We start from the raw sequence: 144,179 nt of genomic DNA on the forward strand, positions 1-144,179 counted from the left end.
TTTTAAAATGATTAATTTGTATTACATGAATTTTCCTTAATGAGAAAATAATGAAAAACATAAAAAGCATTACTTCATTTTGCCATTGTAAATGCAAGTTGGTTTTCTAAATATTATCTAAAATGGGAACCACATGTTATGTCTGGTTAATATAACTAATAGGGAAATTCTTGATAAAAACAACTGAAGTTTTAAGCCATTAATTAGCTCTGTTATCTGTAGAGAGGGGAAATGGAGATGAGAAGGCTTTGTTTGTGGGTTAATAAGATGCTTTGAAACCTAATACATTTAGGTGGCTTCTGAGAATATGTTTATCTTCTTTCTATCACCAAAATATCATGCCCAAGGCAATTAATTTATAAAGAGAAAAAGTTAATTTACCTTATAGGTTACATGTTTGAACACAAACCTAGTTGGTATCATGTTAGTGGGAGGAATGAGTGCTCCTAACTCAAGCCAGGAAGAGAAAGACAGACTGAGAGGAGAGGGCAGTGGGGGAGGGCACACATGCTGGAGTCCTGTTTTCCTTTAGGGAGTACATTCTTAATTGCAAAAAGATTTTTCACTAGGTCTTTTATATCCCAGTATAGCCCAGTACTGCTACACTTGGACTAGGTTTGAGCTTGAATGTTTTGGGGGCATGATCATTGTTTTCACTGAGGATGTAGAAGCAGCTCTTAGGCTTCTTCCTCTTCTTGTCTTGCTTATCACATTACTCTTCAAGTAGCAGGTGACTGATTGCTTGTTGACTTGATTAGCTGCTTTGAGTGACAACTTTCCTTGAAACCTCACTTTGAGAGAGAACTCAGCAATTGCATTAGCTCCGTATGTAGAGGCTCTGCTTCTCTGAGTCTGATTAGGTTACAAGTTGTAAGGGCAGAACTCATTTTGGGGTAATTACAGCTTTAAATGCACCCAGAAGGCTACTACACATCGGCTATATCCAATGCGTAAAATAAATAATTAATTGGAAAAATAAATAAATAAAAATTATAGCTCATAAAAGCTACTCATTAACTTACCCAGAACTAGGCTAGCTCTTGCAATTAATTTCAGACTCTCTTGTTTCTCCTTTATTAAGTAAGCTGAAATGAAACGGAAATGATATAATTGTTTTTTGCTTCCTCGTTTGGAGAAACACTTATGAAGGCTCAGTTCTCTGAACAGAGAGAAACGGAGACTCGAAGATTCCTCCCAGTACATAGAATTCTGGACAATAATAGAGTCACATTATTACAGTGAATGCATCTACCCCTTCCAGTGCAGACGATTCTCTCATTCCCGTAGATTTCTAAAACAAAACAAAACCTCTGATTTTGCCATTATAGAATCATTCGAGGGGAACAATTAGGACCTATTTGTTTCTGATAACCACTGTTAGGTGTAGCTTAGTCCAGCATTAAACTCTCTCCCTGATTTTCCATGAGAAGAAATTCCATGAACATGAATGCTATAAATTAACTTATTAAAAAAAATTCTATCTCCCAACCTCAATTTTCTGGTAAGTTATATAATCAAGGGATGGGACTCAGGCATGAAGTTTTGCATGCCAGCCAGGAAAAGCTCTGAGAGCACAGCTCTACCTGCTCTGTGAAGGTGAACATAGTGGTCAGTTGTTTTCTCCAGAGGGATTTCACAGCATATGGCAGCCGCCATGGGCTGTTTGTCAGGGTCAGCTCGTTCCATGGACTCTCCTAGAGGAAGCAGTGAGAGCGGAGGCGCGGGGTCTATTCTACCCCAGTTCTGATTCAGCAGACAGATCATTAATCATCTGTGTCAGAATACCTCTACCAAACCCTCCACGTGCTTTGTTTTGAGTTCTTAATGCTTTCAAATACAACTCAGTGATTACTAGTTTTCTAATCCAAAAATCAGTGGGCTGAGTAATGACCCATGTAATTCATCTGGAGGGATCTTGACTTGATTAACATAAATCGCCAAGGCGCGCATAAATGCCTTATGTGTCATTTTATTTTAAATTGCCAGTATAGTAATGCACTACGAAGAGACCTGGGTTAGAAGTCAGAGGGCTGATCGGGGCTGGAATCTACTATGACCATTGTAACCTTGGCATGGTTAGTGCTTTTGGATCCCCATTTCCTTCATTTGTATAATAAAATAATTCAATACCAGGCTCATTATGGCTCGAACTTTCAATCTTTCCAAGTAGCTTTTAAATTGATAATTTATATGACATCTATCAGCTCTCTTGAAAGTGTTATTTTGTTTCATTATCCTTGAAAGGAAAACAGTGTATGCTTTTTTTTTTTCATTTCATTTCTCCATTCCTCAGAGTCCTTAAAAATCCTGCCTGACTTTTCCTGGTGTCTGTCCTACGCCAGGCTACACCATGGACAAAGGGCAGCATTGTTAACTAGAGCTGCACACAACCCTTGTCTAAGTTGACTTGTGATAGGAGGGGCTTTGTGTCCAAATGAATGGCAGAAATATGTTAGGTTTGTGGGAGGGGGAAAAAGGCAAGTTCAAAGAAATACTGTGTCCTCAGTGAAGGAAGGCCTGTGGGTAGCAAGGCCGTGAGTAGATGAATTTTCTGCTGTTGGCATGACTGCCGGCGTAGCTCTCCCTGGTGGAAACTGCCGGAGCCAGCCAGCCTGACATTGTTTCTTCTCACTGTTGACAGGTGTAGAGGGCAGCAGAGCAATCAGTTCGTTGGTTATCCTCCAAGGCGAGCAAGGTCAGTTTTAAACAGCTTGCTGTCAGGAAACCTCATATTTTACTCTGATCTCCTGACCTCACAAATCTTGAGGCTGGCACTGAAATCAAAAAGTCCTCTGCAGTTTGATTCCCCACAGCATCTCCTCTCCACCTTCACACCGTGCCTCACCAGAGCTCTGCCAAACCACACAGATATTTTAGGAGGCAGGACTGCAATTAGTCAATTGTAATCATAACTCAACTGCAATAATGTGTCTGTTTCTACCAAGTATCCAAAATTAAGTTCCCATGAAAAGAAAGTTGCCCTTCAAGGTTTGGTCTATTGTATTAAAACACAGAATTAACCGAGTTTTGTCAAATGTTTCTTATAGGAGACAGTGAGATGATGTCTCACATTTCCATATTAGGACTTTATTTACAACATTACCCTATAGAATTGACATCATTTTCCTCAGGGTATAAATATTTAAATTTTCTAGACTCCCATTAAATTGTTTGCTCACATTTTGTTCTTCACATAAGAAAAATTGAACACAGTCTGTTAGTCATACCCCAAGCAAGGGGAGCATAAAGATGATTGGTTCATGAAGTGACAGATGCCAAAAGAAAGAAAGAAAAATCTCTAAGGTAACATGGTTTTAGTGTCTGTTTTTTCATGTGATAGAGCTGGGCCTAAACTAATTATTTTCAGCATCTTTGTTTCATGTAAATGTGCTAAAAGATGAGTATCTGTCATTGGGACAGAACTGACAGAGGTATTTGTTTATCCTCATCTGCTCTTTGCATATTACTGACATCTGTAAGTCATGACCAGGAAAATAGTCCCTCGTACAAACAATGCTGGAAAATGGAAAGACATGATTTCCATTTTCTTTATGGCCACATAGGCCAGTGGTTCTGTGGGCACATGATTTGTTTTTTATGGATGAGATATTGTATGTACTAGCTTCAAAAGATTAACTTATGATTCAAGTTTCCTGAAGTTAATTAGCAGCTAGCAAGAGCATCTACTTGAAGGAAGAGTAATTGCTTTGCACACCGAGTCCTTTTTGGTCGGCCTGGCATCAATTATGACAAAGTCCTGTTGAGAAATAACTAAAACTTGGGGTTTATAAATATAGCACAATAAATCACTTTGGAACTTTTGGGCAGATGAAGCACTGTGGTGCTTCCCATCTAGGGCTACATGATGTAGGAGGGTCTTCTATCTATCTTTTGCTTTCATTGGTTAATTAATAAAGAAACTTCTTGGCCTGATAGGTCAGAACATAGGTAGGCAGGGAAGACGGAACAGAATTGTGGAAGAAAGAGAGCACAGTGAGGCCGATGCCATGAAGCTCTTGTCTGAGATGGACGTAGGTTAGAATCTTCCCAGTAAACCACCACCTTGTGGTGCTACAGAGATTATTAGAAATGGGTTAATCAAGATGTGAGAATTATCCAATAAGAGGCCGGAACTAATGAACCAGGCAGTGTTTAAATGAATACAGTTTCCGTGTAATTATTTCGGGTAAAGCTAGCCAGGGAGCCAGACTGAGGCCCCCCGCCCCTATTACAAGAGCTACACACCAAAAAGAAATTGGGAAGCAATGTAGAGCTCTTAATGAGGAGCATAACAACACTTCATTTGTCCCCTAGCACTTCATAGGACAATGATAAATACAACATTTCTTATATTTATCTTCCCTCCCACAAAAGAAAATGTGAAGAAGTGTGAAAATGATGACATATTGATACTTAATTCTATATTGATGAATTAGAAGAGAATTTTCAAGACCTCTGGGTAAGACATTTGCTGGAAGTTCTGATCATTTGTGAATCTATTGGAGAATCTTTATCTGATGAGACCAAGATGAGTCCCAGAGGATCCACCCTACGTGACATCAGAATTCTTAGCTATTTTTCTTGGCCTTAAAAATATGATAGTTCATCTTGTTGTCAAATCAATCAAATTTAAAATATCCATGGAAATAAGTTTGTCATTTTAAGGAGAGATCTATGTAATTTATTGGGAAAATTTACCCTAAATACAGGTAGTAGCATTTCATGGACTGAGTGTTATTCTGAAAAAGAACACAAGCTAGATGTCTTAGCTATGTTTATACTGTTGTGAGAAGACACTGTGACCAAGGCCACTTATTTAATTTGGATGTGTGGAGGGTGGGCTTCCAGTTCCAGAAGATTAGAGTCCGTGACCACCATGGTAGGAAACATGATACACAGCCGGCATAGTGTTGGAGCAGTAACTGAACCCAGTGGTTCAGCTCCTCCATCAAGTTCACAACTCCTAGTTCTTCACCATCACATTGACTGGGGACAGGCATTAAAAGATATGAGCCTATGAGGGTCATTCTGATTCAAACCACCATACTAAGCATACCGTTCATTGTTCTCTACTTTCTGGCTATGGATGCGATATGATTAGCTTACTTCTGCTCCTGCTGCCAAAACTTCCCTGATGCAGGGTACCATAACTACTGGAATTATACGCTAAAGTAAACCTTTCCTTAAGTTACTTTTGTCAGATATTTGTGTCAGTAGGAAGACAGGTAACCATTAAATCATAAATATGAATGATCAGACAGAAAAACTTGTACGAGTCATGAATACTTTGTATGATTTCCACCTTTCTCTATATCTTTTCCTACAACATTTCTGAGGTGTTCATTTAAACCCGTTTCTTATGTCAAATATCTATGATGGCTTCTTCAGTGCAGTCAATGGACTAAAATCCAAAGTATTAATCATAGCACCTGAAACCTTCCTTCCTAGGCCTCCTCGTTTCTGTCTTTTATGTAGATTGGTGTTATTACACTTTTTAATCCTGTTCTAGCTATTTTTTTCTGTTTTTGTGATATACACTATGAACAAAAGCAACTTGGAAAATAATAAGTTTATTTCATTCTACACTTCCGGGTAATAGTCCCTCAATGTGGGAAGTCAGGACAGGAACTTGGAGGTAGAAACTGAAGCAGAGATCATGGAGAAGCATGGCTTCATGGTTTTTCTCCTTGGTTTCCCAGCTACTTTTCTCACATGTCCCAGCCTTACCTGTCTATGACTGGCACCATCCACAGTGTATTGACCCACACACATTAATCAGTAATCAAGAAAAAGCCACACAAACATGCCTTCAGACCACTTAGATAGATGCCATTCCTCTACTGAGATTCCTTCTTCCCATAAATGTCTAGGTTTGTGTCAAGTTAATAAAATCTCACTATGACAAAACTTTCCTCCACATAATAGCTTATTAACTCTTATCCATTTTCTAGAATCTAATTATCCCATCAGAGAAATTTCCCTAATGTTCTTCTACCACCTGCCACAATCTAAGATTTTTGAACTTCTTGTATATCCTTTATTCAGCAAACCATCATTATTTTAGGCAGTTTCTCATCTCTATGAAAAAGGCAAAGTTGCTCCAATGTCAGTGAGATCTATTGCTTTGTGCTGAGAAAAGGCAGAGTAGCATGGGTAGCAGGGTGATGGGAGCACATTGGAGCACATCACTACTTGGTAGTCTGGAAGCAGAGAGAAAGGCACTGTCTGAGCTAGTATGTGTCCCCCTTCTTTGTTTTCCTTCCATGTGGATCTCCATCCTATTGATGATGCCACCCGTGTTCAAAATGGGTTCATATTTCTAGTTAAATATCTCTGATGAATACCCCACAAAGACAGCCATGGCTGATCTTTACTAATCTCCTGTGTGTTTCTTAATTTAATCAATTAGTATTCAACATTAAGTGTTACAATCATACATGCCCCTCTAAGTTCCATTTACACAGGAATTTTAACTTCTTCCATCCTTAGCGTTCAGGTGTATCTGATCCACTGTAAAATTCAGTCATTCTTCCTTGACGCACTACATGGGGTAATTCCAGTGCTAGGGAAGAGTGAGAGACCCAAGAACAGCACCTTCAATGTTAGTTGGAATATTCAACCAGATTAGCTATCTCAGTCTTTAAATAATGGATCAGTTTTATATTTGTCTGTTCTGTCTGCTTCTCCACCTTGCTGTTTTGTAAGAGCTCTTTTTAAATTCAAGCCTCCTTATCAATATTATTCTAAGAGAAGAACAGTAGAGGTTTCTAGATTAAATGAAGAAAGGACCTATCATCCTTCCTGGGGTAGAGACGGTGACCACAATAGCAGAAAAGAGAGAATCCCCATTGGAAAGCTAGGACTTCCAAGGAGAAAAGAACTGATAGGTTGGTTATTTTGCCTTGCATAAAATCTTGGAGACTTGAGGTTTTATTTTAGTTAGGGAAATCTACTTCCATAATTTCTTCTCATCTCCTATTTTAAGCAATGTTTTTGTTTGTTTGTTTGTTTGTTTGTCTTGTTTTCCCAAATATCTCTGTTGAGTTACCACATGCTGGTTTCCTGGCTTCCTACAAATGCTTTGGTTAGAAATTTCTCTTGGGTGAGACTCATCTAAATCATGTGTTTACTCTTCATGTCTTGAAGGCTTAGGCTTGTAAGCATAATGTGCCATGCTTCACAGGGACAGGTTATACTACAAGACTTAGTGGCTCAGTGCTGCAATCATTTTAGTATCTGTCATGTTTTCATTTTTCCATGGCTTTACTGTGTTCTGCTGGCCATGACTCGGCTGGTCTTGCTTTAGTTTTTCTGTGATTGCAGCCAAATGAAGACTTTCTGTGAGATAACATATGTAGTCTCAAAAAAAAAAAAAAAAACCTGCATGTGTATCTTCCTTGATGACTATTCTACAATGACCATGTATGGTTAAACATGCTGTGCTACAGTTAAGTTCCCAGAGGATATTCCTAGTGAATTAGTGAAAAGACTTTATTATATCATTTGCATTTTTATTTTGAGTCCAATATTTTGATTTGGGGACTCAATAGCATCATGGTAGGAATATCCTGAGAGATTCATTCCCACCATGGGTTATATTATAGTCAGGGGCCTCATCCCAGCCCCTGGCACCCATCTTTGGAATACTGGGCAGGAAACTATTTCAAGCCCCCTTGTAGCGGCGTAAACGAATGCAGACAGATTGTAAAAATATATATAGTTTTAATGTAGAAATAAACTTACAGAACCACCATTCCCGCGGAGACCAGGAAAGCAGAAGAGAGCTCGGAGCACGCTCGCCAAATTTATAGGCAGACATTAGCCCTAGGCGAACACGCCCCCTAAGGGGAGGGACTTATCCCTACATCTCCCCTTTTTGTCTAAATAAGACAGAACTAAACCAAATACAACTACATACAATAACAACAAATAATAAATATAACAAACAATATTGAGAACAAAAGCTTTGCTAAACATTCTATCTCAAGGAGTCCAAATAATGTAAAGAGTAACTACAATTATATAATCTTCAACTCAGTCAAAGATCTGAGAAGGGAATAAACACTACTCAACAAATGAGATATATCCAAAATGTGCAACAATTGACAGAGACAACTGACTACCTGGGCAATCACCCAAAGTCTCGTTTGCAATGTTGAGTCAACCAATTTTGGCTAAGGCCTAACATAACTGACATACCATTATTATAGGCAAGGAACTTTTCAAAACTATCTTACCCTGTCTTGGCAGGATATGACAGTCCTGTTTTATCCATTGATGCACGCTCTGTATCTCTGTCAGTGGTTGAGGTATGGACATTTCTTTGCCCAAAGGCCAGTTCTGCCAAATAGAAAGGCTCCAGGTGGAGTGTCTTTGGTGCTCAACATTCTCTCGGGAATAGAGCGGTGTTGCCAGGAGCAATTGTGTCTCACTATCACGAAACTCTGAGTTAGATTAAAGGCCATTTTCTACAGCTCTTTGAAGAGGTGGAAGATTATCTATCTATATTGAGTATAATCTCTATATATCTAAAGAATCTGATTAGTCTGATTATAAATGACAAACTTAGATGACTATTTATCTATATAATTCTCAATATCTATCTAACTTAAAGACTAAGACAATAAACAACTGTGTGACAAATGAGGATAATGACCTCCAAATATAAACACTGTACAAATATACATTGCAATATGGCAAATATATATCAATACACAAACATTATATAAGTATCTTAATCAGAGGTAGAAATGTACATTGCAATATGGTAAATATATACAATATATATCAATACAATATATGTCAATACATAAAATGTTTTAAACAGAGGTAGAAACATGCATGCATACAATAGTCAATATAATTTAACTTTGTTTCAATATACAAGAATTGATACCAATATATTTGTCTAAAAGCAGTAACTCACAATTATAAATCTATTATCCCATCATTCCTTCTTTTTTTTTTCAAAATGATCCCTGAGCTTATAAAATTCCTCCCCCAACCTCCCAACCCCTAAATGATGTCCCTAAACCCAGGGGTAAACTTTACTGGGAGAGGGGACATCGTCCTCTAGAATTACTTCCAGCTGTCATGGGGGCGACGTTCTTTCTGGGGGATCCTGTGAAAGTAAAATGATGGTTAAATTTCAAGATCAATGTCTTTTAAAATTGCAAATAGTCTCTGAGTATTTTGTGGAGGTCTGGCCAGAATGTTGTACAAGATGTGCACCATTTCAGCTAAACAAGTTGGGATCGTCTTGTGCAGCTGGTATCCAAAACAGGTCTTGTAGTAGCGCTATCAGTATCATGACGTCATATCAACCAGGTAGAGTTGTTGTTGTGGGGCCCCATCTTCTTCCTGGAAACTTCAAATGTCACTTCAGGAAAAACTCATGGTTCATTGTGAAAAACTTAAACATTAATCATATAGACATACATATATATATTCACTGAAAGGCATGATAGATATATTCAATGAAAAGTATGATAGATATGAAGAAAAGCAAAGATGTTTTCTAAACTCATATTTCTTTCTGTCCCATATCATGGCTCTTGACATGAGACAGAAACTCCAGAAACTCTGGGTTTTTCTCTTACTAACAGGCTTGGAATTGGAGAGGGACTGAGCCAGAGTCCAACTTCAAAACCAGCTCTATATATTTATAAAGAAATGTTTAATAAGACATATAAATAAAAATTAATACTTACAAAATGTGTCCATCCATCAGTAATTAAATATTCAGGGTCCCTCAATTTCTTTGAAGATGAGTATTTTCCTGTGGAGATAAGAAAAGAACCCTGCCTCCAACCTATCTGTATTTCTTACCATCAGTATGTTCGCCATCCTTATGAAAAAATTGTTATTTATCTTTTCCAAGTGGCTTCTCTTCTTCAAACTGAACCTTTATTAATTTTGATGGTATCCACATTTTTTCCTCACCTGTGGAGATAAAAGCAAAACCCCTTCCCCAATGTAGCACATCTCCTGGCTTCCATTGTAAGGTCAGCACATCCTTGAAATAAACTGGTTGATTTAGTTCAGTTGTTGCCATGTAATTGAAAACTCTTTCTTCAAACCTTTGCTATTGACATGATGTTTTTTATGAAATTCAGAGGCTTGTAGCACACTACCAATCAATAATTGATCAATTTCTGCATTACCTTGTGCTAGAGGACCTGGCAGACCTGTATGGGATCGGATGTGTGTTATGTACATAGGGCAAAGCCTGTTCCTGATCAAATCTTGAACCTGGAGGAACAATGAGTTTAGTTCAGTATCATCAGGTATAAATTCAGCAGTTTCAATATGTAAAATAACTCTTTCTGCGTATTGTGAATCTGTAACTATATTAATAGGTTCTTTAAAATCCCTTAGCACCATAAGAATGGCATATAATTCCGCCTTCTGGACAGAATTATACGGACTTTGTTCCACCTTATCCAAGTCTTCTGATTTGTAACCTGCCTTCCCTGATTAATTGGCATCAGTATAGAATGTACGGGCTCCAGTTATTGGAGCATCACGGACGATTCGAGGAAGAATCCAAGAAGTTCTCTTTATGAAGTTAAGCCGCTTCCTTTTTGGATAGTTGTTATTAATGTCTCCCAAAAAATTAGCACAAGCTCTTTGCCATGGTTCATTATCTTCCCATAATTTCTTTAGTTCATCAGCAGTGAAAGGCACTATAATTTCTGCTGGGTCTATGCCTGCTAGTTGACGAAGTCTCAGCTTGCCTTTTATAATTAACTCAGAGACTTTTTCCACATAAGTTTTCAGTTTCTTACTTGGTTTATGTGGTAAAAAGATCCATTCCAAAATAATATCATCTCTCTGCATTAAAATTCCTGTAGGAGAAATTTTTGATGGTAGTATGACGAGAATACAATCGAGCTCTGGATTCACCCTGTCCACATGTGCCTATTGTAATTTTTCCTTAATCATTGACAGTTCCTTTTCTGCTTCAGCTGCTAATTCTCTGGGACTGTTTAAATCTTTATCACCATCCAAGGTTTTGTTCAAATTAATTATTAGATCAGGTGTTATTCCAATAGCTGGTCGTAGACTGGAAATGTCTCCTAACAGTCTTTGAAAGTCATTAAGAGTCCGTAGGCAATCTCTCCTAATTTGTGCTTTTTGTGTCTTAAATTTTTGCAAACCTATTTTATAACCTAAATAATTAACAGAACCTCCCTTCTGAATCTTTTCAGGAGCGATTTGCAATCCCCATTTAGGTAAAAGTATCTTTATTTCTTCAAACAGTCTGTTCAAGGTATCCATGTTTGAATCGGATAACAAAATGTTGTCCATGTAATGGTATACTATAGATTTGGGAAATTTCTTGCGTATTATTTGTAATGGTTGGTTCACAAAATATTGGCACAGGGAGGGGCTATTTAACATACCCTGGGGGAGGACGGTCCAGTGGTACCTCCTCGAAGGTTGAGAATTGTTATAAGTAGGCACTGTGAAGGCAAATTTTTCTCTATCTTCTTTTTGCAAAGGTATAGTGAAAAAACAATCCTTTAAATCAATAACTATGAGAGGCCATCCTTTTGGTAATAAAGAGGGCAAAGGAATTCCAGATTGCAGAGGGCCCATAGGTTGAATAACCTTGTTGATGGCCCTGAGATCTGTCACCATTCTCCATTTACCTGATTTTTTCTTAACCACAAATATAGGAGAATTCCAAGGGCTGGTAGATTCTTCTATATGTCCAGCATCTAATTGTTCTTGTACCAGCTGTTCTAAAGCCTGTAACTTTTCCTCAGCTAAAGGTCATTGCTTTGTCCATATTGGTTTCTCAGTCAACCATTTTAGAGGCAAGGCTGTTGGTATCTCTGAAGGGATATCAATTGCTTGTTCTTGTACAGCCCGAATGACCGGTTTTCTCCGTTTGTAATATCTTTTAATATTATTCTCAGAAATATAGGCTCTAGATTTAACAGGAATGTTAATTTCGGTATTCCATTGTTGTAATAGGTCACGACCCCATAAATTCATTGCGATATTGGCTACATATGGCTTTAATTTTCCTATTTGTCCCTCTGGCCCTATACATTCAACCCATCTCGTGCTCTGCCTTACTCGAGATAGGGTTCCAATTCCCAGGAGCTGAACATTTACATTCTGAAGAGGCCAATACGGATGCCAAGATTCTGGGGTAATGATACTTACATCAGCACCTGTGTCCAGCAGGCCAGTAATAAAAATGCCATTTACACACACTCTCAGTTTAGGTCTTTGATCATTTATAGAAGTTTGCCAAAACACACGTAACTTATCTTTCTGATCATTATTGCTTGTAACAGTAGGCATGGGGCTTCCTAATTGTCCTGATGAGGCACGTTCTCTGCAGAAACTGGAAATGACTGAACCATGTTTGCCATGGGGGCCTGTGAGGCCCCCCCTCTCACGTTTCCCAGCTGTATCAGGTTGCCTTGTCTATCTCTTGTAGACCTGCATTCATTCGTCCAATGTCTGCCCTTTCCACATCTTCTACATAAACCTGAAGGCTGAGTCCTCCTATTTCTGTTATTTCTAGAAGATGCATTATTATTATTATTATTTCTGAAAGATGCATTATTATTATTATCATTATTTCTGAAAATCTGTTGTCTACAATTCCTTTTCATTTGACCCATTTTGCCACAATTAAAACATTTGGTATTCTGGTGTCTCCTTTTACCATTGGAAATTGCTTCTTCTACCCATGCTTCAGTGCCATAATCAAATGTATCAACATTGAGTGTATGCAAGATCAATTCTTCCAAGGGCGATGATCTGAGCTTTAAAGGACCCAAAATCCTTTTGCATTCCAAATTTGCATTTTCATAAGCCAAAGACTCAATCATTATACATCTTGCTTCTGGGTCAGATATCCCTATTTGTACAGCCTTAGTTAATCTTTGTAAAAAGTCACTAAAGGGTTCTCTCTGACCCTGTTTAACTCTGACAAATGATTCCATTCTCTGTCCTGGGTCTTGTACCTGTCCCAAGCCCTTAAGGCTGCTGTAGTACACGTGGAGAGTGTGTTTTCATCCAAATTAGCTTGTTCCTGAGGATCGGAAAAGAGCCCTTCACCTAGAATTTGATCTAGGGAAAAGTCAATTCCCTCCGCTTTTTCCTGCTGTTCTAAGAGTCTAGCCTCTTGCCTGAATAAGCATTTCCATTTCAATTGCGGTCCACTCTCGAGTACTGCAGAGCTCAGCTGGAGCCAGTCCGAGGGGGTTGCTCTGCTTGTCGTGGCCCAAGATCTTAGCATCTCTTTAACAAAAGAGGCTTGCATCCCAAAAGTCATGACAGCCTGTTTTATTTCCTTGAGATCATTCATACGGACAGGCTCCCATGTATCCTCCTTGATGACCCTAGGGTTTTTGGAACCAATCTCCTTCTCTGTTGTTATTACTGGAAAGATAGGTAGAGCTGTAGGTAGAGCTTTGTGGAAATTGTCCCGGAGAGATTTACCCACAGATGTAGTTAAAATTTGCCTTTCTACCCTTTGCTCTTCTTCATCAGAATTTAGAAATTCCTCAATCTTTTCAATTCTATTCACCATTGCCTTCTGCAATGTCTGAATCTCCTGTCCAGAATTATGTTCCAAAACCTTCATTGAGGATTCTAAAGTATGAAGTTTGTCCGTTAGAGATAACATCTCATCTTTGGACATAATTTTATGGCATAAACCGTGCCTTCTTGTATTGACAATCTTTCCATCAATCTGTCATAAGCTTTAGACAAAATCCGATTGTCACATTCAGCAGTTTTGATTCTCTCAGTTAATGTTTCATTTCCTACAGAAAGGGACTGAATCTTATGGTCCAGATCAGCTGTTCCCTCTTCCATAGTAATGAATTTCTCCTTAATATCAGCCACTAATGTTTCAGTTCCTACAGAGAGGGACTGAACCTTACTATCCAGATCAGTTGTTCCCTCTTCCATAGTAAAGAATTTCTCCTTAACATCAGCCTGGAGAACTTCAAACTGATTCTTGAGAAGATTGTTATCAGCCTGGAGAACTTCAAACTGATTCTTGAGAAGACTGTTATCATTCTCAATTGTTTTTAAGCGTTCAATCTCTGCCTTAAGAATCCTGGATTCGTCTTGTAAAGACTTTATCATATTTCTATTATCAAACCATTTGGTGCCAATGAAAACTACGAATCCCAGAAGGATCCATAGATGTGGGGTGATATACACCTCTTGTAAAATATCCCACATGGTACAATTAAAAAAACTGTTAAATTCTTGAACAGTAATGTGTTCAGACGTTTTATTTATAAAAGAAATTTTTTTTTACCTGCAATGATTGGTTCCTGTCAGTGGTGGTTTCTGTGTTTTTGGAGCCTGTCCTAGAACTAGCTCTTGTAGACCAGGCTGGCCTCGAACTCACAGAGATCCGCCTGTCTCTGCCTCCCAAATGCTGGGATTAAAGGCGTGCACCACCACGGCCTGGCAGGCCTCAAACTCACAGAGATCCGCCTGCCCTTGTCTCCCAAGTGCTGGTATCAAAAGCATGCGCCACCACTGCCTGCCCAAGTCACTTTGTATCAGACCAAATCTGACGCTGTGGCAGCTTTTGTTGCAAAACCGCTGGTACTTGAGCTTCTGCTAATTCAGGCAGTGGGATTCCGCTGCAAAACTTAGCCAAGGCAGGCAGAATGGGCCTGTGTGGCCGAGTATGTCTTGGACTCGGCACTGGGGCCCGAGTTACGAACTGAAAAACAGCGCCAGGGAGGGTGCTGTGTTAGCTAGCGGGCTACCCGCTTGAGTCGGGGGCAAAATAGCCCGATGTTGGACGCCAAAATGTAGCAGCGTAAACGAATGCAGACAGATTGTATAAATATACATAGTTTTAATGTAGAAATAGACTTACAGAACCCACCGTTCCTGCAGAGACCAGGAAAGCAAAAGAGAGCTCGGAGCATGCTTGCCAAATTTATAGGCAGACATTAGCCCGAGGCGAACACGCCCCCTAAGGGGCGGGACTTATCCCTACACCCCCTCCCCCAGGAGTTGCCTCAGTCCAAACTCCACCACCAAGAGGGACCATCAAGTGGTGACTCCTCCTCAGGGAGTGTCAAGAAAGCCCACTGAATGGTAACCCCTCCCCAGAGAAGGTCAAGACCACTCTCACAGGCTACTTAAACTGCCTTCCCCAGAGAAAGTACACATGGTCTTTGGGTTTCATGTGGTCTCCCCTTCTCTCTCTCTTCCCCTTGGCATGCTTTCCTGTTGCCACTCAGGAACATTGCATTAAACATGGGTATCTTTTATTTGGTCTGATTGGAATTATTTGCATCAGTAGAGATGCCTGTCTTAAGAAATATTCCTAACAATTTGGGAGAAGGGAAAAGCTTACCTTACCCCTTAAATATGCCACCCATGTCTTATATACTCATAAAAACTCTTTTAAAATAGGCAAGTCCAAGATCTCTCTCTGCTGTTCGTCCTTGGCTTAGTCTGTCTAAGTGCTCTTATTATTATTATTATTATTACAAATTTTCACCTTCTCCCCTCTTCCCATTTCTCTCCCTTTCTCTCCCCTCCCCCTCCCTCTCCAGACCAAAGAGCAGTCAGGGTTCTCTTCCCTGTGGGAAGTCCAAGGTCCTCCCCCCTCCATCCAGCAGTGGGGCTTATCTAATGGGAACTCACCAAGGCCAGCTGGATTGGGACTGGTGGAGCAAGTGATCAAACTGGACTCTCTGAATGTAACAGGGAGGCTGACTGAGAAGCCAAGGACAATGGCACTGCATTTTGATTCTAAGTGCTCTTGAATATACTTTATTTTGCTTTGTCAAATGCATTCTTGTTTAAATGGTGTCTCACTCTTGAATTATTTTCTGCAGGAAGGTTTTGAGAACCCTAGCTCTGTATCATATTATCTGTTGGATGGAGACGTGGTCTAATTGTCTGGCCTCAACAAAATCACTCTTACAAGGGTAAGAGGCATGGGAATTTACAAGGGGCTTGGGAATATAAAGATGCATAAATGATAACAAAACAGAAAACATAGAAAGTATCAGGAGGGCTTTCCAGCCAGTGACTGGAATCCACCCAAGTTTATTTTTTCACAGCTTTTATATTCAATGTAAACAGAGGTGGGGGTGTAGGTAAGGTAACAAAAGACTTTATTAACATGATACAAAGGATAACTCACACAGTCAATCGCTTTATCACTCCAAGATATCAAATCATTAGCATCCTGCTGTCTAGGTCACAGATCTTGAAGACTGCCTTTCTAATCCAGGTGACCTCATAGTTACAAAAAGGGAGCAGAAGCACATTTGCATATCCTGATCACATGTCAGTGTCAGGATGGCTTAACTTTACTAGGATAAGCTATTTTAATTTCAAAAGAACTAAGCACTCTGAATATGGCAGACTATGAGGGCTGCTGAGAAGCCAACTACAGTGGCACTGGGTTTTGATCCTACTGCACTTACTGGCTTTGTGGGAGCCTAGACTGTTTGGATGCTCACCTTCCTAGACCTGGATGGAGGGGGGAGGACTTTGGGCTGCCCACTGGGCAGGGAACCCTGACTGCTCTTTGGACTGGAGAGGGAGGGGGAGGGGAGTGGGACGTGGGGAGTGGGGGGACAGGGAGGGAAAAGGAAGGCAGGGAGGAGGCAGAAATTTTTAATTAAAAAAAAAAAAAGAAAAAAAAAGAACTAAGCAATCACTTCCTGAGTTGGGACTAGCAACTGTGGGGGCCAGCCACGATAAGCTAAGTCTGGGCAGGTCACCCAAAGGAAGTTCTTTACTTCCAACCATTATCACCGGCCAGAGTAGAACTTGGCCTTCGATAAATTTAATAAGAGGGCTGAGTCTCAGTTTACCCTGAAGCAATATCTGGTAGCAAGAAAGAACCACAAGCTAAGATAACCTGTCCCCCACCCAAGAGCAGACCACTCAAAGGAAATGCATGGCATTCCAAGTGCTGTAGATAAAAACACCTGCCAGCGCACATTCCCTAGGACACCCTAGACAAATGTCAGCCAATCAGGGGTTCTGAACCTCAGAGACCGCTCACCCCTACTTTTACTACTATAAAAACTCAATTCTAATTGAACTCAAGGCTCTCCAGTTATTCCAATATGTTGGACACTGAGAGATCAAGTTTGCAAACTTGATTAAAATAAAGGCTCTTTGCTTTTACAAACAGGACTCTTGGTTTCCTTGTTGGCTTTTACGGGGCTTCTCAGATTTGGGCATAATAACATAATTATGCTTATCAATCTCTAAACTCTGGCTTGCAGACAAGGTGAAAATGGACCTGCATTTTTCAACCTCCACATCTTATAACTTGTTTCAGACACCTGGGCGGTTGACTTTTCTTTTTCTATGTGGCCTCTGCACTTTTCTTCCATGTATGACCTCTCTGTAGTGTAGCTGTTAAATGGGAGATGACTTCTTACTTGGTAGGTTAGAGGTACTTAAGACATTTGAGGCAACACTTACTGTTCATCCTAAGATCTAGACCCCAGATGGTCATATTAAGAGCAGTGTATACTTTTGTCAATGGATGTCACAGAGCAGAATAGGTCAGAGTGGGAGGGGATGGAACAATGTCGTGATTACCAGGAAGCATGCATCACCGTGCATCTCTTCTAAGAGTAGCTTAGTCGAGACCCTGACTTTTTAATAAAAGACCTTGAAAACAATGATTAGCACCATGATCATACATTCGTTCTTTCTTGTGAAACTCTGTTCCTTTCACCCATCCCTCCAGTTCTCTTTCTCTTTTACCCATCTCTTTTTCTGTGACATCTACTTCACCCATTCAATAGTCACCCCCTCTCTCCTTTCAGTCTTCCAGCTCCTTTTCTTCTCTCTACAAAAGGAGGCAAGACACCCAGGACTCCACGCTCTCTCTTCACAATCTGTTATGTCTTTATTTATGGAGCTGTTTTTCTATCATTTCAGTACTTCATGCTTCCTCGACTTTCTTTACTGAGTCTGTCTCTCACCACTCCGTACATTTCAAACATTAACACTTCCTTGAGTAGAACGTACCCTTACATCTGTTTGCAATTACATATGCTAGTCCTTCTGACAGCAAGTGTTCTGTTTCTAAAGTCCTTAGTGTTCTTCATTCTAATTTTGAAACAGACTAGAGGAGTATCTTCCTGCTCTACAATGCTGTCAGCTTTATTTTTTCTTTCTCTGCATTATTGATTCATCTTCTCTCTAATCCTTCACTGGTTAGTGGGATGGAAAGTTTATTTGTGATATTATAAATGCTTTAGAGTGCCTGTCTTTCCTGTGTTATGCCTTATTCCTTTCTTTGTCTTTCTGTATCAGTGTTTTCTAGTTACTAGACACAAGAAATACATTAATAATTCCAAATTGGCTGACTAAATTATTTCAATTTATTTTCTTCTCTCAATGATTATCTCTATGTAGGTGAGCACATATTCCTATAATCCCTTAGCTATGTGATCTTATTTCACATTAGAATTATAAATTCTATAAAATCTGGTATCTTCTTAAATTCACTCATCATTTTCAGTGGAGCTACTACTATTCTAGACAAAGAATGATCTTTATCTCTCGTATTTACCCATGTTGGCCATTCTCAGAATTTGCTTACATGTTTTGGACATTTTTTTCAGATTTATTTTTGTGGATATATCCACACTGCAACTGCCTGGATGCTCACTTGGCTTTTCTGCTTTATCTCCATGACTTTTTTCTGCTTCCATTTCTCAGTGACAGGCTAATCTTCCTAAGACCATTCTTATTGTGTTGCTCTGGTGCTCTTGGAAGTACTAGTTGTTTCCTGTCAAATCAAATCTTTTCTACCTGAATCTTACTGCTGTCCACACTCCAAACTCGAACAATCATCCTTGATTTATATTACTTAGCTGGATCCACAAAGCTTCTCAGGCCATCTCTACCCTGATTGGTTCAGGCTCACGTAAACAGTTCTTTGATACCAACTACATGGTTCATTTCTCTGGATGTCTCTCCATCTTGCCTCCTCCTTCTTAGATAGCAGTATTCTTCTCATTCTTGTAGGATGTGTTCAAGGACTTATTTGCTCTTTTTTTATGATTTTATTTTTTATTTTTTTTATTGTGTGTTAGATTTATTACTTTTGTAGATTACAATCGATGGGATTTTTGCAATTAATGACAAAATTGCATATAATGGTTTTATGGTAATTTATTTTCTCTTTTTTAATTTAACTATCCCACTCTCCTGGCTCTGAGGCCCAACTACAGATGTATTATGGAGTGTTATGTTCAGATTCACAAAGTTCCCCCAAAACCAACAAGGAGACTGAGTCCCATATGTAAAAGCAAAGAGTTTTTAATTTATACAAGTTTTTAAACTTAGTCTCTTAGCATGTCCAATGTATTGGAATAAATGGAAAGCCCCAAGCTCAGTTAGGGTTGGGTTTTTATAGTAGTAAAGGTGGGAGTGAAGGATTTCTAAGGTTCACGACCCCTGATTGGCTGACATTTTTCTAGGGGTATCCTGGTGAGTTTGTTGTCAGGTGATCCTATCTACAATGGTTGGAATGTTAGGCATTTCCTTTGGATGGTCTGTTCTTGGGTGGTGCTCCAGTAATCTCAGTTTGGGGTTCTTCCTGCAACCAAGTATCGCCTCAGGGTAAACTACAGGGACTCAGGCCTCCTTTAAGCTTATAGAAGGCTGAGTCTTACACTGGTAGGTGATACTGGATGGAAGTAAAGAACTTCCTTTGGTGGTCTGTTTCTATTTAGGTTATCATGACTGCTCCTACATCTTCCCTTTCACAGGCACTGATGGCAGGACCCAATCTTGGGTCTTGTTTGCCCATGGTTTTAAGGAGGTATTATTGGAACCTAAGAACTACTTAAACTAATAAATCCATTAATTGACAACTCTGGGCCTATTTTTTTGGTATATCAACAGTCACTATAGGTAGTTATTTTGTCCCACATGCCAGAGAATCCCCCCTTGTCTCAGCCTTTCAACCTATTCTGGGCAGGAAGCATGGGACGACGTGTTCGTTTCTGCAACTTCTTCAAGCTGACATAAGGGCATCATTATCAGGACCCAGGCAGGTTGAAAGGCTAGCCAAAGGTAGGGAGGAAATTCAGGAAATGGGGCACTTATCAAACTCTGTTGAAGAGACAGGGAACATTCATATCAGCTGGACTGGTCCACATCAGCTTTCAGGAAGTCCAGGGCTCACAGTCATTCAGAGCAGATTGTAGTCAGCAACTGATGCTTAGATAGCGTCTGCAAGCCAAGTGGAAGTCTATTGTTTAAACTAGATAAGTTTAAACTAGGAACAGAAATTAGAATTTAGAAAAAGATCAGATAATGTGTAACTGTAAGCAGAAGTAATGGACTCATACCTTTGAGACCTAGCAAAAACTACAGATTTCGGTTAGAAGCATGTATATTTTTCTGCTGTCCAGAGAACTATGTATGATTTGGACAAAGATGCCTTTGGCCTGATAAGGAACACCATTTCATTCATATTTAAATGGCAACTAGAATAAATCTAAAATCTTGAGCTTGTGACCAAAACAGTAAGTAGTCCTTGCTCTATCAGCTTATCAGAACTATACTACAGAGGGGAGAAGAAATCAGAAACATTTTCCATATCTTAACCTGTATTTACATCTTAAGTCAATTTTTTTAGACCCTCAAAGCTTATGAACTTTTATATCCTCAGACATTAAAATATTTCTTTAACAGACCTAGTAGCTTTAGAATGATCTAACAAACTGGCTATAGCTTTGTGGAAGGATCTGAATATCTTTTGCTGCTAAACTGACATTATACCTGCCCTAGCCATCAACACTATTAGAGATCACAAAAGGATAAATAAAGTATATCTGAGTACAGACCAAGTAGTTTCCGAATCTATTAAAAATGACAGGGACAAGAGTCCATACACAGTAAGTCATACTTAGGTCTCCATAGCAATGGAAGCAGAAGTATCCAGAACAGCAGTCTTAGAGTCTTAGCCAGGACCATAAGGCAATTTTTTTCCTGTAGAAGAGGGACATGAAAAAGACTGACCTTATTTTGTCTAGGCAAAAGTGGTGCAATCAATTCTCCAATGTCCTGCTGTTTGTCCAGTCTGGACCATGCTGTGGGACTATGCCCACATTCTCCCTCAAAATGGACTATGGATATTTCCTTTGTTTAAAATGTTGGTTATAAATTGTTATGGCTAATGGTGAAAAAAAAAGCTAAACAAAGGATATTAGATTCACAATTCTTGTTTTTTTTTTTTTTTTTAAAAAGAGGGGGAACTGCTGTGGGACAGTGGTCTATATCCTGTCAGATATTTTAAATAAATGTTGATTGGCCAGTAGCCAGGCAGAAAGTATCGGTGGAACAACCAGGCAGAAAGTAGAGGTGGTGTGTCAACAACAGGAGAATCCTGGGAAGAAGAAAGCTTGGTCTGCAGGCGTGACACAGCCATAGAAGAAGTAAGATGTGACTGCCTCACTGAATAAGGTACCGAGCCACGTGGCTAACATAGACAAGAATGATGGGCTAATATAAGCTATAAGTGTTAATAAGAAGCTCAAGCTAATGGGCCAATCAGTTTATAACTAATGTAAACGTCTGTGCAATTTCTTTGGGATTTAATGACTGCCGAAACCAGGCAAGACAAAAACTCTGACAACAGGACTGGGTCCTGGCAGCAGGTGTTGTACTGGGATATCTCATCCAGTGGTCAGCATCATCGTAATTCAGGTGGAGATATCATGGTGATCCATAATCTTCTTTGGAGACCTTGGGTTACTGCTAGAATCTCAGAGTCTCTGTCTAAAATAATAAGCTTGTTAATCATTACTTTAAATGCCATGTTCTACAGATCTCTCCTACATGGAAAACCATTTTTCCTAGCTTTTATTTGTGCTTTACTACCATATGTGTCTCTTAATTTTACAAAGTGTGACATGTGCCCTGTTATTGTATCTTTGCAATTTCACAATGCCTCATGCAAGTATACCATGTAATATTAGCAGGTAAGTTATATGATATATATCTAGGCACAATTTAAAAGAGCCAAGAAACAAACAAACAGGAGTCTACTCAATTTTCTTTTTTTCCATGTGTGATACTTCCCATTTGGGCTTTGACAGTAATAGTGTTGGAAAATAATAACAATTAGTACTTGTATATCCTTTAACTGCTTATCAAGTACTTGTGTTTATATTTACTTATTCATAGTTTTATAGTATCTACTACAATTGCACTTTCCTTTGAGGTTTAGCATCTGAGGACAGAAAGATGAAGGTTATAGAAGTTGATGACTTGGATTTACAAAAATACTTAATGAGTTACTTTTAATTGGTCTCAAGGAGTCTTAATCTTTGAAATGAAGTATGGCTTATTTTTTACCTGATGACGGGTTTACTTTAATGTTTCAACAGGAGGGAATTGAAGATAAGAAAGTGATAAATTATAGTGTTAAAGTTCAGGAGCCAAAGACTGAAGGTCTTCCCTACCACAAATCATGTGAGAGAGGGGCTTCAGAAGCCTCTTTTAAAGAGAAGCTTGGGTTTTGATAGTTTTTCTGTTATTGGAATGGAGGAGATGACAGAATTTCAGAGGAAAGCCTCAGAAGTCAAAGTAAGAGGGGAAAACATTGGAAAGGAAAAATGTATTTGTGAAAAACATGGTGCTGAGACAGTGTTGGAAATGAGCAAGCTCATTTTTAAGATTCTATCGCCACCTAGTAAATCAGCCCAGAAACACAGCCTCAGAAAACAGCCTCCATGTGGTGCTATGCTGTCATCCTTCTGGCTCCATCTTCCTGCACCTGCAGGAGAACCCAGTAAGCATGCTGCCTGCAGGAGCTTTCTGAGTCTTCAGCCTTCTGCCTCAGCCCACATTCTCTTACATGCAATGGAGTAGTCATCTGCACACATTTGACAAATAAAAATCTGTTGAGAATTTCTATTAATCAATTTCTTTTCTTGTCTTCAGGAAATGATTAGTGGAAACCCTGCCGGTTATCATTTGCCACTCCTAAATAATTCAACTCTGAACTATTTGTTGTTACCAATATTTTGAATTTTCTGCTTCCATTTCTACATAGCCAAAAACCAGATTTAAATGTGGTCCTTCTTTCAGAGAAAATTGCCATCTTTAAATACTCCATACCCTTAGCTTTCTCATATATCTAGTGTGCACTTCTTCCTTCTGCAGCCATTGTTTGAATTGAGTGCTGGCTTATCTACCCTTTCGATTTTTTATGAGACACCTGCCAGTTTAAATACTGCACGGGATTTAAGAGTTTGTGAAACTTCATATTTGTACTTGTTTCCAGCCCAAGGATTTCATGTAGGAAAATACTACTCCCCCGGGTTTCTGAAGACATGTGGCAAACCACATGTGCTCAGTAGTGTTACTGTTATTGTCAATAACAAAACATGGGCACGAGAAATGAAAGCAAAAAAGAATAGAAACTGATTTCCTTTGTTATTTACAAGTGATAAATATTTCATTTAAACATTCAGAGAGAGAAGATATGCATTCTGAGACCAGGAATCCACTCGTTTCAAAACTTTGAGTTATTGAAAGTTTTAAATTGTTAAACTTAAAGCTGATGAAGCTGGAGTGCGCAGAAAATCTTAACTCAGTGTTTCCATTCTTTGTTTATATGATCTGCCCTTTAGAAATAACCCAAGTTATTTTCGGCGTTTCAGATGTCTCTTTTCTATTCTGAGGGTTATTTAGAATACTTTGACTGAAGTTGTTTGGTTGAAAGTTGAGAGTAAAATGCCAGGGGGCAGGTAGATTCCTGTTGTAAGAGCTTTCTATATGTGACTGTCAATCATAAAAGTATCAGTTATTTATCATCCATACATGGTACTTTATTCTTTGTTCTCTAGTAGCTATTTTCTTCTATGAATGCATTAAAATTTTGTGCATGGGGATGCAGGTGATCCAGCCCCAAAAACATTCGAGCGAGATGGGCCCACATCCTTGCCATATGGTGGAGTGACCGAGGAAGAAATTCCCTCCCCTATCCCCTATTCCTTGCCCTTGCTGCATCATCCACCTCAACTATGAACTGCTGTAGCACATGAAGGGGCCAGACCTGCAGATCCAAAGCTGCAGGATTTCCACAACACAGGACAACAATAGGATATTTTGGATTTTGTTTGTTTGTCTATTTTTGTTTTTCTCCCAAATTTTATTTTGTTTTATTTTCTTTGGGTGGGGGGTTGCAAGGACAGAGGACAGATAAGAAGGGACAGGGACATGAATGGGATGGGGTTTATGATGTGAAATTCACAAAGAATCGACAAAAGGTTAAAAAAATATTCATGGTGCATAATCATCAATCGGATAAATGTGTCCTAGTTTCCTCCTCTGGTGTGTCCTTGGAGATGTAACATGATTTTGTACCCAGGTTATGCACTCATGCCCTTTGCTTCTTTGTTTCTTCATTTCTATTGATGAAGGTGTGGTTATGATGGTGACACTGGAGCAGCCATTGTGTATCAAAAGACATAAACTACATTTAGAGAAATGCATAGCAACATGATAAAAGGAAACTGGCTTCTTGTCTCTGCTTAAATAGTCCTAAAATCCCTAGACAGACCTGAACACCAGGGGATGCTAATTCCCATCATAGTTGAACTTATACTGTTTTGAGTCTTTCCATAGAGTTGTCTAAACTGCATACAACTACTACCAAAAATCTCAGAAAGCACCAAATGTCTGAATGTAAACTATGGATGTAAATTATGGAGAATGCCCATTGTGAGACACTAGTTCCTGGAATTTGGTCCTTCTAGGATGTTGAAGTAAGAAACACTTTCTATGAGACAGAAAGGCTGTATAAGCCAGGGAATGAAGAGAAGTGCTATGAAGCATGGTCTTGGGACACGATACAGCAGCCTGTGATTGCCTGCCCAAGACTTCTATGTAAGATTGCTGAGGAATATCACTTTAACTAGGTAAAGATGTACTACATTTGTTTATGTAGTGGGAATATCGGTTTCACAATGTAAAGCTATGTTACATTTGTTTGTGCTGCATCTGTTTAATGATGCCGAGATGTGTTATATTTGTTTATGTTGCATTTGTTTAATTATATAAAGATGTACTGCTGTTTTACCTTGCTTGCCTACAGTACTCAATTGGTCTAATGAAAAGCTGAATAGCCAATAGCTAGGCAGTAGAGGGATAGGTAGGCTTGATGGGCAGCGAGAATCAGCAGGAGGAGATTTCTAGGCTCCAGAGGAGAGAGAGAAGAGAGAATGAGGGAGAAAAAAAAAAAAAAAAAAACAGAAGACACCCTTTCAAGCCAGCCAGGCAACTGCCAGTCAAACAGGAAAAAAAAGCCCTAAGGCAAAATATAGATGAAATGACATTTTGAAGCCCATTCTCTCTGGTAGGATACCTAGCTCAACCTTGGTTCAGGAAAAGAGGTTTGGTCCTGCTTCAACTTGGTATGCTAGACTTTGTTGATTCTTCAAAGGAGACCTGACTACTTCTGAGAAGTAGATGGAAGGTAGGGGACAGGACAAGGGGAGGGAGGGGGAACTAGGGTAGGTATGTAAAATGGAAAAAATTTAAATAAGAAAAATAAATGAGAGAAACAGGTTAAATTAAGCTGTAGGAGCTAGCAAGAAAGAAGCCTAAGCTAAGACTGAGCATTCAAAACTAATAATAAGTCTCTGTGTTGTGATTTGAGCTCTGGTTCATGACCCTTAAAAAGATTGTACTCTGGCAACTTTCAATTATAGATATGAGTGTAACTTATGTGATTCCAGCACTAGCTGAGGAACTAATGACTGAGGGGGCAGAGGGAATCATCATCTTCAGTGGTGTAGCCACCTGCAAATTTCTCGTCAATAACCCCACAGCCATGCTCATTAGAGCAAACCTGATCAACTCAGTAGGTTATTTTAAAAAGTCATAAAATTAGGAGAGGGACTTGCTGGGAAGGAAAAGAGGTCCAGAAGGAATAAAAGGATGGTAAGTGAATATAATAGGGATGAATATGATTAAAATTCATTATATATATATATGTATTTATTTGTCAAAAACTAAAAATTTAAAGAAAAATTTTCTTGAGTATTGTAAATGGTGGCTGTTCATTCGTTCCTGTTCTCCCAGACCCAAATAATCATACTATATTAATTACAATACTGGTTGGCCTATTATCCCAGGCTTCTTATTAACTAACTCTTATATCCTAAACTAACCTATTTCTATTAATCAAAAATTCATCACAGGCTGTGGCCTACTGGTAAGATTCTGGCATCTGTTTTCTTTGGCAACTACATGGTGGCCACTTGATTCCACCTACTCTCTCTCTCTCTCTATCTCTTCCAGCTTGGCTATATTCTGCCATGCCATAGGCCAAAGCAGCTTCTTTATTAACCAATGGTAATAAAACCTATTCACAGCATACAGAGGGGAATACCACATCAGAGTATCAAGAAAAAATGTCTTTTAAAGTATTGGACAATTCTATCGTGTTGAGAGAGTGAAAAAAGCAGAGCATCCCTTTTTCTTTAAAAGTTGCTGTGAGGAAATTAACTCAAGGTAGATGAATGACTTGACTGCCTCCCAGGACTTTAGTAGAATAAAGAAGTAGGCTAAGGAAGAAGGAGGGTGGGCAGACCGAGAGCTTCGAGTCCTAGAAAAGGATGGAAAAAGACATGGGCTGCTAGGCAGAGCTGAGGAGGTGTCTGGGGAAAAGATAGGACATTAATTGGAACTTGCTAAGGTATTTGCTACTTGGATTACAATATAAATCCTGTTTTCTTCTTCCTGTAATAGCAGATAACCATAAAAGAACATTTCCTGGGCGGTAGGCCATGCTTCATGGTCCTCCTATTTACAACATACACAATCTCCTAGAAAGTCCACCAGACAGGTGCTATTAACTAATTCTGTTTTTTTTTTTTTATCAGAAGGATATGCTGAGGCACAGGGGTGAGATAGGTGGGGCTGAAGGGCAGAGAGAATAAGTAGAAGGGAGAATGGGGAGAACGAGGGAGAAAGAGAGAGATGCCTAGGGCCAGCCAGGCATGCAAGGAGTAGGACATACAGAATGAAGCAAACCTAAAAAGTCCTCAGGCAAATGTAGATGCAGAGAAACGGGTTAAATTAAGTTATAAGAACTAGTATGGCAAGCATAAGATAAGGCACAGTATTCATAACTAATAAGAAGCCTCTATGTCATGATTTGGGAACTGGTTGCTGGCCCTAAAGAAAGCCTGCTACATGGTGGTCAGGTTTTTCCTGCTGTCTTCCCTGCATAAACTCAGACTTTAGGTTTTGTTTTTTTTTTTTTTTTTTTTTTTTTTTTTTTTTTTTTTTTGGTTTTTCGAGACAGGGTTTCTCTGTGGTTTTGGAGCCTGTCCTGGAACTAGCTCTTGTAGACCAGGCTGGTCTCAAACTCACAGAGATCCGTCTGCCTCTGCCTCCCAAGTGCTGGGATTAAAGGCGTGCGCCACCACCGCCCGGCTAAACTCAGACTTTAAACTGTCATAATAGAGGGTGATATGGGATTCCCCTCTGTATGCTATGAATATGTTTTATTACATTGGTTAGTAAAAAACTCCTTTGGCCTATGACAGGGCAGAATATAGGTAGGTGAGAAAACTAAACTGAATGCAGAGGAGAAAAAGGTACAGTCGGGCAGATGGAATGTAGCTGCAGAAGGAGAAAAACGCCAGAACCTTACCAGTAAGCCATAGCATCATGGTGATACTCATATTAATAGAAATGAGTTAATTTAAAAAAGCTAGGGGCTGGATGGCCAGGAAATGAAAGTAAAGACTCCATTTAAAGGAGTTTTTATTAATTAAACACAAATGAAAACTCTAATCTGGTCAGATTAAATACCTTTTTACTTCTCACAGGAAGAGTGGGATGGAAGATAAGATATAATCAATTTCTCAGTTTTGAATAGAATAATACTAATTATTCTGTTTTAATAACCAAATTATCTTGATGCTGTCATTGACTGTATTGCTAATTATCAAATATATGCTCATTTCAGTGGAAATAAATTTCCTTCTCTAAAGTATGGTAATGTATACCTTGAGATTATCATGGTGTGTGCTTTATTACAGAATGTCTAAAGAATTCTGCATGGTGAGGTCCTTTTGAAACTTGACAAACAAACTTAATCTCTGTATGAGACATAATAGAAAGAATACCATGAATCACATGGAATTGATATTACTTCTTGGGACCAATAGGCAATGCAGAATGCAGGGCTACTTAATGCCTGAAAATCTCCACTTAGAAAACTCAAAAGAAACTCCTCTACATGGTTCTAACCTATCCATTCTGCCTCATTCCTCTCTACCTACTTTTCCCTTCCTCACCTTCAACCTTCTCAGATGTCATCCTACTCAGAATCTGTGATGACTTGAATGAAAATAGTCACCACAGGCTCATATATTTGAATCTCTGGTCCCCAGATGACAAACTATTTGGGAAGGATGATGAGGGGTGTCTTGTTGGAGGAGGTGTGTCACTGCGGGTGTGTTTGAAGACTCAAAACCCTACACCAGGCCCAGTCTCTCTCTCTCTCTCCCTATAATTTTCAGATCATATGTGACCTCTCAGCTACTGCTCCAGCATCATGACTGTCTCCCCGTTGCTACACTCCCCACTATGATGATCATAGACTAATCCTCTAAAACTGTAAGCAAACCCCCAATTATGTGCTTTCTCTTGTAAGTTGCCTTGCTCATGGTGTCTTATCACAACAATAGAACAGTAACTAAAATAGAGTCCCTTCCTAACCCCTAAACATTGCTAGTCATTTCTACTAAGATTTTAAATATGCTCTGTTGTGTGGCTTTTGGGGGAGCCCGCCATTCAGCTCCCAAATAAATAACACATGGAAGATTATTCTTTCTTATAAACCCCTGGTCTTAGCTTGGCTTTTCTTCTAGCCAGCTTTTCTTAAATTATGCAGAGTACTTTTTGCTTCTGGGTTTTTCCATTTCTTATTTCTATAATCTCACTTTCACTCTTACTCTTTGTCTGGCTGTGTGGCTGGGTGGTTGGCCCTTGACATCCTCCTCTCCTTGTTTTCTCTTTGCTCCTTCTCTTCCTCATTTCTTCTCCTATTTATCTTCTCTGTCTGATAGGCCTGCCCATATTTGCTCCTGCCTTGCTATTTGTTGTTCATCTCTTTCTTAGGACTACCAGGTGTGTTTAGACAAGCAAAGATTACAGCTTCATAGAGTTAAACAAATGCAGCATAAAATAGAAGTCACATATCCTAAAAAATACTTCCCAGCATTGGTCTTTTCTAAATCCAGTCCAAGCAGATACTTATCTTTGTCTGCTATAATAATAATCTAACTCCATTTAATTGATTAATTCTTTTTTATGAAATAGAGTCTCATATAGTTCAGACTCCCCTCAAATTTACTAGGTAGTAGAGGATAGCCTTGAACACCTAGTCTTGCCTCTATCTCCTAAATGCTGGAATTAAAAATGTGCATCAACCACTCTTAGTTTATACCATGCTGGGAATCTGATCTGGTACTTTCTGTACTCTGGACAAGCACACCACCAACTGAGTTACACACACAGCCCCAGTTTACAGAGTTCTTGACGTCAACTTCTCAGTGTTGAGAAGGTTGGTTCTTTTTAGTTTTCTAGTTGTGTATGTGAAAAGAAACTGCGTTGAGATGAAGAAAGCTTTGCCTTCCACCTTCTTCTTTCAGAAATAACCTCTTTAGTCTCTACTTGTTTGTACCTAGTAACACGGAGGAGCCATGTCCCCAGCTGTGATCCATCTGGATGTTAGTCACTGGAGGACTAAAAAGAAGTGAACAAAAGGATCAAATATGAAGAAAAAATTTCAAATGACCATTTCCGAAGTCAGCAAACATGATCTTGTTTATTCCTTGCTGCCATCTTATGAAGCTTGAATGACTACTTCTGCTTCAAGTTGAAGAGCAGAAAACTCAAAATGTAAATAACTTTTCCAAGGTTGTGTAGTTAACAAGATAATGGGGCAAGATCTAAATGTGAGCTTTTAAGACTCAAAAATCTATCACTCTTAACAACATGTCTGATTAATGTCATATTACAGTATGGCAGGAAGTAAATGGGATCAAGATATTATTAGGATGGTAATTGTGGTTTCCTGATTTATGGTCTCATGTTCTTGCTCGATTATATCTTTTGGATGAGAAGGTACTTGTCTTATGAACTTTGGTAGTGGCCAGCAGTATTAACCATCTCCTGAAAGGACATACGCTTAATTAATTTGGCATATAGCCACACTCATCTTTTTCTTCGAAATGATTGAAAATACTGTCTAATTTTTTTACTACTTTATATAGAGCACACACCATGTATATATGATTATAGAACTTAAAATTATTGTCAGTTAAAAGTCTTTCTCTTCAAATTAAATGAAACTGAATGTCTTATGCTAGATGTTGGGGCACAAAGTATTGTTAGTTTGTTTAGTTTTTACGTTTTGTTGAGAAAGGTTTTCACATAGTTCCGTGGTGTACATACCTGCTCACAAAGACAAGCTGCCATAATCACCATGATGTTATCTGTGTCTGTTTGCAAAAGATCATCACCTATGGGCTTGATGTTACCTTTCTCTGATGGAAGGAGGGGTGGGCAAGGTCATGGCACCCCTAACAAGTTATGTATAATCCTCCCCTAAATCGTATGTGACCTTGGTGAGGGGTTAGAGTGCATAGGCAGGGAAGGAATAGAGGAAGAGCTCCATTTATGCAACAGCCATAGAAAGCCTTCATCCATACTGGTCCTCCAGGGTGAATGGTCAATAATATAGAGGACTTTCAAGGTCATCTACATTATTGCCTGTAACCCTTCACCCATTGCTTTATGAGTAAGCTTAATAAACTTACTTGTTTTCCAGAAGGAACTTTAGTGGAGGTGACCTTATGATTCTCATTGAGACCTTGGGAGGAAGGAGTGTGTAGACATTGCCTAATTCAGGAAGAAAATTCTTACATTACTCAGACCAGCCTTAAACTTATTCCATAACCAAGAATGGCCTTGAACTTGTGATTGTCCTGTACCCATTCTACAAAGTGATTACTCACTACACCTGACCACTCTGGTTAGCCATATTCTAAAAGCCTTTAGGGTTCCAAGTTATTTGACTATACTATTTAAAATTGCAGTGGTAATGTGTTGCACAGTAAGAGTAAATATGGATAATAGAAAATGTCAAAAGACAAAGATGCTTCTATAATATCAAAAGTGTTTGCAAATAGATAAAAGAATGAGTTTAAGCTTAAATGTCCCACAACATCAGGCAAGAAGAAAAGCTATAGTAACAGTGTTTTACATGGCAATTTTTTGTCTTATCCAATTCTGATTTCTATAAGAGGTTTGATTCTTCCAGTTCACTGGAAAATGAGCTTTTTCACAACATACATTTTTATTATTTATTTGTGAATTTCATACAGTGCACCCTGATTACACATCTCATTCCTACCACCCTTGTACTACTTTTCCAACCAACCAACCATCCATCCAACCAACCAACCAACCAACCAACCAACCAACCAATTAACCAACCAACCCACTAAGTCCAATTAGCATTGTCCATACAAACACATAGTCAAAACCCCAGTGGTCAACTCTTAAACAATACTGAGTACTTCCTCAGCCCCCACCTGCAGCAGAGTGCTGACAGGCTCTTCACAGTTGAAAAGTGAGTTATTAATCAGATCCTCAATAATGGCAAAGGAAATTACTGTGTTGAGACATTCTAAAACCTCTGAAATTGCTAATGGACAACTGGAATTTAAGGGTTAACTTCTTGCTTTTATATTTTCTAATAAACTTGGTAACAGGGTATTAAAAGTTTACAAGCTTGAAGCTGGTTCATCATTCTAACTCTTTCTGTTCTGGACCACGGACCACAGCAAATACAAGTGTACTGACAAATAAAGCCAGCACAAGCACATACCCTTTGTAAGAAAGTGCTTAAAACATTTTACTTTATCTGTAACTGCAGGTTTTAATTCTCTGAATCATAGAATTCTCCACATGAACAAGTACCCCTACTTGTTTGCAAAACAGAAAGATGAAAAGAAAAATGAGCTCTCTCACAATCCCCTCTGGGACTAATTACCCGTTCTGATGATCTGACTAGACTGGCTGATAGGTCTGAATTACAGTCTTGAATAAGTTAGATCTTAATTAAAGTCATGTATGGGGTCCAAGAGGCAATGTCAAACAGGCAAAAAATGCTGTTTTCTAATAAGTAGAAATTAGTATTTTAATGCTGTGTGAGAAACTGGGTTTCTGATATATAAGAAATTTTAGGGTTGAAGAATTAACTCATCTGCTGGGGACAGTGTCACATACTTGAAACCCCAACATTTAGCAGCCTGAGGCAGGATTATCTGTGCAACTGCTAGGCTAGCCTGGGCTTGAATGAGATACTATCTTAGACAACAGCAAACAAGCAATGAAAAGTATTACTTATCTTCTTTATATATAATCCTTTTCAATCTTTTAGTTAGGAATCATGTTGTTAGCTATCAATAACACAAAATCATGTTTTCAAATGTTCCTTATCTTTATTTTATCTTAACACATATGATAACTTTTACTTCATGTTTGAACATTTTTCCATAGCTTCCAACATCTGTGTGGATAGGACACAATGAAGCCTGAAAATTTTGGACAGATCAGACAATATGTGAAAATTAGCCTCTGTAGAAGATATTAAGCCTTAGGAAACCTGCTTTGAGATAGATAATAGAATATTCTTTTTAGAGGCACTTATGTTTAGAAAGTTCATTCTAAAGGCAAAAGAAGAGACTACATCTATTATTCTTAACCATGTCTTTTTCCATGGAACAATGAAAATGTTCTACACTTGATACAATTCACTTGAAAGAAGTGAGGCGTTGAGAGGAAGCCATATCCTCAGGGGCCACCATATTGCTGGGACTAAGCTAACGATACAGAGCATCCCATCAGAGGGAGGCCAAATGCAGGATTCTGTGTGAGTTAATGACCGTCCTTTATTGAAGAGGAACCCTAGTTTAGCACGTAAGAGTGGTTGGATGTCTAACCAAACATGGGACAAGGTTCCAACAGGAAATATCTTTTGAAGACTTTCTATTAGAATCAGGGATCTTAGTAATTTCTCTAGGAAAGGTAAGGGGTACACATTGTCACATCTGAATAGGACATATACACTTAAAAAAATCTTACCTTTGCAGTGGATGGTGGGAAGAACTGCGATTATTTCCACTTGGAGGATCTGAGGTAGAGAAATCCACAGAGCTTGAAAATGACACTGGTTCTCTAATGCAAGTTTTCTGATTATAATGTTAGGGCTTTTTCTTTACCTCTCAACATTTCTTTAAATGGCACCACGACCCAGTTTGTGGGGGTGGGATGGAAAAGAAACACTACCATTGTCTTTTCTAAGGATAAGTATGAAAACCTGAAAGAGTGGAGTTCATAATTTGAGTTTAGAGAGTAAATACTCAGCTGCTATCAGTTCTACAAATCCCAGCATGTGATCTCCTACAGAAAAGAAGCAGAAGCTTCTTGTGTAAAATGGGCCCCAGGCTCTTAAATCCTCTTTAATGTATTAGACCATGTATTCATATACTTATGGAGTCAGGTATGACTTTCAATAGAATTTAATCAAGTGACTTCATTTACACACAGTAAAGTGTGTCCTAGAGGTATTTATCCTATGCTTACATAATACAGATAAGAAAATATCAGAAAAATGTTTTGAATGTGAGGAAAATTCAAAAATAGAGTCAAAGTCATAAAATTCCTTTACCAAGAAAAGAGAATAAAATCACAAGTTCTTTCATATATCAACACTAGTATTAAATTGTACAAAAGTGTGTTGAAATGTCACATAATGTTTGCAGAGACGGCAGATGGTCTAGAGTCTGAGAATATTTCATCTACAGTCATATGCACTCATCTCCTCAGCAGCTCTCAAGATTCCTATAGTATCTTCTTTAAGACTCAGGGTTCTTAAAGAGTATAGCACCTGAAAAATGATTCTGCCTTTCTACAAAATTGTTTGGACATTTGTGTGAGGAAGAATAACAAACTAAAAATGAATGCAATGCCTTCCACCGTTCCTTTTGAAATCATTCTCTTTGAGTTTAGTCTGTTAGCATTTCTGATTCTTTTCCTGACCCCCTCCTGAAGCAAAATAACCTCCTGTTTATGATGCCTATTAGTGTTCTAAAGCAACTTACACATGCAGCCTAAGCATGTCCTCCCAACAATTAGAACATGAAATAAGAGTATAAGGTAGCCATTGTATAAAGATACTCCTAAAACAACCTACAAAGTGAGCATCCAAGAATTCTGAATCTATAGCTTATTCTCTCTCTCTCCATCTCTGTCTCCCCTCCGTGCATGTGTGCATGTGTGTCTTGGTGGTACACATGTAAGGGCATGTGCATGCACATGGAGGCCAAAGGGTGAAATTGGTTCACTTATGCCACTCTGTACTTTAGAATGTGGAACTTTTCTATTTTCAACATGCCTTGAGAGATCCTCCCATAGTGGGATTACAGTGTTCACTGCTGCTGCTGTGCTCTTGCCTTTCACCCATGGCTGTTAGGGATCAAAGCTAGATTGCATGCTTGCGTGAGAATCATTTTACAGCTGTGCTATCTTGCTAGCTCTCTATTTTCCTTCTCTTTTCTGAGGGCTTACGAAAAGGAGCATTTGGCTTCTTGTTAGAAGGCAGACAATAAAACAAACAAATATATTAATCTAGCACCATTAAACACGGCATTAGAATAAGCCCAGGGTGCATGCTCAGAATATTAACTGCTGAGGGAACAGTGAGCGCCTTCTCTCTTCAGGATCACGTTGGTCTCCTTCAGGGTTAGCGTGGTGGCAGCACTCACCGCTGCATTTCAGTAGATTTTCTTTTCCCCTTTTTTGTTTCAAAGTCTGTAGAATTGAGTTAGTCATATTTAACGTGTAAATATCACTAGTCTACTTGACGTGAATGTTTTCCGGCTCTCTGATCACCAGTGAGTGAGTAAGTACTATGCATCAAACAAATGAGAATACTGCCTTTGTGCGGTATTTTTTTCTATGGTGTACTCTTCGGCAATTTGTCTATAAATTCACTTTTGTCATCCTGAATATTTACATGATGTAGCTTCCTAGTTGGTGGCGCTGTGAAAGGAATTAACAATGGCAGGGAGGTTTGCACAAATTATAACAGACATTGTTTGTGGCTTTCAACCTTTAAAAATGCCTGTTATCAGACCCCTCCGTGCTTAACTAAGGTTCCCAGCTTGACAATGAGATGTAGTTATAGCTGGGACACGGGCAGGTATGAGTGGAAACCTTGCAAAGTGGGTAGAAATGGTTCCCTGGAATGAAGTTGCTAAGATAAACATTATTCCACTCACCATCATTTTTATTTTTATCCTAAACTGAAAGCTATCAGGAAGCAAATATTCTGCTTCTGGAAGCATTTTTTGATGGGAAAAGCTTAGTAAAAAGATGCCTCTCTCACAGTCCTTGACACTCTAGAATATCTGAATATTTATTGATTCCCCTGTACATGGCTTAAGTATTTGGGCTCAGGAATCAGCCCATAATCTTCTGGGGACAGGGATCACACAGACAAGGCATGAACAATGTGTTGCCTGTTCTGAAAAATTCTGAATTCTGAAATTTGCCCTTTTAGTGAAGGTTTATATATTCATGTACTATTTCCCCCACTTTTAGCAAATTTTGTTAAACTCGAGGTTTGCAGTTTTGCACCTGCATACTGTTTTGTCACTGAGGTTGGCTTCCCACTTGGGCTAAAATTTATCTTCCCAGTTTTTCCTTTGAACGTAAAATCCCTAAAAGAAAGGTTTTATGTTCAAAGAAAATTTTGGTAGGTTTTTTTTTGTTTGTTTGTTTTTTGTTTTTTTTTTTGCCTTCTTTGGTACTTTGAGTTTGAAAAGCAGTAAAAACAACTCAACTGGGCAGAAAAAGCAAAACAAGAGTAATGGGGTATGTCTGGAGAACTCAGGGGCACTTTAGGTTCGGATTGGCTGTGGACTGGCATGAGGCTAATGGCCTCTCCATCACTGAGATAGCCGTCGTGGCTGGAACTCATTGAAAACCAATGAGAAACACCCTCTGCTGTCCAGTATTTCAAAGCTTTTTATTGCTTTATTTGTGCAGAGGTGCATCAGGTAAATGGAGTTCTTATAATTATAGGTGTAGTACTAGCCATTAAGGCAAATATATTTATAGCCCCTGTAATTATATTTTGGTAAAAGTTGTTCTGGATGGCTCAACAGGACTCCTCCCTTGGTAATATTTTTGCTTCAATATTTCTCTACTGGTGTAGAACAGCTTATAGTTCAAATACTTTCTCCTCATGATACTTTCGTTTTTGGCATAATCTTCTTCTCTTTCAAGTCTCATAAGAAAAAAGCAAAACATACAAAGAGTAACATATATATGTAAGGAACTCCAGGAACTTACTGATTTATCGACATATAGTCATTTAAAAAATATAGTTCAATGGCTAATGAAGGAATGTAGGCACAGTGAATATGATGTTTAAGTAAATTATTTGGCCATGATACTTGAGTTCTTATGCTAATATACTTTGATCTTAGATATTCTTGCACAGATTTCTCCCTTCTTGAGAATTTATGTAGAACAACACAGCAATAGATGCTGTTTACATTTCTGGTTAGTGGTGATGTGAGCCTCCTTCTGGAGGGTTTCAAAGCTTACTTAATTAGGCCACCTTTGGGCAAATTGTGTTTCCAACAAATTGAAAGGCATTTAAATTCTTTCAGATCACCTGAGTACTGTTCAGTGTCCTAGTAATGTAATTTGTCAACTTGGACCCCTGGGAATGGAGCTAATTAAGTCTATAAATAAAGCAAATAAGTAAATAGCTATAAGGGAGAGTATTCTATCTTCGTGTAACATCGTTGATATGGATTGTGAAATGTGATAGAAATTATTTTCCAAGGTATTTTTCTTATAATTTAAAACAATTTTGACAAAAATGTATTTCCCATTCTTCTCAGTGGGGGCTCCATAGGTTATACAATTATTATACAATTATACAATTATTAAAGAAAATATTGTTTCCCATTTTAACTTTTTGAAATGTCCAAATAAATTCTGAATTAAATGGTAGCTTATGAAATGGTAGATGTCCAATCCTATAAAGCACATTGTTTCTGGACTCAAGGGCAAGACAACTAGTATGGCTTGTGGAAGTTTTTGGTCAGTATTTGATCAGAGGAAATCAATGATCTCACACTTTCCCAGAGTCCTCTTCTTATTGGAAAACAGGCTTCTTTTTTTAACCACCAATGCGTTCATTAGTGTTTGGTCCCGGGCTATTGACATGATGTCTCAGTCTACTCTAATTACATCCCTGTTTCCAACTCCATGTATAATTATTAGCCTGTACCAGGATCATGAAAAAGATCTTTTCATGGTGTTTGAATATATGAAAGTTAAGAGAAAGCAACTTTCAGTTTAAGGTGGAAACAACAAAATTATTCACTGGGACAAGCCAATATCCAGCTTTCTCTCAGCTGAGACAATGACAAGAACTGTGTATTGAATCTCCTGCAGTTAGAGCTGCAGAAGGTTGTTTGTCACTCTGTGTGGGAGCTGGCAACCAAACTCTTGAGCCCTGAAGAGAAGCAAATACTCTTAAGGACTGAACCACGTCAATGACCCTAACCCTAATTTCCCAGCTTTCTTTTTTTCCCAAACTTATTTTTTTTAATTGAGCTATACTTTTTTTCTCACGCTGCTTCCTTCCTCCCATCTTCTCTTCCATCCTCCCTCCCTGGCCCCCACACTCCCAGTTTACTTAGGAGATCTTCTCTTTTTCTCCTTCCTAGGTATATCCATGTATTTCTCTCTTAGGGTCTTCTTTGTTGTTTAGGTTCTCTGGGGTTGTGGACTGTAGGCTGGTTATTCTTTGCTTTTTGTCTAAAAGCCACTTGTGAGTGAGTACATATTATATTTGTCTTTCTGGGTCTGGGTTACCCCACTCCGTATGTTTTATTTTTTAGTCCATCAATCTTTCTTCATATCCATGCTCTTTAGTACGCATAATAGTGAATAGTATTTTCCTGTAACTCAACATTGGTGATCCCACCTTTTGCTTTAGAAAGTGAGTATTTGTGGTAATCATGAAATAAAAGCATAAAATATGAAATAATCAATAAAAGAAATATAGACAAAATGCAGAAAAAGAAGGAGCATTGAAATCCTTACCCTATTTATGTTGGAATACTGTTTAACTTCCTACTTACAGGATGTCTCAATAAATTGCACTTTATTTTGTTAAGTTGGTTTCAACCATGCCTAATTTTAATGTGACTTAAACTATTCTATGGTTTGATAGAAATCAATCTCCCCCCCCCCCCCAGAAAGCCTCTTTTCAAAATAAATTACTGAGGGAAAGATGACAGATGTATGTGGATGTATAGAGTACTCATTACAAATTAATGAAAAATTAAAATTAGGGGTGGGAGAGATAACTCAGAGGATAGGAGCACTAATTGCTCTTCCAGAGTTCAATTCCCAGCAACCAAGTAGTGGTTCACAACCATCCATAATGAGATCTGGTGCCATCTTCTGGTGTGTATATACAAAATAAATTTAAAAATCTTTTAAAAAAAGATTTAAAAAGTCAGGGCAGAAAATCTGGACTGCTCTTCATTCTCGAGAGGGAGGGGGAATGGAGTGGGGAGAGGGGGGGAGGGAAATGGGAAATGGGGAGGAGGCAGAAATTTTTTTTTCAACAACTAAAAAAATAAACAAAAAATAAAGAAAAAAAAAGTGATACATTTACACAATGGAGTACTACACAGCAGTAAAAATAATGACATGTTAAAAAGAACAGACAAATGGATGGATCTAGAAAAAACTATAGTGAGTGAGGTAATCCAGACTCAGAGAGACAAATATAATATGTATTCACTCATAAGTGGTTTTTAGATATAAAGCAAAAAAAAAAAACCAATCTATAGGCCACAACCCCAGAGAACCTCGACAACATAGAATACCCTAAGAGAGACATACAGGGATCTACATAGGAAGGTGAAAAAGACAAGATCTTCTGAGTAAATTGGGAGCATGGGGGTCATGAGAGATAGTAGAGGGGGGGGGAGGGAAGGAAGGTAGGAAAGTGGGAAAATGTATGGCTAAATAAAAACACAACATAACAAAAAATGGCTATTGTTCTTGCAGAGGACACAAACTCAGTACCTAGTACCCCTGTCCTACGGATCACAACCATCTTTAGCTTCGGGTCCAGTGGGGTCTAATGCCCACTTATGTCCTCTGTGGGCATCTGCACACATGTACATATAGCTCCCCGTATATATGTAATTGAAAACAAATTTTATGGAACGTTCCATTAAAATTTTCCACAGATGGAAAAAAATGCTATAGCTATATTCATCAATACGCAAGCTAATAAATTAACAGTAGGAAATTTACATGTTTTCTTATAGTGACGGATGAAAGGATTCAGTGTTCAGTGTGAAGTAAACTTTAGAAAATATCTTCTAAGTACCAATATGGCACACTTACTTACTGAAACAAATGTTGCCAGTGATTGCTTAACTAAATATTGGCTTTTATTTTCACCCATGAAGTGCATTTTCCTGTTTTCACCCATTTAATTTTATGTCCACACACAATTCCATTTGATTCTTCCTTTTGATTTTTCTTCCATTCAATGAAATGTCTCTTTTAGATGCTGCAATCACTTTAGATTTCGTGATAAAACAAAACATTTAGAGCTAACTAATTTCAGAGAGATTATATTTTACTTGCCTTTTGTTCTTGAGCAGAGCTCACAAGAGTAAAGTGAAAATCTCGGCATGTAGTTGTTTGTTTTCTGTTTTTCATCCGTGTCTTAGACATGAACATCTTTCCCTTCTCTGCCTCTCTCTGTTGATCTATTTCTCTTTATATGTGTGTGTCTTCCTGTCTCTGTCTCTGTCTCTGTCTCTGTCTGTTGTCTGTCTCTGTCTTTCTTTGTTTCTCTTCCAACTGGTGAAAACAGAGACAAAGACTAACCAGCAAAGACCAACAGAACAATTAAACCAAACCAAACCTCTATTGTAGATGGATGTCGATGGACTCCATTGCATAAAACCTCATGAACTCTTTTTCTATTGCAGGAGAGATTATTTATCCAGTCATTACACAGCCATTCATTTATATTTTTAAAGAGAAAAAGTACTCATCAATTTTATAGTTTATATGATTTGGATGTATATTTTAAATATGTATTTACAATTTTGAGAGTATATATCCAATGACCTCTCATATATAATGTAACTATTTTTGTTGTCTCCAAAATATAATATTTTTAAATCAAAAGTAGATATTTTTCATAAAGTATATTCTAGTGATTCCACCCTTAGATCCTTCCCACCTCTCTACACACTCAGATTCACATCCTTTCTTTATCTCACTAGAAAGCACATGAAAATAATAGTAAGCAATAAAATAAGATAAAGTAAAAGCAAACAAACCTGCCACGGACTGGCCAGGGGAGCCACTGAGACCGTGGGAGAAGCTGGGTCTTGGTAACAGGAAGGCACAAGTTGGGCGAATGACAGACAGACACAACACACAAGAGAGTGGTTGGAATCTGCTGCGATTTTACTGAATTCATGTTTTCATTATATAGTATTCAAACAAAGAACAAAGCAGAAGGTCATGTATCAATGGTTAGCACAGTATGAAAGCTTCTTTTAGTCACATCAGCGATATTTAAGAAAAACATATTATCAGGGACTGGTGTTAGACATAAAACATACATAGAAAAGGAAATCTTGTCCTTGGGAACATAAACCTCAGACAAGTGGTTTCATCTTATGAATAGAAAGTTTCTCTCGTTATCACTATCATGGCACTTCCTCTTTCTGACCCTTTCGTTATCTCATCTAGTGACCAAATATGTCTAATCAGTTCTCTGCACCTGCTGAAATATACTTTTTAGTACCTTCTTATGCAGCAGACACTATGGGGGTTGGGATCTAGCAAACCTATCCATAAAGTTCAAAGTATAACACTCTTTGTCCATCAACATTAACCCATCTATTCCCTTGCTCATCATACACCCTGTGTATGACAAAGGTTCTGCTATAGTCTTATACATTCCCATACTATGCTTTCCTATCCCAGAGCTGTTCCTGAAGAGATAATCCTTGTCATGCATATATATATATATATATATATGTATATACATGTATATATATTATCATTATTATAAAAGAGATTGTACAAAGCCTATATCCCGTATAGCCAGCTAATCGAGAAACCTGTCTATGCCCCAAAGGCAGCCAATATTGGGCTGTCTGCCATTGACCTCCAGGAAGCCTAGTACCATAGGGCACGTAGCTCCCTTCTAGCATAATGACATATGTCATGTCACACAGATGACACTGGAGTTGCTTTGCCACAAACCAGCATAAGACAAAACAAACACAAACAAACCAAAGAAAACGTACAAGAAACACATACAAACACAGAGGTACACACATCAGCACACACAAAAAATTTCCATAAAAAAACAAAACTGGAAAACATGATATACAAGACAAAGACATGAAAGGAAAAAATGACAAAGCATTTTGATACAAATAATAGTTTTTTGTCAATGCCTTTTGATTCAGAGTTCTCTCAATGCACAATCACTTGACAATATTTTTTTTTAAAAAAGATGGAAAGCTAAAGCAAATTTGAGACTATATTAAAAGATGTTTATCATATCCAATATCTAATAGAAGCAATCATACAAAGGTTTCCAAGCCATTTCAGAAGATTCATTTTATTGGAACAAGATTATGATAATTTATCATCAGTGTTATCTTCTGGATACTATAGTGTTGGTGGAGGTAAAGATTTGCAGCTCTCCTTCTCTCTACCCATGGTCAGCATTCACCTAATAGCCAGATTCCTACCTAACATTAGATTTATGCATTTGTTTTTGGTTCAAGGTTTCTTGCTCCCACTGGCAAACACAGATGCTTCTTAACTCCTCTCCACCTGAATGTGCACAGAATATAATTATAAGAGGAACTAACATTATCTGAAATGCATTTCTGTTTATGCCTGTAGACCAAGGTCAGAACAATTCATCTGAAAGATGGTAGCACTGTGGATTATGCTAGACAATATTTTTCCCAGGAATGTGATACCATATATTACAAATAAGCAAAGTATTCACGCAAATTCTCTGCTGGCCTCTTTGTCAACTCTGGCTTAGTGTCATTAAATATGAAGTATAGTAAATAGATTGCTGGGAATGCAGATGTTTCTAGTGGTAGGATTTTGCACATATGTTAAAATAACAGTGTGAGGATTATTTTTATGTTACAACTTGATGAGGCTCTGGAGTGTCTAGATGTGGAAAAATCTGTTGTAAATTCCCAAAGTAGCAGGCCCAGTGATGTTGAATAATACCGTATTTAAGGACCCTTCACTACATTGCCCAGAGCAATTTGTGACATTGTGACAACACTGTTGAATCAGTAAGCTTCTTTAGACAAAATCTGTTCTCTGAGGTTAGTGTCATAGAGGCTCAGGCCACTGGGGTCCTGGCAGTACATTGCTCCCAGAAGACATCTTTTATTAGTAAAGTAATCTATTTTCACCTTACAAAATAAAATTGCATGTCACTTGATTTATTTTGAAATATTTTATATTAACTTTTTTTTACAACTAATCAACTAAAACCAACTAAATTAATTTTCTAATGAACTCTGACTTTTGGGGAACCACATTATTTTTTTAAAAAAGATTCTTGTACAAAAGAGAGCAATTGGTGACTAGCATGCGCATGTTGTCTTAGAGACTGGAAGAGTTGGGAATCTCAGACATTTTAAGACATTCCATTATTTGCTTGACTGTGTGTGAGTGTGTGTGTGTGTGTGTGTGTGTGTGTGTGTGTATGAGAGAGAGAGAGAGAGAGAGAGAGAGAGGGGGGGGGGGGGTTGCAGTGTGCGTTCGCTCATCTTCCATAGCTCCTCTATTAGTTCTCATTTTAGGTTAAAAGAAACTGGTAAATGAAGTCTGTGTGGTAATAATCATTGACAGAAGTAGAAGCTAATGCTTTGAACTGCCACTGTTTTTTCAAAAAAAAATCATAAAAGTACTCAGTAGAGAATTCCAGCCTTGTCGTGCCATGAAACTTTCAGCATTGCTGTTCTCATCACTGGTACTGTCATCAATAACTCTTCATCCTGGGATACGGAGGTCAGAACTGTAGGATGGCAGAAGACAGAAAACTCTGGTTACCCGGTGACTGTCTTTTGACAGCAGGCTATAACTATATTTTCAAGAAATCATCTCTATATAAATGTTATGATATTCTGTAGTTTAAAGACACTTTTTAACAGTCTAAAGCATGTTTTTAAAAGCTGGCCTAGGTCTGAAAAAACATGGGATAAATCCGGACTAGCTGAACATAGCGGACAATGAGGAATACTGAGAATTCAAGAACAATTGCAGTGGGTTTTTGATCCTACTGCACGTACTGGCTTTGTGGGAGCCTAGGCAGTTTGGATGCTCACCTTACGAGACCTGGATAGAGGTGGGCAGTCCTTGGGCTTCCCACAGGTCAGGGAACCCTGATTGCTCTTCGAACAGATGAGGGAGGGGGAATTGATCGGGGGAGGGGGAGGGAAATGGGAAGCGGTTGTGGGGACGAGGCAGAAATCCTTAATAAATAAATAAATTTAGAGAAAAAAAAAATAAAAGTGGATTTTCAAAATCTATGGTCTATGTCCGCTGGTTTCTAGAATTTGAGCTTTAATTTTGGTTTTAAATCTTTATTTAAGAAGCAGGGCAGGTGTATGGTCAGAAAAATAATGCCTCTATCAAAGAACAGAGGAATTTGATACTGGGTAATTGTTTCTATGGGACTATTTCATGCAAATTAATCCGTCAACATTTAGCAGCTAGGTGGAGAGCAAAAATATTGCTTACATCTTACTAGAAAGATAATCATATGTTCTTGTGTAAACAGGCAGTATCGTTGTGTTTAAGTTCTTTGCCTTGGATTGCAGGGAGGGAATTTCAAAGTGAGATACTTGGTAGATTACACAAGAAGAAAGCACTGGAGCACGTTTCATGTGAAGACATAACTCTTCAGCTTTCTGATTAGAGAGTAGATAAAGAGCTTGGAATAAACTTGCAATAATTTTTCCTTAAACACGTTGGAGTGTTTGGAATTACCAAGAAATCTTCAATGAGTTAGAAAAATGTAATTTAAAAAAGTGTGGAGCTGGGGGACTTTGGTCAGTTACCTACTTCCCTTTATCATTCCTGATATTTTCATACTATTTATATCAAACACCAATGATAAATTATAAAAAAACAGAATGAAAACTAAAAACGAAAAAAATATTTTTTACAATGTTAATACCTCATTTATTCTTTATAATGCTTTTAGTAACTCTAGGAATTTCATACAATCGATGTGTTTAGATCATGTTCATCAGCCTACTTCAACTCCTCCCAGATCATCTCCCACCTCCCTATACCCCCAAATTCATATAATTCATGTTTGAATTTTCTGTCTCTGTTTTTCTTTCTCAACTTAGTAACTCAATGAATGAGCCCTGTTTATGTTGCTGTGCTGGCCAACTGCTCCTGGGTGTGGGACTTGTCCTGGAGTTGATACACTAGATGGCACGTGTTAAAAAATAACCTGCCTTTCTCTTTCCCATAACTAGAGGTCAGAATGTATGTCCACCTCTCGCCTCTGTGTGGAGAACCTAGCTTGAGCTCCTGAAGGTCTGGTGCATACTATTCCAGTCACTGTGACTTCACATGTGTACCCCTATGACCTGATGTTTCTGGAAAACATTTTCCATCAATTCATCCACTACTTCTGGTTATAAAAATTTTTCTGCTCCCTCTTTCTCATAGATCACTGAATCTTCAGGGGAAAGTCCAGATATATGCCCCTCATTTAAGACCGAGGATTATGATACCTCCTATTTTCTGCACATTGTCCAGTTGTTAATTTCTGGGCTAATTGCCATCAACTTCAAGAAGAAGTTTCTCTGATGAAGAATGGTCAATGCACTGTTTTATTGGCAACAGCATACACGTTTTGGGAAATCTACGGGATCACACTGACCAATAAACCCCCACAAAATAGGAAAAGAAAGAAAAGAAAAGAAAAAAGGTTAATAATTCCTTTTTCTGGGGCTTTTATTTGGTCAATATGATTTCTCCTTCGTGTTCCCCTAGTATAGGACAATTCCATTTAAAATCTTTATGTATTTATATATGTTAGGAAACTTCTACAGTAGTAGGTTTCCCTTATGGGTTTTCCAAAAGACCCTTCTATCCCATCTAATCCTTCTTGTTATGAAAAGGGAAAGGGAAAAAATTGAAACAGAATAGATTGGTTTTTATTGTATTTTTAAAATTAACTTACAAAGTAACAAGGTTCCACGTGGCATTTTCATACATATTTTATTCTGGTTGCCTACTCCCCTTCCTCTGTCTCACCTCCCTGATCCCACCTCACCACTGTATCCTTTCTGTTGTAGTATTTGCCCTCCCACTTTGTTCTATTGTCTTCCCCAGCTCCTCCTCCACCCCTGTGAAACATAGCCCATCTCATGGGTCCATTCCTAGCTTCCTGGCTTCATTCGCAGTTATTTCCATCTTGAGAAGGATTTAATTTTTGTGATTTTAAAACGTGTTGTAGGGGAAAACATAGATTCCAGTGTAAAGTTGGGGTTACTCTATAGAAGAACATACAGCAGGAACTAATATGGTTGCGAGAGGTCACTTGCAGAGGTTACCCCCACCAAAGGCAAGAATGTATCTTATTACAAGGTTGAATTACATTTCAAGGAAATCTAGATTTTTCAGGATGAACAAGACTTTAATTTGGAATATGTTTAACAAAACATATTTGTGACCCCAAAATTAAACTTTGAATATTGGTGAATATGTATATAGGCATGCATTGCTTGATGACAAGGGACATAGTCTGAGAAATGTGCCTTGAGGTGATTTCATCAAAGAGCGTGCTTAATAAATATAGCTGATGTACTCAGTCCCTCAGTGTAACCTCATGCTGTAGCCAACAGCCTTAGAAAACACAAGACTCACAAAGCTGCAATGATCATACCATGTCATATGCTTCATTTCTTTTTATGAATAGAAACACAAAGACTACACTCTGAACTTCTTATCAACACACACTACAGTAAATACAGACCAGCAAAGCCTGTTTGTTGCTATTGTTGTGTACAGTGCACCATTTTGTGTGTTATAAAACTGACTGACAACACAGTAGGCTTGTGTCTGTCAGCATTGCTACAAACACACTCCCAGTTCATTTCACAAAGTATGCAATAGCTACTGGATAGTTTAGTTTCAGTAGGAAATAGGCCTCTTACAACTCTTTTCAATTCTTCCAGGATCACTGTCATGTATGCCGCCTGTCACTGACTCAAATACTATTCCACAGAAACTACTGTAACACTTCCTGACTATCACATCTTAGCTGTGCACAGTTCATAATTATACTGGTGTTTCCCACACTCTGTTATACAGGATCTCATTTGAACATCTCTTTTAGTGACATCCAAACGTTATTCTTGAATTTTCTTCCTAAAGATCATGCTAATGCTTGCCAGTCAGCATCCAGTCCTCCCAACCCAATTCCTTCAGTTAAACAAGTACTAAAAATATGAGCCCTGAAACTCACAAGCCTGACCTCTGCCTTCAGTGTGCATGGTTTACGTGTCTCTTTTTTTTTTTGGAAATTATGCTTTCTAAACATTTCACTTGCTGAAAAGAGCAAAGCTCCTGAAGCTCTTTAGTGTAATAGCAATGCAATATTTATGAAAAGATTCCCCAATTTAAAATCTAGTCAAAGCTTGGGGCATTCTCCAAAATAATTGTTGATTTGCAGTTACTTGTTTTAAGATAAGACTTGCAACATAATGCACATAATTTCTACATTTCTACAGTATGTTTGTTGAAAAGCATTTAGGCAATATAAGTCTTCTTAAGTAAAGTAGGAAGCTTTAAAGCAAGGTTTAGGAGACTGCAATGGCAATCCTTCTGTTGTAACAGCTGCCTGGGATGGGAGTGCTCCCTCAAGAGTTTGCTTTCCTGGGAGGTTTAGAAAAAAGGGCACGGACTTAGTTATTATTGGCAAAAGTAGAACAGTCACCCAGGGAAATAACAGATGGTCTAAGTTTAAGACTTTCTGTGTCTGCAAGAGGAAAGAGTGCTATTAGAATTTATTGGATGACCAGCAACATTGGCCAAAGTAATAATAGCTAGTATGGTACTGGCTGTCTAGCTACTTCTGTACTCAGTGCTTATAAGTGAATCTCATTTAATCTCACAGTATCAGAATCCCCACTGTAAATGGGGAGACACTGAGCATCATTGAGGTGCAGTTTATAGCTAGGTTTGGGTAATGAAAAAGAGACAGAAACAGCTGTCCTTCTGATACTCAAGCTCTTGTTCTGATGATCAAACTACACTAAATGACCTATTGACTTTACTAAATGACGTTACTAAAAGTCTAAATGACTTTTTATTAACTTAGGAGTTCCCATGGCTCAAATAACCAGCTGACAATTCTTAATGCCCATTTCATGGCCCCTAAGGGTAGGAGCTCATAGTTATTGGGAAACTTCACACCTAAAGCAAAATTATCGTCCAGATAAAGGTGTGCATCACACACACAATGACAGTTCAGTATTAAGCAGCAACTGTGGTTGTAGTACAGAAAGAATTAGATGTTTTGATATCTTTCAGGGTCCACCATAGCTCTAGTAATATTAATCTCATAAACTGTATGTGACTATACTTCCACTGATTTGAGTACTGCAGGCTTGACCAAAGAATGTTCTCAGTTCAGACTAGGAAGCATTTTCCCCCAACACAATATTTTTATTGATTATTTGGAAATTTCACATAATGTAACCAGATCACATTCATGTCCCTGTCTTCATGGGTCTACTCCCCCTTGAAACAGCCCCCAAAGAAAAGAAGAAGAAAAAATATCAAGTCCAATTTGTGTTACCCATACACTCACTGGAGCATGCTCAAACTTCAAGTGCCCAGCCCCTTAAAGAAGACTGAGTTCTTCTGTACACCCACATCCACAAGAAGTGACCACTTTGAAAAACTACACTTCAGGATCCCTATTACAATGTTTAAGGGTTATCTTCAATGGCTTCCTGTCTAGACTTTTTCTTTTTTGGAAGGTGTGGGGGAGGGTAGATGAGGTTGGGGAAGGGAGGTTGTCAAAGAAGCCTTCTATGCCTCTCATTCTCAATTATGAGTCTGCAGTCATCAATACCACTACAAAAGAAGCTTCCTTGCCCTTTATAGTCAGCAGCAGCACAGATTATAAACTTCTACATGGTTTATGGTAGCAGCACAATTCATGAACATCAACACAGCTCTTGGATGCATCATGGAACAGGAACATCATCCTGGCTGCACAAGACATGGATATCAACAAGGCCTTCAGAAGTTACATGAACCATGAACCTCAACACGGTCTCCAGATGCAGCACAGACCACCACAGACATCCACATAGCTTCTAACCTCAGCAAGGACCACAGAAATCATCCTTGCCCTTATCAACGGCACAGGATATAGATATCAGCATGACCTTCAGTGGCAAAATGAACTGCAAATATATCATAGTTTCCGGTGAGAACACAGATCACAGATATACACATGGCTTCTGGCCACCACATGGACCACAGATACCAACACGGCTTCAGAAGCAACATGAACCTCAGACAAATCTTAGGCTCAGGTGGCAGCACAGGACACAAATATCAACATGGCCTTGGGAGGCAACTTGAACCACAGACATCAACGTGACCTCTGGCAGCAGCACAGACCATGGTTGCAACAGATTCCCGAGCTCTGCCACGGATTACAGATACCAACATGGATCCCAGGGAAAACATAGGCTTTAGAGGTCTGAAAAGCTAAAATACGAAGCATCAGCCGAGTGTTCCCAGCACTTGGGAGGCAGAGGAAGGCTGCTCTCTGTGAGTTTGAGGCCCCTGGACTACAGATGGAGTTCCTGGACAGCCAGAAATATATAGTGAGATCCTGTCTGAGAAACAAAACAAAACAACATCAAAAAAACAATAAATGAATAATAAGTAAATATAATAAATGATACTTCATTGTGTTGACTCTGTTCATAACCTGGGTCAGCATTTTTGGCCATACCTATTAAAAATTGCTTTGCCATAAAATGAGTAACAGAAAATAATGGTGAAACGATGGATGTATTTTGGGACTGGTATGTTCCTTCACAGGGTGTTAAGAACAGAGTTTCTTTCCTTCTCTGTCATACATTGACAGTGATTGTCAGACCAAATCTCACAGAAGATTTAGGGCTTATAGAAGCTGTTGTCATCATGTCTTGTCTAGTGAATTTGGTTTCAAATTTCCCAATCCCAATCTGCTGGAGTTGATGATAAAGACTGTTTCCTACGTTTCTCTACTCTGCTTTTTTCTTTCTGTTTCTTCATGCCTTTCAGATGTCCTGTAACATTTTTCTTAATGACTTTTTAAACATTATCAAATCTTTGAGAATTGCATTATATTTTAATAGTATGCATACTCCACCCAAATCTATGCCTACATACCTTTGTGTTTTCATTTGACTGTTTTTTTAAATATCATCAGTTTCCAATAGTGTTGCCTTTATACTCAAAGAGGCATGTCATCCACTGTAGAGTGTTACAACTTTTGGGGACCCACCCTTAAGTAACCTAACTTTCCCTCTCTCTTAAACAACTCATCATCCATAGTTCCTTAGCTGGAGTGAGACTTTGTACTAATACCCTCTCCATGGCAGAAAATTTGTCTGACTTGAGCTTGTGGAAGTCTTGGGGGCTCTCATAATCTTTGTGAATTTATTTTATTTTATTTTGTACAATGTCTTTGCTGTATCTGAAAACGTTGTTTCCTTGTGGTTGTCCTCTACCCTTGGCTGTTACTCTCGTTCTGTCTGATGTTCCACAATGGTCTTTAATCCTTTGGAGAAGGAGATTGTGATATAGATATTCCATTTAAGGCTGATCATGCCACAGTTAATTTATCTCTGTACTTTAACCAATTGTGAGTCTCATGTCATCCACTGTAAGCAAGAAGAAGCCTCTCTAATGAGGTTTGAGGGATAAACTAGGATATGCCTATTTCTTTAAAATTTTAATTTTATCCCAAAAGATGCAGAGTAAAAAAAAAAAAACATGGTTTGGTAACCTTTTCAATCTCTGTTCATGGATCCCCCAGGATCTAACCATCATAGCCCCAATGTTTTCTGAGTCAAAGTTGTGTGTACTTTAGAATTTTCTAAATTCACTTGTCGCCATTTATATCACTTTTCTCACACCCTTTTTATTGCCTTTATTTTTCTTAATACACTGCTATGATTTAGGGTGTTCACCACTGGGATCCATTGTGACTAAGTGGGAGTTAGTGGAACCTTTCAGAGATGGGTCTGTGTGGGGGCTCTTAGTTAACAGTAGAGCTGTGAGGGCAGCTGCATTTGAAAATGTTGAAGTACCTTTGGAACCGGCTCTCAACAGAGGTCAGAAGATTTTGGAGACAGCAGGCTCCAAAAAGTCTAGAATACATAAACAGAACATGTGAACATGGAGAATTCAAAAGATAAAGATAATGATTCAGAATATAAAGGTAATTCAGAAGATAAGAGGTAAGGATTCTTCAACAAAGAGGACTGTTTTACTGGAAGTTGGAGGAAAGGCTATCTTTGTTAAAAGAAATCTTGGCTGTGTGTGTATCCACACTATACAGAATTTTATAAAGCTGATAGAAAGAAGATGGCATAGAACGTTTGATGGAAGAAATTTTAAAGACAAACAAACATTCAGGATGTGGCTTGGATATAATGGGGTTGCTTTTATTCATATTTAAATGAGATTTAGGAGCAACAGGAACACAATAAAGAGACTAAGAAATTTATGAATGGGCAAAGAAAAGGAAGATGAAAAAGAACGTTAGGTTTGGAACAAAGAATGGGTACTAGAATCATTATCAAACATTCTAATTATCAAAATGTTTTAGTTTAATTTCTGTTGATGTGATAAAATACCTAAGTAAAAGCAATCTAGAGGGGAACATGTTCATTAAGGCGAACAATCTCACGTTACAGTTCTTCGTAGCAGAGGGGTCAGGGCATCAGGGAGCTTAAGGAACTTGCCACAGTCACAGTCAAGAGCAGAGAAAGAAGGAAAACACACACATGCTATTTATGCTTAGCTTTATCTTTCTTTATAAAAAATAGCCCACTTCTCAAATATATCAAATGGTCGTACCCACTTTTGAACTGGGTTTTTCCTACATTCATCACCATAATCAAGACACTCCCACACCTACATGTTCATAGGCCAACTTGATCTAGATAATTCCTTATAGAGATTCATTTTCCAGTTTGTCCTTGGTTGTGCCAAGTCAACAGCTTAAATCTATCGTTTACACAAACCCAAGAAAAAGATCTTTAGAAAAATCTCTCCCATCACAGGCCTAGAGACTTTCCAGGGTGGAAACAAAACCTTTACAGGCTCAGTGCTCAGTATTGCCTTAAAATTTTGTTCCTTTAATTCAGTGGACAAAACACTGCATACATGTGGTCCAAGCATACCCATGTCTAACTTACAATGGTGTCAGAGCTTCATGGCTTATCAATAGGCCTATTGATGTGAAGAATACAGGAGGTGTAGTACCACAGTGGTTTCCACCAAAATTTCCAGGGAGAGACTGGAAAGGCAGGCAGAAGCATGCAGCAACATTTAACACCCAGCAGAGAGAGTATTCAGTGAGATGACTCCTCCCACCATGCAGCTATGAAAGGGGAGCTACAGTGAGACCTCAGAAAGGTAGAGTGACCATCTGTGTTCAGGGCTTGCCTAGGAAACCTGCTGATATTAGTACATAGCTCAAGAGAGCATCTACATGGGAGGGGTTTGTCAGAGACTTTGGCTACATATTCCTGTCACAATGTGCACAAGAAATTGGACTGGAGTGTCTGACCTGCCATATTGTCTTGCTGTGGGTTGATTGCACATCACCATTTGTGTATTTCTCTATAGTAATAGTGCTTTGTGTCTGTCTCACTATTGTATCTTGCAAACGTCTGATGTAACAGGCATGTTTCTTTGATGTAACAGGTACTCACAAAAGAAAGATTTTTTTCTTCAATCTCAGAGAAGACTTCAGAGTCAGATTTTTGAGATGCTGCAGAATAATAAAATGTTTGGAATTATTTGGGATAAGATAAATACGTTTTGCACTGAGAGATGGACAGTACTGACAACAGGCAGTGGGGATACTGTGGTTTTGAGTTTGTCTTCTAAAGATTAATATGTTGGAAATCTGGCCACCAGTGTGGAGATGTAGTAGGACCTACAAGGAATGGGGCTAGTGTGAATTCCTTCAATATTTACATGAACTGCCCTCAAAGGGATTAAGGTACCTCCTTTAAAATCCTATGCTCTCATGAAGTAAATTGATACATTAGTTAGGATAAACCTGATTCAGTCTGTGGCTTCCTGTTGAAAGATATGTCTTCTCTCATTACTTGCAATACTATGATTGCTATCCACTACCAGGTGATGAAGCTAAGGCCAAGAGGGACGCTTCACTACGGTCAGTGCAACACTATCTCAACTTTTATCATACAATGCTTAGAGCAAAAGAACCTTTCTCCTTTCATAAAATTAGCCTGCCTCAACTGATTCATTATAGTCACCCAGTATTGCCTTAGACATGCACCAAGTTTTAACTAGGAATATTTTCTGCTGCCTTGGATGCTTTATTTATTTGTTTTTTAAATCACTGGTGTCCTCACTTCTCAAATGTCACTCCTAACCAGCTCCTATGATAGTTCTGGCTCAAATAGCACAGTACAAAACAAAACAAATCAACAATTTATTTATTTGCTCATTTATTTACTTATTTTAATAGTGATGGCCACTAAACCCAGGGCCTAAAAACAAGTAGGCAACTGTGCTGACAATGACTTGTAGCTCCCAGCCTGCCCCACCCCTATCCACTGTAACCCTTTATCTTCTTACTTCCAGGTAGGATATACTTGTTTGTTGGGTTTATGTTTTCCTGGTTCCCACCAGCGCATTCTCAGGGCTATCATATGCTACATTGTTAATGTTCAGTAATTTCTGATGCATGATTTGTCAGAACATATGCACCAAACCAGGGCAAATTTTAACAACTACTTTATCAAGTGCAGAAGATTTCAGATAAAGGTTAGTGTTTGAAGGGCTGCTCTCTCATGCTCTAATTCTCTATTTTGTCTTTCATGGGGTTTGCTTAAATTGAATCTGCTTTCTCTGAAATTTAGCAAAACTTAACATTTGAACAAAAATTAGATTTGTTCTGATAAAGTCCTGTGTTATCATCCTCTAAATATTTGCAGATCATTACAGCCCTGTCACTTAAGGCATATTTTGAAAGAGAAAGACAATATGCCATGGATGTGTCCTCACTTAATGTAAGTAATGTGTAGCCTGCAAAGTAGGAGCTATGATACTTTTTCATTTTTAGTCTTATTTTAAAATGCAATAAAAAAGTCCCGTAGGCATAAAAATAACACTCTAAAGGACTTTATTAAACAAAGGAGAATTTTATGGTGTGAATAATTGGTCTCCAGGTTTTAGTACTTTAATAATCTAGAGAAAAATCTTAATTTATTAGACTTCTTTTGTATATGTAAAAAGACAAAAGAATGGTTCTAAGAATAATATTAATAACAATGAAGGGATCATAGGGTAATTATCAGATGAAGGAAAATAATTATAACAGAACACACTGTAGAGTGCAGTACTTTTGAAATACTAAAATTATTTTTCAAATAAAAACAGGAAACAGTTGAGGGCCAATGCTGGAATGCACAATGTTGGAACTAGAGTGGATGCTATTTTAGTTCTAAGACAAAAAGTATTTGAACTGAAAGGCACAAAAACTTCTCAAACTAGTAACAGAGAAACTAACTTTGTTCTGATGAATCTGATTGGTAAATCTTGGTAACTGAGTCAATTTGATTATCATTTTCAGTTTTTCTTAGCTTTATTTTTTGCTCAGTATACTTCCTAGAAACTTGGTTTTATATATCAACTTCCGAATTTTCTTTTCTCCACTAAGGAAACAAGCACAGATTGCTTGTCTTTCTAGTCCTTAAAAATATCCGAAAATGTCGAGACGTGGGGAATTCAACCGTCCACACTGGGTGGAAATACTTTATGTTCCTGTGTCCCCTCCCTTCTTTTCTCATTAGCCTGTTGTTCTTCATTTACACAGCTTATGAGGACACACTACTTCACACATTCTTCTTTGCTAGAAACTGACCCAACGGAGGTTTTCTGTGCCTTTCTCAGAGCCTTCCCCACCCTCCAAGGCACTTGTCTTGTAGGACTTCAGAACAAGAGACACGCCTTTGATTTGGGCATTTCTTTCCTTGATATAGTGCCTATACCTGTTACTGAAGGTACTTATGAAGTACAATGTCTTCTTTGCACAGCTTGTGTGGGCTGGCGATGCCATGTCTATCTTTCTGGGTCATCCTTGGTCCCTGCATTGGCTTCTGCAGAGCTAGGCTCTGTTTTCCCTGTGTGACATACAGTCCTACTCTGTCTTTTGATGGAGAAGATGAAAAGCTCCTGCCATCACACACTTGCACACTGCTGCCACATGGCCAACAGAATGTGACTCCACTCCAGAATGGCTCTCAGCTTTCATTCTTTGTAGCCTGTGCCTTTGTGGATCCAAGTCCTGGGATAAAGTCCATCATCCATCTCCAGTTCAAATTCCTGGATTTATTACTCTAGTTCCTGGGATGACTGACAGTGAGGATACAATTTTTATTTCAGGGATAATTCTATCTTCACCCACCAGGTCACAGACTTGACCCATGCCTCCAATAAAGTCATTAAAATGAACTTGAGATTAGTAAATTCTCTGAAATCCAGACATTCGGCCTTTGGCATAATCACAATCTTACTTATATTAAAACCAGATGGATATGTTTTCAAATTTTTAAAGTTTGAGCTAGATGATCAACCAGGATAATATAATAAATCTTAACAATGAAGCTTATTCTGTAGAAGGTCAATAGGAATTAAGGAAGCAATATTTTAAAATTCACTTGAGTTTTTATATGATTTAACTACAGATAATAGCTAATATTTTAAGTATTTTAAATTTTCAATTATTTACTGATATCTTAAGCATATGTTATAATTTTGTGTTCACATCAGACATGTTTCAATAGCAGCAGATTTGAATTTTCACATTTCTCTAAATTTAATATACATTATAAGCATACATGTTCAGCAAAAATTTCTTCTTGTTTGATAAATGGGTATGGACATTACCTATAATTGCTACCTCTATAGAGTACTATATATGATGAGATAATACTTGCATTCAAGTCCTCTTTGTGTATTTATAATTTCATTTTACAATAATTTGCAAACACTTTCTAAATATCTGGCAAAGAACATTTTGTAATAAGATTTACTGAACTTAATTCTGTTCACAGATGTTCAGCTTCATCCTGCATGTGTGTTTTTAGCTGATTATCTATGTGCTATTCATGTACAGATGCAGCTAGTAATTTTGTAGAGTATTAACATACTGCTGCATAGTGATGGACAGTGAATTCCAGATAATCCTCTGAGATTCTATAAGAAACCGTAAAGAGATGAGTGTCCATTTCAATCACATAAGTATGTTCTTTTATTATTATTTTTCTTCATGTACGTGTGTTGTTAAGGTCTCTGTGTGCTTTTGCCAGTGTTTGGCTGCAGTTGCACATATGTGTGTATGTGTGGAAACCGAAAGTCAATGCCAAGTGTGTTCCAGTATTGCAAACTACATATTTATTGAACTAAGGTTTCTTGGTGAACCTGGAATATGCCAATTCTGTCTACCTTGCTAGGCTCCTGTGATGATCTCCTGGGTCTGCCTCAAGTGTTGAGACAGTAGGTCACTACCACAACTGCCCCGATTGAGTCTGGGCCTCCACACTTCATTCCTAATATTTGGGGTAAGGGGCAAGTGCTCTATCTGGTGGATTGTCTCACCAGCCCCTCCATTGCTTTTTTTGGTCCTACATTCTCTTCAAGTGAACATTTAAGTTTTCAACATTTGGGACCTATTTGATCTATGACAAATCTACATATTTCACAATATCTTTTTGTTTCTAGGAATTAGTATCACTCAGATTGGAAATATATAATTAAAATTTATATTTAGAGTTAGGCACCAAATCTTTGTTTTAGTTTTGTGTATTTATCTGTAAATAAGTATCTTTGTAAATAAACTATACACAACTGCAGATGAACATATGCCTATTAGCTATTTTGGGAAAAGATGCAAATGTCAGTTGAAGAGAGTTCTATGTGACAGCTGAGAGAATTTGCTGAGAGAATCTCATCACATCACCTGGATTTGGTAACACAACCTGAACTTTAGGAGGTCACTGAATCTAAGAACAGGGAGAGGCTACATTTAAACTAGCTTTGTAAGGCTATTTTTTAGTTCCTGTGTACCCTGCTGATGAGGTTCAACATTAAACATTTCAGTCCACAACAGGCAAAAGTTATAATTTATTGTCCATTATGAAGCATGTTTGAGGATGTGGGGGCTGCCATAGAACCATCATATTGGTACAAAATGTGTATTTGACTGCTCAGTCAAATCTTGATGTGCTGTTACCAAGCTTAAATAAACACAACAGCAGGGACTCACTTAATGGGAACAAAAAGGAAAAGTAAAATAAAAAAGAAATAAGAAAGTCTGCTCTATGGTTAAAACAGAAAGCACAAAAGATTATGAGGCACGTGGTGAGGGTTAAAAGCTTCAAGAACCAGTCAAGAACCATTGGGCAGTGACACAAAGACAATAAGAAGGCAACGATTTCACAGATGCATCCCAGGCACTGCTGTGTTTGAGAGGAAGCATGCAATGCCTGAAGTCCTCTTTGCAAAGTCAATACTAGCCTGTATTAAGGCATGGAGGAGTAGCCTGAGAGTTCATATATTGGCTCTGAGTCAGTGATGAATTATGGGAGAGTTAAGGCAAAAATAGCATTACTGAATGGGTGACAAAGTGAGCTGGGAGCATAAAAGAATGACCCAGTGCTATCTTTGTCTAAAATAATCTTGGAAAAATCATTTATAGTGTTTCTTAACATTTGCTGTGAGTGACTCATTCAGATCCCCTTTAAAGGCTGAACCACCCATACGGAAATTGATGTGTGGACTGCCAATGGCACACAGCTGATTGCCTTTCAGTTCCACTTGCCCTGCTCTTGTCAAGACCGAATTACTCAAAACGTTTAAAGGATGGTTCATTTTAAGTGACCTATTGTCAATGGTCACCTAAAAGGTATAAAATGTCTTCTTAAAGGTCAACAGGGAGACAACTTTGTAGAAGGCTTTATGTGCAAAACCTCCTATGGCACAGACAGAGAGCAGACTTGATGGAACCACTGTTTGTGTCCCATTTCCGCAAACCCTGACTGTTCTCTGCAGAGAGCACTTCCCTGGTAAACCACATGCATATTAATCCTTGCCATAAACAGCCTCTCCTTCTACAGGAAGGGGCATCTGCAGCTCTGCTGGTTAACTTGACACAACCTAGACCACCTAGGCAGAGAGTTTCAATGAGGAACTGTCTACATTGGATGAGCTTATGGCCATGTCTGTAGGGGGTATTTTAATTGATATAGGAAGACAAAACCCACCGTGCAACATTATTTCCTAGGAGAAGGTTCTGGACTTTATAGAACTGGAGAAACTTCACTGAGCATAAGGAATATACATTGCTTTCTCTCTGCTCTTGACTTGTGAATGTGATGTGACTATCTGTTTGAAGTCCCCACTGCCTTGACTTCCTGACAGTGAAGGGCTGTAATTTGGAACTGTGGGCTAAAGAAAAAAACCCTTCTTTTCCCCTATGGCACTCTTTGTTGGGATATTTTTTTCCCCAACAACAGAAATTGAACTAAACACTGATACTGTGTCTTTTAGGACAGTTTTTTTTTTTTCAGCTTCCAGAATCACCTTGGGAAACTGCACTGCCTCTCTACTATGGGCTTCTTTTCCACCTAAAGGCCTGTAAAGATTTGTACTCCTGCTGCTGGCCAAGTAAAAGCAGGTGGACATGCATGCATTAATTACTCTTGAATGTGGGTATGATGTGATTAGCAGTTTGAAGTTCCTGCTTTGACTTCTTCACAGTGATGGGCTGTAAAAAGTGTGTGTGTGTGTGTGTGTGTGTGTGTGTGTGTGTGTGTGTTGAAATGACCTCGTGTCTCCTGCAAGGTGTTTTTGGCTAAGGTGTTTTGTCACAGCAACAGAAATGAAGTTAGGCTATTAACCTCCTTTGACTCTTAGAGCATCCTAATTTGGGTGGCAATCTTGCCCTAGGCAAAGAAGCAGACAGAATTGGAGAAGACAGGAACACTAAATGATATTGTGGTAGAGAGAAGAAGCAAATTTACAGGAGAGCAGCCAGAGGGCAGTAAGACATACAGAGAGACTGCAACAGACCATGTGGACCAACCCCCTGAGGAATTTCACAATAGGACCCCATGGAAGAGCAAAATGCTCTGCACTGGAGTATGAGAGCTATTGTTACAAAGAATTTGGGATTTAACTGCTCAAGTGAGTTCATGTTTTGTCATCCTGTGGGGCTGTCTTTTTATATTGATAATAATGGAATTGATGTCAGTCCAGGTCACTCCATCCTTATGGAAAGATAAAGTTAGCAGAGTATTATTATCCTTGTCTCCTAAGTAGTCAAACATGCTGCCCTAAGACCCATGCAGAGTGTTTACCCTCTACATCCGGATTTGAAGTCTACCTTTTGTCTCAACTGGGGCTTTCACTTCAGCACTAGGAAGACCACTGGTGACTTTAGTTGAGAGATAACTGGGCCTGAATGGAAGAATGGGGATCAAGGAAATGCAGGTCTGAGGAGGGTACTCTACTCAAGAGCTTCCTGCAAAGAGGATCAGTGAAATAAAGGCAGTTTATTGTTGAAAGACTTTTTTAATATGGGAAAAGCTGAGATGTGTTTTCTATGTGGATAAGAAAATCCCTTAACAAATAGCCCAAACTGCATTAAGTGTTTTGCAAGTTTCACTCTAAAAACAATTTAATTTTCATAAAAATCCATAAAATTTATTTATCACTTTAATTGAACATTTTAAAATTTTTATTTTACATGTGTGGGTGTTTCATCTGCATATATGTCTGTATACCACATGACCTCCTGGTGCCTGGGAAAGCCAAAAAAGGGCATTGGATTTCCTGAAGTTACAGGTTGGTTGGGAGCCACCAATGAGTATTCCAGAAGAACATACAATGTCTTAACTGTTGAGACATCTTGCCAGCCCCAGAACTACTTATTAAGGCAAAAGTCCACAAACAAAAAGTTTAAGGAAAAGCTCAATATAGCTCCTGGGGTAGGGAACATAATCTCAGCTTTCTTTTTCCAGAGTTCATGCTCTTTAGACCATAGCATGTCACCTCCAATAAATACAGGAGTGGTCCTCTAAGAAAAGAAAAGGTAATCAAGTGGAGGATAGGAATGTCACTAGAGCCCTTGCAGATGTGGAGGGTTGGGATTAGTACACAGAAGAAAGGATTCGTCTATAGGAATCAGTGTAGTAATAAGGGCGGCGGGGCTGCGTCCCCAGCACCCTAGCCGCCCGCACGGCTAGCTTATGCCCGAAATAACAACATACAAACTGTATTCATTTAAACACTGCTTGGCCCATTCTCTTCTAGGCTAATTCTCACATATTAATTTAGCCCATTTCTAATCATCTGTGTTGCGCCCCTAGGTGCGCTTACCGGGAAGATTCTAGCCTATGTCCATCCTGGGTCGGAGCTTCATCCCGGGAGCGGGGCATGGCATCTCTCTCAGGCATCTGCTCTCGAGAGGAGAGCTGTCGAGACTGAGCTCACTTCCTCTTCCTCCCAGCATTCTGTTCTGTTTACTCCTCCCACCTATACTCTAACCAATAAAATGGACCAAGGCAGTTCCTTTATTAGCCAATGACCTTCCTCCATCAAATCAGAACCACCCTTAAGAAGGGACTGGTAGCCTTCATGGTGGCTTTGTTCTTATTTTATTTTTCTTGTTTCCTCAATGTAATAAAAGACAGAAATGAGGTAGACAGGAGCAGTACTGGAATTAAGAATGGAGGGGAGGTGTGAAATATATGGAAAGTAGCCACCTCATTGCTTTCATTTGCAACCATAGACCTTGAAGAGGACATCAGCTTAGCCAGACACTCCATAAACTTAGGACCTTACCTACTTCTCATCATAGAGTTTGCTGGACCTCATCTATCTACACTGGTTACTTCCTTTGTGATACACAAATTTTGCTCTTCATGAAGCTTTGACTCCTTTACATAGCCGACTTGCATGAAAATAGGAGGAGCTGTTTTTCTGAGAACCCTATTAGAGACATATGGGAATTAAAGAAAAGTTTTAAAGTGGCCAAGGGGTAAATCGAAGTGTTTCATGTGCCTCGTTAAAACAAAATACCCCAATTGGAAAAGAATGAACCTTTAAAATCAATTGTCTGAGGCCTCACCCCACGAAGTTTTATGTCCCCACAGATTAGGCATGGATTTTCATTTCCTTGGAAAAGGGATCTGCTTGTAAAAGTGTTTTATGTACAATTTAAGTGCGACTTGTGTTGTGTTGTGGGGGGAAAATGTGCATTATTTCCTGAGTTCTGTGAATTTCCCTCCTGCTCCTTGCCAGGGCATCTGGTCCTCTATGCCATAGGTGTTCAAATATACATACATGTGTTATGAATTTATCTAAAATTTGACAAATAAGATAAATATCCCATCTGCAGCTCATATGTTCTGTTGCATCCTTGAGCTGGGTTCCTCTACACATTCTCTGAGTTCCAGGATGGTTTTGTACATTATCTCTAAACCAGAACATATGCAATCACTTTGAGAAGATAAAGCGTGCAGTGAAGGCTTGCCTTCTTGGTTTAAATGATCAACTGCATCTAAGCCAGTGTCAAGTTTCTTCAAATGTGTCCTAAGGGGTATTTAGTTCTTGTTCATCTGATGAGAATTTTCAATAAAACTAGACAATCAGTGCATGTCTGAAGCTAGGTACAGCAGTAACATTCTAAAACTCTCAACATCCCTCTTCTCTGTGTTTACTACCAGAGTCACTGCATCTTAACTGGGTGCTGGAACCAATACAACCCTCAAATCCTCAACTTCCTCTGACTTGTCTTTAGTTAATTTCCTGTCAATGGCAAACCCAGGTTACCATCTTTATCTTTAACTAACACATTTACTTTGCATACCAACTTTACAGTTTTGTGTCTCTATGCTGGCTTATTGGAGTATGCACATAGACTACACTGGAATCAGGCAGATCAAGAACAATCTTTTGATTCTTTTCTAAGGTCCATGATCTCATTAGCCCTGAGACGTTGTCTGAGCCTCCAGAACCATGTATGCTTTCCCTCAAGTCCAATTACACAGTCATTGGTTATTGCTAAGATATGAGTGCCACTTATTGCCCCTTTATGGATAGATATCTTGACATGCTGGTCATCATTGTGGTTCCTAGGTATTGCAGCTCGGCAGGTCTATTTAATTGCTTTTCTTTCTTTGGCAGTTTGTATAGTGATTTCTGGCACAAAGGAAAATTAGACCTCAGTAACAAGGCTTTGAAACCAGATCCGGCTTAATTATCCAGTCCCTTTGTCCTAAATGTGTGGTGTCCTTAGCAATAGAGGTCTACCCTCAAGTTCTGAGAGGTAACCAAGGGCTACATTGATAGTCTGTATTACTTTGGGAGTCACTTTGACTACCTTGAGCAACCATTTGGAAGGAGATTTTTGGAGTTTTGTTAGTCTATGGTGCTTATGGAGAATATTGACAAAACAATTTGCATAATTTCTTTTAATTAATATATAAAATAATGCATATTAATATTTATATATACATATATATAATTTTTAGGTAAAGATAAAAATATTCCTTGAGTCATTATCGAGCAGCCTTGGCATTATTTGCCCAACATCCTCCTTCTCATTCTGTATTGAGCCAACTCCCTTCTCTCTAGTTAAAGCTTTTCCCACTTCACATCACCTCTCCTGCTCCTTTTCTCTCAATGCCTCCTCCCATGCCTATGGTGCCTTTGCACCTCCTTGGTTTCTGTGGTTGCTCCATCTTTTCTACTCACAACTAGTTTGGAGTTTGTTAGGCCAGCATAATTCCCGACTACAAATTAAAGTTTATCCTTATACTTATAGATACCACCAGCAAATAAAGGCTGTTATCAGACTGGACACAAAGCAGAGATTATTGGATCTTGGGGAACCCAGCCAGCCTCAACAGACACAACTATACAATTGCTGGATCGCTAGTTCAGGGAACACAGCAGAAGAGGGGCTAGAAAGACTGTCAGAGACAAAATACCAAAAAGTCTGCATAAACAAGTCCAGAAAAACAGCACTGTCAATGGAGTTGTTAGCATGGGCAGGTGAAATTTCATGGAGTCCCACTCATAGACAAGGAACCACAGGTACCTAATGACTGCTTGGAGATGGAGAATTAGCCTTTTCCAGTAATGAGCCCCTTAATGACTTCCCAATGAAGAGTGCTCAGTCCGGAAACCATATACAGACAACAAGCAGAGATACAGCAATCTGTTTTTATTTATTTGTGCATACATACACATAATTTGTATATGACAATAATAATAATCTAAAAGAAAGAGGCTTTCAACTTGACTGTAGGGAGTGCTTGGGAAATGCTGAAGGGAGGGTACCTGGCAGAGCTGGAGAGAGGAAATGTGGAGGGGGTGATGCAATTCTATTTCAGTTCAAAATGTATTTTTAAAAGAGAATTCTTTTGCACAACATAGAATGAGAAATTTCCCTCACTGAAAAATGTGTATTATATAATATTAAAAGACAACATTTGTTTATTAAAGAGTAAATATGATTCCAAATTACATAGACTTTTTTCTTATACAAAATAATTTTTAAGAATCGGTATTAGGATGTCTCTGGTTGCATGTTAATAATCCAATCCTTAAAATTTTATTCATCAATAAATATAATTTACTAATTTAATATAAAACACAAAGGTAGGGAAACAAGGAATAGTTTTCCCCATTGCATGGTCCTATTCCGTGTTTTAAGTCACCCATGGATTTGTGTTAGAGTGGTTTTCAGTGAGTGTTCACTCTCTTGTATATTGGCACTTAGCCAATGAGGCAGTTAGTATGCAGTGTAACTAATTTCTCTTACTTCAGTTCTTTAGTGTAAAATGGAACCATAAAAAAACTAAATCATAGGAATTACCTGAAAATCTGATATATGTAAAAAGTTTAGAATTGTAACTTAAGCTTGGGAACTATATCTTCTTGTTCTTAATGATTTTATTCCAATATGTAATAAATAATAAGTGGGGACTTGAAATCAATACCTGGCAGAATATAAAATTAAAGCCTGTTTACCTTTTGAAGGAAGAGATAGACACTCGTTATTTGGATGACTATGCCGCTTGCCATGAGAAGGTGTGGTAAGGGGTTATTGGAATCTTTAAGGGACATCAGTTCCAAAGTAGAGAGATTGGGAAGGTATCCTCCAAAATGTGCTAGTACGAGCAAAAAAATAATCTTGAGGATGAATGGTTCAAAGAGTTAAATCTAGAAAGTAATATTTTATTCCTACCTATAATCCAATGTGCTGAAAACATTTAATTCCTTAAAGATTGTAGTTCTTCCATCCATTTCTGGTATTCCATGGGATAGAAATATTAATTGGTCCCTGTCTTTAGTAAGAACTACTGAAAATTATAATAGTTTCATCAAAAAAATAAAACCTTGAAAACTCATTTGTAAAATCTCTTTGGGAATGGAGCGATTAGTCCTTGAATAAATAGCTTTCTAAAACAGAAGCAAAAAAAGCAAATCTTACAAATAAAGCTAATCTACAAGTCCCAGCCTCTGGCTTTTATTGGTCATTTATCAGACTTTTATAGTAAAGGGGAAGTATTTAAACTTCAGATTGAAACTGAATGAAAAGGAGTTAGAGACAGCGTAGCTCATTTCTGCACGTACTGAGATAGCATTTAATGGTTTAATTAAGATGCAGATTAAGTGATAGATATAAAACCTTACTATTCTAGGGTCTGACCAGGGAGTTAAGAAGATTGTGTTTTCATTTTGAATTAAGAGAAGCAATCGAAGGAAATTATTATTAATAAAGAGTGGCAGGGCCAGATCAAGAAGCTACATGTCAAGTATATGCATTGTTATCATTTTGTAACTTTGTATTTTTTATAGCTTGTTTGAAATATATTTTTTTATCTTTTATAGTTTTAGATAAATAAGAGCACACTAGGAATATCCCTTTTACTTTGAATAGGCTATGAATAATCTTAGTCACACAGATATGTAAAACTAAAACTTTATATGCCTTCTGCCATAACTGCCTGTGTTTCCATCCTTCTAGACTCTTGATTTCTAAAGAGAATGTGTTCCAAATGCTTTTATTTTTTATTTGAACTTCAATTTAACTGTAGGAGCCACAGACCCAGTGATAATTGAATTTCCAAACTACTTCACAAAAGCCCATTTATAGACCATTTCGTAAAAGCTATCAAATTGAAAATAGACAAATTAATGGTTGTAGAAATCATAATAGATAAAAGGCCAATATATCCATATATATGTATATATAACTTCCATTATCAACTTTAAAATAATCCTTATATAAATTAGAAAAATAGACAACTCCGTGTGTGGCATCTGTAATGATTTTTGTGGTATTTATTTTTAATGCCTTGATGGTTTTTCTCTCGAACTATTTGGTTCTTAGTTCCTCAATGATGTCTCAGAGCTGCTGATTATGGCCCATGCTTCAAACTGTTCCTGGGAAGATATGAACAAATGTCTATTCACCTGAGACAGGGCACTGATGACAGGCTAAAGATGATTCCACTTAGGTCTAGTGTGGTCAGACAGAAACTCTGCTGGGGTTATTTAAAGGAGCAGCTGTACAACCCCAACAAACATGATTCCTCTCAAGTGCTGCATCCCTAAATCTCCTGGCGCAACCTGCCCGTAGCATCGGGCTCCTCTACTGCAGAAGCTGTTCACTCATTATATAACCTGGAGTTATATATAGCCTTATATAGCAGTGTAGTCCTTCTGAACTTCCTGATCCTCATAGTTTTTAGCTTCCTGAGTCTTAGTTTCCTTCTCCAATAGGAACTATTCCAGTTTGCAGGAAAGCTGCATCATACACTCTGTCATTTCCTGAAAGCCATACTTTTGAAGTACATGGTGGTTTGAATTAGAACAGTCTCCTTGGTTTGACATATTTGAATAATTAATTGTCAGGGAGTGGCACTAAGCAGAAGAATTAGGAGGTGTGTCCTTGTTGGAAGAAGTATGTTAATGGGGGTGGACTTTGAGGTTCCAAAAGCCCAAGCCAGGCCCAGTGGCTCTTACTTCCTGCTGCTTCTGGATCTGGATGTGTAACTCTGAGCTAGTTCTGCAGCACCATGTCTGCCTCCATGCCATCATGCTCTCTATCATGATAATAACAGACTAAACCTCTGAAACTGTAAGCAAGCCCCAACTAAATACTTTCTTTTATAAGAATTGTCAAGGTCGTGGCGTCTCTTCAAAGCAATAGAACACAAACTAAAACAACATATTAGGCTCTCTTTGTTCATTTCGGTTGATAGCCTTTAGAGAGGGGCATCGAAGTGTTTTGTATGACAACAGGATAGAATAATATCTCGTAGCATTGTTCTGCAGATTACTTTTATACACACTCATGAGGATTCAGAAGTAGTATAATATTGACAGGAGAAAAATGAAAGAAACTGATTCCATTTCACCATGCAAAATACTACCTGATGAGCATTAAAAAGCACCAGCAACAACCTCCCACACAACCTGGATTCTTTCTCAGTCCCATTTCAGGTACCACCTTTATGGTGTACAGAAAGGCATCTCTGATAGGTAAATATTTCAATAGTTAAGTTATATCTGCTATGAATGGATCATAAATACTGACTTCATACCCACTTCTTCAAGTTAGTATTCTAGCTGTCTCTGGATCATTTCTCCGTGTGTTATACTATTTTTGAGATTTTTTGACAGAAGGGGTTGGTGGAAATTTAAATTTAAATCCCTAAAACTGAAGGTCATTCTTGGAAGTTTTGGTGATACCGTGTGTGAGGACTTATACTCAGTGGCCTTTACTCTGCTGTCTGTGATGGTTTGATTCAGCATGGCCCTCAGAAGCTCATGTATTTAAATGTTTGGTTCCCAGTTGGTGGACTGGCTAGGGAGGAGGAGGAGCTATTGTCTTGTTGGAGGAGATGTGCCCCTGGAGATGGGCTTTGGGGTTTTAAAAGTTCATACCAGACCCAATCACTTCCACTCTTCCTCCACATTGCAGGTAAAATATAAACTCTCAGGTACTGTTCCAGCACCATGCTTGGCCGCTGCCATGACAATCTTGGACTAACCCACTGAAACTATAAGCAAGGCTTCTAATGTTTTCTTTTATAAGTTTCCTTGGTCATGATGTTTCCATAAAAATAGAACAGTAACAAAGACACTGACTATCATTTATTTCCTATAAATAAGGCCAAACAAACAAAACAAATAAGAGAAATAGTTTTGTAGCCTAGTTGTACCTGAATAATGCTCCCCCCCATCTTTTTACACATAGTTTTAACACTATTTTTCTTTTTTCTTTTTCTTTTTCTTTTCTTTTCTTTTTCTTTTTCTTTTTTTTTTTTTTTGGTTTTGGAGAGCAAGCTAAGCTCCTCATTCTTTCTCATCCCCACCCTGCACTCCCTTTGTCTTTCAAGAGGACTATTGTTTACCCCTGGCTGATATTTGTTGTAGAATATTAATTCAAAATATATTGCTTTTGTTTATCCAGTAGAACATTTATTTAATGATGTAAATACCTGTTGCATCTGTTTAATTCTGTGAAACTGTGATTCTTTACCTGTTTAATACTCCTGATGATCTAAGAAAGAGCCAAACAGCCAATAGCAAAGCAGGAGAAAGGATGGGAATACAAATTCCCTTGCAGGCAGGGAATATAAATCGAAGGAGAAATCTGGAAAGAGGAGATGGAGGAACAAAAAAGAAAAGGAGAGGAGGACATCAGGGTCCAGACACCAAGCTACTTAGCAAACTGCAGAGAAAGAAGTAAAAAAAAAAAAGTATGTAAAAATAGAGAAAAATAGATGGGATAAATTGATTTAAGAAAATTTAATTTTGCCCAGAGACAAAAAAAAATAGATAAGATAACTTAAGAAAGCTGACAAGAAACAAGTCAAGTTAAGGCTGTGATTTATTTGGGAGTTGGGTGGTAGGTCCCCAAAAAAGCCCAAAGAACAAAGAGTAAAAAAGTAAAAACAATCAACTATATTTTGGAATACCAACATGGGGCTCTATTTCTATGTAGGGCCTGAGAAAGCTTGGGGAAACAAGTGTAGGGCTCCTTTAAGAATCTCTGCCTACTGGTAAACCCTGGAGCAGCCAGTATGTTAATTATGAACAAAAAATGAAGTAAAAATGCCTGCCATAGGCAAGCATCAGCACCCTGGGGGTTTGAATGCAGTTCCTGGTCATGCATCTCCTACTGGGCTGCAAGCTTAGGGCTTGACTTTCATGAACGGACCAGAGAGTGGGCAGAACCAGTCTGTAGAGCAGCAGTAAAGACCCAGGTGTAGCTTAACATCTAAACTTTGCTCATGGAGTCAAAAAAGGCTAAAAGATAGGCAGTAAGATAGATCCACATGGAAAAAATCCTGTAAAAAGGTTCCAGTGTGTTTTTACAATGTGCATAGGCCTAAGAAAGAAAAATGTGGGTATAGACAGTCATAGAAAGAAAGAAAGAGATTAAAAATAATAACATCTTTAAAGACACAGTAAGAGGACTGTAGGCTGAAGATGGATGCCCCAACATTGCAGAGAAACATTGAGTGACTCTCCATGTAGTCACTGTCATTTCTAGAGTTAGAAGTTGCTTGTAATGTACTTCCTGTTTATTTAAGTAATATTAATTCCTTCTGGTGTCGTGGATTAGATGAAGACTAGATAGTTATAGTTGCAGTTTTCTTTAATTGTGAAAGAAAGTAAATTAGTTATAAAATTTTGGATTGGCAAAGATAAGATAGGTAATAAAATAATTCCTCTGAATTTGCTAATTGCAAATGGACTGAACATTACAAATCTAATTCTTACTCGATAACTGTTTTGTTGTATATAGTTTTGCTATGTTAAAGTTAAAACCTTTCATTTTTGTTTAGACAAAAAGGAGGGAATGTTATAGATTATTATTTTAAGGTGTGTTACTTTTGTTTATGCTATGGAGCATTTGTTTAGTGATATAAAGATGCGTTGCATTTGTTTGACTCTGTGAAGCTGTGATTCTTTGCCTGTCTGAAATACCCGATAGTCTAATAAAGAGATGAATGGCCAATAGTGAGGCAGGGGAAAGAATAGGTGGGGCTCACAGGCAAAGAGTAAAACAGAAAGTAAAATTTGGAAGAGAAGTAGGAGCAAGATAGAACAAGGAGAGGAGGATGTCAGTGGCCAGCCACCCAGCCATTCAGTCAGTCATGGAGTAAGAGGGAAAGTAAGAAGTAAGAAAATGGAAAATTCCATAGGCAAAAGATAGATGGGATAACTTAAGTTTAGGAAATCTGGCTATAAATAAGCAAAGTTAAGATGGACATTTATAAGAAATAATAAGTCATCATGTGTGATTTATTTGAAAGTTGAGTAGTAGGACCCCCATGATAATAAAGATTCTAAAGAGTAGGGAGAGTAAAAGCAACTAACAACATTTATTTATTTAAAGAACACCACTTGTTTGAAGGTTAGCCCTCATCTGAATGTTATCATTTCTTGAGGTTATCACATTTCAGGAAATGCCTTGGTTCTAGAGGGAAATTATGCCAGTACTTTCACAGAATATTTTGTGGGTTTTGCTTGGTATTGTTTTTCTTTGAGACAGGATCAACCTTACTGTTAGTAAGTTGTTTTTTTCTTTTTTGTTTGCACTTTAGATATGGAAAAACAACCTTTTCTTTGTTTCTGACCTTTTCATTTAAATACATGGAAAAGAATATCTTTTTATGAATATCTGTCGAAAAGGATTTTCAACTTGCAAATGGGATTTTAAAATTTTTGCTAATGTGATGTGTGGATAGAAAATGAAGTCTTGACAAGTATGGCTCCTTTCCTACTGTTTTGAGACTATTTCAGTAACATTTGCTGATGGAGGTCACAAAGGAACACTGAAAGAAATGATTTTAGAACATTCTGAAGAATGAGGAAAGATTTGAAGTTGCGTTTGTGGGAACATATAATTAGCCTGACTGTAGATTTCAGTCACTCTTGAGGTACTGGTGAAAAATTCCATTATCTTCAAAAGCATTTCACTGACTTTCAAAGGGAGAAAAAGGTCTCAGTAAGTAAGAAATAAACTACTGGCCCCACAACTTCACCCAGTGGAAAAAAAATCCAATTTCAAACAAACACCTGGCCTCCAAGAACTCAGAGCAAGCATAAGTGTGCGATTTTCTTGGTTGCATATTTTGTTTCTGAGTTAGAACGTTCATCTCAGGGCTGGAGAGATGGTTTAGTTGTTCAAAGGTAAGGCCCACAACCAAAAGACCGTTTGTTTTACGCACTTCACTTGAAAATCTGCTTCATGACTGATATTCTGATAGATCTTAAGAAGATAAAGATTCTCAACCTCCATGAGTTTATTTTCTTAAAACAAAAACAAAAACAAAAATTAATACTAGAGAAAACCAGGAGACAGGCTTAGTTAAATTCATGTGATGAGAGGACTATCCACAAAGGATATACTAGGTGACCCTGGACAGTAAGAAGGCAATTGAATTAAGGAATCAGATTCTAAAACACTGCCTTGAGAGATACTTGAAGTACTTCAAAGAATCCAAAGAAGACCACAGAGCTGGAGATTAGTAAACAAATAAACTGATTTTAATAACACTGACTTAAGGATGCAGCTTAACTTTTCCTCTTAAAAGGGTGGGTTTCAAGAAATGTGGCCCAACGAGTCCAGATGGTAAAGGTGCCGTCTTGTAGGCTCACATTTCTGCAGCATTAGAGATGATCTCTACAAGTCCAGGAATCAGGGTTTGGAATGAAAGACACTTGTAGCTCCTTCCCTGACTCTGGAATACTGAGGCTTATTACTTTTTTTTTTAATGGAAAATTTCCTCTAATCCTTTGGGAATAGTCAACATGTAAAGTGCTTATCATGCAAGCATGTGGACCTGAGTTCAGATCTTCACCACCTGCATAAGGAAAGCTATGTGTAGGGGATGGTGTAGAGAGACAGCTCTTGCAGACGGCCCAAGCTTGGTTTCTAGCATTCTTGATCAGTGATTCATAACCACTTGTAACTCTTGTTCCAGAAAATACGGCAGCCTTTTCTGGCCTCTGCAAATACCTGCACTTATGTGCATATACCCATATGCAAACACTCACACAGATATGCATGCAGTTAAATATAATAAAGTAAATCTTTTTTCTTAAAAAAAAAAAAACCTGGGAGATGACGTGCACATACCCACTCACACAGGTATGCATGTGGTTAAAAATAATAAAATGCATCTTTTTTTTTTTTTAAATCCTGATTGGTGTGGTGGCTCATCTAAAACCTTAGAGTTTAGGAACCAGAGACATAAAATCCTTGTGGCAAAATGGTTAGTGAGAGTAGACTACCCAGTGAGTTCCAGGTTCAATGAGAGACTCTACCTCAGGAAACCAAGTGGAAGGTGAAGACGACAGACATCAACTTCTAGCCTTCAGATGTGCACATGTACATACACCTATAAATGTGAATATGCAGTATGTATATATAAAGATATCATACCTATAACATTCCTTTTTATAAAAAGGAAATAAAAGTTACTCACTGATTATCAAGCTCTTGAAATGGCTCCATTCAGGTAATAGCTTAAAGACTTTTTTAAGGGATGTGAACAATTACTCAATACCTGAGAGCTGTCAAGCATTCCAGAGGCTGAGGATTTTTTTTTTTTTTACCTATTGCATGTTTTAAACTTTGGATTTGTTAGTAATATTTTCTTTCTATTCTTGGATTTCTGTGAATTTTAGCCGTTTTATATCATTGTTGAAGATGGAAATATCACATTGATCATAGCTTGGACTAATAGCCAAGAGAACTGAGATGAAATCCTGTTTCTGCTATTTACTTACTGTTTATGTGGAACAACACATCAACAAGCTTATCTTGGCCTCAGTTTTCTTAAGTGTTAAGTAATGGTTTTTGTCGGATTCTCTGTCAAGTACCTGCCTTATTCATTCACCAAACATTTAGCAAGTGTCTACAAGGTATTATGTAGTCTGAGGAATTCTATATAGTCAACATAAAACTAAGATACTTTGAATAATTACTTCTCAGGTATAAAGCAAGTTAGTACAAATAATTCCTCTTGAGGGTTTTGATACTAATGTATTTACATGGGCTAATATGTAGAATGGATGCCACCCTAGACTTGCCTAGGATATGGTAGATAGTATTGTTTTGTTGCTGCTGGAGATTATAGTCTTTTTTCTTTAGTTCTTTGGAAGAGAAAATATTAAAATATTATGGTAAGTGCTATGGAATTTCAAAGGGCCATTGAGTTTGCATATTGTTTGTATAGTCCCCACTCTGCCAGATGTCTACATGTGTGTAACTTATGATTTTGAACTCTGAACAACAGGATGTGATCTTTTTTCTCCTTGGAATTCTTGCTTATGGTCAGTACTATAACTTTTCAGAGTTTGTTGACCGAGTTTTCTGATCTGCCCGGTTCCCACAGTCATTAAGTCCCAAAGAAATCACACAAAGGTCTATATTAACTATAAACTGATTAGCCCATTAGCTCAGGCCTATTATTAACTCTTATAACTTCTATTAACCCATCATTTTTGACTATGTTAGTCACCTGGCTTGGTACCTTTTTGGCGAGGCAGTCACATCTTGCTTGTTCTGTGGCTGGATCTAGACTGCAGACTGTGTCCCCTTTCTAGAATTCTCTTGTTCTCATTGTCCTGCTGTAGTAATAGGAGCGGCGGGGCTGCGTCCCTGGCACCCCGGCCGCCAGCTAGCTTATGGCCCGAAATAACAATACACAAACTGTATTCATTTAAACACTGCTTGGCCCATTAGCTTTAGTCCTTTCTGGCTAATTCTGATATCCCGATCAACCATTCTCTAATAAACTGTGTAGCACCGGTCTTACCGGGAAAGATTCAGCATGTCTGACCTGGTGGCTTGCTTCATCGCGTGCATCTGCCTCAGAGAGCAGAGCTATCGCGTCTGCCTGGGAGAGGGGAGCATGACGTCTCTGAGCTCACTTCCTTTTCCTCCCAGCATTCTGTTCTGTTTACTCCACACATCTATGTTCTAACCTATCAGGGCAAGCAGTTTCTTTATTTAATTAACCAATGACCTTCCTCCATCACCCTGCCTCTACTTCCTGCCTTGTTGCCCCATTTATACTTCCTGTCTAGCTACTGGCGAATTAGCATTTATTTAAAATATAATTGACAGGATATAGACCATTGTCCCACAGTAAGAGTTGGTAAAAATTTTGTATCTACACTTGGTGGTTTTCTTGTACTTTTAACCTTTCTAAAATTTCTCTGGTATACCACTCTTGGATTAATGACCAAAGATTTCAGCATAGTTTTCTTGATCTTATTTTTATGTTATCTTTTATTAGTTGAATAATAAAGTTCATAATGACAGATACAATTAACTTCATATATTTGCAGTTAATTTAAGTATCAAAACCTAAATAGCATTGATATACCTAGAGAAGTAGTATTGCATAAGTTATGCTTCTCCCAAGAAATTGAAGTTGTATTTATATAAGTTAATTAATTTTATTCATTTGTTATCAATGATTTTATATAAGGCCTTCTTTATACTAGGTGAATTCTCTGCAACTGACTTATATATCTGACCTCTGAAATCCTGCTTATGTGACACATGTTTACTACTATCCTTGGGAATGGAAATTCCAAATTTTGCAGGGTGAGTGGGCCTGCTGGAAAGTTTTGAGGGGGATCTGATGCAGTCCTAGGGCAGAACTGCTTCATCTTAGGGAAATTACAATGGTGATGTCCTCTTTCCATATGACTATATGGGGGACACGCACACTAAGGAGGGTGATTCTTTTAGTTAAAATCAACTAACTGTGGAGTTAACAACACTTTCAAATATTTTCAAAACAAACCTAAATTAGTACTTGATTAGATAATTGTGTATGATATCCTATACAGACACCTAGAACTTATCCTATCAATTACAATTTCTCAATGGTGTTTTCTTTTATTCATACTACAGAAATTCCCTGACATGCTTAAAAGATTCCTCTAGTCTTCCAAGGAGCGTTGACCATATGATGGACTCAATATTTTTAAATTAGGAAGGGTGCATGATTCTTTAGAACATTTGGCCCATTTGTAGAAAGGACGTCAACACATCAGGTAAATGTCTAGTTGCTTCTCCTGGGGCAGACACTTATTTTACTTATATCAAAATTGCTGAATATGTCTGACTTACAGTTGAGTACTTCCTAGTAGAATAAGCAGATTTCTGAGTTCTGCATTTGTGATTCCTGTTGTGTTGTTTCATACTTTCTAAAACCCCCAGCTGGCAAGCTATATCTGCTCTAAATGACCAACAAGGTATCACTGAGAGGATAATGCATTATTTCTAAAGCATATTGATTTTTTTTGAAATGCTGGTTAAGATGTAAAAGGAAACAGAAATGTCAAATCCTTGATTGGGAAAATATAGCCCTACCAGAAGTAGAGGAACATCTTTATAAAATTAACTGGTAAAGAGTTTTACGTTTATAAAAATAAATAATCCCATCATATAAGCAATTTCTCACCTTTTTGTTTTTTTGTTTTTTTTTTACTCTCCTTTTAACTTCTCTAGACAAAAATTCTATAAAGCTGTGTGGATTTTATGGAAATTTGTGCAAACATTTTGAGACTAGCTAAAAAGCAGTATTTTTGAACCATTATTTACCTAACATACATTCCATATACCATATGATAGTTGTTGAAACACTTATTCCAGACTAGCTTTAATAAAACAATTAAATTATTAATCTAAAAACCAATTTAAATAAGGAAAATAAAAATGATCGTAGGATTCAAATGTGGTAGTACACCTTTGTATTCTCAGCATATATAAGATCAAGACAGGAATACTGTGAATTTGAATCTAGATTTGACAACATAATGAGATCATATAAAAATTAATAAACAAAATTGAAAATAATTCAAGAAAAAGTTAAAATGTGTTGAAATCTTTAAAGATAAGCTTAATCTCTGAATTAAGAATTTGTAAGATATTTAGTAAAGGAAAGAGTTAGAACATCCATCAAAGCAGTGATTCATATGATTGATGTTGGTCAAGACATCACAATATCTGATTTCAAGTTAACACAAGAGAGTATGATATCAGCCCAGCATGGAAGAAGCACAAAACATTCTCATAAATCAGTGGGATAGAGGATGTGAAATTAAACCCACAAAGCAAGAGCTACTTGAATTTTGAGAATATATTTGCAACTTCAGAGTAAGATAGCTTCTTCAGGAAATGTTTCTGGGAAAACAAGACGGCCACATGTAGAAAAACATAACTGGATCTCTATCTTTCATCTCGCATGAAAAGAAATGATAAATGGTTAAAAGAGCTTAATATAGAACTTGATACTTTGAAAAATTTAAAAGAAAATACAAGGAAAATTATTTAAGACATAGATATGAATCTATGTAAGAACTATACTAGAATAGAAAACGAAGCTAAGAATTGACTGACAAATTAGACTGCACAAAATTAAACATATGTCTACATAATAAAACTAATGATAAACAGTTGCAGATGAAATAGCCAGCAGAAATGGGAGAAAGTATTTGTTACACATAAGACAGAAGATTAATATCTAGACCCCAAAGAACCCAATCAATAAACATGTTAATGAAATGAATATTTTTCAAAAGATGAAGTAAAATAGCTTGTAAGTTCATGAAAAAATATTCAACATCTTTAGTCATCAGGGAACTACAAATTAAAACCATGTTGAGATCTTATTTTATCCTTGTCATAGTGGCTACAATAAAGACAACAAGTAATATAAGATTTAGAGTAAAGAGAACCATTTCTGTTTGGAATGTGATTGGTTCATACGATCTGGAAATCAGTTTGAAGATTCCCCACAAAACCACAAAATAGAAGTATCATAAAACCCAATTATATAGTTTTTGAATATATACACAAAATTCTAAGTCAATATCTAACAGATCACTTGCACATTCATGTTTATTGGCTCAGTATTTATAAGTCAAGCTAAGGAATGATCCTACATCAACTCATGAAGTTGTAAGGAAACTGTAGTATATGTACATAGCAGGGTTATATTCACTCATTAAGAAGAATGAGGACAGAGTGGATGACTTGGTGGGTAAAGCACTTTCTGAGAAAATACAGGAGACAGAGTTCAGATCTTCTAGGAACTGCAAAATTCTAGTTATCGTAGTATTTATGTAATCCCAGTTCCCCTGCTCAAGTCATTTGATAGAGAAGGAGGAGTGTGTGTAAGCTCCTAGCCAAGCTAGCCTGGTATGCACAGTTGTGAACACTATGAGACCATGTCGCAAACAGAGTGGAAGGCAATGCCTGACACAGAGGAGTATTCTCTGACTTGACATGATGTGCATGAATCCATATTCTCTCTCTCTCTCTCTCTCTCTCTCTCTCTCTCTCTCTCTCTCTCTGTGTGTGTGTGTGTGTGTGTATGTGTGTGTATGTGAGAGAGAGATACAAAAATAAATGTACACACATAGAATTAAATAATATTGTTTGACACAAAATGTTTAGAACTTGAGATCAGTATTTTATAAGCATAATAAACCAGACTCAGACAAAGACCAATGTCATGTTTTATTTGAGAAGCTGAAAGAGGATGAAGTGATAGAAGAAAACTAGCAGATGGAGAGAAGAGCAGAGAGAGAGAGGGAAAGGTCTGAGGTAAATGTGGTAAAACTGCATGACTTAGTTAAAAGAAACTGTCTTTATAATTTTATAAGAATAGGACTATGTAAAATGAATATGTAGCAAAAAGGATCTCTAGGACATTGACTTAGAATCCTGTTGTAGGAAGATCACTTGTTCTTTTCTTGGCCTCCCAGACTTCCAAAACAACAACACAGAAACTATATTAATTAAATCACGGCTTGGCCCATTATCTCTAGCTTCTTATTGGCTAACTCTTTTATATAATTTAACCCATTTATCTTCATCTATGTATCGCCATGTGGCTGTGGCTTACCAGCTAAAGTTCTGGTGTCTGTCTCCCACAGGACTACATGGCTTCTCCCTCCCTCTGCCTTCTTTCTCCCAGCATTCATTCAGTTTAGTTTTCCCCACCTACCTCTATTCTGCTCTGCATAGGCCCAAGACAATTTCTTTATTAATCAATGGTATTCATAGCATACAGAGGGGAATCCCACATCAGAATCCTTTGTTTATATTCATAGCTGGGTTCTATGTCATCTCTATTTTTGGTTTTGTGAGGATTATGCATACTGATTTCTATAGTACCTGGAGCAATCACATTCCCCCTAGCACCTCCTTTTCTCTAAGTCTATTTCTTTTACCTCCTAAACAAAGTAGATGCTAATTGAGTATTTACTGTATTAGTTTTCTGTGCTGCCATCATAGAGAACCATAAATTCTGTGACAATTCACACTTGTTGTCTTACAGTACTGTTATTCAAAATTCAAGCAAGAACAGGCTATACCTATTGGCAACATCTGTTCTTTACAGTTCAGGTGTTTCTGAAAGGGACTGTGCTAGCTTGTCCAGATTATTGGTAGAATTCAGTTCTTTAGTGACAGTGTCCTTTGCTTTGCAGAAGCTTCTCAGTTTTAGTAGGTCCCATTTATTCAATGTTGCTCTTAATGTCTGTGCTTCTGGGGTTATACATAGGAAGCGATCTCCTGTGCCCATCTGTTGTAGGGTATTTCCCACTTAAAGGCAACCTACTGACTGGGAGAAGATCTTCACCAACCCCGCAACAGACAAAGGTCTGATCTCCAAAATATATAGAGAACTCAAGAAACTAGACTTTAAAATGCTAATTAACCCAATTAAAAAATGGGGCACTGATCTGAACAGAGAATTCTCAACAGAAGAAGTTCAAATGGCCAAAAGACACTTAAGTTCATGCTCAACTTCCTTAGCAATCAGGGAAATGCAAATCAAAACAACTTTGAGATATCATCTTACACCTGTCAGAATGGCTAAAGTCAAAAACAACAACGATAACCTTTGCTGGAGAGGTTGTGGAGGAAGGGGTACCCTCATCCATTGCTGGTGGGAATGCAATCTTGTGCAACCACTGTGGAAGTCAGTGTTTCGGTTTCTCAGGAAATTCGAGATCAACCTACCCCTGGACCCAGCAATACCACTCTTGGGAATATACCCAAGAAATGCCCTATCATATGACAAAAGCATTTGTTCAACTATGTTCATAGCAGTATTATTTGTAATAGCCAGAACCTGGAAACAACCTAGATGCCCTTCAATGGAAGAATGGATGAAGAAAGTATGGAATATCTACACATTAGAGTACTACTCAGCGGTAAAAAACAATGACTTCTCGAATTTTGCATGCAAATGGATGGAAATAGAAAACACTATCCTGAGTGAGGTATCCCAGACCCAAAAAGATGAACATGGGATGTACTCACTCATAATTGGTTTCTAGCCATAAATAAGGGTCACGGAGTCTACAATAGGTGAATCTAAAGAAGCTAAGTAAGAAGGGGAACCCAAGGAAAAACATATAGTTATCCTCTTGGCTAAGGGAAGTAGACAAAATTGCCGGGGAGAAAATTGGGATCTTGGGGTGGGGTGGGTTGGGGGTAAGGGGAGATGGGGAGAGAAAAGTTAGAAGGGAAGGAGGTCGGGCCTTGGGAAAGCAGGAGGATTGGGATAAAGGAAGGTTGGACAGGGGAGCATGGAACCACAATTCTTAGTTAAGGGAACCACTTTAGGGTTGGCAAGAGACCTGACCCTAGAGGGGCTCCCAGGTGCCCGAGCTGAGGTCCCCAGTTAGTTCCTTGGTCAGTTGAGAATAGGGAACCTGAAATGGCCCTATCCTTGAGCAATACTGACGAATGTCTTGCATGTCATCATAGAACCTTCATCTGGTGATGGATGGAGGTGGAGACAGAGACCCACACTGGAGCACTGGACTGAGCTCCCAAGGTCCCAGTGGGGAGCAGAAGGAGGGAGAACATGAGCAAGGAAGTCGGGACCACGAGGGATGCACCCACCCACTGAGACAGTGGAGCTGATCTATTGAGAGCTCACCAAGACCAGCTGGACTGTGACTGAAAAAGCATGGGATAAAACTGGACTCTCTGAACATGGCGAACTATGAGGGCTGATGAGACGCAAAGGACAATGGCACGGGGGTTTGATCCTGCGTAATGTGATGGCTTTGTGGGAGCCCAGCCCGTTTGGATGTTCACCTTCCTAGATATGGACGGAGGTGGGAGGTCCTTGGTCTTACCACAGGGCAGAAAACCCTGACTGCTCTTTGGACTGGAGAGGGAGGGGGAAAGGAGTGGGGGGAGGGGGAGAAGGGTGGGAGGAGGGGGCGTAGGGGGGGAGGAGGGGGAGGGAAATGGGAGGCTGGGAGGAGGTGGAAACTTGTTTTTTTTTCTCCTTTTCTCAATAAAAAAAAAAAAGAATTCAGTTCTTTATGACTGTCAGCCAAGGAGTATCCCTACTTTCTGCAGGATTCCAATGCCCCTTGTATTGTGACCCATTTTCATTCATCTTTACAAATAGCAATGTAAATACACCTCTTTCTCTTAGATCTAACTGCTCCCCTTTTCTATTTTAGACTTATTTTGATTTGACAGAAACCAACTACACAATCACATAGTATTTCCCTCTGTTAAAGCTACTAATTCCTTGGGGAAATATCTGAAGTAATGTGCAATCTCATTTTCCTTTTCTATGTAGCATAGTGTATTTAGAGGGGTTTGACGACTAGGGCATGAACCTCTGTAAAAGATCTTATCTATCAAAACTATTATATAAGCATTACTTTTTATATCAAAGAAAAAAATCGTCTTCTGAGAAACAATTTTACCATGCCAGGATCATAGAGACAATTAGTTAATTCGGTATCTTAAGAGTATGTTGTAGATTTTTATGAGGAACATTTTCTTTTGCTTAAAAGCCATATAGGATATTAAAAGCATCATATGTATGTATGTATATCTTTATGTGAGCAATAATAGAACCTTTAGTGAAATGATCAATTTTATTTATCTTTAGGGTATTAGAAAATCTGAAAATGGAGGTGTATAAATAGGATAACTTAAGACAGCTGGTAGACAACACTCCAAATAGCATGCACAAAAGCAATATTGTGCCAAGAAACTCTAGGAAGTTAAGGAGTTGAAGAACTGGAAATTTATCATGATTGAAATAAGATAACTAACTGCAAAAGTTCTAAACTAGTGTGTGATTATTTGATTTTAATTCTAGAGAGGTCATTAGAATGATATGAACAGCAGCTGTAGAAATGAGTTTATGGGGGAGTTAATTAGCTTTTTACTAATTTAAGTAGATATTTACTAAGTAAAAGTAATGTTTGGTGACAGGTACTAAGTAAAAATGAGGTTTGGTACTAGGTTTCATGTGGTTAATGAAGAAAGGAAAAGAGGCAAGTTATTAAGCTTTCTTGTCAGACTTTATTTGGATCACCAGTTCACAAATAATGGCACTGAAACTTTTTATTAATTATAAAAGCTTTGTATTTATCTTAGGCTTGTTCTCAACTTGTAACGGCATAAACAAATGCAGACAGATTATAAAAATATATTTAATTTTAATGGCGAAATAGACTTACAGAACCACCTTTCCTTCGGAGACCAGGAAAGCAGAAAAGGGACAGCTGGGAGCACACTTGCCAAATTTATAGGCCAACATTAGCCTGAGGCGAACATGTCCCCTAAGGGGCGGGACTTATCCCTACATCAACTAGCTCTTATAACTTAGGTTGACCTGTTTCTATTAATCTATGTTCTACCATGTGACTTTTTACCTCTCTTCCATTCTGTATGTTTGACTCCCTCTGTGTCTCACTGGCATCTCTCTCACAAGCCTAGATTCATCCTGAATTCCTCTCTCTGCCCAGAAGACCCACCTAACCTCTCCTGCATAACTATTGGCAATTCAGCTCTTTATTAGACCAATCAGGTACTTTAGTACAGTGACAAATTTTACACAGTTTGCTCAGAAACTGGCCAGGTTTCAGATCTGAGTGGTTAGGTTCACTGCCCAAGGTAAGGAGGAAAGGAACAAGGAGAGATTCATCTGATAAAACTGATCATTTCTGCATGTCTTAATTCAAGATGCTAATGAAAGAGCCAGAAACTCACACCTGAAGTACAGAGAAGAGTTCCATGTTGGAAATAGTATAGATCTGAGACACAAACTCTTGAGTTGGATAATTTCCTCAGAAATACACAGTGAGACCAAAGATGGACTGGAAAATACTGATATTGGGAGACAGACAGATAATGAGAAGACTAAGAAGAGACTGAGGAGGAAAGACGATGGTCATGACATTGTGGTGTCATGACTAGCACAACTGTAGACAGCTACAAAAAGAAGGCTGTAGTAGTAAGAGCGGCGGGCTACTTTCCCAGCACCCGGCCACCCGCACTGCTAGCTTTACCCGAAATAATTACACGGAAACTGTATTCTTTTAAACACTGCTTGACCCATTAGTTTCAGTTTCTTACTGGCTAGCTCTTACATATCGATTTAATCCATTTCTATTAATCTGTGTAGCCCACGAGCTGGCTTACCAGGAATGATCTTAAGCTGCCTCTGTCTGGAGTGGGAGAATCATGGCGACTCCTTGACTCAGCTTCTTTCTCCCAGCCTTCTGTTTTGTTGACTCCTCCCACCTATGTTTTAACCTATGAGGGCCAAGCAGTTTCTTTATTGCTTAACCAATGAAATCAACAGATTGATATATCACACTCCCACATCAGAAGGCTATTTTTCCTGGAGGTATTTTTCAATGATGTCATTCTTTACGGCTGAATGAAAAAGATAAACATCTAGATTTAATTACTGAATTTGTAAATTAGGTCATTAGGGGCATTAAGTTGGTTGTTTCAAGGGCATAAGATAGGTTCTTTAGCTGGGCGATGGTGGCGCACGCCTTTAATCCCAGCACTTGGGAGGCAGAGGCAGGCGGATCTCTGTGAGTTCGAGACCAGCCTGGTCTACAGAGCTAGTTCCAGGACAGGCTCCAAAGCCACAGAGAAACCCTGTCTCGAAAAACCAAAAAAAAAAAAAAAAAAAAAAAAAAAAAAAGATAGGTTCTTTAGGTTGATGAGTGAAAAGAAAAGTCATGTATAGAGTAATAAGTGGGTAGCAATAGTATGGAGTTATATGATGCAAATCACAGTGCCTGTTGGAGTAGGATATGTGGTGCTTGGGAAATACAAAAAATATGAGAGAGAGATGTAAAATTAAATTCGTTGCCAAAATATGGATGGAGTGGGAATCAATAAAGGTGAGCAAAGAAGATCTTGTAGGTCCAGGTCAATTCCATAATAACTGACATAGCAGCTAATTTTGAAGTAGGTCAATTTTGTTTGTTTAATAGTCTAAGTGTAACTAATTATCAATAATAGAAAGCAGGAGTCTTAATGTAGAAGAGGAAGAATAGGCTGAAATATGCAAACTGAAGTGATTAATAATAGGCATTTATTTCAATGACCACTGAAGTCCTTGGCTTTCAATTAGGCTCAGACTCAAAGGCCAGCATGCGCTCATGTATCTGAGTAAGCAGGACATTAACCCTGTGTCTGCCTTTCAACTCTATACAATTGTTATGACCACCTGGTACATAATATTTAGTGTCGAGCAGCCTCAATGACTTTCTATTTTTATACAGCATTACCTTCTGGGCTAAGACCTGCTCCTTGAAGCTCAGCTTTATGATCTTGTGAAGGGGCAATGGCCTCCTTTTTGTCCATGTGAATAAGGCCAACTGATGAGAGAGGAATTGGTGGTTACCACCGGGCACAGTCCTTCTGGTACCAAACCTAAGGCCCAAGAGGAAGCAGCCTGGGTTCGTGGACTAACTGAGGGACTAACAAATGGATAGCTGCAGTCTTTCTTTTACTCTAGTGGGTATATTTGGTATATTTGGTGGTCATGGAAAATTTTGAGTCAGAATGCCAGGATTGAATGATTATTTGATGTGTGGCATAGGTACATCTCACTAGAGGTTAAGAATTTTTCTCTTGTTTTCCTTCTATTATTACAGAAATTGCACCTTAGGTATATTCTTGAAAAACTGAAGTTGACCCAAGTATATGGCACTGGCCATATACAACCAAGGTGAGGTTTATGTTGAGAAAGAAAACACAGACAAATGAACTTCCATTGGTCCTTCCAATATTACCTGATCTCCACAACAGTTTTAAAAAAATTGCATTTGTATTATTGCATTATTATAAATGCAACCATCTATTACCTAATAGTTTAGTAAGCCAAATAATAATAATGATAATAATAATAATGATACATAAACAAAAAGAAACAAAATAGAGTCTATCTGCCTCTACAGCCGAAGGGATATGCGATGAACTGAAATGTCTTTCAAAGATAAGGGACTTAGGAGAACTGGGTATGAATAAAGGAAATAATATTCTTTAATTTTAAATTGCAGTCCAACTGAAAACACAGATTACTTACAGAAAAAACATTATATACAGTGCTGTTCAGTTTCATTTTCTTGTGCTGTTCCTCACCCTGTTAGTTTCAGTTTCTAAGATTTCTAGGGCCTCCGGCTCAGCTCTAAGGGATTCATAACTCCAACTGTCACTTGCTTTTCTAAGTCTGAATTACAACTGCCAGTGTCCGCAGAACAGGGATTGTTATTTATTTTATTTTCAATTATATATTTTTTCATTGAGGTGGAGTGGAGTTTGACAGTTCCTCCTGTTTCAGCTTCCTGAGTGGGACTGCAGGCCTGCTTCAGCATGCCCAGCTCAGGACTTGGTTGTTCATTTTTTTATCCCTACTGCTTATCCTTAGTGTAAATAGCAAATAGCAAGTGCTTGTTGGACAGATATATGAGCAATAAAATACTAAAGAATAAATTGAAACTTGAAATAACTTCTGAGTTAATTTAATGAATATTTATCATTGCTCATTATTTTCTAGATGATATCTGAAAATGGTATTTCCTGTCCTATAGATGTTGAATACAATACACATAAAAACTTTAAATGAAAGGCAAGCTGGGACAAGGTCTCCAATATATACAAACAAAAAATTGTGGAGGTAACAGAAGAGCTGTGATAGTACTGACTGAGACTCAGCTTCTATAGTGGTGACTGGTTCTTTGGTTAAATTTAAGATTTAAGATTCTTCAGGACTTTGAAAGATCATAAAATATTTTAGGGTAGGTGTCCCATTAATCCCATTTGAAATTTTGATAAAAGAAAAGTATTGTTGCATAGGCAGAGGCATGGGCAGAAAGCAGGGATCACCTCCAGCTCAGTAGAGAGCAGTTGCCCCCCACCCCACATCCTAATTGTCCCCCTTCTGCAGCTCTCTGTCTTTCTATCAGTTCCCTTATAGTATATCTAGAAGCTAATCTCTTATTATCAGATTTGTTCTCAGATGTTTAAGTGTGGAGAACTTAGCTTGTTATTGAGGCCATCATGATATGATTCATCTTTAAAAGTTCACTTCCTTTCTCTTGCCTACTTCCCCACAATGGGAACCTCAATACTTTATATACAGCCTCCTTTGTTGTCCCCATGTCTTGGCTCATACTATTCTCTCTCATAGGGATGTCATAACCCATTTTCTTTCTTCTGAATTCCCCCAGTTCTCAGAGAAGGGGTGTCTGTATTTTTATGGAACAAAAGGTCTTTGAAAGGTCTCAGTGTGAGCGGTGGGTTCAATAGAGACGCTAATATGGAGGGTTGTTGGGGGTATTGTTTATATGAAAAGACTTATTCATGCCATGAGCAGATACACAGATAGATACAAACATGGTTGTGCCTCTGAAGAGAAGAAATCAAGGCCCTAGTGACAGCAATGGAAGTCTCTTCTAACAGCTTTCTGAGGTGGTTTCCCTGGCACAGTTCTCTAACCAGACTCTCTCTGATTCCCCAGAAGGGGGCAGGGGAGAGTGTGGAAAGCAGGTGTGTGGGCCATAGGACTACCTTTTTTTTTTTAACTTTTTTTTTATTGAGAAAAGAAAAAAAAAATTCCTCCTCCTCCCAGACACCCATTTCCCTCCCCCTCCTCCCATCCTTCTCCCCCACCCCCCACTCCTCTCCCCCTCCCTCTCCAGCCCAAAGAGCAGTCAGATTTCCCTGCCCTGTGGTAAGTCCTAGGTCCTCCCCCCTCCGTCCATTTCTAGGAAGGTGAACATTCAAACTGGCTAGGCTCCCACAAAGCCAGCACATTACGTAGGTTCAAAACCCCGTGCCATTGTCCTTGGCTTCTCATCAGCCCTCATTGCTCGCCCTGCTCAGAGAGTCCAGGTTTATCCCATGCTTTTTCAGTCACAGTTCAGCTGGCCTTGGTGAGCTCCCAATAGATCAGCTCCACTGTCTCAGTGGGTGGGTGCTCCCCTCGTGGTCCCGACTTCTTTACTCATGTTCTCCCTCCTTCTGCTCCTCATTGGGACCTTGAGAGCTCAGTCCAGTGCTCCAGTGTGGGTCTCTGTCTCTGTCTCCATCCATCACCAGATGAAGGTTCTATGATGATATGCAAGATATTCGTCAGAATTGCTCTAGGATAGGGTCTTTTCAGGTTGCCGATCCTCAGCTGCCAAAGGAACTAACTGGGGACCTCGGCTTGGGCATCTGGGAGCCACTCTAGGTTCAAGTCTCTTGCCAACTCTAAGGTGGCTTCCTTAACTAAGAATTTTGCTTCCGTGCTCCCCTATCCAACCTTCCTTTATCCCAATCCTCCTTTTTCCCCAAGTTCCCCCCATTCTCCCCTTCTCCCTTTTCTCTCCCCATCTCCCCTTACCCCCATCCCACCCCACCCCCAAGATCTCAATTTTCTCCCTGGCAATTTTGTCTACTTCCCATAGCCAAGAGGACAACTATATGCTTTTCCTTTGGTTCACCTTCTTACTTAGCTTCTTTGGGATCACCAAGTGTAGACTCCGTGACCCTTGTTTATGGCTAGAAACCAATTATGAGTGAGTACATCCCATATTCATCTTCTTGGGTCTGGGTTACCTCACTCAGGATAGTGTTTTCTATTTCCATCCATTTGCATGCAAAATTTGAGAAGTCATTGCTTTTTACCGCAGCATAGTACTCTAATGTGTAGATATTCCACACTTTCTTCATCCATTCTTCCATTGAAGGGCATCTAGGTTGTTTCCAGGTTCTGGCTATTACAAATAATACTGCTATGAACATAGTTGAACAAATGCTCTTGTCATATGATAGGGCATCTCTTGGGTATATTCCCAGGAGTGGTATTGCTGGGTCCAGATGTAAGTTGATCCGAATTTCCTGAGAAACCGAAACACCGATTTCCAAAGTGGTTGCACAAGATTGCATTCCCACCAGCAATGGATGAGGGTTCCCCTTCCTCCACAGCCTCTCCAGCAAAGGCTATCATTGGAGTTTTTTATTTTAGCCATTCTGACAGGTGTAAGATGATATCTCAAAGTTGTTTTGATTTGCATTTCCCTGATTGCTAAGGAGGTTGAGCATGACCTTAAGTGTCTTTTGGCCATTTGAACTTCCTCTGCTGAGAATTCTCTGTTCAGTTCAGTGCCCCATTTTTTAATTGGGTTAATCAGCATTTTAAAGTCTAGTTTCCTGAGTTCTCTATATATTTTGGAGATCAGACCTTTGTCTGTTGCAGGGTTGGTGAAGATCTTCTCCCAGTCAGTAGGTTGCCTTTTTGTCTTGGTGACAGTGTCCTTTGCTTTACAGAAGCTTCTCAGTTTTAGTAGGTCCCATTTATTCAATGTTTCCCTTAAAGTCTGTGCTGTTGGGGTTACACATAGGAAGTGATCTCCTGTGCCCATCTCCTGTAGGGTACTTCCCACTTTCTCTTCTATCAGGTTCAATGTGTTCTGACTGATAGTGAGGTCTTTAATCCATTTGGACTTGAGTTTTGTGCATGGTGATAGATATGGGTCTATTTTCATTCTTCTACAGGTTGACATCCAGTTATGCCAGCACCATTTGTTAAAGATGCTTTCTTTCTTCCATTGTATACTTTTGGCTCCTTTATCGAAAATGAGGTGTTCATAGGTTTGTGGGTTAAAATTCGGGTCTTCTATACGATTCCATTGGTTGACTTCTCTGTTTTTATGCCAGTACCACACTGTTTTCATCACTGTAGCTCTGTAATAGAGTTTGAAGTCAGAGATGGTAATGCCTCCAGACCATCCTTTATTGTATAGGATTGTTTTGGCTATCCTGGGTTTTTTGTTTTTCCATATAAAGTTGATTATTGTCCTCTCAAGATCTGTGAAGAATTTTGATGGGACCCTGATGGGGATTGCATTGAATCTATAAATTGCCTTTGGTAGAATTGCCATTTTTACTATGTTGATCCTCCCAATCCAAGAGCAAGGGAGGTCCTTCCATTTTCAGGTATACTCCTCAATTTCTTTCTTCAATGCCTTAAAGTTCTTGTCAAATAGATCTTTCACTTCCTTGGTTAGAGTTACCCCAAGATATTTTATGCTGTTTGTGGCTATTGTGAAAGGTGAAGCTTCTCTGATTTCCCTCTCTGCTTCCATATCCTTTGTGTATCAGAGGGCGACTGATTTTTTGGAGTTGATCTTGTATCCTGCCACATTACTAAAGGTGTTTATCAGCTGTAAAAGTTCTTTGGTGGAGTTTTGGGGGTCACTTATGTACACTATCATATCATCTGCAAATAATGAAAGTTTAACTTCTTCCTTTCCAATTCGAATCCCCTTGATCCCCTTATGTTGTCTTATTGCTATTGCTAGAACCTCAAGCACTATATTGAAGAGGTATGGCGAGAGTGGACAGCCTTGTCGTGTTCCTGAGTTTAGTGGGATGGCTTTAAATTTCTCTCCATTTAATTTAATGTTAGCTGTCGGCTTGCTGTATATAGCTTTTATTATATTTAGGTATGACCCTTGTATCCCTAATCTCTCCAATACTTTTATCATAAAGGGGTGTTGAATTTTGTCAAATGCTTTTTCAGCATCTAATGAAATGATCATATGGTTTTTTTCTTTCTGTTTATTTATATGCTGGATTACATTGATAGATTTTCTTATGTTGAACCAGCCCTGCATCCCTGGGATGAAGCCTACTTGATCATAATGGATAATTTTCCTAATGTGTTCTTGGATTCGGTTTGCCAGTATTTTGTTGAGGATTTTTGCATCGATGTTCATGAGTGAGATTGGTCTATAATTTTCTTTCTTGGTTGAGTCTTTGTGCGGTTTTGGTATCAGAGTAACTGTAGCTTCATAAAAGGAATTTGGCAATGACTCTTCTGTTTCTATATTGTGAAATACATTAAGGAGTATAGGTATTAGGTCTTCTTGGAAGTTCTGGTAGAATTCCGCATTGAAACCATCTGGTCCTGGACTTTTTTTGGTAGGGAGGTTTTTGATAACCTCTTCTAATTCTTTGCGACTAACAGGTCTATTTAGATTGTTCACCTGGTCCTGGTTTAACTTTGGTATATGGTATTTATCTAAAAAAGTGTCCATTTCCTTTACATTTTCCAGTTTTGTGGCATATAGGCTTTTGTAGTAAGATCTAATGATTCTCTGAATTTCCTCTGTGTCTGTGCTTATGTCCCCCTTTTCATTTCTTATTTTATTAATTTGCAAATTCTCTCTCTGCCGTTTGATTAGTTTGGATAGGGGTTTGTCAATCTTGTTGATTTTCTCCAGGAACCAGCTTTTTGTTTCATTGATTCTTTGTATTGTTTTCTGTGTTTCTATTTTGTTGATTTCAGCCCTCAGTTTGATTATTTACAGTCTTCTACTCCTCCTAGGTGAGTCTGCTTCTTTTTTTTTCTAGAGCTTTCAGGTGGGCTGTTAAGTCTCCAATGTGAGCTTTCTCTGTTTTCTTTAAGTGGGCACTTAGTGCTATGAACTTTCCTCTTAGGACTGCTTTCATAGTGTCCCATACGTTCGAGATGTTGTTTCTTTATTTTCATTGAATTCCAGGAAGACTTTAATTTCTTTCTTAATTTCGTCCTTAATCCAGGTATGGTTCAGTAGTTGACTGTTCAGTTTCCATGAATTAGTAGGCTTTCTGAGGGTAGCATTGTTGTTGAATTCTAACTTTAATCCGTGGTGATCTGGTAAGACACAGGTGGTTACTAATATTTTTTTGTAACTGTGGATGTTTGCTTTGTTACCGACTATGTGGTCGATTTTTGAGAAGGTTCCATGAGCTGCAGAGAAGAAGGTATATTCTTTCCTATTTGGGTGGAATGTTCTATAGATGTCTGTTAAGTCCATTTGATTCATTACCTCCATTAATTCTCTTATTTCTCTGTTAGGTTTCTGTCTGATTGACCTGTCCATTGGTGAGAGAGGAGTGTTGAAGTCTCGGTTGATGACTGCCTTGAGTTTTAGCAATGTTTCTTTTATGTACGTGGGTGCTTTTATATTAGGGGCATAGATGTTCAGGATTGAGACTTCATCCTGCTGAACTGTTCCTGTTATGAGTATAAAATGCCCCTCTCCATCTCTTCTGATTGATTTACGTTTGAAGTCAACTTTGTTAGAGATTAGTATGGCCACACCTGCTTGTTTCTTAGGTCCATTTGCTTGATAAGCCTTTTCACAGCCCTTTACTCTGAGTAGGTGCCTGTCTTTGTGGTTGAGGTGTGTTTCTTGTAAACAGAGGAATGTTGGATCCTGTTTTTGTATCCAATCTTTTTGCCTGTGCCTTTTAATAGGTGAGTTGAGTCCATTGACATTAAGTGATATTAATGACCAGTGGTTGTTAACTCCGGTCATTTTTTTAGTCGTAGAGTTTGTGTGTTTCCCTTCTTTGATTTGTGTTGGTGAAGGGTGTCTAGATGTCTGAGTTATTGTGGTCATTGTTGGACTCCTTGGTTAGTTATTTTCCTTCTATTGCTTTCTGTAAGGCTGGATTTGTGGCTGCGTATTGTTTAAATTTGTTTTTATCCTGGAAAATTTTATTTTCTCCATTTATAGTGAACGAAAGCTTGGCTGGGTATAGTAATCTGGGTTTGCATCCATGGTCTCTTAGTTTCTGCAGTACATCTATCCAGGACCTTCTGGCTTTCATGGTTTCCATGGAGAAGTCAGGTGTAAGTCTGATAGGTTTACCTTTATAAGTAATTTGGCCTTTTTCCTTTGCAGCTCTTAATATTCTTTCCTTATTCTGTATGCTTTGTGTTTTGATAATTATATGGCGAGGGGATGTTCTTTTTTGATCCAGCCTATTCGGTGTTCTGTATGCTTCTTGAACCTTCATAGGTATATCTTTCTTTAAGTTGGGAAAGTTTTCTTCTATAATTTTATTAAATATATTTTCTGGACCATTGAGCTGCACTTCTTCTCCTTCTTCTTCTCCTATTATTCTTAGGTTTGGTCTTTTTATTGTGTCCCATATTTCCTGAATATTTTGTGATGAGATTTTGTTGGACTTGCTGTTTTCTTTGATCAGAGTGTTTATTTTCTCTATGGTATCTTCAGAATCTGAGATTCTTTCTTCTATCTCTTGTATTCTGTTGGTTATGCTTGTTTCTGTAGACTCTGTTTGTTTACTTAAATTTTCCATGTCCAGCCGGCCCTCTGTTTGTGTTTTCTTCTTTGCCTCCATTTCAGTTTTCAAGTCTTGCACCGTTTCCATTATCTGTTTGATTGTTTTTCCTTGGTTTTCTAGGGTATCATTCACTGATTTATTCAATTCTTCAAACTTTCTCTTATATTTCTCATCCATTTCTATAAGGGCATTTTTTACATGCTGTTTAAGAGCGTCAATCACTTTCATGAAGTCAATCTTTTCTACTTCTTCTTGATTAAGGTGTTCATGTCCTCCCGTTGTGAGGTCGCTGGTTTCTGGTGGCTTCATGTTGCTTCTCAGCTTGTTGGGTGAATTCTTGCCTTGGCGTCTACCCATCTCTTCTTCCAAATGCTCCCTTATGGATCTTCTTTACCGGATCAGGTCTCCTTACCTACCCAATGCTGGCTCTCCCCAACGTTGTCTCTCCCCAACGCTGGGTCTCCCCAACGCTGGGTCTCTGGCGCCGAGAGATCAGGCCTCCGTGCTGATGGGCAGGTGGCAAACAAAGCGCCTACCCTGCTTGGTGCAGGCAGGCCAAAGAAACAAAGGCACTCCCGCCTGCTTGGGTGCCCCGAGGATTCGGACCCAGTGCCCAGACAGGCTGGGCTGGGTGATGTTATGTGCAGAAACAGGGCGGTGGGGCAAAGTGGGGAGGGTTCTGGATGGAGGCTGGGTGGGCTAGGAAGAAAGAGGAGGTATGCAGGGAGTGGAGGCCCTGCAGAGAGCTCAAGAGGATAGGGGGCCAAGGAAACTCTGAACTCCCCTTCCCGGGCTGGCGCCGCGGGGCCAGAAACTCACCCCAACGCTGGGTCTCCTGGCACCGAGCCATAGGACTACCTTTAAGGTAAGCTTACTTTTGGTGAGAGATCTTGGCACCTGGAAGCCTGGTAGCTAGGAAATCACAGACAATGTCTCAGTACAGTGCCTTTTAACTTCACCACTGGGGGAAAGATTTATTTTATTCCCAGAAGCAGTTGGATTCTAGCAAACAGATTCTTACAATATTCACTTATTTTGTGAGTTTAATCTTTCTTGCTAAGTTGATTTTTTTATGCCCAAATCTGGCCCTGTTTTACCTTTGAACTCATAAATGCTGAAAAGACTATTGTTCAAATACAAATATAAATGTCCATTTGATAAACAGTACTGAATAGGAAATGAATGGATGTAATGTCTCTCATCTCATCAAGTTTTGAATGTTTTAATAATGATGATGACATGAAGGATGAGATGCATAGTATACTTCTAAAAAATAGTCATTTGTGGACTGGACTCAGCCTACACATGTACCTCTTGTGCGGAGTAAGCAGGCAGGGACATATCTACCCTAATAATGCTGCAGCTTAAGTTTTTAAGAAGGTCTTAGCATTTTAAGAAGCACTCCTGGACAGTAAAAAATTACAGAGGCCGCTTGTTGGTGCCCGACTGCCCTTCTAGCTTTGACCCGAAGACACTATATTAACTAAATCACTGTTGGCCCATTATCTCTAACTTTTTATTGGCTAACTCTTATATTAATTTAATCCATTTTTATTTGTGTGTATATGGCCATGTGGCTGTGGCTTACTAGATGAAGTTCCCAGCGACTGTCTCCAGCAGCTCCATGGCTTCTCTTTGATTCCACCCTTCTTTCTTCACTTTCCCTGCCTAGTTCTGTTCTTCCCTACCATCAGCTCAAAGAAGTTCTTTATTCATTAAACATAAAAGCAACACATAGACTGAAGGACCTCCTAAAAGGAAGATTTTAACTTTAACATAGTAAATTTACATATAACAAAATAGTTATCAAGCAAGAATTACAGTTACAATATTTATATTTACTTTATCTTTTTCATAACTAAGAAAAAGTATAACTATAAATATTTTAACTGAATTAAAAACTCTCAAATGACATAATATTACCTAAGTAAACAGGAAGTGCATTGTAAGCAACTTCCAAAATTTAAGAATTGACAGAGACATCTCACTGCCTGAATGGTCACCCAAAGTTCTTTTGTCCCATTGGATCATCCAACTTTAGCCCACAGGCCCATAGTATCCAGAAGACTTTTTTTTATAAAGCAGAAAAGTTTAAAGATAGTTTCATCTATATTGGCAGTTTGTCAGTCATTTTCTTTTGTGTCCTGCAGAATGTCTAGCAGACTCTTTTATGAAGCAGAAACTCTGAAGGATTTTCTCACCTTTAGACAAGTTTAGCAGTCATTTTTTGTGGGTCCTGCATGCCCACTTAAGCAGTCCTGGCAAGAGCAGTTTTTGCCTAAATGGCTAGCAAACTCCATAAGGAGCCTCTTTGTTGCCCATATTTCTCTTGAAGTAACTGGTGCTGCCAGGAGCAGATGTGTCTCTGTCATGAAAAGTCCTAACTTCTTTAAAAAATTTTAAATGCCATATTCTGTATTCTTTGAAAGGTTTGAAGAATACTTATATAACTGAAATATATATCTATACATCTAGAAAATTTAACTAACATGACTACAAGCTTAACTATTATAGTATCTATTAACTTATAGTTTTTAAATTATATATTACATTTTTAAATGAGCTACACAAACATAATACCTTAATCAAGATCAGAAATACATATACATATAACAAAATTGACCTTAAATTTATATTAATAAACCAAGATCCATACCAATGAAAGTTATTTATATCTGTAACATATCACCCTTTAGATGTAAACAAACATAGACAATATTTTAGAATATGGGCATAGTTTTTTATACTGTTTTCTGCTAATTACTGGGCAGAGAATTTTGGGGGGGGGGTGTTTACAGCAACCATCATGGGGTCTTGTTTCATTAAACCATACCAGTCTAGAAGCAATCTACAGGTTCTCATCCTTTGTGGAACAAGAGAAGAACCTCTTTTATTTTTAAGCAACATACCCTTAGACCTAAATTTGAAAGTCATGATACCTTTAGAATATACAAGCTGGTTTAGCCTAGCAGCCCATGCAATGAAATGTCTCTCTATACATAGCTCATTCACAGTCAAGAAATTTAAGGATAGTACAATAATACATAATTCAGACTCTTTGTGAATTTTTTTATTTATATGTGGCTTATATCTATCTGTACTCTTTCTCTTTACAGACTTTACCTTTTTTTAAAGCATTAACTTTATTTTATGATTCTTTATATATTTTTTTCTAAGCCTACATATATTTATCCAACATTATGACTTGTTGGGAGAAGCGGGCTGCTTGTTCTCCCTGGTCACCCAGCTAGCTTAACCCCTGAAATAATCACACAGAAACGGTATTCATTTAAACATTGCCTGGCCCATTATCTCTAGCCTCCTATTGGCTAATGCTCACATCTTGATATAACCAATTTCTAGTACTCTGTATGTCACCACTAGGTAGTGGCTTACAGGGAAAGATTCAGCATGTCTGACCTGGCAGCTGCATGACAGCTCTCTCACTCTGCTTTCTTCCTCCCAGAATTCAGTTCTGTCTCCCTGCCTACCTAAGTTCTGCCCTATTACCAGGCCCAATGCAGTTTCTTTATTAACCAATAAAAGCAACACAAATACAGAAGGACCTCCTACAACAATGACTCATCTGGATTTGTCTTTATTGCACATTTGTAATTTTTTACTGTCCAGAAGCACCTTTTAAAAGGTTAAGTGCCTTTTAAAACTTAAGCTGCACCATTATTATGGTATATATGGTACTACCTGCTTGCCTGCCCAGTCCAGCTTGCTGGAGCCAATCAGCGCCTCTGAGAGCCATGCACACAGCCCCATTCTCAGGCACACAGCCAGTCCATGTCACCATTAAGCAAGTTGCAGTAGTCTGTTCTCAAACTCCATTCAAATGTTCTCAACTGTTCTGCAGCCAGACCTCCTGTCTGAAAGAGTCAGAGTTTGTGCTAGCAGAATGGCCTAGAAAGCTGGCATTTTAAAATGGCATGGATTTTTTTTTTTGCCACTACAGAATCAGGAAAACCTCTCTTAAAGGAGCTGCTGCACACTACCAGCAAACAGCAAGAAGCTGTGTTAAACTTGGTTATTTTTGTGTCTAAAATTCCTTTAGACTCAAAATAATCACACAGAAACTGTATTAATTAAATTGCGTGTAGGCGGCGTAATAACCAGGCTAGCTTAATATGAAACAGCAAATTTTAATGAAGGGATAGCTTACAACACCAAGGATCCAGCGATGAGCAGGAGATACAAAAAAGAGAGCAGTGGGGCTCAAACCGGACTGCCAGATTTATATGTATACATTAGCCTGAGGCAAACACGCCCTCTAAGGGGCTGGGCTAATTCCTACAATTGCTGCTTGACCCAATAGCTCTAGCATTTTATTGGCTAACTCTTATATTAATTTAACCCATTTTTATTAATCTGTATATCACCACATGGCTGTGGCTTACTGGGTAAAGTTCTCAGCATCTGTCTCCGGCAGCTCCATGGCTTCTCTTTGACCCCACCCTTCTTTTTTCCAGCATACAGCCTAGTTTTCCCCACCTATTTCTGTTCTTCTCTACCATAGGCTCCAAGTAATTCTTTATTCATTAACTAATTAAAGCAACACATAGGCAGAAGGACCTCCCACATCTGCAGGACAGATTCAGACATAAAAGAACTCTAAGCAAGTCACAGTGTTGGATAAAGATAATAAAACACAGATTAAAAAGTAATAAAGTAAAAAAAAGCCATGTAAAAATGGAATATACAAAAAGAGTCTGGATTATAAACATTACTGTGTGTTCCTTGAATTTTTTGACTGTGAAGGAGCTAAGTACAGACAATTCATTGTTTGGGCTGCTATGCTAGATCATCATATTTGTTCTAAAGGTATCATGACTTCCAAATTTGGGTCTAAGGATATGATTCTTTGGAAAAGAGGTTCTCCTTCTGTTTCCACACATGCACATCTTATGAGACAAATGCTATCATTATATCAGACTTGGATAAAGATCAAGGTTTATATTGAGGAAGTCCCTATCTTAAGTGCTGAAAAATTAAAGAAGGTTCCTAAAAGCCAGGTGATTGTAGATATTGTTGGGGCAAACAAGACTCCCTAAGTTACTTAACAATTACCAGAAATACATGCTAAGCTTCAGGTTAACAGGATATTCAATGAATATTTTTGGAAGCAAGTTTTAGGAAACTCCCATGAGGAGTTTATAGTTCAGAGAAAGACTTTGGCAGTAGACAGATTTGAGTTTGAATCCTGCCTCTGCCTTGGGCAAATGGCTTAATTTTTTTCTCTCTTTTTTCTTCTTTTACTTTAAAACATTTTATTCATTTTACATACCAACAACAATTCCCTTTCCTCTCTTCCTGCTCCCCCAGCATCATTCATTCCTCCAAAGGGTAAGGCTTTCCATGGGGAGTCAACAAAGCCTGATACATTAAGTTGAGGCAGGACCAAGCCTCTCTTCCTGCATCAAGGCTGAACAAGATATCCCAGCATAGGCATAGGGAATGGGGTCCAAAAATCCAGTTCAAGCATCAGCAATAGATCCTGGTCCCAGGGCCAGTAACCACTCAAACAGACCAAGCTATATAGCTGTCGCTCATATGTATAGGGTGAATTTTGGTTCCATGCAGGCTCCCCAAAGGAGTTGTCCTTTTATAGTCCTTGAGCTCCAAAGAGTACAGGACAGCTGTCTCTGTGGATTTCCTTGTCATGATCATGACCCCCCTTGCTCATATATTCCCTCCTCCCTCTCTTTGACTGGGCTCATTAATTACTTAAATTTCAGATCTTTGAAATAATTATGATATCTACTTTATAGGGTAGGTGTGAAGTTTGCATCAGATCAGTTCTCACATGTCCCTTTATTTAACCTACAAAGAACAGAATTGAAACATGGGAAAGTACCATGATATAATCATGTACCAATGCTTTTATAAAATGAAAACGAGGGAAAGCTTCCTAAAGAAGGTAAGAGTTATGTTGAACTGTGAATGGTAGAGAAATGTTGTGGGCTGTGAAAGAATGGCAGCTAGGACAGTGGAAACTGAGCTGCCAGAAGCCTTTCCTCAGTCTGCTTTACCTCCAAAAATTAAAATCGCTTTTGGTTCGGAGAAGTTAAGGAAATGTAAGAGAATGAATGAACATTTTCTTTTAATACAATTGGTGTTGTATTTAAAGATTACTTTAACTTTGGTCTAGCATTTTTAATGAGAGCAAAAGGTATCAGAAAATAGATATCAGTAGGATTAGTGCATCTTTCTTTTCTTTCTCTTTGAGAAATCTATAGTATTTAAAGAGTGCTCAGGTCTTTGAGACTGACCTGCTGTGAAATGCAGTAACAGTCACACAGGCCAGGTGGCCTAGGTAACCTGTCATTTCTTCATCTAAGGCTTCAGTGCATCTCATCTTATTTCAGGACAAAAGCCCATGGGGAAACGTGAACTTTGCCCTTGTAATTTGGTGCACTCTTGGTGAGAGAGGACATTCTTTTCCTCTGAGAGGTGATTCCAACACAAAGAAGGGCACCCTCCTGCTACATTCTGTAGAAAGCAAAGAGGGAACATTATGTTCCCAGGATACTAACTGAGATTTCTGCCAAAAGCCTAGTGCTGCTGAGCCAGATGTATAGGGAAGCACAGAATAACAGAGTACATGGTGTATATGGCTGTGGTGATTCAGCCCTTATTGTGCCTTACTGATTGACACAGACTTGTGGGCTGGGATGTTCTAGCATCCTGGCATCTCCGCATTAGCCTGCCTAGGCTCCAATGCCTATCCTATGTCAGGTGATTGACCATCCATTTTTGCTCAGAGTGACTCTTGATGGCAAACCTATACACTGGGTAAAGTGGTAGACCTGGTAATCCCAGTAAGGCCTTGGAAAAGTCATATAATCTGTGTTCAATTTGTTTTAATATAAAATGGGAATTACACCATTATGTTCTTTTCAGATTTGATGAATATAATTTTTAAAATAATTCTTAACATACCACAAAGCACTGATAGTGACTTGTTCTTGTATATGTTTTCCTATGACTACTAAATCTTGAAAGAATAGATATGTATCTACTCACAGTTCTGGGAGCTAAAAGCTCTGAACTATTTTCCCTGAGTTGAAATTAAGATGTTAACATGTTTGCACTATTTCTAGAGGTTCTGGGAAAGACTTCATCTCTTGTATTGCTCAGCTCAGGGTGCTTGCTGTTTTTCCCTTGGCTCACAGGTGTAATCAGTCTTACCATGGCCTCCATAATGTAACTATGCACATATTTGATGCTCATAGGAAATTGAGATTCTCTGCTTATTTTAATATCCCTGTAATACAGCATGCACATGCTCACATACCCTGTTTAGAACTTGGATTTTTATACATTGGTGAATTGAAGCTAGGGTTTCTCTGGAAAGACAGACATAAAGAGCAATCCAGAAAAATATCTATATATTCCTATCTATCTATCAATCTATCTATCAATCTATCTATCTATCTATCTATCTATCTATCTATCTTTAACCTTTAATTCCAAATCAAGTCTTTTCCAAAACCCTCAAATATATCTTCCTTTGGAATCTCATATTTTCTTTGAGGACTACTTGGAGAAGTATGATAGCTAAATTATTTACGTAGCCACTGAGCTCTTAATAATGCTAAGCTTCCAAGATGTCACAAGTCACAAGAGACTAATGAAGAGACACTAATAAACAGAGTGTATACTACCTTGAAATCCCACAAAGTACACAATGTCCATTGGATGATTTAATCCTACAAGGGCCATAATTTTCTGCTTTGGAAGACTCTAATAGAAATTTCTCTTGCCTTTCTGATGTCCAGTTTCTCTGTATTCTCACCAACAGTGATATATTAGTTTCCCGGGGCTGCCATAACAAAGTACCACAAATTGAATGGCTTAAAACAACAGGAATTTATTGTCTCACAGTTCTGGAGAGTAGAAGTCTGAAATTAAGGTGTCAGCAGGGCTATGTTTCCTCTGTAGCTTGCAAGAAAGAGTTCTTTTTCCTCCTCTTCTACTACTGGTTATTAGAAATCTCCAGTAGTCTTTACTTTAGAATTGTACCATACCAGGTTTTATTTGCCTCTGTCTTATTGTGACTACATTCTTTGCATGTCTGTATCTGAATTTTCTTTATCTCATGAGGCCCCAGGTTTAATTAAATCAATTAAGGTTTACCCCAACATTAACTGGATTATGTGCAAAAGCCCTATTTTCTAATAAGATCACATTCACAGATATTGAGAATTAGAGTATAAACATCTTTTAAGAAAGAACAACTCAACCCTGAGCAAGGCTCTTGATTTCATCTAGATAAACTATTAGATTCTCATTCTTTAGTGCAAAATTAGAATATTATGGAGTAACCCCATTCTTACTTCCTAGGAAGGACTTTGTCTAATCTAGTCAGTGAGCCTTGTCTATCTTCCTGACTATCCTGCTTGTTCTTTCTACATGTATTTATCCCAGTAAAAAACATAAAAACATTTGCAATTGTTCTTTGTAAAAGTATAATTTACTTCCTTGGAAGCCATCTAACTTCTACAATAGGCATCTGAAAGTGGATATGCGCAAAACATGAGGTGATGTTGAATAGGATAACTTAATGGGATGTTTCCGTGGAAATACAGTCCCTGAAACCATCCCATTACTAGATTTATCTTTTACTCAAAAATAAATTAGTTTACCATTTAAGGCAACGTGCTGTAGCTTTTCTTCTTTCAGTGGAAGTACCATAGCTCTGTTTGGATAAAGCTGGAGAGATAGTCCTTATATAATAGCAGGTACCGAAGAATGATAGCGCCTGTGATGTATTGAATGGCTACTAATTGTCCATCTTGACACTCCTGTGGTTAGGTCTTTTAATTGTTTCAAGGACCCTCAGAAATATTATTTCTATCTTATAAATGAGCAAGTTGAGGTAAAAAGAAAACAGTTCCTCATTTTGAGTTTAGACAAAGATTAGGTGGCATACTGGTAATTCAGATTCTTCCCCTTGATCCAGACCCATTCTTTTAGCCACTATGTGGCTACCTCTGTTCTTGCTGTTAGGCCCATGCAGAAAGGCTTTAAGAAAGGCCAGCTATGTGACAAATAGGAGAGTCACTGACATTATTCAATTCTCCAACAATCCCCTATTTCACCATTCCTCCCTGCCCTTGATTCTTCCGATTGCTGTGTAGCAAATCAATACAACCTTAGCAACTTAAACAGTAATATCTATGCTGCATAGTTTTTATGGATAGGAAATAACTGAACCCTCTGCTCAGATTTTAAGGCTAAAACTGAATCACTATTTGGCTATATTTTGTGGTTATTTTTAAAAAATATATCATTTATGCATGTTCTGTGTGCTTACATATGTACATATGCATGTGTGAGTGAGGGTGTACATGTGTCCACATGTATGTGGACAATCTTGGATATTGTTCCTCCTCAGAGAAACAATCCTCTGATGCCATGCACTTTGCATGTTGAGACAGTGTCTCACTAGTCATGGGCTCATCAATTGGGCTCGGGTGGCAAGCGAGTGAGCCACAAGAATATTCAGCTCTCTACACTGAGATTACAAATTCACCACTATCATTGGCATTTTTCATGGCTTCTGGGTGTCAGACTTAGGTCCTCAGTATAGCAAGAAAAAAGCTTTACTGACTTGAGCAACCTCCCCAATCCTGTGCTTCTTTAGAAAGAATGATGTTCTCTTCCATATCCACAAAGTGATTCCTAAAATTCAGTTTCTTTAGTAATAGAACTGAGACTTTCCGTGCTTAGAGTCTGTTCCTAGTTATGTGATCAGCTCTAAACTATGTCATTTTGCTTCAAGTCTCTCTGGTGACAGCTCTAACTTGGCCATGTAACAAACGTAAGGGAGAGACCAACTCACTGCTTTCACAGGCTTCACACTTAAAGGGAAAGAATTACACACGGCTTGTATACATACTCCCTATTCCTTATCCATGTTGGAAATAGACGTACAGAGGCAAGCCTGCCTTGTCAATGACCTCAACAGAGAGCAGAACACAAGTCATGCAGTCCTCATTGGGATGCAGGAGATAAACATGACAGCACCTATATTAGGGAATTAAAGACCTGGGTGATTATTGGGAATTTCTAAATTGAAAGGAATTCAAGGTCACCCTTGTCCAAAAGTATTAGCTATGTGGATGTGGTTAAATTGGGCAGAAACCACCTCGCAGGATGGTTATTACAGTTAGTTACACCTCATTAAGACTGCTTTGTGAGTAACTCTATTAATGTTTCTGAATTGCTATTGCTTAGGGGGTCAGTCTCACTAAATATAGCCTGCTACAGAAACAAATTTTTTGGTAAAAATCCATTTGGATAAGTACTTAAGCCCAGCCTAAATTTATTAGCCCAAATTCAAAGAGATTCTTAATTCTAAATCTGTTTAAAATGGGTATTAGTTAAAATAGGTTTGTTTTTCATTAAAAGAGAATTTCCATGAAAGACTGACCTTAAATTACTTTTTTTTTTTAATTTAGCTAGAGTCTGCCTAGGAGAATAGGAGGTAAATAAGCACATTGTATTATTGAGTAATTTTTATCTTTTGTTTGTATTAAGTAGTCACAGCAAGACTATCATTATTGCAAAGAAATTCACATTATTATATTGCTAGCTCTAAGCAGTAGAGTAGAAACTAAATGCAAGCTTTTTAGCTATGATATTCAAGCATATATCTTTTAAGACACTTGAGTTATCATTTAGAATTATTTCAATTATTAATTGTGGCCATTTTTATTCCCTACAATAATTTTATTTTATGCTATTCTGTGTGGGAAGAAGCCAATGTGATTTGGGAGAATTTAATCTTATAAGGAAGCTATAAAATTAGTATTGATCACTGTCAGTGGGCCTTATCCATTTAAATGCAATCTCAGAAAACCAGTTATCGTATATGCATATTATGGCGTCATTCTTTCTTGGCCCTGATTATATTGGCATATTATTGACTTAGAGCAAATGTGTCTCTCATTCTGCCTTCCTCACCTTCCAAAGGCGCTTGTGTTTCAGCCACTCTAGCTGACTGCAGTAGTTTGGACAGAGAATCCAGTTATGTATGGAGCTCTCTGATGCTACTCTGGTGTGAGAAGGGCAGTAATTAGCATACTAATGACTCTTGCCCTAAGAATCTTTAGAAGGGTTGTGTTGTGAAAACTGCATTCTAATTTACATCCCTGCCATTGAAGGGTCTCCATTAATCCTCTCAGTACAGTTCTAGCCTGAATTCTCTTCACTTGTCACCCTGTATTTTGCCCAAACCCATTCTCATCATCTCTTGCTCTTGTGATTATAACCATTTTTGCCTTAGTGATTACTTTTGATCACTGTTCTCTCTTCAAAGCTTTAAGTTTTCATTTTCAAATGAAACCAAAATGATCCCTCCGGTGGGAACATATTTTAATTTGGATTTATGAACTAGTCTATGGCAGCAGGGGAAAAATGTCCCCATCCTAGGAGGAAAGGAGGAAAGTGTCCAGAAATCAGGAGGACTGGTTTGGGAGACAATTCTAACTCAAATGTCTAACTGCTTTTCTTAGTCAGTTTTCACTGCTGTGGAAAGACACCATGACCAGGGCAGTTCTTTAAAAGGAAAACATTTAATTGGGGTTTGCTTACTGTTGTGAGGTTTAGTCCATTATCATTATGAAAGGAAGCATGGTGGCATACAGGTATACATGATGCTAGAGAGGTAGCTGAGAGTTCTATATCCAGATTGGCAGGCAGTAGGAAGAGAGAGACACTAGACCTGGCTCAAACATTTGAAACTTCAAAGTCCACACCCAGTGACACTTTCAACAACAAGACTACACATACTCCAACAACCACCACTCCCAGATGACTAAACACTCAAATATCTGAGCCTATAGGGGCATTCTTAAAAACAAAAACAAAAACAAAACAAAACAAAACAAAAAAAACCACTTTTATTCTTTCTCTCATACATTACATCTGACAAGTAGTTTCCTCTCGCTATACTCTCCCCAGTCCTTCCCCCATGTCCACCCTCCTCAAGATCAACTTCTCTTTTGTACCCCTTTAAAAAAAAGGTAAAACTTCCAGGGATATCCACAGAGCATGACCTAACAAGATGAAATAAAACTGGGAAAAAACGCTTATATCACAGCTGGATATGTCTACACAGTAGGAGGAAAAGGGACCCAAGCATAAGCAAAAGAGTAAAGGACTCCCCTACTCCCACTATTAGGAGTCCCACAAAAATACCAAGCTATATTACCATAATGTATATGCAGAGAACCTAGCTCAGACACATATAGTGTCAATATCTGTCGATTCAGTTTCTGTGAGCCCCTTTGAGATCTGTTTAATTAATACTGCCAGCCCTGTTCTCTTGGTATCCTTGACCCCTCTGACTCTTGGGCTCTCAACAATCCTTCCTTCTGCTGTTCTGTGGGCCTACCCTGGCTCTATCTAGTGTTTGGCTGTGGGTTCCTGCATCTGCTGCCATTAGCTATTGGATAAAGCTTCTCTGATGACAATTGGGCTAGGGACTGATCTATAAGTGTAGAAGAATATTGTAACAAATCATTTCATTGACTTTTTTTTTGCCAATTATGTGTTTGGCTTTGTCCTGGGTCTCTGAGCCATCCTGCCTCTGGTTCCAGGTCAGGCAGTGTCACACATGGGCTTCCTTTGTGGCATGGTTCAGGGGTTGGTTCCTCCCATGAGTTCTTGCAAATCTTGCAAGCAGGACAGATTTTAGGTTGAAGGTTTTAGGAGCTGGGTTGATGTTCTAGTCCCACTGCTAGGAGCCTTGCCTGTTAAAGAAGATGGCCAGTTCATGCTCCATATCCCCCTTGACTAGGAGACTGTACTATGGTCACTCTTGTAGATTCCAGAAAGTTTCCACTCTACTAGGTGTTGATTATCCCCTAAGTGTCCCCAATTCCATGTGTCTCTTCCAGTATTCTCTGTCTCTCCCTTCCCCTACCTGACCCCTTCTGTTTCCATCCCCACTCATCTTCAGTACACCCACAAAATCTATTCTTTATCTCTTCCTAGGGAGATCTATACACACGCTCTTGAGCCCTTCTCGTTTCTTACCCTCTCTGAGTCTTTGGATTGTAGTATGATTGTCCTTTACTTAACAGCTAATAACCACTTATAAATGAGTGTCTACCATATTTGTCTTCCTGGGTGTGGGTTACCTCACTCAAGATGATTTTTGCTAGTTCTATCTATTAGGAAAAAAATCCTAAGACAGGCAGCTCCACGGGCACAAAGAAATCCAATTAGGTCAGATCAAACCAAATTAAAATGTCCTTTATTTTATTAAATACAGCACTCTCGGTTGGCCATCACATGGCGGGTAGACAGGAAAGTGGGGAGCACATGCAAACCTGGAACCATGTGTTCCTCCTTTGGGAGTCCACTTAAATACCCTGTGGGAGTCATCTGGGATTTGGAGTCCAGACCAATGCAACCCCCAGACCAGGGGGCTGGGATGGATGCCAGGGACTGGGGCTATGCTCCAGACTTAACACTATCCATTTGCTTAAAAATTTCATTATGTCATTGATTTTAACAAATGAGTAATGTTCCTTTGTGTAAATGTATCACATTTTCTTTTTCTATTCTTTGGTTGAGGGGCATCTAGATTGTTTCCAGTTTCTGAATGTTATGAATAAAGGTGGAATGAACATTAGTGAACAAGTGTCCTCATGATAGGATGGGGCATTCTTTGGGTATATGCCTAAAACTGATATAGCTGGATCTTGAGAGAGATTGATTCCCAGTTTTCTGAGGAGCTGCCATATTGGTTTTCACAGTGACTGAATGAGTTTGAACTTCCACTAGCAATGGGAGAGTATTGCCATTGCTCTGAATCCTTGCCAGCATAAGCAGCCACCAGTGTTTTTGATTTTAGACATTTTGACAGGTGTAAGATGGAATCTCAGAGTCCTTTTCATTTGCATTTCTCTGATGGCTTATAATGTTAACATCTCCTCAAGTGTTTCTCAGCCAATTGAGATAGCTCTGTTGAAAATTCTCTGCTTAGATCTGCAACCCATTTTAAAAATTAGATTATATGGTTTGTTGATGTCTATTTTATTGAGTTCTTTGTACATTTTGGATATTAGTCCTCTGTTGAATAATGGTTGGTAAAAATTTTTCCCATTCTGTAGTCTGCTGCTTTGTCCTAGTAACAGTGTCCTTTGCTTTAGAGAAGTTTTCCAGTTTCATGAGATCGCATTTGTTGACTGTTGTTTTTTTAAGTTAATCTCATGTCTGTCCACTTCACTAAAGGTGTTTATCTTCTATATGAGTTCCCTGAAGAATTTGTGGTGTTGCTTATGTCATATATTCTGCAAATAATGATACATTGACTTTTTCCTTTCCAATTTGTATTCCCTTGATCTTTCATTCAGTTGTCTTACTACTCTTGCTAGAATGTCAATAACTGTATTGAATAGATAGGGAAGGGCACAGCTTTATCTTGCTTCTGATTTTAGTGGAATAGCTTTGAGTTTGTTTCCATTTAACTTGATGTTTGCTGTTGGCTTGCTGAAATTTGCCTTTATTATATTTAGGTGTCCTTGTATCCCTGATCTCAGCTTTCATCATGAACTGGTACTTAATTGCATCAAAGGCTTTTCCAACATCTAATGAGGTGAGTGTGTGTGTGGGGGAGGGGGGTATGTATGTGTGGGTGTGGGTGTTTCTTTCAGCTAATTTATTATATTGACTAATTTTTATCTGTTAAAACATCACTGTATTTCTGGGATGAAGCCTACTTGATTATGATGGATTCTGGATGTGTTCTTATATTCAGTTTATGAATATTTTATTGAATATTTTGGCATCTGTGTTCATGAGGTAAATTGGTCTGTAATTCTCTTTCTTTGTTGAGTTTTTGTGAAGTTTGGGTATCAGGGTAAGTGTGGCCTCATAAAATTTACAAAGTTTCTTTGTTTCTGTTTTGTGGAATATTATGAGAAGTATTAGCATTTGGTCTTCTTTCAAAATCTAGTAGAATTCTGTGCTAAAGCCACATGATCTTGGGGTTTTTGTTGATTGGAGACTTACTTTTAATGACTGCTTTTATTTCCTTAGAGGTTATATGCCTTTTTAAATTGTTTATCTGATCTTTAATTTTTGTAAGTGGTATCTATGGAGAAAATGATCAGTTTCTTTTATATTTCCCAGTTTTGTGGATATATAGGTTTTTTTGTTTTTTTTGGGGGGGGGGGCTGACTCGAGCACACAGGAGGCTGGAGTGGCCAAAGTTGGCACCAATAGTGTAACAGTTAGAAATAGGCACGAAATTAAAAAACAGAGATGTCACAAAATCCGTGAAAAATATTCCCATCTAAGATGGCGGTGAAGGGGAGCAAGTCAGGATTGGAGTTAAAGATGGGGTAAGATGACCAAAAATGCCTGATGCCCTCGTGATCTCCGTTGGGGGATGTAGGTGTCGCTGCTCATGTGGACATGGCTGCTCATGTGATTGGCTTATTCCCCTTCCACTTCTTCTGGGGTTTGTGGGTTTTTGCTTTGTTAGTTGCATGCTGTAAGGAAATAAAGGAGCTCCTACTTGATTTGACTCCCTACTATGTATGATTGTCTCCAGGACCTAGGGGCTAAGTGGCAAGCAGCAAACTTCCCCTGCTCAGCCAGGGCGAGTCTCAGGTGGCTGGCTCAATTCTTCTGCAGAATGGGGGTGGTGGTGGTGGTGGTGGTGGTGGTGGTGTCTACAGAGGGACCCAGCTGTTATAAATATGACTTAATTATTAAGTATGACTTAATGATTCTTTGAATTTCATTGCTGTCTGTTGTTATGTTCTTTTTTTTTCTGATTTTGTTAATTTGGATAGTCTTTATTGTCTTTTAGTTAGTTTGGATATGAGTCTATCTATCTTGTTGATTTTTCTCCAAGAACCAACTCTTTTTTTTGATTCTTTGAATTGTTCTTTTTGTTTCTATTTTTTTTTTTTTAGTTTAACCCTTAGTTTAATTCTTTCCTGTTATCTATTTCTCTTGGGTGATCTTGTTTCTTTTTGTTTTACAGATTTTAGGTGTGTTGTTAAGTTGTGAGTATCAGATCTTTCCAATTTCTTTATGTAGGGCACTTAGTGCTATGAATTTTTCTCTTAGCATCACTTTTTTGGGTATGTTGTACATTCATTTTCATTGAATTCTAGGAAGTCTTTGATTTTTTTCTTTTGTTCTGCCTTGACCAAGTAGCCATTCAGTATTAAGTTGTTCTGTTTTTATAAGTTTATAGGGTTTTTGTTTTGTCTGTTGTTGAATCCAGTTTTAATATGTGGATTAAGATTTAATAGGATGCAGAGTTTTTTTTCAGGTTTTTTTTTTTTTGTATCTTTGAGACTTGGTTTGTGACTGAGTATGTGGCCAATTTGGGATACTGTTTTGTGGGGTGCTGAGAAGGTTTTTTTGGGGTGTGTTAGGGTGGAATGTTCTGTAGATATCTGCTAGGTACATTTGGTTCACAACATCTGATAGTTTCAGTATTTCTCCATCTAGTTTTTGTCTGGATTACCTGTCCCTAGGTGAGAGTGGAGTATTGAACTCTCTCACTGTCAATGTATGAGGGTCAGTGTGTGATTTAAGTTTTAATAACACTTTCTTTACAAACATGGGTATTGTTGCATTTGGGGCACAGATGTTAAGAATTGGAAAATCATTTTGTTGGATCTTTCTATGATGAGTATAATGTGTCCTTCCTTGCATTTTTAATTAATGCTTGTTTGACATCTATTTTTTTTAGATATTTGAATAACAACACCAGTTTGTTTTTTAGGTCTATTTACTTGAAGAGAGCTTTTTCAATCGTTACTTTGAGGTAATGTCTTTCTTTGATGTTGAGATGTGTTTCTTGTATTCAGTAGGAAGAAGGATGAATCTTGTTTTTGCATCCATTTTCTTAAACTGTGTCTTTTTATTTAGGAATTGAGTTAGTTGATATTTAGTAATGTTGATGACCATTGATTGTTAATTGCTGTTATTGTGTTGTTGTTACTGGTGATGATAGTGTGTGTGTGTGTGTGTGTGTTTGTGTATGTTTGTGTGTTTCCCTTATTTATTTTTTGCTGGTGTGAGATTATATATTTTATGTGTTTCATGGGTGTAGTTAATCACCTTAGGTTGGTGTTTTCTTTCTAGAGTCTTCTCTAGGGCTAGATTTGTAAGGAAATCCAGAGAAGGAACCCTCCTAGACCAAAGGCCTTGCCAAGCACAAGAACTACAGGCCATTCAGACAAGAAAAACCAAGAGAAAAAATACTGAGAAGTAGTCATCAATTCTGTAATTATTCCAAAACCAGATGCCTAGTGGCTACCATAAAAACACAACCAACAACAGCCCAGAGCAATATGACACCACCAGAGCCCAGGTATCCTATTGTAGTGAGCCCCAAATATTCCAGTGTAGCTGAAGCATAAGAAAATGATCTTAAAACCAACTTATGAAGGTGATAGAGGTCCTTAAAGAGGAAATGAATATATTTCTTTTTTTATTGATTTTTATTGAGCTCTACATTTTTCTCTGCTCCCCTCCCTGTCTCTCCCCCTCCTCTTCAACCCTCCCCCAAGGTCCCCATGCTCCCAATTTACTCAGGAGATCTTGTCTTTTTCTACTTCCCATGTAGATTAGATCTATGTAAGTCTCTATTAGAATCCTCATTGTTGTCTAAGTTCTCTGGGATTGTGGTTTGTAGGCTGGTTTTCTTTGCTTTATGTTTAAAAACCACCTATGAGTGAGTACATGTGATGATTGTCTTTCTGTGTCTAGGTTATCTCATTCAAAATAATGTTTTCTAGCTACCATTTTCCTGTAAAATTCAAGATGTTGTTTTTTCTCTCTGCTGTGTAGTACTCCATTGTGTAAATGTATTATATTTTCCTTATCCATTCTTTGGTCAAGAGGCATTTAGGTTGTTTCCAGGTCCTGGCGATGACAAACAATGCTGCTATGAACATAATTGAGCACTTGTCCTTGTGGCATGATTGAGCATCCTTTGGATATATACCAAAAAGTGGTATTATTGGGTCCTGAGGAAGGTTGTTTCTTAATTTTCTGAGAAATTGCCACACTGACATCCAAAGGGGTTGTACCAGCTTGCATTCCCATCAGCAGTGCAGAAGTGTTCCCTTTTCCCCACAATCTCTCTAGCATCTAGTCATCAGTGTTTTTGATCTTGGCCATTCTTACAGGTATAAGATGGAATCTCAGAGTTGTTTTGATTTGCATTTCTCTGATGACTAAGGATATTGAACATTTCCTTAAGTGTCTTTCAGCCATTTTAGATTCCTCTGTTGAGAGTTCTCTGTTTAGGTTTGTACTCCATTTTTTAATTGAATTATCTGTTCTTTTGATGACTAATTTCTTGAGTTCTTTGTATATTTTGAAGATGGTATTGGCATAAGAACAGACAGGAAGACCAATGGCACCGAATAGAAGACCTGTATATTAATCCATACACCTCCGAACACGTGATTTTTTTATTTTTTTATTGTTATTAAAAATTTCTGCCTTCTCCCCGCTTCCCTTTTCCCTCCCCCCCACCCCCTCCCTTTCCCCTCCCTCTCCAGTCCGAAGAGCAGTCAGGGTTCCCTGCCCTGTGAGCAGTCAAAGGTCCTATCCCCTCCATCCAGGTCTAGGAAGGTGAACATCCAAATAGGCTAGGCTCCCACAAAGCCAGTACTTGCAGTAGGATCAAAAGCCAGTGCCATTGTCCTTGGCTTCTTAGCAGCCCTCATTGTCCCCCATATTCAGAGAGTCCGGGTTTATCCCATGCTTTTTCAGTCCCAGTCCAGCTGGCCTTGGTGAGCTCCCAATAGATCAGCCCCACGTTTCAGTGGGTGGGTGCCCCCCTCGCGGTCTTGACTTCCTTGGTCATGTTCTCCCTCCTTCTGTTCCTCATTTGGACCTTGGGAGCTCAGTCCATTGCTCCAGTGTGGGTCTCTGTCTCTATCTCCATCCATCGCCAGATGAAGGTTCTATGGTGATATGCAAGATATTCATTAGTATGGCTATAGGATTGGGCCATTTCAGGCTCTCTCTCCTCAGCTGCCCTAGGACCTAGTTGGGGACATCTCTCTGGACCCTTGGGAACTGCTCTAGAGTCAAGGCTCTTGCCAACCCTAAAATGGCTTTTTGACAAAAAAGCAAAAAATATCAAATGAGAAAAAGAAAGCATATTTAAGAAATGGTGCTGGCATAACTGGATACTAACATGTAGAAAAACAAAAATGGGTCAATATCTATCACCATGCACAAAACTCAAGTCCAAATGGATCAAAGACCTCAACTTAAAGCCAGCCACACTGAACCTTATAGAAGAGAAAGTGGTAAGTACATTTGAACGCATTGGCACAGGAGACCACTTCCTAAATATAACCCCAGCAGCATAGACACTGAGAGAAACAATTAATAAATGGGATCTCCTGAAACTGAAAAACTTCTGTAAAGCAAAGGATATGGTCAACAAGACAAAACACAGCCTACAGAATAGGAAAAGATCTTCACTAACTCCACACCAGACAGAGGTCTGATCTTCAGAATATATTTCTTAGGGAGATCCAAATAAATAATTGGAAGAAATGACTAAATCCCTTAGAGAAAGCCAAGAAAAAGAAAGGTGAAAAAGCAAATAAAGCTGTTCGAGACATGAAAATCTAGATAGAAGTAATAAAGAAAACAAAAACTGAGGAAATCCTGGAGTTAGAGAAACTAGGTAAGTAAATGGGAACTACAGATGCAAGCATCACCAATAGAATATAAGAGATAGAGAAGAGAATCTCAGGCACAGGATATATGACAGAAGAAATTGATACACTGGTCAAAGAAAATGCTGAATAAAAAAAAAATTTGACACAAAACATCCGAGAAATTTTGGACATTATGGAAGCAAAAACAAAATCAATAAACCAAACTAAGAATAATAGAAATAGAAGGAGAAGAATTCCAGTTCAAAGCCCCAGAACATATTTTTTTTTAAAATCATAGAAGAATATTTTTCTAATCTAAACAAAGACCTACCTATAAAGGTACAAGAAACTTACAGAATACTAAGTAGACTGAACCAGAGAAGAAAGTCTCTCTACCATATAACAATCAAAACACTAAATATACAGGACAAAGGAAGAATATTAAAAGCTGCAAGGGGAAAAGGACAAGTAACACCTAAAGGCAGACCTATTAGAATTACACTAGACTTCTCAATGGAAACTCTAAAAGCCAGAGGGGCCTGGATAGATGTATTACAGACTCTAAGTGACCACTATACCCAGCAAAACTCTAAATGACCATAGATGGAAAAAACAAGATATTCCATGACCAAGTCAAATTTAAACAATATCTATTGAGGTCATTCTTATTTAAGCCACCAACCACTCATTTGAATGGACACTCCTTGTTTGAATATGCATAATGAAATAAATACAATACTAGGAGAGAAGACAGGTCTTTTCAATACTCAGTGAAAGTATTCACTACAAATAAAAAAGTCATGGAAAAACTACAGGAGGATTGGATTCTAACAGTCATGAGGTTAGTCCTCACTGATTTTGGAGTTCTAATTGTATTTCTCTTTAGGTCAGGTCTGGGTTGATCCTAATAACTGCATGATTTGGGTTGAATCTCTTGGCTATATTCTCAGAGTTACTAAGAACAGATTTATTAGGGTCTGCAAGCCTGAAATAAGGGAGAAGGTAAGCCATAATGGAGCGACTAACTGGGTCTCAACTGACCTCACAGTGAATTGAAGTGGCATTACAGAGCAGGATAAAATTCAGGTAAAGACTACAGACTTTGATCACCAGTTAATCCAGTTATTTACTTCTGTAAGCAGAGGTCTATAGTATTCATGCCAGAACTTTGACACAAAAGAAAAAATACCCTTAAAAGTAACAGACAACCTACAATTAAGTATCAGGTTAAATATCTTTACTCTCCTGAGTATGTGTGGTCTTAGGAGTCTTTAAGTTAGCATCTTAAAAGAGGATAGAATTTTCAGATGGTTTGAATATTTAAATATTTCTATCAGGCTATTTAAAAAGTACATATATGTCAGGGAATAAGTGAGGATGATTAGATACTCAGAAACTAGGAAACATTAAACCCAGTTAGCTCCCTTTGACCAGAGAAAACAAAGGGTATAAAGAAAATTACTGGAGTCCATGGAGAAGCAGAGATAACTGGAGGAGGTCTAAACCTTCAGGGACTACAACCCTGGTTATGTACAGCTGTAAACAGAGAAGAGGCTGTTGTTTTCTCTGTATCACATCTGATGTCTTCCTGTAGGCCAGTCCACCTGACACTCATTTCATGAACAAGTTTAGTCTGAAAGCTGCAATGTGCAGGATGAAAACGAAGAACAGAAAATATAGGGAATGAGAATAACTGTCTCGCCCTGCAGTACTGCTTTAAATGAACAACAAAACAAAGCATAATCAAACACAAATTACTTTTCTACTGATAAAGTTAACCAATTTATTTAACACTTGGAGAAATAATCATTAAGTAAACCATTTATAAAGACACTCCGGCAGCTGAGATTCCTAAATCTCAAGACAGAACTTCATCTAGTGACTTGATTTTATTTTACTTTTCTCTTCAGAATAAGTCCTCAGTAATGAAATGTTGAAAGAAAAGAATATTTCTAATTGCTAATCTTGTGTTTGTAACCACCAGTCCATTTTGCTTGTTGGGCAGGCGCCATGCAAAAAATAAAACTGCTGTTTTGAGAACATGGCAATTAGAGCTACACCAGGAGCCACTGAGGGAATAACCGAAAGAAATAATTATCACTGAATGTTCGGTGTGGTGTGTGTGGTTTTTCCAGTACAACACCCATTAAATGATAGTCACATGGTTAAGCCTTATACATATTTTCCCAAAATTTACCCCCTAAGGGGCAAATTATCAGTGCAGTTCTGAATAACATTATTGCAGCTATTAGTCTTTGTGTGTATAATTCCCCATCCATGATGTTTACTATTTCCTCCATAGTGTTCCTTTGAAAAGTGGCACAATTACAATATTTTCATTATGCAATGGCTTACACAGATAATTAAACAAATAAACACGCTCCTACACAATTCATTTTAAACATTACCAATCTTTGCAAAACTCCCCCATGTTTGGAAGAATAAAGCCATGCAAGATGCCTGTAATTTTTCCTCTCTTTAACAAAGGTGTCACCTGGAAGATTAATAGAGCTAATCAATTAGAGATGTAATCAGCTGTTTTCTTTCAATGGCACCATCTGAAATTATACCACAATAACAGCGTACTAACTGCTTTCCAGCTTTTACATGGGAACGGCAGGTAGCAACAGTTTATTTCACACTGGGAAGATTTTGAAAATATTTCCCAGAACTTCCTGACTTTCCCATTTAAAAAAAAACATTTTAGTTAACTTAGAATTTAGTGTGTTACCATGATGAGTTAAAATTCTCATGATTTTAGGTATTTTTAAAACATACCACTTCTAAAGGTGGTATGTTTTACTAAATCCAGTAAAAACTGGTACCTGGTGACTGTAAGAAAACTTCCAAAAATATAGATTTTATTTTCACGGTAATGGAATTTCAGAGTAATCTTGAAAAATAGGTTTATTTTACCAATAAAGAATCCCAGTCTCAGAAATACTAAATGGCTTTCCAAGGTCTTGTGGCATGTTTCTGCCAGAGGCAGAATTATAACAGGCACTCTCCTAAACACCACCACCCTGGCACTTCTTCCATTCAGCATACTTCTTCCAATGGCCTTGAAAATTTCTCTCTATATAACCAACTACTTTTGACCTGCTACTCTCTGCCATGTACTTCTGAGAGGCTAGGTTCAGGCAGATGGCTACAATGTTGTCCCAGCTTGGATAGGAGATCAGAATTAGCTAGGGAGACACTGGTACTTGCTGTCTATTGAGCACTGTGATGCACACCTTAGAAACCCAGCACTTGGGGGGGTGTGGTAAACTTCCTTTCTGTTTCTGGGATTACAAGCAATGTAGCTCCAGAAAACGGAAGTTGCTCTCCTGAAAGGATGCTCACAGACCGCCTTCTCATTAGGCTTCCCAGAGGATTTGTATTTTTTGTCCAGCTTCTGACTCTCCCCTGCTTCTGGAGAAAGGAGTTTCAATGACATCCCTGAATGTTGTGTCCTACAGACCTACTGACCAGTAGCAGCCATGGGAATATTGCAACCCTGAGATGTAAGAAGGGCACACAAAACATGTGGTAGAACTGCTTTTTTTTTTTTTTTACACTTAGATCAGAAAGCACATAAAGAGAATGAGAATGTTGGACGGAAATACATTGTGATCCCTTTTAATAATTTTCCCATCAAATAAGAGTAGAATCACTGCCGTACCTCACTTTCCTCATTAATAATCAACCAAAATCCAGAGTTACGTCTGGAAAGTTGATCACTAGAAGCCTCTTGAAAGAAGTCTTCAGGCTACTTGGCACATGTTCTGGAAGGAGTAATGGGCACCCACGCTCTCCGCTTTCTCTTACACATCCATGATGTGAACAGTTGCGTTAGACACAGGCCCCTGCTGTCATTTGCCACCACAAATCTGAAACAACAAAGCCAAGCAACAATCACAGTTTAAAACTGTCCTAGGAGGTCACTTGTTTGTCCTGGCTGCCCAGAACTGGAATAACCACACAGAAACTCTATTAATTAAATTACTGCTTGGCCCATTAGCTCTAGCTTCTTATTGGCTAATTCTTACATCTTAATTTAGCCTATTTCTAGTAATCTGTATATCGCCACATGGCTGTGGCTTACCAGGTAAAGTTCCTGCTTCTGTGTCTGGCAGAACTACTCTGACTTTGCTTTCTTTCTCCCAGCATTCAGTTTAGTTTTTCCTGCCTAACAATGCTCTATCCCATCACAGGCCCCAAACAGCTCTTTATTAACCAATGGTATTTACAGCGTACAGAGGGGAATCCCATATTACCTCCCCTTTTCTGTTTAAATATAAAAAGAGAATGTTGGGCACCAAAGACACTCCACTTGGAGCTTATTTTTCCTTGGCAAAACTGGCTTTTGGTTAAGGAACTGCCCATGATTTGACCACTACAAAATGCATGATGTCCAAACAGGACAAATAGGATACAAGAAAAAAGACTGTCAAATCCTGCCAACAGGACAAGAAAAATTTCCTCTTTGAAAATGGTCTGTCAGTTACTCTAGGCCTTAGCCAAAGTTGGTTGCTCCAATGTTGCGAATGAGATTTTTGGTGATTGCCCAAGTAGCCAGTTGTCTCTGTCATTTGTTACACATTTTAGATGTTGCTTAATTACACTTCCTGCTTACTCAAATAATTATTTCCCTTTTTGGGTCTTAGATGGGGTTGAAGCCTAGATAGTCATGGTTACTTTCCTCTCATGACTTGGCCAGGTTATTTATAATACAAAACTTAGACTCCTTATGATGGAATAATTATTGAAACAGTTATTATCTTTTTTGTTTGATATTGTTTATGCTGGTTATAATTCTAATTTAAACTTGATATTTTTTGTATATAATTTTATAATAGGCTTAGAACTCTCTTATTTAAACAAAAGGGGGAGGTGCTGTAATAAATCCTTCAGCCCGTAGCCTTTAAGCACCCGCCCACTTGAGTACTGCCTTTTATACTATAAATGCTGATGTAATGTGTGTACTCCCTCTCTCTTTCGATTGCTGGATTCCCTGTTTGAGCACAGGATTATGATCTGTGAGTCTACCCCTAAATAAATAACCCTTTGTTATATTCAATTCTGAGCTTGTGTGGTGATTTATATTTAGCGTCTCTCTTCATAAAACCTCTGAAATTGTGAGCAAAAAATAAAAAAAAACTCCTCCTTAGGCTGATTATCTGGTATTTGTTATGCCACAGAATTGATTGACACAGAGGATAACTAGCCATAGTATGCTGAAAACTACAAGAAGAAAATTATTTATTTGCTGTAGTGTTTGGTGTTACAGTAGAGCCTATGCTCATCCTTTCCTGATAAACAGCTGTGATCTCCGAACAAGCATCCTTTTAATTGTACTTTCACACACAATTTGACATGTAGTTCAAATAAAGTTTAAAATGCCTAATTCTCCCACAAATACCTTCTGGTAATGCCTAGCCTAAGGTTAGCATTTATCTTAAGAATCAAGACTGGAAGCTGGGCAATGGTGGCACATACCTTTAATGCCAGCACTCAGGAAGCAGAGGCAGGCAGATTTCTATGAGTTTGAGGCCACTCTGGTCTACAGGCTCCAAAGCTACAGAGAAACCCTGTCTCGAAAAATAAAAACCAACCAAACAAAAAAATTATCAAAACTGGTATATCTGCAAAACTTTCAATTTTACTTCGCTTAATTAATTACATATGATTTTTGTAGGATGTTGATAGTCAATAAAAAACCCAGGCCCAGAACATCAATTTCTGATTTTATTCAATAGTTGTATGTCAAAGAGATAAACAAGTTTTCCAGAAGAAAGGTGGAGTCTTGCTTTACTCAAAGTGTAAAATTATAAATACTTTAAGGGCTTAGAAGACTTATTACAAACAGTAGTCCAGTAGTTTTAGAGTAAGGAGGACTGTTACACTATTGAGTTAAGCATTAGAACTTCCTTGAGAACACCTTTGCTTGTCAACGCTAAGAGTAGGCAGTACCGGTGAGACTCAACTGATGGCTAGTCAGATTAGGTTTCCTCTTTGAACTGAGGGCTGAATGTGCTTGGGACCCAGGCCCTTCCATTTTCTAAAGCCTTTTATTGCTGCAAATGAATGCCTTAAAAGTCTCAGTGTGCCTCGTCTTGGTTCCCCTCACTGTAACCCTCACAAGTGCTCCACTGCTTACTCAGTCCTGTGACAAAAGCTTTCTGGACGTGTCTGGACTTTCTTGCATGTATTTGTAGAAGGACGAAGTAGTCTTTTATTGAACTGTGACTTCTAATGTCTGTTTCTTTTCCCTTAACAAAAATTCTATATTCATCTCCGTCCTGTCTGTGGGTTTGCATTGCTGGCTTAATTTAACTACTTTTCCTTTGTGACCAAAGTCCTCTCTGAAGCTTAAGTGTAAAATCAATGTTTGGTGACAGATACTTTGTGTTCATTTAATATGTGAGTTATATTCCTCTTTGCCTCTTTAATAAATGAACTATTTGCCATCCCTAGAGTCTTCATTTCCTGTTCCATTTACCCAGATTCTCATTTCTTCTTTCATTGGTCTCCTTCCTGCCTGACAGCAGAAAAAAATATTGTGAAGTTACATTTTGCATTACCTTGAACTTTCTCTCTTTAATCTTTATGTCTCTCTGCCATTTATTGATATTTTAGTTTTTTGAGAAAAAAAATCTTAAAATTTTTGTAAAATTTAAGAATGTTTCAAACTCAGTTCTTTTAAAACTCATTTTCCCTTTATTTTTCCTCTGTAAGTGTATTAAAAACAGATTAGACATTATAAAGGTAATCTCAATTCTCACTGGGAATCTAAAGCCTTTCATTAAAAAAAGAAGTTCATATGTGGGTTAAAAAAAGCATACAATATGGAAGGATTTTAACCTGATTTATTAGACTTCAATGACATTACACTAGGTTACAAGGGACCTAGTTGTAAGCTGGTAGCAAACAAGTTACTTAGATTCTCTGGCTCCACCAAGAACTAGGGTTAGGTTGACTCTGTTATTTTTGTTTGGGTTCCTTTTGCTTTAACATTCTATGTGAGAAAATGATTTTTGGTTTACTCTCATGTATCAGTTGAAGATAAAGATGGAGAAAGAGGGGATAATTTTTCTTCATTATGGCAGGTATTACAAAGCATGTACATGTTCTAATTGAGATGCTTCTGAACTAAAAGTTGTGTTTAGGGTAAAGAGACAGCTAAGTCTCCGTGATTTATGACTGCTTCTTTAACCTTTATTTTATTATTGACATTTCAAATGTGAATGAAAATTTATTATTATTAGAGAAGTTGCAAAAAAAGTGACAAAATTCTCCTGCTGTATATAGTGAATCAAGAGTAACTAAATGATAGTGTATTTCTCCCATTAAAATTGCCTCCATAACCTTCAACAGAAATAGCATTAGTAACTAGAGGAAATTAATGTTCAGTAATTGTTGGATCCTTATTCAAATGTGACTTTCAAATATCTTTCCCAAGAGGAGCACTTAAAAAGCTCCATCAAAGCAGAAGTGTTAATAACCTGCTGAAGGGGCTGGGTAGCGGGTTAAAAGACTCACCTGCCATTAATTAGGTGAAGGATTCACAAAATGTTAGGAGTGCACCTGAGCCCAGTATTCATCTTCAGAAGAATGATCTATCCTCGAGTGAAATGATACTGAAGTCATCAAGCATTTAGGCAAGAGGAGAAGGAAAAAAAAAAATCTCAGTCACTTTGAGACAGTGTAATTGTTTTCTCTTTAAATGACTTGGGGATACTCAATCCAGAGTGCTAGTTTTAGATTTTTGTTTCCTAACCCAATGTCCCTGCTTCACTCCTGTCTAGAGTACTTATAAGTGATAATGAAGTCTTCTCTCATTACTTTGCCTGAGTGGTCCTCTAAGCACTTCAGTGGGTACTTAGGGGTATTTAAGACTATGGCATCAAGGCTGGTTGATTTGCTCAGTCACTTGGGGCATGTGTTTGAAAGGAGAGAATAAAAGGTAGATCAAGAAGAGCAGCTGACAATTGCAAGACTTTTCCCTTGCGCTGATGTATTCAGACTATATTTCTTTGCAGGATCAATTTTTTTCAAGATGCATAATTGCCTCTAGCAGTGAGCTGGAACAAAATGATTTAACCACTATCCCCACCCAAACATGATAACTTTTTTTTTTAATTTGTTACTGACAGACACATAGAATAAATATTGACTTGTAGAAACTAGCAGACTCTGAAAAGGCTATAGATTACATCTAAGGGCTATTCTCCTCAACATTTTTTTTTGAAAAATATCCATAAGCAGTTCCTCATAAAATTTTGATCATTAAAGAGAATGGGAGTTCAGAATATGCCTCAATCAGTAAAGTGCTTACTGTGCAAACATGAAGACCTGAGTTCAATTCCCCAATATCCACATGGAAATTTGGGAGTGGTGATATATGTTTGCAATCAAAGACAGGAGGATTTCTGGGGCTTGTTGGCTAGATAGTTAAACTAAGTCACAAGCCCAAATTTAGTAAGAGATCTTCTTGCAAAAATAAAATAAAATAATTGAGGCAGACACCTGACACTGACCTCTGGGCTCCTCACACATATGCACCAGCACCCGGGCACACGACTCCACCACTACACATAGAAGGTTGCAAATATTCAATGAAGAAGAAATAAAGCAGCATCAGCAGTATGTTTCCCCACTTAAGAATGGTACAGCTTTTTTTTTCAGAACCTCTGTGTTCCGGAATCCCTTGCAACAGTGTTCTCTCTCATTTACTCGAACTCTGAAGAACAGAAAAGAAAGAATAAAGGAATCCTTAAGGTTAACTTAGGACTTCTCATGTCCCTTACATTTTATAGAAAGAGCAGATCAGTGTAGAACTAGACACTGAGAATAAGTCTGGTGACATCAGTAACCGCAAGTGACCTCAAGTTTTAAAGACGCCATTGTGTCCATGGTGATGGAAATGCTTATGAGTAAGAAGCCAAAAGGTCTACAGAAGTGGTTTCCTGTGCCCAATTAAAGTGCCTCCAATTCTTTCAAAATCAATTCACACTTCTAAAGAATTAGCTTTTGCGGCAGCCAGTGATTTTAGTTACCAATCATATGGCTCCCCATCTCTACCAAATATGTCTGAAATAGGATTGCACTCACTTTAGAGATTAACTATCACTAAGAAGGCATTTTGGAAACAACTTACTTTATCTTCCTACAACCAGATTTTTTTCCTTCTAAACTTAGACTGATAAAGGCTCTATTCTTGATCCAAATAAAATCAAGCTCCTAAAAATTCTCTTTCTGACTTTGCCTGCATCTTTAGATTTGAAAGAGACTAATGTCAAATTAGTTTAGAAAGAATTCTGTATCCTCAAGAGTTCACTGCAAAGACTTGTCCTTAACAAGAATCTTGCTGTGGGTGAAACCCATAAGTATCTCTCAGGCCTTGGTATTTCCATTCAGTAATGTTCTACCCACTGATCTTCTACATTACTTCCAAGTCATAATTTTCCTTTGCCCATTGTATATTTGGAGTTTGGCCTGATTTCTCTTCTTTGTGAAAATTCTCCATTTTTGTTTTGTTCTTGAATGTTATCTTTATGATGTGGAATTCCCTCTGTATGCTGTGAATACTATTGGTTAATAAAAGACTGCTTCGAGGCTATAGCAGAGCAGGGGAGAACAGAGGTAGGTGAGAGAAAACTAAACTGACTGCTGGGAGAAAGGAGGTTGAGTGAGAGAGAAGCCATGTAGCCCCACCAGAGATAGATGCCGGAACATTCCCCAGTAAGTCACAGCCTCATGGTGATACACAGATTAATAGAAATTAGTTATATTACTATGTAAGAGTTAGCCATTAAGAAGCTAGAGCTAATGGACCAAGCAGTGATTTAAAAAATATAGTATCTGTGTATTTCAGTTCTGAGCTGCTGGGAACCAACAGGCAGCCTCCTCCAACATCTTTATTATCTTTTATTCTTTTGGGAGGTGGGTATTTTGAGAAAGGGTTTCTCAATAGCTTTGGAGCATGTACTGGAACTCGCTTTGTAGACCAGGCTGACATTGAACTCACAAAGATCCACCTGTCTCTGCCTCCTGAGTGTTGCAAGGAGCCACTTGCTCATCCTAGCTGCCTAGAACCAAAATAGGCACACAGAAACTATATTAATTAAAACACTTCTTGGTCCATTCGCTATAGATTCCTATTGGCTAACTCTTATATTAATTTAACACATTTCTATTAATCTGTATATCACCATGTGTCAGTGGCTTATCGGCAAAGATTCTGCATATCTGACTCTGGCAGCTCCATGGTATCTCTCTCTCTCTCTCTCTCTCTCTCTCTCTCTCTGCCTTCCTTCTCCCAGCATTCAGTCCGGTTTTCCCTGCCTACCTAAGTTCTAACCTAACAAGCCAAGGCAGTTTCTTTATTTATTAACTAATAAAAGCAAAATATAAACATAAGGACCTCCCACATCATTTCCCCTTTTCTGTTTAAACAAAAAGGGAGGCTTTAACATAGTAAAATTATATATACCAAAACAGTTATCAAGCAAGAATTACAGTTACAGTATTCATATTTATTTTATCTTTTATCATAACTAAGGTAAACTATAACTATAAATTTTTCAGCTCTATTAAAGACTACAGAAGGACATAATATTACCTAAGTAAACAGGAAGTGCATGGTCAGCAACTTCCAAAACTCTAAAATTGACAGAGACATCTTTTTGCCTAGCCAGTCACCCAATGTTCTTCTGTATCATTGGGGCATCCAATCTTCAGCCTACAGGCCAATAGTATCCAGCAGACTTTTCCATGAAGCATAAAATTTCTGCAAAGCAGACAGTTTTGCCTATATTGGCATTTTGTCAGTCATTTTGTTCTGTGTCCTGAATGTGTCTGGCAGACTCTTTCATGAAGCAGTAACCCTGAAAACTCTTTTTCACCTTTAGGCAAGTTCAGCAGTTATTGCTCTGTGGGTCCTGCATGTCCAATTAAGATGTCCAGGCAAGAGCAGTTTCTTGCCCAAATAGCTAACAAACTCCACAAGGAGCCTCTTCAATGCCCATCATCCTCTTGAAGTATCTTGGTGCTGCTAGGAGCAGATGTGTCTCATTGTCATGAAAAGTTCTAAGTTATTAAAGCATTTTAAATGCCATATTATGAAGGTTGCTGAAAGATTTGAAGAATACCTATATATTGAAATATATCTCAGTACATCTAGAAAATCTAACTACCATGGCTATAAGCTTGACTCTTATAGATGAGTATTTAGTAATTTTCATTTCATATTTATACGTTACATTTTTAAGTGATCTACACAAACATAATACCTTAATCAAGGTCAGATATACATATACATCTAACAAAATTGACCTTAAATTTGTATCAATAAACCAAGATCCATACCAATGCAAATTATTCATATCTATATCCCTTTTTAAATGTAAAGAAACATTTACAAACAATATTTGGGAATATGGGCGCAGTTCTGTTCCAAACTTCTTCCTGCTGATTATTGGGCAAAGTAATTTTTTGAGGGGTGTATTTTTGAGGGGTGTTCAAGGTAACCCTTCAGATTGTCTTGGTCCATCAAATCATATTGGTCTGGAAGCAATCCACAAATTCTCATCTTCTGTGGAAACAAAAGAAGAACCTCTTTTCCAAAGCAAAATATCCTTAGATTCAAATTTTGGAGTCAAGATACCATTAAAATATATTTCCTGGTTTAGCTTAGCAGTCCCCAGAATCAAATGTCTCTCTGCAGCCAAAAAGCCAAAAATAAAAATAAAATAAGTGAGGTTAAAATAAAGCCACGTAAAGATGAAAAGTGCACAGAGACTCTGGATACTCTATGTTATTATGTTATCTTTGAATTATTGCTTTCAGCAATAGCTGCTAAAAGACATTTAAATATAAATGGTGCTATATTAATAAAACACAAATATTTTGTAAGTGTCTTGATGTCAAAATTGAAGTCAAGGGATATGTTACTTTGGAAAAGCTTTGCTTTTGTTTCTACAGAAAATGAGAGGCTATGGATTTATTCTGGGCTAAGAAAAATAAGGTTTGATCAAGGAAGACCCCCTCCCCCTGAGAAATCTCTGATAAGAGCGGAGGACCAGATATCTGAGTTCTACATCTAGAACAGCCTCAAGACTGCTGGCTGAGATAATTAAGCCTCACAGGATACTTCAGTCATGACTAGATCATAATTCTAAAATTTCCTTAGTTCCCCATGAGATTATCAGCACCAGAATTCTGAAGGAAGTGGCCTGAAATACTATTCTCACATTCCCAAAAAATGGACTATGGATGTTTTCCTTCATTTAGAACTTTGATTACAAGTTGTTATTGACAATGGTCAGGAGAAAAGCTAAACAAAGGATGTTAGGTTCAAAATTCTTGTTCTTTAAGAAAAAGTGGTGGAGGGTGCTGTGGGACAATGGTTTTATCCTGTAAGCATTTGTGTCTTGTGCTTGTTTAATAAAATATTGATTGGCCAGTAGTCGGGCCTGAAGTATAGGTGGGGCGATCAGTCAGAAAGTAGAGGTGGGTCAAGGAGAACGCTGAGAAGAAGATTCTGTAGTCTGCAGTCATGACCCAAACACAGAAGAAACAAGATGTGACTACCTCGCCAAAAAAGGTACCAAGCCATGTGGTTAAGTCAGACAAGAATTATGGGGTGTATTATAAGAATTATTATATAAGAATTAGTAAATAAGAAGCCTGAGCTAATGGGCCAATCAGTTTATAACTAATGTAGACCTCTTTGTGATTTCTTTGGGACTTAACAGTTGCGGGAACCAGGCAGGAAAAAAACCTCAGTCAAAACCCAAGTGCTGGGATGAAAGGCAGGCCACCATTACTACCTGGTATAGGGTTTCCTTCTGTATGCTGTGAATGTGTTTTGTTCATGAATAAAGCTGCTTTGGTTCTATAGCTGCCAGAGGAGATGCTGTGCACTGGTACTGATAAGCCACAAGCCTAATGGTAAAATATAAAATAATATAAGTGGGTTAATTTAAGATATAAGAGCTAGCTAGAAATATGCATAAACTATTGGCCAAACAGTATTGCAAATAATATAGTTTCTGTGTGGTTATTTTGGGTCTGGGCTGCCAGGAATGAATGAACAACCTCCTCCAACAACTACCCAACAATCTTTACCATCTTTTACAAGTTTTCCAATAATTTTTCTGTAGTCAGATCAAGGGAAGAATCATTTTGCATGTATACAAGAGGTTTATTTCCTTGCCTATAAAAATCTTCAATGTAAAATAACAACTCTATAGAAAATAAGCTATTCTGAGCTAAATGTAAGTGACCATAGCCAAGGGCATGTACAAAGTATTCCAAATGTCATGTTTCATTGCTTAAAATGTTCAGGGATCTTTTGCAACCACAGGGGAAAAAAAGAAAGTCATAAATTATTGTATTTGCAAAATTCATCAATGGTAGATAGCTATAGCAAGGTAGAAAAATCTCTTCTATTGATTTCAAATGTTGTCTTATACTTAGCTTTAGGGTAAGTAGAGGTTAGAGGTCTACTAGGTCTAGGAATATACTCCCAGAAGTTTACATCTTAGTCACTAGAACTTTAGTTCAGAAAAAAAAAATCAGAAGCAAATAGCTACTAAAGACCCTAAAATAGCTCAAGACAATTTTGAATGTTGGCCTATAACAATCATTTCTCTCAACCATGATATTCTAGACATTCAAGATCATGCAATCTGGGGAAATATAACATAGATGCAACCTTTTCAGAGAACCCCAGTTTATAAGGATAAAGAGTACTATCCTTGATCTGTCAGACTTCTTTTAAGTCAGGCTAATTACAGGGCAGTGATATTGAATTTTTCTCTAGTACTTGTGCTTCATAAAAATAGTGAAAGTTAAAAGAATTCCTGAGAGGTGAAAAACATCCCATCATTCATTGTTTACTTATTTTTTTTTCGAGACAGGGTTTCCCTGTGTAACAGCTATTCTAGAACTAGCTCTTGGAGACCAGCCTGGCCTTGAATTTACAGAGATCTGCCTATCTCTGCTTCCCGAGTGCTGAGATTAAAGGTGTATATCATGACTGCCTTGCCCCCAGTGCTTACTTTTCTAAAGGCAGTGAGACCTGGGAGACTGAACCCTAAAGATAAGTCAAACAAAAGTCTCATGCAATAATCAACTTTATTCAGAACATCAAACAATTTATACCCTAAGGGTTAAGAAAGGTCACATGAGTAAAATTCTTATTTAAAAGTGTATTTTTAAAAATTGAAGTCACAAGACTCATGTCTTGTCTTCTTAGAGATTTCTCACAAGCACTCAGAATTTCCCTCACAAGACTTCATTCTTTTTTTTTTTGCCATTTTTTTATTGAGAAAAGGAGAAAGAAAAGAAAAAAAAACAAGTTTCCACCTCCTCCCAGCCTCCCATTTCCCTCCCCCTCCTCCCACCTTTCTCCCCCTCCTCCCACCCTTCTCCCCCTCCCCTACTCCTCTCCCCCTCCCTCTTCAGTCCAAAGAGCAGTCAGGGTTCCCTGCCCTGTGGTAAGTCCTAGGTCCTCCCCTCTCCGTCCATTCCTAGGAAGGTGAACATCCAAACTGGCTAGGCTCCCACAAAGCCAGCACATTACGTAGGTTCAAAACCCCGTGCCATTGTCCTTGGCTTCTCATCAGCCCTCATTGTTCGCCATGCTCAGAGAGTCCAGTTTTATCCCATGCTTTTTCAGTCACAGTCCAGCTGGCCTTGGTGAGCTCCCAATAGATCAGCTCCACTGTCTCAGTGGGTGGGTGCACCCCTCGTGGTCCCGACTGCTTTGCTCATGTTCTCCCTCCTTCTGCTCCTCATTGGGACCTTGGGAGCTCAGTCCAGTGCTCCAGTGTGGGTCTTTGTCTCTATCTCCATCCATCACCAGATGAAGGTTCTATGATGATATGCAGTATTGCTATAGGATAGGGTCATTTCAGGTTCCCTATCCTCAGCTGCCCAAGGAACTAACTGGGGACCTCGGCTTGGGCATCTAGGAGCCACTCTAGGTTCAAGTCTCTTGCCAACTCTAAGGTGGCTCCCTTAACTAAGAATTGGGCTTCTGTGCTCCCCTATCTAACCTTCCTTTGTCCCAATCCTCCTTTTTCCCCAAGTTCCCCCCATTCTCCCCTTCTCCCTTTTGGAAATCGGTGTTTCAGTTTCTCAGGAAATTCGGGATCAACCCACCCCTGGACCCAGCAATACCACTCCTGGGAATATACCCAAGAGATGCCCTATCATATGACAAGAGCATTTGTTCAACTATGTTCATAGCAGTATTATTTGTAATAGCCAGAACCTGGAAACAACCTAGATGCCCTTCAATGGAAGAATGGATGAAGAAAGTGTGGAATATCTACACATTAGAGTACTACGCTGCGGTAAAAAACAATGACTTCTCAAATTTTGCATGCAAATGGATGGAAATAGAAAACACTATCCTGAGTGAGGTAACCCAGACCCAAAAAGATGAATATGGGATGTACTCACTCATAATTGGTTTCTAGCCATAAACAAGTGTCACGGAGTCTACAATTGGTGATCCTAAAGAAGCTAAGTAAGAAGGTGAACCAAAGGAAAAACATATAGTTATCCTCTTGGCTATGGGAAGTAGACAAAATTGCCGGGGAGAAAATTGAGATCTTGGGGGTGGGGTGGGATGGGGGTAAGGGGAGATGGGGAGAGACAAGGCTTCATTCTTGCACAGTGTTCTGACAATCCACCAAGAGTCTCATGATCAGAACTTTCATAACAAAAGGAAACAAATGGACTCTATACTTGTTTTATGTGACCTGACACCTCTGGAAAATGGGGAGACAAAGAATAGGAAATATATTGTTATGCTAAATTTGGTGACGAGCAGACAGTTATGCAGAAGCTTGAGTGGAAAGAGGGTGCATGATCTGAGTGGAGAGGGTTTAATATCTAACCTAATGATGCATCTCAGTGCAGAGATGCTCAGAAAAACAAGAAAGGATTCTTCATGGGTCTCTGTGTTTAAGGAGATGTCTCTGTCCTCCCTTTACATATGTCCTTAGTGTACTTAAAATGTGTCTGTCTGAAGTATGCTGAGTGTATAGCTAAAGGGCATATATCTGAAGTATACTGAGTAAATGTCTAAAAGAAAGGTTTTATGACCTTTCTTGGGGATACATTTTAAATCTCTGGTCTGCTTCCATGAAGAATGTTGGAAGAAGATCATGTGGACTCTCCTATGTTTGGGTTTTTCTCAAATTCCAAAGTTTAAAATTTAAGGATCTGCAATCTGTGGTGGAACTGCCGCCAAGATGCAGAGTTTTATGATGACCCTGACGGGGAAAAACATCACACTCGAATTTGAACCCTCAGACACTATAGAAAATGTAAAGACCAATATGCAGGATAAGAAAAAATTCCTCCTGATAAGCAGAGGCTGATTTTCACTGTAAAGCAACTAGAACATGGCTCTACGTGGTCTGACTACAACATTCAAAAGATCCACCCTTTATCTTGTGCTGAGATTTCATGGTAGTGCTAAGAAAAGGAAGAAAAGTCTTCCACCACTCCCAAGAAGAACAAGCATAAGAGAAAGACGGTTAAGTTGAAGTACCATAGGTGGATGAAAATGTCAAAATTAGTTGTCTTTGTCAAGAGTGCCCTTCTGATGAATGTGGTGCTGGGATTTTCATGGCTAACCACTTTGACAGACATTACTGTCCCAAGTGTTGTCTGACTTACTGCTTCAACAAACCAGAAGACAAGTAGCTGTGTATGAATAAATAAAAAGACAGGAATTGAGAAAAAGTTCAAATTTGAGAATGCATGCCTTCTAACCCACGTCTTCACAGACTTCTTCGCTTAGAACACGGGCTATGTCCCTGAACAGTCTTACACAGCACATCACATATATAAGACCAACTGCTGTGTTCTGTATTGTGATGAAGTTAGATGTGCAGCTCCCACACTCTCTTCCTTTACCTCATAAATGCTAAGGTGACAATCTTGCCCTACTGACAACTGAGAAAGGCATGCTTACCAATCAGATTTTGGTTGTGAGTCTCCCCTACCAGATTTATGGTCTTTGTTTCAATTTGCATCTCAGGCAGGAAACATTCTTTGGTGGAGCACAGAGGGATTGCCAAGGCTGTGATAGCAAGGCTGGGGGACAGTTTTTTCAGTCCCACCACACTTTTATCCCATTACTCGTTACTTGGTTCAGTCCAGCTTCATGAAATCTATTGTTCTATTTTACCTCGTTCATGAATGTTTGCACAGATTCTTCCAACATTCTCTCTATTGCAATGGATCCAGCAGTCTCTGTTTCCCCTTGCAATGATATTTCTAAAGAAATTCTTCTTAAACCTGAACTTTGATTTGATGAAAGCTTATATACCTTGCTCTAAAGATGGATTTTGCTTCTACCTTCTTAGAGGAAATTACTGTTGTTTGTATTTTACATGTAGTTTAATGATTTGATACCTTAACTAAAGATGCTGAGAGTATATCCAGCCTGGTGGCAGTAATGGTAGTATTATCAAGACCCAATCTCGTCCTTCCATTTGACTATCAAACTGTTGAAACAATGGACTCCAAAAATTCAGATTTACCTGGGAAAATCATGTTTAGAAAAGAAAAGGATGTGGCTGGCAGAGGAGAAAATTTGTCTCAAGGAAAACACTGAGAACTTGTCACGAGGCCCCAAAGGAAAGACTGGAGCTGAGACACCAGTGGCTGGGGAACCACACCTGAGTTTTTGACTTATGTGTATTTCATGACTTTCCTTTAGAATCAAACCTTGATGGAAGACAGTTTTTCACATCATTAGGAGGTGAAGCAGTAGGGAGCCCGGGGTCTCTGGATTTCTGACTCCTTTTCCAGTGTGGCTAATATTAAGCAAATATCCCTTTCTCTGTTCTTCTCTATCAGTTTGGCTCTCTTAAATATCTTATTGAGGATGGTGGGCAGAACCTGCTCTGTTACAACTGCCAGGACTCAGGCTCAGTCCGCAATTAGAGTAACAGGAGGGAAAAAGGCAGGCTAGTTCTAAGAAGATGGTCTCTTTTCTGTAATAGGGAAATGTTCAGGGTAAGACAGAACAACATTGTGTGCCATTAGTTTCTTTTCTAAAAGACTCTGCAGACACCAGGGAAAAGTTTATCTAGAAGTTTGACAAATTTCTAAGTAGTCTGGACATTCAGACTTTATGCATATCTGGAAGATAGTTTCTCTAGTCACTTTTGCTGATTATGGAATGATATATTCTTCAAAAAAAGAAGACTTAACATTGTTTATGCAGGACATTCAGAACAAGGGGTTTTCATAAGAAAAACTGACCCTGAAAGTGTTTCCTGAGAACAGGAAAATTTTGTAGCAGTGGGGTTCCATTTGTGACTGTATTCATTGAGGAGCTAATGCTTTGGCATTGGTGCTTGTAGGTAATGCCTCCAGAAAACCTGATGTGTAAATGCAAAGTAGGTAGGCTCATTTATGTAAGCAAAGTACCCTTTGTGGTGTTTAATACAATTACTCTCACCAAGCTGCACTCCTAGAGAGTTTAATCAACACATTAAATTCTAGTGATTGACTTGTTTTTACTATTGGCCTCCCTACTGAGTCCGCAGATGGGCAAAGGTTGACTACCTCACTTTGCCTGGGGCAAGATGCTGATTCCAACAAAGTCAGAAGCAAATAAACTCTCTGCAGATAGCAGAAGACAAAAAGACTGGCTTTGAAACAAAGGGTATGGCGTTGTAATTAGACAGTTCCTCCTCCCTTCCAGGCTAAATTTTTCTCTGCACTTTTTTATTTCATATGCTGCTTTTGAAATATTATAATGCTTTCTGCTTTATGATAACAGTACTATAGGAAAAATGCTATTGGTTACTTTTGCTTTTGAATTGAGTGATAGTAATTTTGCATTTAAAAAGATACAGAGGTATGAAGTTGAGAATTTCAGCATTCTCTTTCTATTGTGACCTAATATTTTACTACACACATCTTACTATTTTAAAAGACACTATAAATCTAGCCCACAACGGGGAAAGTTTTATCTTTCATTTATTATTTTCAAATTGCATATAGGTTAAATGCATAGCATATAGCCTGCAGTCTTTGAAATGCTGTCAGATACCGTGTACTCACCTACTTATTGTTCTAGACATTTCTGAGTATGAGAAAAGGACCACTAAGAACTCTAATTTGAAAACAAATCTTTTGCAATGTAACCTGTTGCTCTACAGCTTTCTTTGTTTGATAATCTCATATTAAAGCTCAATTTGATTGATTTCTACTTTCTGTTGTGTAATAACAATGTCCAGGAGAGCCTGTCTTACTTCACTTCATTTAAATCAGGAGCTAAACCTCCCAGCACTGCCTCAAGTTCACAAAAGATGGATTCTCGTAGTAAGCCATAAAGCTTGCCATAAATGAGTGTGGTCCTCTGCTGTGATTATTGTATAACAAGTCAAAATTTTACAGGTTGGTTTAAATAATTTACATTGCACCTTGAGGAGAATCCAAAATTTTTACTTCATATGATGTTACTGATATACTGTCCTCATTTAATGCTCATTTAGAATTCCCCGTTTTCTTTCCTGATAAAACTTCATTGATTTTCTGGGGCATAAATGGTATAATATGTAAGTATCCTAAATATTTAATAATTAAGGCATGTTGACTTGTCATTCAGATGAAGGAATTTAAGATTTCTTTGAAAAATTATGACTATTTTTACCTCCAAATCTGCCATGCTGAAAGAAAACCAAAAGCATAGACAAATGGAAAATATCTTATTCTTTATTCTTTAGGATAAAAATAATAGTTGACCTGCTATATAAATATCATTTATACATTTTACAATTTGGATTTATGTGTTTGATCTTCTGCAACAAAATATTTTAAGGTGGGTAGTGTATGAACAGCTGCAACTTCTCTTTCACATTTATGAAGCTTAGGACATCTAAGATGAAGATGTCTGCAGTAAGTGTCTAGGCTGAGGTGTGGAGGTTCTGTTTCTTTCTGTGCTTTCACATGGATGGAGAAGGGGGCCATCCAGCTAGTAACACCTTCTTTCCTTTGTTTTTGCAAGGATGCTAATTATCTCCTAGAGCCACCACTTTTTAATGTATGCTACTTAGACCTTAGTACATACGAATTTGTGGAAGTCACTAACAGACAGAGCACGGCAGACTTGCCTACAAGTTCCACCAGTTCTTAAATTCAAGCATGCTGTTGCCTATAAGAGTGCTTAGAGACTTACTCACAAATTTCTAAAAATTTTATTTTTATCTTTTAACTAAAATGTTAAAAAAATATTATATATACAGGTTCAAGTCAGATAGTGTGCCAGCACTAAGAAAGAGATGTGAACACAGGTTTCTATCCTTAAGAAGAAGGCATCTTGGTAAAGAAAAAGTTAGTTTTCTCCAGTGGAGTCTCACTGAGTTTATTAACCAATCACAGCTCAGTGTAGGACTTATGCTCAGGAGTAGATAGTCAACTCAAGAGGAACTCAATGGTATTTTTGAGAACTTTCAGTCTCAGTTTGCTTTGTTTGGACACGTGTGTGTGTGTGTTTTGCATATCTACTTTGGTTTCTATTTTTGTCTTTTGGGGGGTTTTGTGGGATCTTTTTTTGTTTGGTTTTCTTTGTTTTTTAGAAAGAGAGAGAAAAAAGAACATAAAAATGGACAATTTGGCTGGAATTGGGCAAGAGGAAAACATGATCAAAATATGTTGTATGAAAGAACGTTTTTTTCAATAGAAAAAATAGAAAAAAGGAAACATGATAGAAGCTGCTTCTGTGGCTACTTCTATCATTTCTGCGAACGCTTCCTTGCTGCCTCCTTTAGCTGGTTTTTTCTGTCCTTCTCCTGGGGTCAGTCTGTTCAGGGCTTTCCTGGGCTTTTCAGATGTGTCACAACATTTTATCTTTCTTTTCTCAGAAACATCAGTACCTCCCCTGTGGTCTCGTCACTGCAATGTTTTCTGTCACAGCTCAGAAACTGTCTTCTCACTCACACTGATGAAGGTGCCGAAACACGATGTGAACATATCATGGACCATTCTCTGATGGTGAGCAGAGATGTAGAGACATGCCACTGTGTTTCCTGTGCTAGTTTATTGAGGTTTCATGCAGGTATTGACCCCAGGTAGGGAAGAAATTTTTCAAGAATAGTTCCTTTAAAACGTATCTGTGACTTGCTTTGGCTGGGAATCCTGGATCTCGAAGGATGTTGAGCTACTTAGACCATGACAGGCTTTGACGTCTCTTCTGCTTCCATAAACGACTAGATTTAAAGCACTATCACTGATTCTTGACTTGGTGTGGAGGCGCTGCTGTAAGATCACGTGACCACTCATGCATCTTTTGTGCTCATCTGCCAAGTCCACTTGCAGCCACCTCCTCTCCTGGGTCTACACTGACTTGCCCAGGAAAGGTATTCTAAAGTCTTTTATAAATTACCTTGCCGATTCTTCTTTGTTGCTATCTTGTTGTGCTGCTGGGGAATAAGGCCAGTTCCCTGCTGATCTAGAATCTGCAGTCTTCTCCCTGGCTGACCTATAACTCTAGTTTCCATATTGCATGCAGAAATTTGGAACTCTTAAGTGTGAAAATCTGCTAACCGCTTCTGCTTTCCAACCTACCATCTGAGCTGTCTCAGGCCTGTAGTCCTAATACAAGGGAGACTGAGGCTACAGTATTACCATGAATGCCTGGCAAGCCTGAGCTCCATAATGAGTATCAGGACCACCCACAGCGCCACAGCAAGACTCAATCTAAACAATAACCAAAAACTCCACAGCAATCTAAGTTCCAGGCTCTTCTCTGTTGGCACAGAGAGAAAACAGAAAAACAGAAAAACGTATCTGTATCAAAATATAAGCCACAGTAGCCTGTTGGGAGGAAGGCATCCACAGGTCCTCGGGTACCATGATGATGAGCCAATATACGGTGCAGTGGGAGAGGAAAAGAAGTAAAATGGATCATGTGCTGTGGAGAGGGGTGGAAGTGAAAAAGCAGAGGTGGTGAGGAACAGGCTGACGTGAGTGGCCTGAGCAAGACCACGGTGACAGGGCTGGGATGCTGGGGAGAACCATGTCTGGGTCCCTGATCCTGCCTCAGCTGGAGTCTGTGTTGATCGCTGTGAAAGCGCTACCACCAAGGGTTCATAAACCAGGCATGTTGAGGCATTACTGCCCTTCATTTGCCTGGGAAAGCTGGCCCTACCCCTCACCATAGAATGGGAGAGCTGGCCCTACCCCTCACCATGGAATGAGAGAGCTGGCCCTAATGGCATGGGCACAGGAGAGCTGGCTCTACCCCTCACCATGGAATGGGAGAGCTGGCCCTACCCCTCACCATGGAATGGGAGAGCTGGCCCTACCCCTCACCATGGAATGGGAGAGCTGGCCCTAATGGCATAGGCACAGGAGAGCTGGCTCTGCCTCTCACCTGAGGGATCAGTCCCAGCAAAGACCAGGACAAAACAATTCAGCTACTACTCAGGCCCAGACCTAGGGTTTTTGAGTTGGCCCACCCCAACATCTATTCCATCTGTGACTTGCTAGAAAGTGTGAAGGGACTGATAGCCTCAGTATCTCCATGACATTGGTCAGTAGCAGGGTATCTGAGAGGAGTCTTGGTGAGGGTACATTATTAAGGGTGTCCCAAAAACTAGAGGCCTTGAACTTAATAAACAACTATTACAATGAACATTTGCAAATAAAGGTGTTTGGACACAAGGGTCTACTGCATGGCACATTTTGGCTTCCAAAGCCACTAAGATGAATGGAAAGATGTTGGAAGGTAAAAGAGACAAAGGGGGTGAAGTGGGTTTGTTTTTAATTAATATTTCTATTTGTTTTAAATTTTCTTTTGGGTGGGCACTATAAGGGTGAAGGGTAGATATGGAGGTATTTGGAAATGTGACATTACCAAAGAATCAATAAAAAAAGTTATGTTTAAAATACACAAATAAAATATAAATAAATAAATTATGAAACCCATCCCAAGTCAGGCAAAATGTTTTGGTTATTCTGTTAATAATATTTGGTTAAACAGTGTGCTAATGACAAGGATCTTTCCATTACACTGAGAGATTTGCTCCAGCTGCTGAGGCAGCTCTCACAAATAACTCTCACCATACAACTTTTTTAAAAAAGGATTTATTTATTTATGTTATGGATATGAATGCTCTATTTGCATGTGCACCTTTATGACAGAAGAGAGTATTGACTCCCACTATAGATGTTTGTGAGCCACCATGTGGTTGCTGGGAATTGAACTCAGGACTTCAGGAAGAACAGCCATTACCATTTCTCCAGACCCACTTTTCTAGGGATTTCCCTCAGCTGCTGAGACCCATATTTTTCGATTTCACACCCTTTCTTTCCAGTCTTCCTCTGTAACCAAATCACAGACTGAACCTATTTCTTCTAACTAAAGATAGCTTTAAGGGTGAGCCTAGCTTGAAAACGCTAAAGGAGGGTTGATCGAGCTGTTTCTGTGACTAAATTACAACCCAACCTCTGCCTTCACCTTGTTCCCCTTCCTTCACTTTCTCAGGGACATTGATTATGTAAACATTCTTCCTTAAACTTCCTGCAGATGTTGCTGTTGTTCTTTAAGGATTCTAGCCTGCATTAAGATGGCTCCTTGCTTTACTGGACCACTTGTTCGCACCTATTCACAGGCAGGGAATATCACAACATACATCCTTGATAAAATAAGCACAGATGTTAGAACATTTATTACTTCCCAGCCATAAGCAAACTCATGATGACTCTGGTATTGGTATTGGTAAGAGGATGCTCTGATATCTGGACAGTGAGAAGTACATGGAGCAGGGAGGAGGCAATAAGAGGAAGAAGATATAAAAAAAAGTCACGCTGAGAATTCATATATGAAATATAGTTGACACTGGTGGAATTTTGTTTTTGTTTTTAATTGAAGGGAAAGACAGATTGTGGCTAGTCAATTCGTGTCAGGAAATATCAATGGACAGGGCAGATTGCTCTGAAAGAAAGCTTGATGACCTAGTTATGTGGTAGCACAACAGAAGAGAACAGGATCTCTGTGCCAGAGAGGTTAATGCAGCATTCACTAAGTTGTTCACATTATTTATTATGTTTAATTTTATTTCTTTATGCAACCCAGTCTCTTTCCCCTTGTGTGCTTATCATAACCCTTTGGAATATTTCTTTAGCATTAATATCCTTAATATTGCATCAATTTATAATTCAAAATATTTATATAAACCATTTTTGTGCTTTTTATCACCTTTATGTTATGAAATTTTACTTATTCTCTAGCCTCCCCACTTACATACCTACTCTATTACTGTCTTTTGGGTTCTGTCCCTGAATACTTAGAAGTAGCACATTTTGTCTTTCTTCATTCTGAGGTCATTGTTGTAATAATGCCCCAGTAGTCTGTGTGCCTGCCCACCAACACACAACAGGTTGAGAAGAGAGGTCTTTTTATGTGGGTGGGATTAGCTGTTGAGATTGGTGATATAGATGCTTGCAGAAGGCAGTGTGTGTGGATGGTGCCATTCTCCATGTAGAAAACTTAGAAGAAAAGAAGATGACAAAGCTAGACTCTCAAAGCCTATGGTCACTGATGAAATGGCAGTGTTATGTCTGGTATGTTATTAGAAGTACCAAAACAACACGAGAGTTCTCTTAAGAACAGCCAAGTGGCTACATAAAGTATGATCCTAGTTTAAAGTTTTGATCACTGAGAGATGTCAGATTTAGTCTGAGAATTATGACATGATCTGAGTTTGGGAGGGAGATTATAGAACATTCCAACCCCCTTAGTGGCAGAGTAAGAAGGCTAAAACTTATCTTACTAAAAGAAAATAATCTGCTTTATGTAGAATCTATGTCCCAACTCTTGTTTCAAAATTTAATTTATTTTTGTGTTTGCTTTAGTGACTTTTTTTTTCTTGAGTCACGGTCTCATAAAGCTCATGTTGGCTTCACATCCAATATGCAGCTGAGAAAGCATGACTTTGAATTGATGATCTGCCTGCTACCAACTCCCAATTGCTTGGGTTACAAGTGTGCACGACCACATGTAATTTGGTCCTCAATTTTTAAAAGAATATTTTCCTCTAATTCCTATGTTCTGTCAAAGAATATGTTGCTGTTCTCTACACTGTGATGGTTTCCATACTGAAAGGCCACTTGCCTAGTATAAACCATATGATTACAAAGCTTCCCACTTTCTGTAAATTCTTGTCAAATTCAACTGCTGCAGCTCCATTTCTTCCTCACACACAACCTCATCCATCAGCCAAAAAAAAAAAAAAAAAAAAAATTCCAGCCTCACATTGAAACTCCCTTCCCTTCCTGTGAGCACCTCCACATGCCAGCATCTTACTGCCTGGACAATGGTTACTCTTCTTCCTCTTTCTGGGGATGTTTCTTTATAAATTTTCCAGTAGAAATTCTATGTTTTCTTTTGAGCAATTGACATACTCCTACAATTACTTCATGAAATAGAATTTACCCATTTAGGGCAGCTGACAATGTGACAATGTTATTCAAAAGATAAAATTTCTCCTTCAAGGCTCTAATTTCTCTGTTGTGGAAAAGTTTGAATGAGACATCCGGATCTGGTTATCTTTAAGTATATGTAGATTTGGGGTCCTTATAACATCCTTTGTAAGTTACTAAACTAACAAAATATGAAACAATATAAAGTCTGGGGGGCACCTGGGAAGAGGAAGGATCAACAGTTCTTTAAGGACGCAAGAATTTGAGAGTTTTTCAACTTAACATATTCACAAGGAATAATGACAGAATCAAGGAATGGATTCTGTTTAATTGAATTTCAAGGTCTTTGAAGTGGGCAAATATGTAGGCATGGGGGCTCTTTCATATTGCCTCATTTGAAATGGAACTCTCACGGGCATGGGATAGACTGAGAAGCTCTCCATTGGCCTTGATCTTTATTGGTTGCTTAATTCCACACCTACCATTCCACCACAGTGTAAGCAAAGTAATTAATAGTCACTGTTTTTTTCTGTACTTATAGCTTTACACTGATATTCTCTTAGAGTAATTTTAAATAATTTGATCAAATGACCCCCCAATTATAGTTGTACTTAAGTTAATTGGTGCACAAAAAGCAAAGTAAGTCTTTCAATCAAGCATATTAAGGAGGAGAAAAGGGAGGAAGAACTCTGAGACATCTTGATTGGAAATGGACAGAGAAGAAACTACAGACATGTAAATGTCCTAAATTTAGGAAAGAATAACTTTAAGCAAAACAGTACTAGAATCCACAGCACTGCCTGTTCCTTCAAAGTTTCACAAGGTATCTAGGGACCTTAAATGGCTTGTTTGGGGTAATGACTGCGGTTGCTGATGTTTCTTTAGCCATTGGTTCCATATGGTGTGTGCAGTAGAGATGTGGAGTGATGTGGAGACTAGCAGAGAGTTTATTTTTAGAACACTTTATACTGTTCATTTTTCCTTCCAGAAAGTATTTTAGCAAACAGACATTCCCAGATTTGTTGAGGCGTTGAATTGAAACAGACTTTGCAATACATAGGGAATAGAGGTGAGTGACTTAAAGACTTGGCATGTGAGTAGGTATGAGAGAAAGATGATACAATTTGTGTGAAACAACAAGTCTTTTATTTTTCTATTAGTCAAGTCTCTTAGACTGCTGCAGTTTTCAGTAGCTTGTTATTTGTTTAAGGAATCTCAGTGAACTCTAAAAGACTGGGGAAAAATCTTGACTTGAGTGATGTCCTTGAAAAGGGCAGTGGTGTTAATGTTGGTTTTTGACCCCCTTCTCCATGAAAGCACTTAAAAGGATGCAGCCACTAAATGATTCAATTAGTCTAACCTCCTACCTGCCCTTCTTAGGAACGAGACTCTTCTGCCACAGCACGAGCTCAAAACCATCCCCTTGTCTGCATCGTACAGAGTGCAGTTGCTTCTACAATCTGAAAGCTTTTATAGGACATGTTTAAAGGTATGAGAAAGAAATAAGGATTGCTCATGATCATAGGACAATGTTTTATGAAATGACTCAAGACTCTTGTACTATATAACCTACACCATTAGTGTTAAAGTAAACGGGTAAGGGAAACAAAAACAAAAGCCTAGAATCTAGTGTGGGGATTTGATAGCTTTCATAGTAAGAAACAGGTTTATTGTACATGTGTGGATTTCCAGCTCTTTCCACAGCATAATGATTTAAAGACTTTAAAAAGCACTTCTAGCCCGCCCTCTCATTTGAATCTACTGCCGAGTCTAAAAGCTTGTGAGGATGTCCTGTGTTTATTAAAGACTCTTTTTTTATTTGAAGAATCTAACTTAATGCAAGCATAGTCAGACTGTATTTTATACTTGCTATTTTTAACAATGGGGACCTCATTAGTTACTGGTATTTTTCAAGCAACAGAAAATTATAAGGCAAAGAGGTTTTAAAATGTCCAATTACAAAGCTTATGGAATAGCAGCACTCTGGAAAGACATTCCCAAAAGTCCTCATTGAAAAGAACAGCAATAATGATTTACCTACATTCAGTTTAATATTTCGCACATATTTTGAAAAATTAATTAGTTCATAGTAAATGGGATAAGTTCTTAAAGTGTTTCTATTTTTATGTTTTAATTTCAAACAATATTTATTTTTTCCATAATCTTTCATCCTGAAAGACGCTGGGAACACATGGTCTCATTAAATTACTCTATTCAGAATATTTTCTCTGAAGGCATCTTGCATGAGATTTTCAGATAAACAGTTTGATTGAATAAAGAATAAAAGGACAGAGTAACAAAGCACTGAACTTGGAAATGTCTTTGTATATTTTGAATTCTGTTTTGAATTCTAATGGGCCTACCAGATGCCAATCTTCTCTGCTTTCTTAGACTTTCCAAGCATGTCACATAGTGAGTATCTCCCAGGTGAGAACTGTATGTTGAAAAATGTCATCTTGTTGTACTCATGTAGAGATTGAATTCAATATTGGAAAGAATCTGAAGTTTTGTATTGAACCATCCTTGCATCCCATGAGTAAAGCTTGATTTTTGTGATTCCCCTTTTACTATTCTGTTAAATTTGGTTTGCTAGTATTTTGCTGGGGACTTTTATTAATAGCACTGGTATACAATTTTGTTCACCTATCACATCTTTCTCTAGTTTTGGGGTACATGCATAATTCTGATCCCATGAAAAGAGTTTGGAAACAGGGCCCAGTCTTTGATTTTTCTTTTCTTTTTATTTTTTTTGAAAAAAAATTAATGTGAAAATGATTAATGTTAGTTCTTTGGTACAATTCAGTTCATAACGTATGTGTTACTAGGTGTTTCTTGGGAAAATTTTATGCCTCACTGACTGTCCATACTTACTATTGGACCAAGATGGTTGCCTCTTATGACCCTTTTTCTTTCTCTAATAGCAACTGTGGTGTATTCTTCTTTTTTCAATGATAATTTAGGAGAACCTGATAATTTTAGGTGCTCTTTACAAAATACTAATCTTGTACCAGAAGATATTTTTCACTTCTCTTACTCAGGACATTCCAAGGCTTTAGAATCTGAGCACCATGAACTGGACATGAAGACTGAAGGCCCATTTCTTGCCATAGACCCAACAAGATGACTTTATCTTCCATGCAATATGAATAAGTTCTCTGAATGTCACATTTTATAATGGATTGAAGCTGTTCTTTGACAGTTTCACATGTGAATATAGTATGCTGTTCACAATCACCCCCACTGTCTTTTATTTCCTCTTACCCTTATTACCCCTCCTTCCTACAATTCCCTTTCCCACAGTTGTGCCTTTTTGTTTGGTGACTCATTGGTTTTAGCCAGGACTGTCTGTGGGGCCATTCGTTTGCTACTGTCCACTGGAGCCTGGTATGCTTTCCATTTGATACATAACTAAAGATGATGACTACCCCTCAGAATCCATCAGTAAGTAATAATTCAACAGGGCAGGTCAGATTCCCACATATCCCTCTCCGGTCCCTGATTGACAGAATCACTGTTGTTCAGGCCCAGAATTGAAAGTTTCAGCCTTCGTGAATTTGTGATTGCACTGGATATGCTCTACCCTATAGGTAACATTTTGGAACCCTTCTCCTTATCATTGGCCACTATATTGTTCCAATGACTTCTTCAAAGTTCCCCGAGTCTTACAGAAGGTGATATAAAAATTCTGCATAGGGATGAGCATTCAATTTCCTCTTGTTGAAGCACCCTGATAATCGATGACCTCTGTAATCCCTGTCTTTTATGGCAAAGAGATATTTCTCCAATTATGGGAGAGAGTAATGTTTGTCTATTGCTACTAGGCCTTTCTTGAATATATGAATTTTGCCCCATATCTCAGCAAAACATATAGTTATATCTCAATTGCACTTGTGGAGTGATCTCAACTATGTTATTTTGTGATAGTTAAATGTTCCTTTTATTTGAAAAGAAGCATGATGTAAATATATGTTTAATATTATGGAAAGTAGAAAAGTGAAATGTTATCTATAATTTATATTTCCACCCTGTATTTTCCTAAGGTTTCACTACATTATAAAGAATCTATAATGTTTCATTTAGTCCTCTCATTTAATATTGCATCTAAAATTCAAATTCATTACCATGTCCTTTTTTGTCTCTACCTAGTTTCTCTGTCTGGTAATTTCTCTTTATCTCTCCAGTCACCATGCTAATGCAGGCACTATCTTCTCTGATGGAGGAAGGTCATTGGCTAATAAAGGCACTGCCCTGGCCCATTTTATTGGTTAGAGGATAGGTGGGAGGAGTAAACAGAACAAAATGCTGGGAGGAAGAGGAAGTGAGCTCAGAGACTCGACCGCTTTCCTCTCGGGAGCAGACGCCTGAGAGAGACGCCATGCACCGCTCCCAGCATGAAGCTCTGACCCAGGATGGACAAAGGCTAGAATCTCCCCGGTAAGCGCACCTTGGGGTGCTACACACAGATGATTAGAAATGGGCTAAATTAATATGTGAGAATTAGCCTAGAAGAGAATGGGCCAAGCAGTGATTAAATGAATACAGTTTCCGTGTAATTATTTCGGGGCATAAGCTAGCCGGGCAGGCGGCTGGGGTGTTGGGGACGCAGCCCCGCCGCTGCCCTTATTACTTCACTTCTCTTCCTTAGACTCCCAGTGTCTTCCCAGCAGTTCACACATGGGTTCATCTCTACTCTGTAGTTGCAATGTCCTTTTTTAAAAAGATAAATTCACTCATTTTATATCATGGAAAGCTTTCCAAAGGGTTTTTTTTTCCCCTGAGATTAATGCCTTGGATGGCCAAAAAGTCAGAAGTTCAAAGTCATTGTCACAGAATTGTACTCACTCTGTAGGTTGTGTTGCAGGACCTGCCAACCTCCTTTCTCAGAAACCCCATATGTGCCATGTTTCACAATAGTCTGACCAATCATTGCCTTTGTCTTCCTGTGGCCTTCTCTTTTCTGTATCCTCTTTATCCTTTTCTTATTTTTTTTGTTATGTGTGGTGTTCATGTACATGTCTATGGGCATATGTATTTTTGAGTATGTGAAAACTGAGAGAAGGCAGATGGATGTCCTTCTCTATTACTCTCTATCTTAATTCTTTCTAGCAGGGTCTGTCACTGGACTTGGATGTGAATTTTGGGGATATTACTCAAGTTACTTTGAGTATTTTACTGTCTTATCATATATTGAATTTCTAGATATAGTTAACTTTATTCATAGACCTCTGAATATGACAATTGCCAAGCTCTTTTATTAGCTTCATGAGAGAGTAATGCACTTCAGAAGTTATTTTAATATCCAATAGAACTCACTCTAAATAATATTTTTTCAACCTCTTTCCCTACTATTTTTATTTGAGCATATTTCTTTCATGTCACCTTTAAAATAAATTTGCATATTTCCAGAAATTAATCCTGCCATCCTTTGTGTGGAAATTATCTTAAATGTATAAATTATCTTAGAGCAATTGGATATCCTTATTCTTATGCTATGAATGCATCCATTATCAATGCTTCAAATACATTAACATATTGAATGCAAAACAAGCTACTATTTTTTAGTCTTCATGTATTTTGATTACTCTTTTCCACTTGCTAATTGATGTTTACTTTTGAAAATAACTACTTTTATTACTTTTTCAAAAATGTATGCATCTGCATGTGTATGTGCATAGAGGTGCTCATGAAAGCCAGACACATCTAATCCCATGGAGCTAGAGTTACAGGAAGTTGTGAGCCATCTAGTGTGGGTGCTGAAATGAACTCCTCTGAAAAAAACAGCACATGCTCTTACTCCATGAGCCATCTATCTAGCCTTATGTTTACTTCTGTGTTGGAAGTTTCTGCTTGGTTCTTTTTAATAAATCCCAATATTTGTTTGTATTAGGTTTGCCTTATTGAAAGAAATAGTTTTTATTCAAGTTAATTGTCAGACTGATTTTTGTAAGGATTGATTCTTATACTCTACTTTTGTTTTATAAAAGTCTTTGTTTTATAAAAATTTAAAATTCAAGGCCGGGCGGTGGTGGCGCATGCCTTTAATCCCAGCACTCAGGAGGCAGAGGCAGGAGGATCTTTGTGAGTTTCAGGCCAGCCTCGTCTACAAGAGCTAGTTCCAGGACAGGCACCAAAAACTACAGAGAAACCCTGGCTCGAAAATCAAAATAAAAAAATTTAAAATTCAGGTTTGAATTTTCACTTTTGACGTAATTTTTAAAATTTTATTGAGATAAATTTACACTTTTACTATATAAGGAATTACAATTTTCAAGAAAATTATACAGATATTATGAATTCTGTGTTGAATATCTTACTTTACAAATTAGTCAATGATAACGTAAAAACAAACTACTCTTACTTTTCTTTTTTTACTTTAAATAACATTTTTTTCATTTATTTTGCATACCAGCCAGTTTTCTCTCCCTCCTGTCCTCACGTCAGCTACCCTTTACTATCCCTCCCCTCCTCATCCACTCTTCTCCATCTCCATTCAGAAAGGACAGGCCTCCACGGACTTGCACAAGGCATGGCAAATCAAGTTGAGGCAATACTGAGCTCCTCTCCTAACATGTTGAGTGGGACTAGTAATCCAGCATGGGAAACAAGTTACCAAAAGCCAGCTAAGCACCAGGGAGAGATTGTGTTCTTACTATTAGAAGCAAGGCTAACTAAGAGACAAAACTGTATGATTGTCACACACATGCAGAGGGCCTAGGTAGGTCCCATGCAGGCTCCCTAACTGTTGGTCCAGCTCCCATGAGCTCCAGAGAGCTCAGGTCACTATCTCTGTGGGTTTACCCATCATGACCCCCAACGGGTACAGTCCCTTCTTCCCTTCCTCCACAAGGCTCTCAGAGCTCAGCATAGTACTTGTCTGTGGATCTCTGCCTCTGCTTCCTTTAGTTACTGTATTGAGTATTTCTGTTAACAATTAGGGAAGTCACCAATCTGTTTACAATAAATGGCCAGTTCAGGCACCCTCTCTACTATTGTTAGGAGTCTTAGTAGGGGTCATCCTTGTGGGTTCCTAGGGGTTTCCCTGACACCAGGTTTCTCCCTATCCCCCAAATGTCCCCCCATCAAATGTCTCTTTTGTTATTCTCCTCCTCCATTCTGCTTCCAACCCACCTCTGCACCCAGTCTCTCCTTTTAGTTCCCATCCTTCCATCCCTTCAACTCCTACCCCCAGTTTACTCAGGAGATCGTTTCTACTTGACCTTCCCAGGGAAATCTATGCATCTTTGGGTCCTCCTTGTTATCTAAACTCTCTGGGCTTGTGGACTGTAGTTTAGTTATCCTATACTTTACTCTTAATAACCACCAATGAGTGACGACATACCATGTTTGTCTTTCTGGGTCTGGGCTCTTCACCCAGAATGATTTTTTTTTCTAGTTCTATTCATTTGCCTGCAAATATCATGAGGTCATTGCTCTTTATAGCTAAGTAGTACTCCATTGTGTAATATATAACATTTTCCTTATTCATTCTGCCATTGAGGGGCATCTAGGTAAAATAAACTCCTTTTTAGGTTAGGCTGCATGTCCATCTACAGACAGTCAAAGAAAATGAACCCAAATGGCATCTTTGGATGTTGTCTCATAATAGTGTGTCAAGGCTTTTTCCTTTTTCAAAGAAACTTATTTTTTATATTTTAAATTTAATTTTATAAATTTTTCTCTATTTTTACCTTAGAGGTTCTTTCTGTATGCATTATGGATTCCATTTAGTGTTTTCATGGGATTCCCAAATGTGAGAACAAGAACAATTGGGTCTCTGTTTCTTTTGTTTGTTTTTGTTTTTGTACTTCAAGACAGTGTTTCTTTGTAGCTTTGGAGCCTGTCCTGGGACTAGCACTCGTAGACCAGGTTGGCCTTGATCTCACAGAGATCTGCCTGCCTCTGCCTGCCATGTTCTGTGATTAAAGGCATGTGCTACCACCGCCCTGCTGGGTCTCTTTTTATTGTACCTTCTCTTGGGCTCTTTTTCTTGTGTCTACTTCTTTGATCTAATTAAAATGTATCAGTATATTACATTATATTATATATATTATATTATTATTCCTTAGAAGACTGTTTGTTGTCTAATGAGATACAGAAAAGGAGTAGGTCCAGAGAGGAGGACAAGTGGAGAGGAACCAGGAGGAGTAAGTGGAGGGGAAACTGTAATAAGGATATATTAATTGGAAAAAAAACTATTTTATATAAAAGGGAAAACAAAAAACAGTTACTGAGAGAAGCAGATTGATATAAAAATGATTTAAAAATAAAAATTCCTGAAATGTATAGAATAAAGGAAAACTGAAATAAATTACTAAAGAAATAAACACTTCTGATACTGTAGAGTGCTTTCAATTAAAACTCTCCTGTATGAATGGAATTATGGATGAAATTTGCATATCCATTAAATTTTGTAATTTACACAAAGATACAAAACAGTTTGATGATAATTGACAGTTCTAGAATCAGATAATCAGAAGGATATATGGCAGTCAGTATACATACTGTCATTTCTATATGGTATTTTCACACATAAGAATATCAATAAATGTAAACACTTGTATAATTACTTCATTGTTGTAATGCAAGTACATTATTCCACAGATAGAAAATAAAAAACATAATTTTAGAAATCGCATGGTTAACTTATTTTTCATTCTTGCTGGTCATATTTAACCAATGTAAATATGCAATGCTTTAAGTTTCACCCAGAAATTATATCACATGCATCCAGTTTATTATGTTTTCATTATTACGATATTCCAGAAACTTAACAATATATCATACTGAAGACTAATTGCAGTAGAATGTTTCTTTTCTTTTTGACTTAATAGTAATGTCTTATTTTCATTGAATTCTTTTGTATTTCATTTTGAAACAAAGTCATGCTTTAGGTGAATTTTACATTTGAGGAAAAGTTTGGCTGGAAATAAAATTTTTGGTTTATATTTTTTCCTCAAAAATAGTACTTTAAGAGCTCTGCTGAAAACCACCATTGTCTTCCTCATAAAAAAAAAACTTGAAAATTTCCATGTTTAAACAAT

The 144,179-nt window shown here is 38.3% G+C and overlaps 1 pseudogene; it reads left to right on the plus strand.

Annotated features, from left to right (window-relative positions):
- The first annotated feature begins 125,942 nt into the window (after positions 1-125,942).
- On the plus strand, positions 125,943-126,399 carry LOC121461689 (annotated as a pseudogene).
- Positions 126,400-144,179: the final 17,780 nt, after the last annotated feature.

The sequence above is a fragment of the Microtus oregoni genome, unplaced genomic scaffold, assembly GCF_018167655.1.
Source record: "Microtus oregoni isolate MIOR12 unplaced genomic scaffold, Mior012 000023F_ref0000262, whole genome shotgun sequence".
Classification (NCBI taxonomy): Eukaryota; Metazoa; Chordata; class Mammalia; order Rodentia; family Cricetidae; genus Microtus; species Microtus oregoni.